The 144,179-nt window shown below is 39.2% G+C and overlaps 2 protein-coding genes across 16 annotated transcripts in view; both read right to left on the bottom strand.

Annotated features, from left to right (window-relative positions):
* The window catches only part of LOC138416282 (apolipoprotein R-like), a 17,166-nt gene extending 11,805 nt beyond the window's left edge, over positions 1-5,361 (bottom strand). The window contains 1 exon segment of the mRNA XM_069545102.1: positions 5,001-5,361. Within this exon segment, the coding sequence (XP_069401203.1) occupies positions 5,001-5,361 (361 nt within the window).
* Positions 5,362-78,685: 73,324 nt separating this feature from the next.
* C4BPA (complement component 4 binding protein alpha) lies at positions 78,686-142,596 on the bottom strand. 15 transcript variants are annotated; one of them, XR_011247641.1, is made up of 13 exons: positions 135,382-135,517; positions 133,178-133,279; positions 131,304-131,458; positions 130,008-130,190; positions 129,234-129,333; positions 107,243-107,328; positions 106,874-107,068; positions 106,449-106,631; positions 104,564-104,764; positions 101,122-101,313; positions 81,058-81,231; positions 79,618-80,436; positions 78,686-79,085 (listed from the first exon to the last, which is right to left on the bottom strand). XR_011247641.1 is itself a non-coding variant. In XM_069545335.1 (13 exons), exons 3-13 carry the CDS (start codon positions 131,443-131,445, stop codon positions 78,918-78,920), a joined length of 1,800 nt encoding a protein of 599 aa, XP_069401436.1. In that variant the 5' UTR covers positions 131,446-131,467; positions 133,178-133,279; positions 141,227-141,420; the 3' UTR covers positions 78,686-78,917. The 15 variants fall into 15 exon arrangements, 11 of the variants coding, with proteins under 11 accessions (XP_069401436.1, XP_069401438.1, XP_069401433.1 ...); XM_069545335.1 differs by lacking the exon at positions 135,382-135,517 and adding an exon at positions 141,227-141,420 and having other exon boundaries at positions 79,618-79,793; positions 131,304-131,467; XM_069545337.1 differs by lacking the exon at positions 135,382-135,517 and adding an exon at positions 141,227-141,411 and having other exon boundaries at positions 79,618-79,793.
* Between the last annotated feature and the right edge of the window lie 1,583 nt (positions 142,597-144,179).

Here is a 144,179-nt window from a genome sequence, read left to right as displayed (position 1 = left end):
GTCTCTTCTGTGTCTGATTTCCTCCCTGACACAAGGGGGGGCGGTGGTGGACACTTTTATTTTTTTAGGCTCACTTGTTCAGTCGCACTGTGGGAAGGGAGGGATGCTGCAAACAAATAACACTGGCATGTGCTCGCAGTGTCTCAGCCCCACTGGGCCTGCCCCTGCTCACGGCACACACTGCTCAGGCTCTACGTTGCTCTGCCGGGAACCGTCTGAGGCCGGCCCTAGGCTGCACGCACCTCCCTGGTCTAAGCCACTCAGGCTCGGCACTCAGGTAGCCCTCAAAGGCGCAGATTCAGTTGGGCCTGCGTTTTGTGCCCTTCCCAGGTCCAAGTAGCTCGGGTGTTTGGCAAGCGCAGTCACTGCAATTTATCACCTTTCCCATCCCCACTGCTCAGTTTTCTGGGTGTACCGTTGGTGTCCCTTCTCAGGCAGATGATGACTGTCCAGAACCCCAAGAAGTCTTAGTTAGCAAAGAAGCCTGCTTGCAGTTTGGTAGGTAATGTCTCTCTTGGGCTGCAATTGCCCCCTTCCAGCCCTTACGGCTCTAGCTGCCTGTCACTGGAGGGGGATGGTCTGCAGCCAGCTATTTCTGCTCTGTCCTTTGTTCTGTGTGCGGTCCAGGCGGTGTTTTATGTTAGAGCTTTTCACGTGGTAGCTATCCCACAGTCTGGTATGCTAGCCCAAGTTAGTTCGCTCTGGTTACACTCGGAGTGTTCTGGCCTAATTCTTAAAAAGCACTGCAGCCCGTGCCTCCCTGCCCAGTCCCCACTTGCTAGTGGCGGATGCAGGCATCTGTGCTGCTTCTCCGCTGGGGGAGTTACCGTTGGGCTCATAATCTGTGGGGTTTAATTATTTATTTATTTTTCTTCCCTGTTATGTTGCCCTCTGTGCTTCCAAGGCTCGCCACAGACTCAGCAGCAAGAGTGTTTCCTGGTGTTTGGAAACTTCTCTCTTCTTAAGACTCCCTTCCCGGGATGGGACTCCCTTCCTGTGATGGAGCTCCCTCCCTAACTCCTTTGTCTCTTTTTCGTCTTTTATATTTTCTCCTACCTGTTTTTGAAGACAATGGGCTGCTTTTCTGGGTGCCTGATATCCTCTGCCAGCATTCAGAAGTTGTTTTGTGGAATTTACTCAGCGTTGAAATGTTCTTTTGATGAATTTGTGAGGGAGAAAGTGGTCTCCCCGTCCTATTCTTCCGCCATCTTAGGACCACCCCCTCCATTATCTTTGAAAGTGTAAGCTGGATAGACAAAATTGATCATTGGCACAATCCCATATGGGTCCTTGGCCTATGGGCTAGACCATTCTATCCAAGAAGACAAGTAGAAGTCATTGATATGACCTAAACCCTCCCCTTGGAGGCAAAGAAGATAAGTTCTTTTAAATATCATGTACTAATAGTTGGGGGAAAGGGGAAATATGAGCCTCTCTTAAAGAATTAAAGATGCAATAGTGGTCATCATATCCCCATGTACTTCATAAGTCTGTTTACTATGAAAAATTATGATTCTGGAGAATTACAGTAGACTTCTAAAAACACAACAGCATTGCAGCCACACGTGGTATCTTTGCTGGAGCAGATTAACATGTTTTTTGATAAGTGAGGCCACTGATTCAGCACAGGCCTTCTTTTCCATCCCTGTCAGAAAAGAGCATCACAAGCAGTTTGCATACATATGGAAAGGTCAAGATCATCCATCTGCATTTTTAGTCCTTGGCTGTGATAACACTTCTGTCCCTGTCATAACAGACTCTGAAAATATCATGGCCATGCAGGCACTCAAAGAACAGCACTTTGATAGAGAACATCAATGGCATCGTGCTAATTCTACTGAATAAGCAAGACTAGATGGCATGGTGATGTTCCAGAGCAAGGAAGGTGGAGAAGGAAGGAAAGATGTAAACTCTGAAAGGCAGGTTCAAATAGATTTCAGCAAGTTTGAAATGTAGTGAAGTTGCTCAGTCGTGTCCGACTCTTTGCCACCCCATAGACTGCAGCCTGCCAGATTCCTCTATCCTTGGGATTTTCCAGGCAGGAATACTGGAGTGGGTTGGCATTTCCTTCTCCAGGGGATCTTCCTGACCCAGGGATTAAGCCCAGGCCTCCCGCACTGCAGGCAGACACTTTACCATCTGAGCCACCAGTAGGTGAAACCAGAAAGAAAGGAAGGGAAAAGAATAAATATCAAGAAACAAAAGGTAATAATTGAAATGTCTAGCTTATCTATTAGATGTGGCCTATTTTCATTGATTCAGAAAAGGAAAGGAAACCAGCAAGGTCAAAAGAATGGGAACAAACAATGGGGGGAAAAGAGAAAATTAGACTAAAAGGAGCAGTATTTTTTAACAAACCAATTCACTTAAAAAGCATTCAGTAAATACAACCTTTTAATCTAGCGTGTTTTTTGTTTTGTTTTGTTTTGTTTCCTTTTTCCAACTGAATGATGCTGTAGTAAAGGATTTTCACTGCAAGTTCATTTGCTGTGTTCAAATGATACAAACAATTTAGGGGTAAAGAGTAGAACACAGTAAACTTACATTCTAAACTTACATTTTAAAATCAAATTATGAAAAAAGCGTGGAAGGGAATGAAGAACGACACATTGTCTTTTTCTTGATGGAAAATATGTTAATAGTATGTATCCCCTGTGAAGTTCATTGTTCTAATTTCCATTATCCAAGGAGAAATTCTGTCCTTGAGGATATTCAAACCCCTATTATGCTATGGTATTAGCAGTATCCTTGACACTGGGACAAAAGCCAAGCTTTTTCTGTGTTCAGGTCATTGATCCATAAACACACAATAATAGGGTCATTACATTATTACCAGGTGTCCTGGGAGGGTGCCCACATGTTTCAACCAGTGGGTCCTAAGATCAATATACTCACAACTGAGCAGGGTATGGGAACTTCTAGGTAAAAAGGTACCAAAATATAAGAAAAATTTCTAGTATTGGACCTTTCTGCAGTCCACACACACTTTAGATGAATTAAGAGTAGATTTCTAAGAGACATTTTGGACTTCCCTGGTGGCTCAGATGGTAAAGCGTCTGTCTACAATGTGAGAGACCTGGGTTCAATCCCTGGGTTGGGAAGATTCCCTGGAGAAGGAAATGCAACCCACTCCCGTACTTCTTGCCTTGAAAACCCCATGGACAGAGGAGCTTGGTGCAGGCTACTATCCATGGGATTGCAAACAGTCGGGCACGACTGAGTGACTTCACTTTCTTTCTTTCTAAGAGAAGAAATCAAATCTAAATTTGATAATTTCATCTGCTTCTAGATTGCTCTTCTTTCCTACTGCTCCAACAATTAAACTGCGAAAACGTGAGGAGAGGAAGAATGACACTTATCTCAAGATCTGATTTTCTATCCTTTCATTCATTTAGCAGATAGAGACTGAAAGCTACTGGGTGCTGGGCTGTGCACCTCTCCCTGTCTTTAATAAGTCAGCAGTTCACTTTAGTAAGAGTAAGACAGAAGTTACAGAATTTGTGCCAGCTTTATTTAACATTTTCTTTTTTTGAACTGTGGATTCAGATCTGACCATACAATTGCACAGTTATAAGCATTTTTTCTTCTACATGAAATTGATCAGGATCTTGTGGGGCTTCTGGGCAAGGAAGCCCTTTTGTCCCTGGTTTCTTATAAGGAACACACCTCCAACCACCAAGACCTTCCCTGAGTTCCAAAGGGCAGATTCAAACAAGTACTAATCTGGGAAATGGCAACCCACCTCAGTATTCTTGCCAGGAGAATCCCATGGACAGAGGAGCCTGGAGGTCTGTAGTCCATGGATACAAAAGAGTCAGACACAACTTAGCAACTGTATCTCTGATCGTGTTCATGACACCAATTGTCTCTCTGTATTTCACTGGGCATTCTGTTTGCTGAACCCAGGGTAGGCAAGGCTCCAGCTAAGAGGCTGGAAGAAGACTGGAGGGGCCAATAGGAACTGCAGATGCATTTATTCTCTCCTGGCAACAGCCATAGCAAAGCCTAACACAACACAACCTCTCTCCTGATGGCACAGCGGCCATAACAGTATTCTCTCCTGGCTGACACAGCAGCCATAGAAGTAGATTCACTATATTCTCTCTTCTGCTGACAGTAACGCTGTCGCTTTCTAGGTGGAGCTCACATACCCCTACAGCACAGAGTAGCTCCTGACCAAGCAAGTACCTCATGATGCTCATGCTCAGTATTGTAAGTGAGGTCAGCTGTTACATAGGTTACATAGTCATTATTTACAAAACAAAGCGTGAGAGAGCCTGACCACTGCCATCTTGGCTAACTTGCTCTCTCCCCATACTCCAACCCTTCAGGGTCTCTCACCTCACATTCTATGTGCAGTCCATCTTCTGTGATAGTCCCTTGACAAGTAACACTGACCCTTGGATTCACATCTTGCAACAGCATTAGCAACAACAATGAACAGTTACATCCCCAGTACACAACAAAGCCCAATCACCTGGAACTCATGCTGCAGTCCTTGCCCTCATGGGGCTAGAGGAGCCACCCACTGCATGTGGAGTGCCTCCGTCTTCCATAGCCAAGTCCAATCCACCATCTCGCCCTGTGAGATTGCATAAAAGCCTCCGCGGGGGCAACTCCATCCCTGTGGGATTTCTCATTAAGGACCTGCAAAACCCCCTACAGGCACCAGGCCCACCCCTTCAAGGAGGGGATTTTTGTGGCATTCACAGCCCACCCACATGATTATACTTTTCTAAATCTGAGGACACAGCGCTTACAGTACACCTCTGCACAAATCCACCCACATGCACAAACACATCACCCAGGTGGGACCACTGCAAGTTCGGGCCCCCTTTGGGGTTTTCACACTTTCAAAATGGTATCTCGCATTCCATCCCTCTACTTCTCTCAGTTAGGACCTGCAAAAACCCCCACAGGTGCTGGTCCCACCCCTGCCTCCCAAAGTCACAAAAGCCGTGCTGCCGAGGGTTCCCTGTGCATTTGCTGAAACCTCTTACCCGAGTTGACCAACTCCTCCTGAGTATATGGTAGATACATGGTGAACTCAGTCGCTTTGGGGGCCCCTTGAGGATGTCCTCCCTGGGCCATAGGCTGCTCACACTTCAATTTCTGCTGTACCACAGCCCTAGCTGCCAAGTGGAGGCCCACAGTGTTATAACGTTCATCATCACCATCACTTACCATCTCGCAGTCAGAGATGCTGGGTTCTTCAAGACCACAGGGTGACACCAATATGCATTGCTCTAGTTCTTCCAAGAGTCTCTGCACTTTGAGCACTGGTGCAGCGTCGCCTATGGCACAATCCATATTCTCCTCCAGGATAGTCAGGAAAATCCACCCCACAGTGCCAGCAGCCATCTGAGACACCTTGTTCAGCAATCAGGAACTCACCGCCTGTAACACCTTTCCAGTGCTGTCTGGGGACCCATTCACTGCTTCCCAGTTTTCCACCGGAGCGGAAGCCTGGAGAATGACCGACACAAAGTACCACGTTCTATATGGCGGCCACTGGCTTCCTCCTTTCAGGGGAACCTCAGGCTCCCCTACCAACTGTGTATCCTGCCAACTCTTCTGAGGAGCATCAGGCTCCTCTATCCGCTGGGTATCCTGCAGATCATGCCAATTGTATTGCTCTTTATCCTGTTCACAGTGCCAGTTATATTGCTCTTCACACTGCCCACACTGTTCGCTGAAACCAGGGTAGGCAAGACTCCAGCTAAGAGGCTGGAAGAAGATTGGGGGAGTTGGCAGGAACTGCAGACAAGTTTATTCCCTACAAGCAACAGCCAAGCATAACCTAACACAACACAACCTCTCTCCTGCTGGCACAGCGGCCGTAACAGTATTCTCTCCCGGCTAATGCAGCAGCCACAGCAGCAGACTCGCTTTATTTGCCCCTCTTGTGGCTGACTCAATGGACACAGCGGTGATGCAGCAGTAATGCTGCCACTCTCTAGGTGGAGCTCACGTATCCTTATAGCACAAAGTAGCTGTAGCAAGTGCCTCCATAGTGGTTATTTACAAAAGGAGGGGCGAGACAGCCTGACCATGCCATCTTGTCTAATTTTCTCTCTCCCCACAGCAACTAAACAACAAACTGCAGGCCTCAGTCTCCACATATGTTTAAAGAAGGATTTGGAAGTAGAATGGGATCTAATATTTTCAGTTCAGAAATTCTAAGTTTATGCAAAAGGATGAAGAAAATACGTGTTTATTTTCTTAAATAAAGGGTAGAAAGGACAGGAATAGGTCTTAAAACAAATTTTAAGCCCAACTCTCCATGAAAAGATCACCTCAACACCTGCTGAATAAACAAACTATATGAATGAATAAGAATTTGCTGTTTGCCTTAGTCTGACAACAAGTAGTTCTTGAGACCAGATTTGAGTGCAAGAAATCTATCTGATAGGTAATTCTGGAAAGCATCATTAAAGGAACAGAGATGTAAAAATGGAAGGGAAGAAAAGGAACACAGCTGGCATTGGTGAGCAGGCAGGTTCTGGCAGGGATTGAAGTAGGGAGTAGGGGGTGTATGGAGGGATGCAATTTGGTATAGCCACTTTGGAAAACTGCTGAACAAATACATACATACCTCTTGCTGCTGCTAAGTCACTTCAGTCATGTCCAACTCTGTGTGACCCCATAAACAGCAGCCCACCAGGCTCCCCCATCCCTGGGATTCTCCAGGTAACAACACTGGAGTGTGTTGCCATCTCCTTCTCCAGTGCATGAAAGTGAAAATGAAAGTGAAGTCGCTCAGTCGTGTCTGACTCTTATTGACCTCATGAACTGCAGCCTACGAGGCTCCTCTGTCCATGGGATTTTCCAGGCAAGTGTACTGAAGTGGGGTGCTATCGCCTTCTCCAACATACATACCTCTTATGATCCAGAAATTCCATCTTTAGGTATTTGTGCAACAAGAATACATATGTTCAGCAAAAGACACATGAAAAAATGTTCATAGCCAAGAAAATTGAAAATAAATGTCCATTAAAAATAGAATATGTAAATTGTGATATAATCATACAATGAAATACTTAATAGAAATGGAAATGAATGAAGCTTAACTATATACAACACAGATGAATCTCACAAATATAATATTTAGTAGGAAAAGTCATGAAAGAAAGAATACACAATGCATTATTCCATTTCTGTAAAGTTAAATAACATAAAACCAATTTGTGCTCTTAAAAGTGAGAATAGTGGAATCCTTTGCAGGAATAGAGTAGTGAGTTAGTAACTAACAAGCGAGCAACAAAGGACTTCTGCACTTTCAGCATTGTTGTTGTTGTTGTTTTATTGCTTTGGTTTCTAGTTGCAGAAATGTTTTACTTTGAGAATCCAAAATGTTTGTGCCCTATTCTGTTGATAAAGAGTAGGTAGCATTTGGATATGTTGAGATGTGGAGTAAAAGCATTCAAGCAAAGGTAACTTATAAATACCTTTTGAATTTCCTGGCTTGCATTCTCTCTGAGGTACCAAAAAAATATGAACTTACTTGCAGACATTTGTGGACTTTTGTACTAGACATGTGTCATATTCTATGTGACATACTAACCAAGATGACTTGTGAACACATGAGTAGTCATTAGTTAAATCCATTTCATCTAGTCAAGGTCATTTTTAAAATTTTATTTATTTTTAATTGAAGGATAATCACAATATTGTGTTGGTTCCTGCCATACATCAACATGAATCAGCCATAGGTATAAAGGAGGTCTTTTTAACTGTTACAACAAAAGACTTGCATGTCCTCCAAGCAGCATGTAGCCAAAACAATCAGATGTTTGCCCATTGTTTTCCAGGGACGTGGAGTCAGTTGCATCTGGTTGGACCTAAGCTGGCTGACACTGGATAGGACCACTGACCCTCCAAGTGGGGATGCACCAGTGTCCACTTGATGACATTTTGAACTTGCAGAGGCCCATAGCTTAGGTATACCTGTGTAAATGACAATTACTATGCCTTTTCCCAATCACCTTTCCCCATATTCCACATGCTCCTTGTGCCTCATACCTCCCAGCTTCTTCATTCTTTATTTCATAAATACCCAAGCCCTGTGCCTTCAGGGAAGTGGATTTGAGATTTGTTCTCCTTGTAAGCTTTGGTTTGCTGTGCATGGGACAACGGACATGGCACAGTAACAACAACAGAGACAATGTGATATTTGAAAAATGCTTATTTAATTAACCAGAGCTTCAAGTCCAGAAGATTAAATATTTGGATCAGAAAAGTCTAAATAATCAAAAATTACACATTTGCAGTAGCAATCATCATAATCCCAGCTCTCCAAGCCAAGACACTTATAACAACGAGTGATGGTGCTTAAGGAACAGCACGTTTCTTGACCAGAGACTCTGTACATTGATCTAAAGGCAAAAATAACCCTTCTTTCCTCTTTTGTTTTGACTTCCCTGATGGCTCAGATGGTAAAGCATCTGCCTACAATGTGGGAGACCTGAGTTCGAACCCTGGTCGGGAAGATCCTCTGGAGAAGGAAATGGCAACCCACTCCAGTACTCTTGCCTGGAAAATCCCATGGATGGAGGAGCCTGGTAAGCTACAGTCTGTGGGGTCGCAAAGAGTCGGACACGACTGAGCAACTTCACTCACTTCCTCTTTTTAAGGAAATGTCTTAGTGCTGTTCTTAAACTTGACTCTCTCCTTCCAATTGTTTAAGAGGAGCTCCTATCAGGCAGCAAGTGCAAATGGGGGCTGATTGTCTCTAGTTTAAAGCTGCCACCTCAGGATGATTTTCAAAAAAGCTTCCCTCCACCCTGAAGGCTTTGCAGGTGACTGGGATAAGCTCTAGCTCCAGGGCCCAGAGGTCTCCCACTGCCAAAGGCCTGCAGAAGAGGGGCACACTGAGCATGGGGGGCCACGCAGCTGAGGATAGCCAAGCACCTAGAGTGCTGCTGCTGTCAAGGAAAGGCCCAGACCAGGAGACAGCTTTTGAAGGTACCAGAGGTTGGGGGGGAAGGGGGTTTAGTCGCTAAATCGTGTCCAACTCTTGTCACCCCATGGACTGTAGCCCGCCAGGCTCCTCTGTCCACGGGATTCTCCAGGCAAGAATACTGGAGTGGGTTGCCATTTCCTTCTCGAGGGGGATCTTCCTGACCCAGGGCTCGAACCCGGGTCTCCTGCACTGCAGGCAGAGTCTTTACCAACTGGGCTACAAGGGAAGTAAAGGTACAGGGCATCTGCCTAATTCCAACCCCTGACCTACACAGATGTACATATTCTACTTAAACAGCTGGAAGAATTGGCAGACTGGCCAGGGTATCCTTCAGTAAAAAAAATCTGGTCCTTAAAGACTCTGGTCTTACAACTCTAGGGTCATTTTCACGTCCTGCAGGCTTGGGAGACACTGCCTGAAGTGTCTGCCTGTGTGCAGTTACTCACAGACTTCCTAAAAGTGATTTAAAGAAAAGAGGAGGCAAAGGAGTCAGGAGGGTTTAAGAGGCATTACTGACAAATGCAAGCTTGTCCAGTGGATGGATAGATGAGTAGAATATCAAGAAAGATTGCATCCTAGCAAAGGTGACCATTCAGGCCAAGCCCAAACCTGTTCTGAGCAGTAGCCAAGCACAGGTGAATCAGAAAAGATGCAGAGATGCAAAGGAGACCTAGAGCACCCCTGAAAGGATAACTGAGGAAAAATTCTAATGACCAATAAGGAATGGAGCAAGCAGCATTTATTATATAAAATGTAGATCTGAGGGTAAGGATACCTGGGACTATGGGAACCCACCTAATCTAGCAGGGAAAGTTGCCTCTGCCGGCTCACCTCAGTGCTTCAAGGTGGAAAGTGGTGGTACTTTTAGTGAGTTGTTTATATACATCTTGACAAAGTCAGATCTCACCTGTGCTGGCTGGGATAAGTGCTTTGGGGGAGGCACAAGTTTTAAGGTTTGAAAGCACAGGAACATACATGGGTGCAATTTACCCAGTGACATGTGGGCACAGTTGGGTGCCAGGTGGTATTCTCTGAGCAAGTGATACTCTGGGGACCGACCAAGCTAAACCCAGAGTTACAATGGACGGTGACACTCTCGGATGCAACATACTTTTCCTTATCCATGAACAGCATTCCATTTTCTACCTCTGGTTTCAAACACGTAAGGGAAACATATTTTTGAGCACACTGTTTCTCAATAAAAGGCAATATAACAGCATTTAACAATCAGAATGACGAGAAAGTCTGTTCATAAGTTATACTCAGGTCTTGCAAGTTGTTCTATATTATCTTTCATTTTCATAATACAATAGTATTATAATAGCAATAATACAAGTTACAGTAGTAATAATTAACATTTGTTGAGCAAGCCCTTTTGTCAGTAATGTGCTAAATCCTTTACATGCCTTATCTCATTTAATTCCCACTACAACTCTGATCCGATACTACAAAGAAACTGTAAAATGATTTCCTCAGTGCCACATCACTTTTAGGCAGCAGAAACTTTGCTCTTAGTTGCTACACTGCCCCCCCACCCCAGCCTTGATCTACATATGGTCTTAGGTATGTACTTTTCATTGTTCAGGCCTCATCATCTTCCTGAGCTAAATGAAATTGTTAGCAAAATGATGTAAATACCATGGACATTGAAGGCAAGCCCATTCTTGACACATCTTGTTACTACAAGTTGACCAACCAGGAGCTTTAGGATGAGAAGGTGTTAAAATCTCTTGCTAGTTCTGGCGAGTGAGATGTTGATCATGGGGAGGAGGAGTATGCATGTGGAGAGGCAGGTATGCATGTGAGAAACTTCTGAGAGGAGACCTCTGTATATTCCTCTCAATTTTTTTGGAACCTTAAACTTCTATAAAATGATAAAGCTTTTAAAAAAAATTTAAAAACTACAGTTACAAAAAAAACCCCTAAATGGAATGCTTACTCTTACAACAAATCAAGAGCATTAGTGGAACAAAATGAAAACTTTGAATAAGATATGTAGTATTATTTCAATATTGATTTCCTTATTTTGATCATCAAATTGCTAGATGTTAATATTCGAGGAATCTGAATGAAGAGCATATGAAAATATTCTGTGCTGGTTTTGCCATTTTTCTAAGTCTGAAATTATCTCAAAATGAAAAAACTGTGAAATGATAAAAGATGTGGGAGATCAGTGAACACTGTACAACTCTCTGAAATTATCTTGAAAATAGAACTGAAAACTGGGTTTTAGAGGATGGATGAGAATTTAAGGGATGGAGAGATTTAACTGGACATAAGAAGACAACTTGAAAAGCAATGCGAAATCTTCAGCTTTTAAGTCTAATAAAAATAAAACATATATATAAAATATCTCCCTTGTAGTGTCCATGGCCACTTCTGGAGGTGAACTGCAAACTGGGATGGTGAGAGAGAGGGAAGAGTGTGAGTTCATAGTTTCAGATTAACAGGACTCTCCTAAATCCAGGTGACTTATAAGAGATTTCAATCTTCCTATTCATATCCTTTTCTCAGGATAACTTGCCACAGCTCAAAAATATCTACTGCTTTTAAGCTGAGAAGCTGGAAGAAAACATGTGTGAATATAAGCAATGTAGGCTGAGGGAATTCTCCCACTTGGCATGAAAGCATAAATTATTCACAGAGAGCCATGTTAAACTAGAATTGTTCTCAATAGACATCAGGGTGAAAAAAGAAAATATTCAACTGTGAAAAATTATACGGACTCTGAATAAATGCAGGATTTCCAAACAAGCCCTAACTTTTTCACAACTGCAATACCACCATAAGAGTGTAATTATTATATTTTACAACTTAGTCACTTACCTGTTGAAACAAGAAAAAGAAATGTTTGGGTAAAAACACTTGAAGGGAATTGTCTGCAGTTTCACAATTTTATATGAAAAATTGCAATAAATTTAGAGGCATGGGCATGCCAGAGGAAGGACTATGTTGAAGTATAATTTCTTCCTAAGGTTAAAACTGAGTGAAAGGGATTTGGGATTGCTCTGTTTTCTAAAAATAAAATAACTAACACATGTAACAACCCATAGACATCAAGAAATCTCATTCTTCAGATATAAAAGTTGGTTATCCCATCTAGCAAGCAACCTAAGCCAACGCAAGTGCTAGCTAAAGGTGAGAAAAGTGTAGCATGGGTGGTAGCAAAGGAAGATGATTTCTATCAACTATAGCCTCAAGATCAGAGGTAACATGCCACTGTCCCTCCCTTAGAAAGATTTTTGAGAGACTGCAGCCAGCCGGTTCTTTAAAGAGTTAGTGATAGAGTACAAGTAAATGGGGGCATAAATGGGTTGGAGTGGCATAAATGCTTATGCACCCATGCGACGTCCTTGGTCCACTTATTATCGTCTCAGCCAGGGTACACAGTTCACACAAGCTTATGTGTATATGGATGGCATTCTACAGAAAGCATTCACAGGAAACCTCAGTTTTCCTGCGTTGGGCCTTCTCTCAAGCTGGAGAGCTATAGTTGGAATTGAAGAGGAAGCAGTTACTGCCCTTAGGGCAACCCTAAACTGATGGGAGACAGAAAGCAGTGGATAAACACCCCAGTCTCCCATCCTTCAGATAGACAATTTTGAAAGGCATTCCTTATACTTAGCGGTCTCAAAGAATTGAGCACCTACTGTTTACAATACTTATCTTTTCCTTTCTTCCCTGTCTCCATGTCATCCTGCACACCTGTTCCCCAAGATCCTAGTTCCCACTTTTGGAGCCGAGCACATCCAAAATGAACCACTGGTACTCCAGTCATTTTGTCAAGCTTAATAATAATAATAATATTTTAAAATAATATTTAATTAATTAATTTAATTAATTATAATTAATATAATGTATAATTAATAATTATAGTTAATTAAATTAATAATTTAATATTAATTTAATAATTAATAATGATTTAATAATAATATTTACTAATAATTATTATTATTGCCCAATAATCTCTATCATATTGGTGTGAAGAATCTTTTTCACAATGATGACATTTTGTTTCTTAACCTGATTAGAGACAGATCTTTATAGCCCTAGGTACTCATTTCTTCTCCTTTTTGACATTTAAACAATCAGATGAATCAGCAAGACTGAGTTAGAGCAAGAAATGTCACTAGACATCAAAAGCTCCCCTTTCTAAGTCAGTTCCTCAACGTGGGAGCTTCCATTGTTACATAAGTTTATAAATGCTTCTTGCCCTCTTGACTTATAAATACAGAGCTTTATACGGTGGTGTCTCTCTTTATTGGAACATAGGCCACAGTGCTTATACACTATGCTGCTGCTAAGTCACTTCAGTCGTGTCCGACTCTGTGTAACCCCATAGACAGCAGCCCACCAGGCTCCCCTGTCCCTGGGATTCTCCAGGCAAGAACACTGGACTGGGTTGCCGTTTCCTTCTCCAAAGCATGAAAGTGAAAAGTGAAAGGGAAGTCGCTCAGTCGTGTCTGACTCTTTGCGACCCCATGGACTGCAGCCTACCAGGCTCCTCTGTCCATGGGATTTTCCAGGCAAGAGTACTGGAGTGGGGTGCCATTGCCTTCTCCGGCTTATACACTATATATGCAGAAAAAACGAGACAATGAGACTTTGAGGGGGATTTTATCAACTCTGCTATTTTCTCTTGCAAGAAAACTTCTCTTTTAAGACTTTTTGTTTGTTTATGTTTTCCAACTGATAAACTTTGTTCTATAGCTTCTTGCATGGCACTGCTGCTGCTGCTAAGTCGCTTCAGTTGTGCCCGACTCTGTGCGACCCCATAGACAGCAGCCCACTAGGCTCCTCTGTCCCTGGGATTCTCCAGACAAGAATACTGGAGTGGCTTGCCATTTCCTTCTCCAATGCATGAAAGTGAAAAGTGAAAGTGAAGTCACTCAGTCGTGTCCGACTCTTAGCGACCCCATGGACTGCAGCCTACCAGGCTCCTCCATCCATGGGATTTTCCAGGCAAGAGTACTGGAGTAGGGTGCCTAGTGATATGTATAGTATCTGCAACCACCTTTGCATAATATTTCTGAAAAGAACAACCCCAAAGTCACCTGGTATTAAGTACTATGATCATTTGCGGAACCAAGTGGGACCATTTGAGAAATCTGTAGAATACTTGTGAGAAGTTCTCTCACTATTCTTAACTTTTTTACATGCTGGCATTTCAGGCTTCCATGTGCCATCTTCTTGGCATACACTTGTTCCATCAGGAGAAACAGGGTAATAGCCTCCATCACATGTATATAAAATATGGTCCTCATTGGTATACTCACTCCTATCAGGAAAACCTCTCTTTTCACTTGTGATTCTAATAGTCTCCATCCCTTGTGTTGAGCAGTATACCTCTGATAAATAAAAAATGATGCTCATGTTTAAGAAAATCATCAGGGAGACATGCAAACCTGCCTCAGGAAATGATAAAGTTGACAAGAACTCAGCATGGAAATGGATGCATATTTGAATAGCACCATTAGCAAATTCAAAACTCAAATTTGCACCCCAAAATTCCAAAATACACTTCTTTTCAAGTACATGCTAAACATTTGCAAAAAATTACTTCATGCTTTGCAATAAAAGAAGTCTCAATAAATTTAAAGGACTGAGATCATATAGACTACTATTTTTAAAACTTTGACTTTATCTATTATTTATGAACATTTGACTTTGCCAACAAAGGTCCGTCTAGTCAAGGCTATGGTTTTTCCAGTAGTCATGTATGGATGTGAGAGTTGGACTGTGAAGAAGGCTGAGTGCTGAAGAATTGATGCTTTTGAACTGCGGTGTTGGAGAAGACTCTTGAGAGTCCCTTGGACTGCAAGGAGATCCAACCAGTCCATTCTGAAAGAGATCAACCCTGGCATTTCTTTGGAAGGAATGATGCTAAAGCTGAAACTCCAGTACTTTGGCCACCTCATGCGAAGTGTTGACTCACTGGAAAAGACTCTGATGCTGGGAGGGATTGGGGGCAGGAGGAGAAGGGGACGACAGAGGATGAGATGGCTGGATGGCATCACCGACTCAATGGACGTGAATCTGAGTGAACTCCGGTAGTTGGTGATGGACAGGGAGGCCTGGTGTGCTGTGATACATGGGGTGGCAAAGAGTCAGACATGACTGAGCGACTGAACTGAACTGAACTGATACTTATTTATGCCATAGCAGTTTTGCTCTTGCATGTTTATCTGGCATACATCTGTGCACCCAAAGACATACAAGAATACTAAAAGCAGCGTTATTCTTAATAACTCTAAACTGAAAACAATCCAAATGCCCATCAAGAAGAGAATGAATAACTCAATTATATACATATGTTACAAGGGAGTAATAAACAGGTATACAAAGAAACATACCAGAGCTTCAATCCAGAATATGAATATCACAAATATAATGTGATCAAAAGAAGCAAAGTACAAACACCAAATCATTCAGTTTATATAAAGCTCTAAAATATAGGTTGTAAGTCAGCCGAACATTTACCTTTGGATAGGAAAGTGACTGACAACTGGCTGATGCCATGAGGATACCTCTCAGTGGTTACACGGGTGTGTTTGCTGTGCTCTCGTCTGTGTGTTACTCTTCAACAAAAATGTTGAAAACTTAGGTGCTAAAGGAAGCCTGTATAAAATTTTAATTTTCAACATTTTTTCATGAACAATAATAAATTCTTAATTCATCTTTTTGTGATCTTCCTTGGGGTTACCACATCCAGAATGATTGGAACTGACTATTAACATACACCTCTTGGCAAATCTTTACTGACTCATATATACCTTTCTCTCTATTTTCAAGGATGAAGAAATAAATATTTTCAGAGTTTTATATCAGCTTTAGTGGTAATACGCAGGATGAAATTTAGTCATTGCCTGAGGCCAGGGTTTTTTCTTCTTTTGCTGTAAAATTGAAGAGAAAGAATACTTTATTTGGATGTCTGCTTCTGGTCAAGATTGAATAACAAGGATAGGATTCACTCTCAGCCTGGAACAATTTAAAAAGGGCAAAGGGGGAAAAGACAAACTAAGTGAAATCATGTTTTTTGACATTAAGTATCAAGCAGTAACAAGACATTAGTCCCCAGTAGTGAGAAAGCAAATGAGAAAAGCTCTTTGATGGCCACAGTCTGAGGGTTTTCAGGCTTCAGCACAGAGAGGGGAGAACCAAGGCAGAAACTCTGCCTCTCCCTGAAGGTTGTTAAGGAGTTAAGGAGACAGAGATGGGAGTCCAGAGAAGTCAGTGTTCACAGGGCAGAGTGACAAAGAGAAAAGGTCTGGTCAGAAACAAAGCATTTCAGATCTTCAGAGGATCCCCTCCAAGTTTTCAGCTACATGTTAAATTTCAGCTGCATGTAAGCAAATAACCAACAAAGAATCCCAAACAGCAGGGAGAATAATATCTATATTCACTCAGGCCTGAACATAGCTCATTTCACCACCAGATAGACTGGAAAGCCTCATATTTTGTGGGAAATTGATAAAATAATCAGAATAATATTGTCTCTGCAGGGGGCTTCTCTGATCCCTCTAGACAAAGCTAAAAAGCAAGACTGAAGATAATCAGCTTCCAAATAGGTTAACTGCATCCCAGACTAAACTCAAAGATATTTTCAAAACATGCAAAAATATCCAGCACCAAAACATCACATTCAAAATGTCTAGCATTCAACTTTAAAACTACTACAAATACAAAGAGGCAAAGTGTTGGTTACTATGAGTGAAATGACACAGAACATACAAGACACACAACAGACAGACAGGACACCACTCTGGCCAGAGGAACAGAACTGGGCAAACTAATTGCCGTTTATTATTATAAAGCCCTCTTAGGCAGAATTCCAGACTGTAAGAATAAGCCTTTTCAGTACAGTGCAGGTGCATACATGTTATCGTACAGCAAAGGGGAGTGAAATCTCTGTCTACTGCAGAGTCTGCACAAAGCCCTCATCTCCCTCTTATCTCAAGAAGGGAATGCCCCCTCGTTTGCAAGGGACCATTAAACTCAAGGCTGTATCCAGACTCTTTGGCAGAACGCCTCGTATGCAAGGACGCTCAGCCTGAGCAGAGAGACCCGTTTGCAGGCACATCTCTGCTACCCTATTAACCCTTCACAAAGAATCTATAACACAAAATGAAGAGACAACTCAATCAATAGAAACAAACCCTAAAGTGACACGTAATGTAATTAGAAAAGAAAGACACTAAAATGGTTATTATAACTATATTTCATATATTTAAGTATATAAATGAGAGATTGAGCATGATAAGTGGAGACATTAAAAGTATTTTAAAAGCCCCAACTTAAACTTTTAGAAATAAAAACTTGTAGTTGAGAGGTCTCACTTAACAGATGAGTATTTAAAAGTAAAAAAAGAAAAAGTTTAGTCAGATTTACATTATATTAGACACTCCAAAGGAAAATATTAAGAAATTTGAACACATAGCAATTATAAAAGATGAAATACTAAAAGTTAAAAGACTGGGAAAAAAAGAATCAGAGCCACAATCAATTGTAAAGCAATTTCAGGTGGTTTCATATATGCATAAGCAGAGATCCTGAAAGAAAGAAGGGAATAGAGGTGGAAAATATTTGAGTAAATAATGGTTATAACTTATCAAGTTTTGTGAAAATTATTAACCATAGATTAAATAAACTCAACAAACCCCAGTGACAATAAACAAAAAGAACACTGAATGAAGATACAACATATCATAATCAAATTTCCTAAAATCAAAGATTAAAACATTTTTTAAAAATCTTTCTAATTCCAGTGGTCATGTATGGATGTGAGAGTTGGACTGTAAAGAAAGCTGAAGAATTGATTCTTTTGAACTGTGGTGTTGGAGGAGACTCTTGAGAGTCCCTTGGACTGCAAGGAGGTCAAACCAGTCCATTCTAAAGGAGACCAGTCCTGGGTGTTCATTGGGAGAACTGATGCTGAGCCTGAAACTCCAGGACTTTGGCCACCTCATGCGAAGAGTTGACTCATTGGAAAAGACTCGGATGCTGGGAGGGATTGGGGGCAGGAGGAGAAGGGGATGACAGGATGAGATGTCTGGATGGCATCACTGACTCGATGGACATGAGTCTGGGTGGACTCTGGGAATTGGTGATGGACAGGGAGGCCTGGCGTGCTGCAATTCATGGGGGTCGCAAAGAGTCAGACATGACTGAGCAACTGAACTGAACTGAACTGAACTGAAAGAAAAAAGTCACCCTAAATACAGAGGAGCAAAGAACAAGGCTGACAACAAACATCTTGTTGGAAAAAAGTATCGTATGGTTTCACTTACATGTGAAATATAAAAACCAATCAAAACTATATGAACAAAACAAACATGTGGATGCAAGGAACAGAATAGTGGCTACCAGAGGAAAAGAGGTTGGGGGAGGGCAAAACTGGGAAAGAAATTAACTGTATGGTGATGAATGTAAACTCGAATTCTGGTGGTGAGCATGCTGTAGTATATGTCAAGTTTGAAATATACTATTGAATACATCAAACATAGACTGCTATAAACCAATGATACTTCAACAAAAGTTTAAAAAAAATAAAATTTTTTTTTAAATTTTAAAATCTTTAATTCTTACATGCGTTCCCATACATGACCCCCATTGGGGCTGGTGCATGGGGATGACCCAGAGAGTTGTTGTGGGGAGGGAGGTGGGGGGGGGGGTCATGTTTGGGAACGCATGTAAGAATTAAAGATTTTAAAATTAAAAAAATAATAAATAAATAAAATAAAATAAAATAAAAGGCAATAGGGACTTCCCCAAGATCCAGTGGTTAAGAATCTGCCTTTCAATGCAGAGGACTCAGGTTCAATCCCTGTTTGGGGAAATAATATCCCACGTGCAATGGGGCAAGTAAGCTCCCCACACACACCCCACAACTACTGAGCCTGCACACTTGGGAGCCCACATACAATATCAAGAGAGAAACCTGACCATCACAACAAAAAGATCCCACATGCCAAAGCAAAGGTCCCACTTGCTGCAACTAAGACCCAATACAGCAAAATAAATAAGTATTTTTTAAAAAGCAGATGGCTTCACAGCTGAATTTTACCAAAAATTTCGAGAAAAGCTAACACCTATCCTCCTCAAACTCTTCCAGAAAATTGCAGAGGAAGGTAAACTTCCAAACTCATTCTATGAGGCCACCATCACCCTAATACCAAAACCTGACAAAGATGTCACAAAAAAAGAAAACTACAGGCCAATATCACTGATGAACATAGATGCAAAAATCCTCAACAAAATTCTAGCAATCAGAATCCAACAACACATTAAAAAGATCATACACCATGACCAAGTGGGCTTTATCCCAGGGATGCAAGGATTCTTCAATATCCACAAATCAATCAATGTAATTCACCACATTAACAAATTGAAAAATAAAAACCATATGATTATCTCAATAGATGCAGAGAAGGCCTTTGACAAAATTCAACATCCATTTATGATAAAAACTCTCCAGAAAGCAGGAATAGAAGGAACATACCTCAACATAATAAAAGCTATCTATGACAAACCCACAGCAAACATTATCCTCAATGGTGAAAAATTGAAAGCATTTCCCCTAAAGTCAGGAACAAGACAAGGGTGTCCACTTTCACCGCTACTATTCAACATAGTTCTGGAAGTTTTGGCCACAGCAATCAGAGCAGAAAAAGAAATAAAAGGAATCCAAATTGGAAAAGAAGAAGTAAAACTCTCACTGTTTGCAGATGACATGATCCTCTACATGGAAAACCCTAAAGACTCCACCAGAAAATTACTAGAGCTAATCAATGAATATAGTAAAGTTTCAGGATATAAAATCAACACACAGAAATCCCTTGCATTCCTATACACGAATAATGAGAAAGTAGAAAAAAAAATGAAGGAAACAATTCCATACACCATTGCAACGAAAAGAATAAAATACTTAGGAATATATCTACCTAAAGAAACTAAAGACCTATATATAGAAAACTATAAAACACTGATGAAAGAAATCAAAGAGGACACTAATAGATGGAGAAATATACCATGTTCATGGATCAGAAGAATCAACATAGTGAAAATGAGTATACTACCCAAAGCAATTTACAAATTCAATGCAATCCCTATCAAGCTACCAGCCACATTTTTCACAGAACTAGAACAAATAATTTCAAGATTTGTATGGAAATACAAAAAACCTCTAATAGCCAAAGCAATCTTGAGAAAGAAGAATGGAACTGGAGGAATCAACTTGCCTGACTTCAGGCTCTACTACAAAGCCACAGTCATCAAGACAGTATGGTACTGGCACAAAGACAGACATATAGATCAATGGAACAAAATAGAAAGCCCAGAGATAAATCCACACACCTATGGACACCTTATCTTTGACAAAGGAGGCAAGAATATACAATGGAGTAAAGACAATCTCTTTAACAAGTGGTGCTGGGAAAACTGGTCAACCACTTGTAAAAGAATGAAGCTAGATCACTTTCTAACACTGCACACAAAAATAAACTCAAAATGGATTAAAGATCTAAATGTAAGACCAGAAACTATAAAACTCCTAGAGGAGAACATAGGCAAAACACTCTCAGACATAAATCACAGCAGGATCCTCTATGATCCACCTCCCAGAATTCTGGAAATAAAAGCAAAAATAAACAAATGGGATCTAATTAAAATTAAAAGCTTCTGCACAACAAAGGAAAATATAAGCAAGGTGAAAAGACAGCCTTCTGAATGGGAGAAAATAATAGCAAATGAAGCAACTGACAAACAACTAATCTCAAAAATATACTAGCAACTTATGCAGCTCAATTCCAGAAAAATAAACGACCCAATCAAAAAATGGGCCAAAGAACTAAATAGACATTTCTCCAAAGAAGACATACGGATGACTAACAAACACATGAAAAGATGCTCAACATCACTCATTATTAGAGAAATGCAAATCAAAACCACAATGAGGTACCACTTCACACCAGTCAGAATGGCTGCGATCCAAAAATCGGCAAGCAATAAATGCTGGAGAGGGTGTGGAGAAAAGGGAACCCTCCTACACTGTTGGTGGGAATGCAAACTAGTACAGCCACTGTGGAGAACAGTGTGGAGATTCCTTAAAAAATTGCAAATAGAACTACCTTATGACCCAGCAATCCCACTGCTGGGCATACACACCGAGGAAACCAGAATTGAAAGAGACACATGTACCCCAATGTTCATCGCAGCACTGTTTATAATAGCCAGGACATGGAAACAACCTAGATGTCCATCAGCAGATGAATGGATAAGAAAGCTGTGGTACATATACACAATGGAGTATTACTCAGCCATTAAAAAGAATTCATTTGAATCAGTTCTGATGAGATGGATGAAACTGGAGCAGAGTATACAGAGTGAAGTAAGCCAGAAAGAAAAGCACCAATACAGTATACTAACACATATATATGGAATTTAGGAAGATGGCAATGACGACCCTGTATGCAAGACAGGAAAAAAGACACAGATGTGTATAACGGACTTTTGGACTCAGAGGGAGAGGGAGAGGGTGGGATGATTTGGGAGAATGGGAATTCTAACATGTATACTATCATGTAAGAATTGAATCGCCAGTCTATGTCTGACGCAGGGTGCAGCATGCTTGGGGCTGGTGCATGGGGATGACCCAGAGAGATGTTGTGGGGAGGGAGGTGGGAGGGGGGTTCATGTTTGGGAACGCATGTAAGAATTAAAGATTTTAAAATTTAAAAAATAAAAAACTAAAAAAAAAAAGAAGAAGACAATAGAAGCAATATTTTTAAAGTACCAAAAGAAAAAAGCAGTCAATCTAGAATATTCAGAAAAAAATATCTTTCAAACACAAAGAAAACTAAATTTTTTTCAAATGTTTAAACCTAAAACAATTCATTACCAGCATGTCTAAATTATAGGAAATATTGGTGGACATAATTCAAGCAAGAGGAAGATGATACCAGATAGAAATCTGTGTCTACACAAAGGATGAAGAGCATCAGAAATGGTAAATATGTAAATAAGTGGAAAGTTTTCCCCTTAACGTGTCCTTCAGTCAGGAAATAGCTGAACATCTATGGGATACTTATACCATGGAATACTATTCAGCAATAAAAGGGAATAAATTATTGATGTACATAATCACATCTATCAATTTGAAAATAATTGTGGCGAATGAAAAAAGCCTTATAAAAAAGCATATTATTTCATCTGTATAAAATTCTAGAAAATGTGAGCCAATCTATGAGCCAATATGAGCCAATTTGAGCAGAGCAGTGATTTTCTGGGGAAAGTGAGGGAAGGGCTTGAGGAAGAAGCATGAGAAAACTTTTCAGACAGATTGATATATTCATTATCTTGATTGTACTGATAATTTCAAAAGTGCACACATATGTCAAATTGATAGACTTACATACTCTATATGTATGTATTTTGTTGCATGTCAATAAAAAAATAAAGCTGTAAAAAAATACCTAATTTGAAATGTTCTAAAAAGCTGACATAAGGGAAATGCAATAAATATATATTTATTTTCTTTTACTTTAATTGAAATGTATTTGACTTACAATGTTATATTAGTTTCAGGTATACAATATAGTCATTTAGTTATACAAATACACACAGACACAAATGTACATATATTAATATGCATCAAATAAATATACTTTTTAAAGCTGTAGTAATTTTCTCTCAGATAACACTTTTTCACACTAGATTTCTTTTTAAATAATTTAGAATAAAATACGCTAGCTCTCTAATTGCAAATAAATCTAGAATTATCTCTGTATCTGTCAAACTTCTTAATTTTTCAAAATAAGCCTTAAAATGTCATAGTAATACTTGACATTTATATCAGGTTATAATTTACCCATAAATATCATCAATTACAAATATATGGATATAGCACATTTGTGACAACTTGGATATACAACTTCTCATTTTATTATTTATAGAAGGTAGAAAGTTTTTGTTTTTTTTAATATAAATTTATTTATTTTAATTGGAGGTTAATTACTTTATAATATAACATAGCAGTCAATGAAACTTTAAACCTAACTTAGAAAACAGGTAGATTTTTAAGCATCTGTAAGCATCTATTTATATATGAGAAACTAATATATTAGCTGTTTTTTCTATTCATTAGGGTAGATTCCTCCAAAGATGCTTTTTACTCACCCTCCTATTCTTCTTTAAATATGCTTTTAATTCTGTCTTTTTATTAATAAAATAAGCCCTATTTTCCCAATAGAATCATAGTCATGTTATGAATATCATTCTTTTCAAACATATTTAGTTAATTCCTGATTTTGAATATTGATTTCTCAATAGGTTGATCTAAACCACGACTGCTCATTATTTGTCTCCACATAATATATTAAAATCTAACTGTATGGAATCAATGTAGTCTGGGCCTCCATGATGTCACTTACAAAATAACAGAATTCTTGTAGTCTGAATGGAGTAATTTTCCTCATTTCCCAGCATTCCTATCTAAGGCCAGAAGAGCATCCACCAATCCCTCACCTCCTTGCTCGCTTTTCCCAAAGGAAAAGGAGGTGGAGGAAGGGACAGCGGGAGTGTCTCACCTATGAAAAAGTCTCTACATTTCTGGTCAAGGCTTTCTTCCTTCTATGGCAGGACCTAGCTCCTGAGACTATGTTCCCTAGACCAGAGAACGAGGCCCAGATCTTGCCTAGAGGGGAATTACAATAGAAGTGGTAGTGTCCCCCAGATACTATAACACTGTCACCAGGAACTTCATGATTTGAGCTTGAACTTTGCCTCCACTTAGCTCTTGGATTTTGCTTTTCTCCCCTACTGAATATGAAGCCAAAGATACACATGGATGAAGAGAGGATGCATGTCTGTCACATAGCCCCTTCACAGAACACAGCCTTGTTCTCCTGGTGAAAAGATTTGCCTTACTCAATGAAATGATAAGCCATGCCATGCAGGGCCACCCAAAATGGGCATCTAGTGAAGAGTTATGACAAAAGTGGACTACTGGAGAAGGAAGTGACAATCCACTCCAGTATTCTTGCCATGAGAACTCCAGGAACAGTATGAAAAAGCAAAAAGATATGACACCTGAAGATGAGCCCTCTAGGGTGAACGCTTTTCAGTACATTACTAGGGAGGAGTGAAGGGCAGTTACTAACAGCTCTAGAAAGAATGAAGTAGCTGGGCCAAGGCAGAAATGACACTCCACTGTGGATGTGTCTGGTGATGAAAGTAACATCCAATGCCATAAAGGACCTATTGCATAGGAACCTGGAATGTTAGGTCCATGAATCAAGATAAATTGGACATGGTCAAACAGGAGATGGAAGAGTGAACATTGATATCTGAGGAATCAGTGAACTAAAATGGACTGCAATGGGCAAATTTAATTCAGAAAGTGAAAGTCACTCAGTTGTGTCCTACTCTTCACGACCCCATAGACTATACAGTCCATTCAATTCTCCAGGCCAAAATACTGGTGTGGATAGCCTTTCCCTTCTCCAGGGGATCTTCCAAACCCAGGGACAGGACCCAGGTCTCCCACATTGCAGGCAGATTCCTTACCAGCTGATCCTCAAAGGAAGACTTTAATTCAGATGACTATTGTATCTGCTACTGTGGGCAAGAATCTTTTAGAAGAAATGGAGTAGCCCTCATAGCCAAACAAAAGAGTATGAAATGCAGGACGTGGGTGCAATCTCAAAAGCAACAGAATGATCTCAGTTTGTTTCCAAGGCAATCCATTCAGTTTCACAGTAATCCAAATCTATGCCCCAACTACTAATGCTGAAGAAGCTGAAGCTGACAGGTTCTATGAAGACCTACAACACTTTCTAGAACTAACATCAAAAAATGATGTTCTTTTCTTCATAGAATGCAAAAGGAGGAAGTCCAGAGATACCTGGAATAACAGGTGAGTTTGGCCTTAGAGTACAGAATGAAGCAGGGGAAAAGCTAACAAGTTTTGTCAAGAGAACACACTGGTCATAGCAAATAGCTTTTCCAACAACCCAAAAGATGACTCTGCACATGGGCATCACCTGATGGTCAATACCAAAATCAGGTTGATTATATTCTTTGCAGCTAAAGATGGAGAATCTCTATACAGACAGTAAAAAAAAAAAAAAAGACCTGGAGCTGACTGTGGTTCAGAGCATGAATTCCTTGTTGTAAAATTCAGGCTTAAATTGAAGAAAGTAGGAGAAACCACTAAGTCATTCAGGTACAACCTAAATCAAACCCCTTATGATTACACAGTAGAGGTGATGAATAGATCCAAGGGGTTAGCTCTGGTAGAAAGAATGCCTGAAGAACTACACACAGAAGTTCATAACATTGCACAGGAGGCAGTGACCAAAACCATCCCAAAGAAAAATACATGCAAAAAAGCAAAGTGGTTGTCTGAGGAGGCCTTACAAACAGCTGAGGAAAGAAGTGAAGTAAAACGCAAAGGAGAAAGTGAAAGACATACCCAACTGAATGCAGAGTTCCAGAGAAGAGCAAGGAGAGATAAGGAAGCCTTCTGAAATGAAAAATGCAAAGAAATCAAGGAAAGCAATAGAATGGGAAAGATGAGAGATCTTGTCAAGAAAATTGGAGATACCAAGGGAATATATGCAAGGATAGGTGTAATAAAGGACAAGAATGGTAAGGACCTAACAAAAGCAGAAGAGATTAAGAAGAGATGGCAAAAATACACAGAAGAACTATACGAAAATGGTCTTAACAACCCTGATAACCATGATGGCATGGTCACTCATCTAGAGTCAGATATACTGGAGTGTGAAGTCAAGTGGGCCTTAGGACTTAAGAAGCATTACTATGAACAAGGCTAGGTGCATGTGATGGAATCCCAACTGAGCTATTTCACATCCTAAAAGATGATGCTGTTAAAGTGCTGCACTCAATATGCCAGCAAATTTGAAAACTTCAGCAGTGGCTATAGGACTGGAAAAGCTCAGTTCTCATTCTAATCCCAAAGAAGGGCAGTGCCAAAGAATGTTCAAACTACCAAACAACTGTGCTCATTTCACATGCTAGCAAGGTTATGCTCAAAATCCTTCAAGCTAGGCTTCAGAAGTATGTGAACTGAGAACCTCCAGATTTGCTGGCTGGGTTTTGAAAGGGCAAGAGGAACCAGAGATCAAATTGACAGAATTCAGTACATCATAGAGAAAACAAGGGAGTTCCAGAAAAACATCTGCTTCATAGTCTATGTGAAAGCCTTTGAGTGTGTGGGTCACAACAAACTGCGGAAAACTCTTAAAAAGATGGGAACATCAAACCACCTCACCTGTCTCCTGAGAATCCTGTATGTGGGTCAAGATGCAACAGTTACAACCAGACAAGGAACAATGGAATGGTTAAAAATTGGGAAAGGAGAATGACAAGGCTGTATATTGTCACCCTGCTTATTTAACTTATATGCAGAGTACATAATACAAAATGTCAGGCTGAATGAATCACAAGCTGGAATCAAAACAACCTCAGATATGCAGATGATACCACTCTAATGGCAAAAGTGAAGAGGAACTAAAGAGCCTCTTGATGACGCTGAAAGAAGAGTGTGAACAAGCTGACTTTAAACTCAACATTCAAATAACTAAGATCACAGCATCTGGTCCCATCACTTCATGGGCAAATAGATGGAGAAACAATGGAAACAGTGACAGACTTTATTTTCTTGGGCTCCAAAATCACTGTGGTCAGGGACTGCAGCCGTCAAATTAAAAGATGCTTGCTGCTTGGAAGAAAAGCTATCATAAACGTAGACAGCATGTTAAAAACCAGAGACATTGCTTTGCCAACAAAGGTCCACATAGTCAAAGCTATGGTTTTTCCAGTAGTCATATATGGATGTGAGAATTGGTCCATAGAGAAGGCTGTTTGCTCCTTCTATTCAAAATTTGATGCTTTCGAATTGTGGTGCTAGAGAAGACTCGAGAGGATATTCATTGGCAGGGCTGTGGCTGAAGCTGAAGCTCCAATACTTTGGCCACCTATGTTAAGAGCTGGTTCATTAGAAAAGACCATGACACTGGGAAAGATTGAAGGCAAAAGGAGAATTGGCTGGCAGAGGATGAGATGGTTAGATAACATCACTGACTGAATTTGAGCAAATTCCCAGAGATAGTAGAGGACAGAAGACCCTGGCATGCTGCAGTCTATGGGGTTGCAAAGAGTCAGACATGACTTGGCAATGAAACAGCAACACATCTGTCAATTTGCATACTTATCAAACTTTTTCACTACATATGTAAAATGTAACCTAATTCCTTGTGATGGCAGAAGGGATTGAATAAACCACAATGTAGCAGTGGCTTCCACCCCTAACTAACTCAGCTTATGCTGGTTACTTATTCATTTCTTTTCCCATCATTAAAACGGAATGTTAAAATTTTTAAAAGAGGTAGTAACTACCTCTTAGGATCATGTGTGTGTGTCTAGTCAATCAGTTGTGTCCAACTCTGCAATCCTTTGGACTCTACCCACCAGGCTTCCCTGTCCTTGGGATTTTTCAAGCAAGAATACTGAAGTCAGTTGCCATTTCCTCCTCCAACGATCTTCCTAACCTGAGACTGAATATGCAGTAAATATTAAGTAACTGAATTAATTGAAAGTTATATATTTAGAGCAGTTCTTGATATACAGAAAGTATTTTATGAATGTTAACAATAAGTATCATTATATATGATGACCTATCTGTATGTATTTATAGCTTCAAGGTATCAAGGCCAACATCAGCCCATAGAGCATCTATGTGCAAATTTTAAAAAGAAAAATATTGAAGCAATTTTACCTTCATCTTTTAAAAACTTTCCAGGATATGTTTATTTCATGAGGATGAGACACCTGACTAATGTCTACTGAAATATTTTTGTTAGGAATTAATAAAACTGCAATATCTATGATGCCATTTGTCAAAATCATGTTATATGTACACAAAATCCTCAGACAGATAACATGAAGAAATAACCAGCAGAAAAAAATAATAAACCTTTCTCCTGACATGAGAAAATTAGAAAAAATTACTAATTTAATGTAAAATGACTCGAGATTAAAGTGGGCTTGTGCCTGTGAGCATGTTACATCCATATTCCTGGATAACTTTAGATGCCAATTATGAAAATCCTTTTGGTGCATACTCACTGAGTTCACAAGTGGGAGGAGAAGGATGCCACTCGTCATCAGCACCGCAATGGATTAAATTGCTGCCATTGAGGATATAGCCTTTCTTGCAACTGAACAGAACAGAGTCGTTGTAATTATACACAGGTCCAAATCCAGAGAGAATGTTTCCATTTGGAACTTGAGGTGGATGACAGATAATATCTAAAGAAGCATAAAAAGAACATCTGAGTTATAAAAGAGAAATGGTGATAATGATGTGACTACTATTGATATATGGGTCTCAGGGAGACCTGATACAAGCCTACATCAAGAACACACAAAGAAAATTTTTTAAAGTCGTATGTATATCCTTTTAGTGGGCTTCCCAAGAGGCTCAGTGGTAAAGAAACCACCTGCCAGTGAAGGAGACAGGGATTCAACCCCAGGGTCTGGAAGATCCCCTGGAGAAGGAAATTACAACCCACGCCAAGATTCTTGTTTGGGAAATCCCATGGACAGAGGAGTCTGGCAGGCTATGGACCAAGGGGTTGCAAAGGGTCAGAAACAACTTAGCAACTAAGAATGGATGATATCTTTCTGGTTCCTAGTTCCTCAGTGAAATGAGGTCCCATCATGTTATTCAATGTGGAAAAAAAATGAAAAAACAATTTCTTAGTTCCAGATAATAGATTGGTGGTTGCCAGAGGTGGGGATGCAGAGTGGACAAAAGGAATGAAGTGGGTCAAAAGGTACAAACTTCCAGTTATAAATAAATCATGGAGATGTAGTGTACAGCATGGTGCCTGAAGTTAATAACTCTGTAATATATGTTTGAAAGTTGTTTGGAGAATGAACTTAAAATGTTTCATCATAAGAAAAATTATTTTGTAACTTTGTATGGTGATAGATGTTCACCAAAGTTATTATGATCATTTCACTGTATTTACATAAATAGCAAATCACTGGTGTACACCTGAAATTAGTATTATAAGTCAATTATATCTTAAAAAAAAAAAAAACCCTTAGCAAAATCTAAAGCCTGAAATCTAAATTCCAAAGACCCCAAATCTTCCTCTTCTAATGGCCTACGCTCCTGGATGATTGTGGTGGCGGGTCAGTGGCAGATAGTACTGATGTGATGGTTGTGATGCAGAGGCAGTCAGGGCATCCCAGATCACAAGCACAGAAGGAACCCCCCCTCCCCCGTCACCCCACAGCCGTCAGTCATCGAGTCCTGTCAGTCCTGCCACTTTTAATTCCTTCAGGATCTCTCAACTTCTCTTCAGGCCAACTGCCATTGCCTCAGCTGAAACCAGCCTCACTGCTTGGCTGGATAGCTGCAGCAGGTGTCTATGGGTTAAGTTCTGTCCCACTTCAAACTGTTGCTCACTCCACAGCCAGACTTCTCTTTCTAAAATGCAGCACATTTACTCCTCTGGTTAAAGCCTTTCAATGTCTGACCTTCACATACATTCTTAACTCCTGAAGACACACGAGGTCCTTCATAACCTAGTCCTGCTAACTTTCCAGCCTCAGGTCCAGTCAATTCCAGCTTTTGCAGGCTAGAAGAAGACACATGAGAGTCCCTTGGACTGCAAGGAGAGCAATCCTGAAAGAAATCAACCCTGAATATTCATTGGAAGGACTGATGCTGAAGCTGAAGCTCCAATATTTTGGCCACCTGATGGGAAAAGCCAACTCATTGGAAAAGACTCTGGTGCAGAGAAAGATTGAGGTCAAGAGAAGGGGATGACAAAGGATGAGATGGTTGGTGGCATCACTGACTCAATGGACATGAGTCTGAGTGGACTCAGGGACATAGTGAAGAACAGGGAAGCCCAACAAGCTATACTCTATGGGGTCCCAAAGAGTCACACCTGACTTAGTGACTTAATAGCAAAAATGCTCGTTTGCCTCAGCATTGTACTGAATAAAAACAGTAAATGACACTGCATTTTTAACTGCTGTGAAAGATATGAATTAGACCAGGAAGCCGAGTCATTACTGATACTGATATAACATCCCTTTTGGCTTTTCCAGAGAAGGTGAACATGATATCTCTGCTTGCCTTTTACTATTAACCTACAAATGTTGGTATGATTTTATTTTCATCCTGTAGGCCTGCTGACATCACTAGTGTGGAGTCCACTGATATTTTCAGTTGCTTCAGAAGAAGCAGAATACTATATTTTTTATTTCTTTTTCACTAGGCAGCAACAAGGTATTCTTTCTGTGTGTGTGTGTGTGTGTGTGTGTGTGTGTGTGTGCATGCTGAGTGGTTTCAGTTTGTGCCTTTGTGATCCTATAGACACACCCCATGAAGTCCACAAGGCTTCTCTGTCCATGGGATTCTCCAGACAAGAACACTGAAGTGAGTTGTCATGCCCTCCTCCACCCTGTGATTGAACCCACATCTCTTATATCTCCTGCATTGGCAGATGGATTCTTTACCACTAGCACCATCTGGGAAGCCCTAACAAGGGACCAGACTAGCCAAAAGGCTTTAATGAAAAGTAAGATATATCATTTCCAGTTCAAAGATTTTAGATTCCTTGTTCATTTTGCCTGCAAAACTGACCACTGAGGTTTTATATGGAGTTGTTACAGATCTAAACAATCTGGATTACCATATAAATGGCAGCTGCCCTAGAGGGTTACCAATGATAAAGGTGATACCCATCTTTGATACGCAAGTTGATTTTTCATTTGATGCTGAATTTGAAGGGACAGAGTGTGAAGGACATGATTTTTCAGCTCTCCCAGTCTTCAGGATGACCTTTAAAATAGCTCCTCTACTAATTTGCGAAGATCCAATAAATTAACTCTAGAAATATTTCAAAGCATACATTTTAAGAAATCAGTTGTAACCAGTAAAGTACAAAATTCAAGCACATGCTCAACATTTTCAATGGAAAAGAATACACACACATAAGAGTACAGAAAACAAAGTTTACTTACATTCACACCCTTTAGATGCTGCCCACGTGATATTTTCCTAACAAGTCAAAGTCAGAGGTTCATCTGGAATAGGTCTGTAGCCAAACTTGCATTGATATTTCAACTCAGTCCCAACTTCAAATACTTCTTGATTGCTTAGCTTGTTGTCTCTTCTATCCCAGACAGCATGAGGAAAGTCTGGTAACCCAATTCAACTATCTGATCATAAAAAAAGTGCAAGGATGAAAGAAAGCTGTTTGGGGGGTTGGCAGACTGACCCAATAAGCCTGGCACACACCAGCCCCTGTTCCCAGAAAAGGTAGCTCATATTAACTGAGGGAGAAAGAGATGGCAAATGTTAAATGGGAATTCCAGGAAGAGACTTGGCAGCATCAACATCTGATAGACTATTGCCAAGCACTCAAAGCACACAGCAACCCAGAGGATGTTATTGAGGTGACACACCATGGTGCAGAAAGGGGCAATATCTAGATTACTGGGTCAACTTCCAGCAGCTTAGTTCTGCTTCCATGTCAAAGCACTTCAGCATAGGAGCATCAGAGATCACTGAGGATACACAGCACACGTTTGCTGCTAAATAAATGAAATGTTCGCCTGATTCTCCTTGCCTAAAGGGAATTAGAATAAGAGTTGTTGTGTTCCCCAGATACTATAACACTGTCACCAGGAACTTCTTATTTGAGCTTAAACCTTGTTTCACATAATATTGGATTCTGCTTTTACTCCCTAATGGGTATGATGCCAAAGGTATATACGGATTGAAGAAGGGGTGCAGATCTGTCAAATCACATATTTATCAAATTTCGTCACTATATGTGTAAATCATCACCTATTTCTCCTAATGGCAGAAGGAAATGAATATATCACAATGTAGCAGTGGCTTCCATTGCCAAATAACTATGTAAGCCTATGCTAGTTACTTAATCATTCTGTTCTGTCATCATTAAAATGTGATTTTTAAAAAAGTAATATCCACCACTTAGGATCATGGTAAATACTAAAGGAATTAATTGTTGTCATGTACTTAAAGCAATGCTTGATATAAAGTGCTTAATAATTCTTAGCAATAAGTATCATTAACCTTATGACTGATCTGTATGTATTTACAACTTCAAGGTATCAAGGCCATCATTAGCCCATAGAGCATCTCTGTGCAAATTTTAAAATGGAATATCTTGAATGAATTTTACCTCCATCTTTCAAAAAATTCTCAGAATATGTTTATTTTGTTAGGATGTCTAGTGTCTACTGAAATATTTTTGTAAGGAATAAATAAATCTGCTATGTCTGTGATGTCACTGGGATCAAAACTGTATGATATATATGTATAGAAAATCCTCAGATAACACAAAGAGATTACTAGCAGGAAAAGGAAAAACAAAAAACAAAATTAAAGAAAAACTTCCTCCCGACATGAGAAAACTAGAGAAAAGTACTAATTTAATGTAAAATGACTCTTGGGATTTAAGTGGGTTTGTGCCTGTGAGCATGCTACACCCATATTCCTGCATAATTTTAGATGCCAATTATGAAAATCCCTTTGGTGCATACTCACTGAGTTCACAAGTGGGAAGAGAAGGATGCCACTCATTATTAGCATCACAATGGATTAAATTGTTTCCACTGAGGATATAACCTTTCTTGCAGCTGAACAGAATAGAGTCTTCGTAGTGCTAGATGGGTCCAAATCCAGACAGAATGATTCCATTTCGAACTCGCAGTCCGTGACAGACTATATCTAAAGAAGCATAAAAAGGACATCTGAGTTATAAAAGAGAAATGGCAATAATGATGTGATTACTATTGATATATGGGTCTCAGGGAGACCTGATACAAGCCTACATCACGTACATACAAAGAAAATATTTCAAAGTTTTATGTATGTGCTTTTAATTCCTAGGAATCTCAGCAAAATGAGGTCCTGTCATATTAGTCAATGTGGATAAGGTCCTAATATTTCTCATCAAAGAAAAAAGTATTTGAAAACCCCATTTCATCATTACAAAGAATAGATTGGTGGTTGCCAGAGGTGAGAATGTGCAATTGGAAAAATGAGTGATGTGGGTTAAAACTTCCAGATATAAATGAGTCATGGGAATGTGATGTACAGCCTGGTGTCTATAGTTAATAACACTGCAATATATATTTGAGAATTGCCAAGAGAGTAGAGTCTTAACAGTATCATCACCAGAGAAATTATTTTGTAACTATGTATGGTGCAAGATGTCAACTAGACTTACTATGATCAATGCCACTGTATACACACAAATATCTTATCACTATGATGTACATCTGAAATTAATATTATCTGTCAGTTATATCTCAAAAACCCCTAATCAATATCTAAAACCCAAAGTCCAAATTCTAAAGACCCCAAAATCTTCCTCTTCTAACGGTTTAGGCTCCTGGATGATTTTGGTGGTGGGTCAGTGGCCAATTGGGAAAGGCTACCCGCTCCAGTATTCTGGATGGAGAATTCCATGGACTATACAGTTACTGCAAAGAGTCAGACACGACTGAGTAGCTTTCACTTTCATGTTCAGTGGCCAATAGTACTGATGTGATGGTTGTGATGCAGAGGCAGCCAGGGCATCCCAGATCACAAGCACAGAAGGAACCCCCCCTCCCCCGTCACCCCACAGCCGTCAGTCATCGAGTCCTGTCAGTCCTGCCACTTTTAATTCCTTCAGGATCTCTCAACTTCTCTTCAGGCCAACTGCCATTGCCTCAGCTGAAACCAGCCTCACTGCTTGGCTGGATAGCTGCAGCAGGTGTCTATGGGTTAAGTTCTGTCCCACTTCAAACTGTTGCTCACTCCACAGCCAGACTTCTCTTTCTAAAATGCAGCACATTTACTCCCCTGGTTAAAGCCTTTCGATGTCTGCCCTTCACATTTGTTCTGAACTCCTGAAGACACAAAAGGTCCTTCATAACCTAGCCCTGCAACCTTTCCAGCCTCAGGTCCTGCCAGTTTCAGCTCTTGCAGCGAGACTCTAGGCATTTTGAACTCTTCACAATTATCTCTCTAGCCCCAGCGTTGTACTAAATCAAAACGGTAAATGACACTGTGTTGTTAAAGTCCGTTAATTGCCACAATTAGAGGTGTTTTATACCAGTAAGATAAGTCATTCCTGATCCTGGCATGGCTTTTAGAAATGAAAAGCAAAATATCTTCTATGCTTATCTTTTACTTTTGATCTGCTAATGTTGGTATGACTTTGTGTGCCCTGTATACATATGTGGTTAACATTACAAGTGTGGTGTCTACCCATATTTCTAGTTGTTCCAGGGAAACAGAAGACTACATTTCCTATTTCAATTATACTAGGCAGAAACAAGGGACTAGTTTGGCCAAAATTTTTAATGAAAAGCAAGTTATATCACTTCCAAGTCAAAGAACATATGAGCCCAGGACTGTCTACTTGTTCACGTCCCCGGATGAACTGATTGTGGAAGTTTTGTGGTTTTTCTTACCTTATTTGTTGGTGTATAGTTGCTTTACAATGTTGTGCTATTTTCTGTTGTGCCAAAAAAAAAAAAAAAGAGGAAGAAAATTGGGTCATTTGTAGTGCTGTGGATGAACCTAAAGTCTGTCATACAGAGTGAAAAAGTTAGAAAGAGAAAAACAAATGTTGTATATTAATGCATATGTATAGAATCAAGAAAGATGGTACAGGTGAGCCTGTTTGCAGAACAGGAATAGAGATGCAGATGTACAGAACAGACGTGATTTTGGATGTTTTGTGAGGGAGTTGTCAGAAGATATAAACAATCTGGATTACCATGTAAATGACTGCCCCCTAGAGGATTTCCCAGGTGAGCTGTGCACTAACAAGGAGCCTAAAAAAAATAAAAATGTATATATATGTATGCATTTACGTTGGAGAAGGAAATAGCAATCCACTCAGTACTCTTGCCTGGAAAATCCCATGGATGGCGGAGCCTAGTAGGCTACAGTCCATGGGGCCGCAAAGAGTTGAACACGACTGAGCGACTTCACTTTCACTTTCATACATTTACGTGTTGGTGATGGACAGGGGGGCCTGGCGTGCTGCACTCCATGGGATTGCAAAGAGTCAGACACGACTGAGTGATTGAACTGACTGACTGATATATGTATGTATATATATAGACACACAACAAACAAAAATCAAACAAAGAACAAAGTTTTTACTGTTAAAAAATCTGGGGATTTTATAGCCTATGCTTTCTGACTAATAATAGCATATGCAAATTCTAATGGAGTGTACAATAAGCAACAAAGAGGCACAGGTGTTTTATTACCTAACATAGTTTAGGTTTATAGTCAAGTCATAAGAAGTCTTTACTTACTTATACACTGAGGGAGAGGATCATTCCAGTCAACTCCTTTATCTTGGATCTCACAATGACTAGTAGCTGAGCCAACTAAGATATACCTGAATAAGACAGGCCAGAGATTTTCATGGAACTTGTCTTACTCTAAATGTAAATTTCCAATTAATAAGATCTGGATGAAAAGAAATTTTATTCAACATTTAAAAATGAAAAAATAATGATTTCTTGATTACTAATTACCATTTAGGCCAATGTGGAGTTATATTTCATCATATCAAGGAGAAAGCCTTATTTTTCCATTTTTCTTTTATTTACTCATTTTTTAAACCATATTATTTTTATTTTTCTACAGGGCATATATTCATCGCTAATAAAAAAAAATAAATGTCAAGTTTTGCATTCAGAATCTTAGAACTCCACTTAAACTCATTATCTAACTAGCTACAAATAAAACAGTGCAAAAGAATAAAACTATACTTGAGTTTCCTATATAGTTTCATTTGAATGGAAGATCCAAATAAATTGCTGATTAACAAAACAATTTTGACCTCTAATTTGAATCATTTTCTGGCACTAGAGTTTGGCTTACTTTCATAAACCACTAACTTCCTGATTATCATCTTGTTATTCTTGCCCTTAAAACAAGTCTCAGTAATTCTTCTAGAGCTTGTTACTTAAAAAAAAAAAATTATATATCGATATATCCTGAATATCAATAAAAAGTTCCTGAATAAAATAAACAAAATTTAAAAACACTTCAAAAGAGAAACATACCATAAACAAGTAGGTTTATACAAAAAATAAAAGGAATCTTCAAAATTAGGAAACATATCAATATACAATATATTGTTATGAACTGAATATATGTGTCCTCCCAAAATTCATATGACACTCTTATCCCCAGTATGGCTGTATCTGGAGTAAGGAAGTAATTAAGGCTAAATTAAGTGATAAGGGTGGGGACCTGATTCACTAGGATTAGAGTTCTTATAAGAAGAGGCATCACAGAGCTCACAGAGCTCTCTCTTTTTCAACCTCTCTCTCTCAACCTCTTTCTCTTTCCACGTGCAGGTGCAGAGGGAAGGCCATGTGACTGAATGCTGTCAGACCTAAATCTAGGACTTCCAGGCGTTAGAACTGTCAAAATAAATTTCTGTTGCTGTGACAGCCTGATCAGATTAATATATATATGATGTAATAAATCTAAGAAGAAAATGACATTTGAAAAAAATCAAACATTCTTAGCAAAAGTGTCCAATATAATGGGAAACAGTGGAGACAGAGCCCTACCAAACTTAGGGGGGAAATACTAGAGTTGTTTCTGCTAAAGTCAAGAAGAAGAAATCAAAGGTCAGTATTAGTATTTTATTTGAGATAAAATTGCTAGCATAATTATGAGAAAAAGGATGCTGAGTCTAACAGCAAACTGTAGTAGCTAACCCTGATCAACTGACTGCCAACTTCTGTGTTCAGCTCCAGTCTAACCATAAGAAAAACATAAGACTAATTCCAACAGAGAGGCATCCTCAAAGTACCAGTAGTCCTGAAAACTGACAAGGTCACCCAAAACAACGAAACGCTCGGAACTTGTCACAGCCAAGAGTCTAAGGGAATGTGACAACTAAAAGTAACATGTTTTCCTGGATAGAATCCTGGAACTGAAAAGGGGTACTAATAGGTAAAAACTAAAGAAATCTGAATAAAGGCCAGACTTCAGCTAATGATTATGTCTCAATACTGCTTCAAGAGTTATAACAAGGGTGTTATAACAAGGGAGTTATAACATATTAACTCATGTTAAATGTTAACACTAGAGGAAACTTGGTATAAGGCATATGGGAGGTAGCTGCACTATCCTCATAAGTTTTCTGTAAATCTAAAACAGCTCAAAAGAATATATATATGCTTTAAAAATGGTAAAAAAAAATTAGAAAGGAAAAATAATAGTATCATTATTTTCAGATGACATAATTTCTTGCCAGGAAATTCCAAGAGAATACAATTGAAATGCTATTAAAAGTAAGGAGTGAATTCAGTATATTAGATGAGATACAAAATTAATATATAGAAATCCATAGTTTCCATATATAGAGATAAAAGATCTTTGAAGGTATAATGGAATAAAACAAACCATTCCAAATGTCAAAAATAAAACATGAAATCAAAGAATAAACATAATAAAATCTAAATGGAGGAAATCTTTAAAACAATCCTGAAACACACACACACACACACACACACACACACACAAGACTAGGACAAATGGAAAGACACAACAAATTCTGGGCTAGGAAGGCCCAACATCATATAATGTCTGTGCACCTAAAGTTAGTTTAAAAAATCAATGTAATTTATTAGAAATTTAAAATCAACTAATTTTAAAGTTCATACAGAAATACAAATAAGCAAGCATAGTCCGAAAAACCCTGGAAAAGCATAGGAGTAAGGGAGATACTTCAAAGCAATGTTACACAATATGAAAACTCAGTAATTAAAACACAGAGGAACTGGTTGTATGAATATATAGATAAACTAAAAGCATTCAATTTAAGTCCAAAAATGGACTATATTCATATGGAAATTAAATATAGTTTTTTAAAGTGTTATCACAAATTACCGAATTAATCATGGACTTTAGTAAATGGTGGCAAGACAATATAAAATCCATCTAGGGAAAGATAAAATTGGCTACTACCTCTGAACTCTCTGAATTAAATAACATTAAACCATAAACGTAGTTGAATACTTGTGGGTAATTACAATCTTCAAACAAGGAAGGCCTTTTGACTATAACTCAAATCCAAAAGCCTTTAAAAAAAAAAAAAGATTGATAAGTTCAACATATATGGCACATACATTTTGCTTGGCAAGAAAGAAATACTATAAGCCAAGTCAAAGGAAAGATGACACAGTGAGAAAAAATACTGTAATTCATTGACGTTTAAAAAGAAAAAATATATATATATCTTTTTGTTGTTGTTCAGTAGCCAAGTTGTGTCTAACTCTTCACAACTCTGTGGACTGTAGCACACCAGGTTTCCCTGCCCCTCCCCATCTCCCAGAGTTTGCCCAAGTTCATATCCATTGAATCAGTGATACCATCCAACCATCTCATCCTCTGTCACCCTCTTTTCCTTCTGCTCTCAACCTTTCCCAGTATCAGGGTCTTTTCCAATGTGTCATTTGTTCTCATCACATGGGTAAAGTACTGGAGCTTCAGCTTCAGCATCAGCTGAACATCTTTTAGATATATGAAATATGCTCAACATCACTTGTAAATAGAAAAATGCACATTAAGACTACAGGTAAGCCATTCAACAGCAGCAGAATACACATTTTTCCCAAGCACCCAGAGAAATTCACCAGGAAAAATAATATCCTGGACCATGAAATAAATCTCAGCACACATATAGAAATTTAAATCATGCAATGTATATTTTCTGACTGTAATGAAATTAAACTAGAGACAAATAACAGAAAGACAAGAGAAAAATCTCAAAACAGTTGAAAATTAAATAGCACAGTTCTAAATAATCCATGGTCAAAGGGAATTCTCAAAGGAAATTAAATACACAGAATAAAAATGAAACTATGACATAAGAGAATGTGTAGAACACAGATAAATCAGTGCTGAAATGGAAATTCATAGCAATAAATGCTTACATAGGAAAATAGAAAAGTTCTCAAATCAGGAATCGAAATTCCTACTTCAAGAAACATGAAAAAAGAAGCCATAAATCCAAAGCAAGGAGGAAAACGGAAACAAAAGGAGAAATCAGTAAATTTAAAACAGGAAAACAATAAGAAAATAATTAAACAAAAAGCTGGCTCTAAAAGAAAAATGATAAAATTGGTAAATCTCTTGTAAGATTGATGAAGGTAGAAGACAGAAGTCAGCAATATCATGAATATCGTGAAATGAAACAGAGAATTTCACTACAGATCCTGCAGCCACTGAAGGAAGAATAAAGGAATGAACAATTTTATTCTCATAAATTCAAGATCTTGAAAGAAAAAGAATAATTCTTTGAAAAGTACAAAATGCAACAAAGTCAAAGTAAACAATTTGAGTAATCCTAGAACTATTAAAGAAATTGACTTCATAATTAAGAGTACAGAAAAAGAAATGTCTAGGCCCAGATGGTTTTATAGGAGAATTCTATCAGATATTTTTAAAAAATTATTTTCCACAATCTCTTCTGGAAAACTAAGGAGAAAGGAACACTTTTTAACTCACTTTATAATGCTTATCATTACTCATATATCAAATTCAGACACAGTACAAAAAAAGAAAAATATAGACCAATTTATTTCTCTGAAAAGTATCCACAAAAATCCTCAGCAAAAATATTAGAAAATCAACCCAAGAATTTGTAAAAAAACAATGATACATCATGTCCAGATGAAACTTATTTGAGGTAAACAGTTTTAAAACTTGAAAACTAGTCAATGTAGTCCATCATATCAGCAGGATTTAAAAAAAGAAGAAAGAAAATTATGTGATTATATGCACAGTGATGAATAAAAAACATTTTTAAAACTCCAGAGCCTTTCATGATAAAATCTCTCAGTAAACTAAGAATAGAGGAGCACTTCTCAATAAAGAGCTACTATTTAAAAAAAAAAAAGCCTGTACTAACATACTTACTGGTGGAAGAAGGAAGCGTTTCTCCAAGATTGGGAGTAAGGCAAGGGTGTCCACAGTCACCATGGTTGTTCAACATAGAATTAGAAGTTCTAGCTAGCACAATAAGGAAAGAAAAAGAAATAAAAGACATACACATTGTGAATGCAGGGGGAAAAAAACTGTTTCTATTTGTAGATGACATTAATGTTTAAGTAGAAAATCACAAGCAACCTATAAAAACAAAACAAAAATCTTTCAGAACTAGTTTAGTGGGTTCAGTAAGATAGCAGGACAAAAATCAACACATAGGATCAATCATATTACTATACACCAAGAACAGAGATGAGAAAATCAAACTTTAAGAAACAATTCCATTTACCATTGCTCCAAAGAAAATGATACAAATATAGATATAATAAAATGTGAATATAAAACATGCACTAAAAGTTACAAAATTTTGAAAAAAATTTTAAAAGACTTAAGTAAATGGAAAAGAGTATTGTATTCATGAATTGGGAGACCAGACATTTTAAAGATGTCAAATTCTATACAGAATGCAAATCTTATCAAAATTCTAGCAAAGTTTGTTGTGTACATAGAGCAGTTTATTCTAAAAGCTATGTGGAAATACACAGAACCTAGAATACCTAAAACAATTTTGGAAAACCTAAAGGGGGTGAAAGGATTTCTCTACCCAAAGCTGACTTCCTATGTAGCTATAGTAATTAAGACAGTGTGGTGTTGGCAGAAAAATAGACCCAGTGGAAGAAATTGAAAACCCAGAAATAGACCCACAGAAGCACACAGTATCAAAGACTAAGTGATAAATTCTTAGACTTAACACCAATAAAATGATGCCTAAAAGAAAATTGAAAAGTTGCGCCTCACCAAAATTAAAAACCTTAACTCTGTGAAAGATCTGTGAAAAGGATGAAAAATCAAGCTACAAACTAGAGGAAAACATTCAGTTCAATTCAGTTTCAGTTCAGTCGCTCAGTCATGTCCAACTCGTTGCGACCCATGAATTGCAGCACACCAGGCCTCCCTGTCCATCACCATCTCCCGGAGTTCACTCAGACTCACGTCCATCGAGTCCATGATGCCATCCAGCCATCTCATCCTCTGTCGTCCCCTTCTCCTCCTGCCCCCAATCCCTCCCAGCATCACAGTCTTTTCCAATGAGTCAACTCTTCGCATGAGGTGGCCAAAGTACTGGAGTTTCAGCTTTAGCATCATTCCTTCCAAAGAAATCCCAGGGCTGATCTCCTTCAGAATGGACTGGTTGGATCTCCTTGCAGTCCAAGGGACTCTCAAGAGTCTTCTCCAACACCGCAGTTCAAAAGCATCAATTCTTCAGCGCTCAGCCTTCTTCAAGTCCAACTCTCACATCCACACATGACCACAGGAAAAACCATAGCCTTGACTAGACGGACCTTAGTCGGCAAAGTAATGTCTCTGCTTTTGAATATACTATCTAGGTTGGTCATAACTTTTCTTCCAGGGGTAAGCGTCTTTTAATTTCATGGCTGCAGTCACCATCTGCAGTGATTTTGGAGCCCCTAAAAATAAAGTCTGACACTGTTTCCACTGTTTCCCCATCGATTTCCCATGAAGTGATAGGACCAGATGCCATGATCTTCGTTTTCTGAATGTTAAGCTTTAAGCCAACTTTTTCACTCTCCTCTTTCACTTTCATCAACAGGCTTTTTAGCTCCTCTTCACTTTCTGCCATAAGGGTGGTGTCATTTGCATATCTGAGGTGATTGATATTTCTCCCGGCAATCTTGATTCCAGCTTGTGTTTCTTCCAGTCCAGCATTTCTCATGATGTACTCTGCATAGAAGTTAAATAAGCAGGGTGACAATATACAGCCTTGACGTACTCATTTTCCTATTTGGAACCAGTCTGTTGTTCCATGTCCAGTTCTAACTGTTGCTTCCTGACCTGCATACAGATTTCTCAAGAGGCAGGTCAGGTGGTCTGGTATTCCCATCTCTCTCAGAATTTTCCACAGTTTATTGTGATCCACACAGTCAAAGGCTTTGGCATAGTCAATAAAGCAGAAATAGATGTTCTTCTGGAACTCTCTTGCTTTTTCCATGATCCAGTGGATGTTGGCAATTTGATCTCTGGTTCCTCTGCCTTTTCTAAAACCAGCTTGGACATCAGGGAGTTCACGGTTCACGTATTGCTGGTCTGGCTTGGAGAATTTTGAGCATTACTTTACTAGCCATGTGAGATGAGTGCAATTGTGTGGTAGTTTGAGCATTATTTTGCATTGCCTTTCTTTGGGATTGGAATGAAAACTGACCTTTTCCAGTCCTGTGGCCACTGCTGAGTTTTCCAAACTTGCTGGCATATTGAGTGCAGCACTTTCACAGCATCATCTTTCAGGATTTGAAACAGCTCAACTGGAATTCCATCATCTCCACTAGCTTTGTTCATAGTGATGCTTTCTAAGGCCCACTTGACTTCACATTCCAGGATGTCTGGCTCTAGATTAGTGATCACATCATCATGATTATCTGGGTCATGAAGATCTTTTTTGTACAGTTCTTCCATGTATTCTTGACATCTCTTCTTAATATCTTCTGCTTCTGTCAGGTCCAGACCATTTCTGTCCTTTATCGAGCCCATCTTTGCATGAAATGTTCCCTTGGTATCTCTAATTTTCTTGAAGAAGGAATGACAGGGCGGGTCATGGTGGAGAGGCCTGACAGAATGTGGTCCACTGGAGAAGGGAATGGCAAGCCACTTCAGTAGTCTTGCCTTGAGAACCCCATGAACAGTAGGAAAAGGCAAAATGATAGGATACCAAAAGAGGAACTCCCCAGGTCAGTAGGTGCCCAATATGCTACTGGAGATCAGTGGAGAAATAACTCCAGAAAGAATGAAGGGATGGAGCCAAAGCAAAAACAATACCCAGTTGTGGATGTGACTGGTGATAGAAGCAAGATCTGACGCTGTAAAGAGTAATATTGCATAGGAACCTGGAATGTCAGGTCCATGAATCAAGGCAAATTGGAAGTGGTCAAACAAGAGATGGCAAGGGTGAACGTCGACATTCTAGGAATCAGCAAACTAAAATGGACTGGAATGGGTGAATTTAACTCAGATGACCATTACATCTACTACTGCAGGCAGGAATCTCTCGGAAGAAATGGGGTAGCCATCATGGTCAACAAAAGAGTCTGAAATGCAGTACTTGGATGCAATCTCAAAAACGACAGAATGATCTCTCTTCATCTCCAAGGCAAACCATTCAATATCACAGTTATCCAAGTCTATGCCCCAATGAGTAATGCTGAAGAAACTGAAGTTGAACGGTTTTGTGAAGACCTACAAGACCTTTTAGAACTAACACCCAAAGAAGATGTCCTTTTCATTATAGGGGAGTGGAATGCAAAAGTAGGAAGTGGAGAAACACCTGGAGTAACAGGCAAATTTGGCCTTGGAATGCGGAATGAAGCAGGGCAAAGACTAATAGAGTTTTGCCAAGAAAATGCACTGGTCATAGCAAACACCCTCTTCCAACAACACAAGAGAAGACTCTACACATGGACATCACCAGATGGTCAACACTGAAATCAGATTTATCATATTCTATGCAAGCAAAGATTGAGAAGTTCTATACAGTCAACAAAAACAAGACCAGGAGCTGACTGTGGCTCAGATCATGAACTCATTATTGCCAAATTCAGACTTAAATTGAAGAAAGTAGGGAAAACCGCTAGACCATTTAGGTATGGCCTAAATCAAATCCCTAATGATTATACAGTGGAAGTGAGAAATAGATTTAAGGGCCTAGATCTGATAGATAGAGTGCCTGATGAACTATGGAATACGGTTTGTGACATTGTACAGGAGACAGGGATCAAGACCATCCGCACGGAAAAGAAATGCAAAAAAGCAAAATGGCTCTCTGGGGAGGCCTTACAAATAGCTGTGAACAGAAGAGAGGCGAAAAGCAAAGGAGAAAAGGAAAACTATAAGCATCTGAATGCAGAGTTCCAAAGAATAGCAAGAAGAGATAAGAAAGCCTTCTTCAGCAATCAATGCAAAGAAATAGAGGAAAAGAACAGAATGGGAAAGACTAGAGATCTCTTCAAGAGGAAAATATTAGCAAATCATATATCCAATAAAGAACTAGTATACAGACTATATTTTTTAAAAAATCTCAGAACTCAATGATAAAAAGCTAAATAATCCAGTTAGAAAATGGGCAAAAGATATGAACAGAGATAGAAAGGGACAACAGAGAATCAGATGGTTGGATGGCATCACCGACTCAATGGACATAAGTTTAAGCAAACTCCCACAGATGGTGAAGGACAGGGAGGCCTTGTGTGCTGCAGTCCATGGGGTCTCAAAGAGTCAGACACAACTGAATGACTGAACAACAATCACGGAGGAAGATACAAATGGCAAATAAGCACATAAAAAGAAGTTCAGCATCAATGTCTATTACAGAAATACAAATTAAAACCACAGTGAGATATCACCACATCTATCAAAGTGGCTAAAATATTTGGCAACATCAAATGCTGATGCGGATGGTACAGATTAGTCTGACATTGCTGATGGGAACATAAAATGGTTTGACCTCTCTGGAAAACAGACAATTTCCTTTAAAAATTAAATGTGTGACTATTATATGACCCACCTACATATCTATCCCAGAAAAAAATGAAGACTTAAGTTCACATATACACACACACAAAACCTATATGCAAATGTTTTCAACAAGTGAATGGCTAAACAAATTTCGTATCATGGAATATGGTCTCAGCAATAAAGTCTCACACAGAGAGAGAGAGAAATGAAATCTGAGTAATGTTAATGAATTATATCAGTGTCAATTTCTTGATTGTGATACTGTACTACAGTCATGGAAGACAGTACCACTGGGACAAACTGGAACAATAATATATAGAATCTCTCTTTGCTGTTTCTTATGACTGCATATCAACCTACACATCTCAAATTAATAAGTTTTTAAAAACTACAAGGAAGTTTTATTTTCTCATCTAAATGGGCAATCCTCAATTGAAGAGATGGTGGGAAAATAGATGTTTGTTTGCATTACAAAATTGTACAAAGTCTGTGAAGAGAAATTTAGCAATATTTATCAATATTTTAAAGTATTGTCTCTGTGATCCAGTAATCTTACTTCTGGGCATTTTTCCTACAGACATAACCGCATGCATGCAAAATATCATGTACAGAAAATTATGCATCAGGGCATTGTAAGTAATAACACAAGAATGGAAACTCACAAATTCTATCAAGAAGAACCATTAAACAAACTATGATAAGCTATGATTCATCCACTGAAAAACTCTACAGCTGTAAACATATAGGCGCAGAATGAGGAAACAGCACATGAATATCAAAGATCTCCAGTACATATGTATCTTAGTCCAAGGTGCTATAATGAAATACCATAGATTAATGGTTTAAACAACAGAAATTTATTTCTCACCGTTCTGGAAGTTGGAGATCAGGACACCAGCATGACCATGTTCCAGCAAGAACCCTCCTCCTGGATTGTAAGTGGTAGTCATTTTGCTGTGTCCTCACATGGTGCAGACAGACAGAAAGGAAACTAGCTCTGTGTTTCATCTTATATTGGCCCTAATCCCATCATGTGGGCTCCACTCTTATGACTTAATTAACTTCCAAAGGCCTTATCTCCAAATACTATCACACTGAAAATCAGGGTTCAACATACAAATTTGGGAAGAATACAAACGTTCAACCCATGGCAATATTGTTAAGTGAACAAAATAAAAGCAAGGTTCAAACTGACATGGGTAGTCATCTGTCTTCTGTGTGATAAAGTACTCATCTGTATTTACATACGTAAAAACTAAGAAGATAAATCAGAAACTATAGTTACTGCTTGTCAGAGGGCAGAGAGGAATGAGATGGACAGGAAGTAAGAATTCTGGATGATACCTTTTTATATCATTTTATTTTTGAAATATGTGAATGCATTATCTACATATAAAAAATTAGCAAGGAAAAGTATTGCTTCTGGATTACCTTATACTTACCCCTCTGAGCAGCTGAATTCTACAGTTGAACCAAAAAGAAAATCTGTCTTAACTTCCACTTTCCCATTGGGTAAGTCTCCTAGGTTTCTGCATTGCTTCTCTAGGAAGAAAATGAAATTAATGACTGATTACAATTACTGAACGGCAGTAATTGGGGGGGAAAGTCTGATTGATCAGCTTTAACTGCTACTTCCACAGAAACACAGAAAATTTTTTCAAAACTTCTTAATAATTTTTTAAATATAAATTTATTTATTTTAATTGGAGGCTAATTACTTTACAATATTGTGGGTTTTGCCATACATCACCCTGACTTACTGAACTTTATATTTTGAGGAAAAATAAAAGTAAACATTTATCCCATTTTTTGAATATTTTAAAAATTTTAAAAAGAAGAAAAAATATGCTTATATTTGGTGCCTCAGTTAGATCATTGTGATAATAAAGGATGGACAAGTTATGTAAAGTATGTTCTAAAAATATCTGTCCTTGGTCACAGGGAAACAAAAGAAGGGAAAAGATTCTTTATTTTTACTGTTAGCAAAATATCTGTGTATATTCCCAACTGACTGGCTCCAAATACTGGCTTCAGTAACTATAGGTGATGTTAATTTTGAAGACTACTTTCATCAAAGTAGTTTTTGAATTAAAGAATTTATCAAGTTCCTAAGAGAACTTCCCCCTCTAAAAAAACACAAAAGTACAGTGGATATACAGCTTGGACTATAAAGAAAGCTGAGAGCCAAAGAATTGATGCTTTTGAACTGTGGTGTTGGAGAAGACTCTTGAGAGTCTGGTGGACTGCAAGGAGATCCAACCAGTTAATCCTAAAGGAAATCAGTCCTGAATATTCATTGGAAAGACTGATACTAAAGCTGAAAATCCAATACTTTGGCCACTTGTTGGAGGAACTGACTCATTAGAAAAGACCTGATGCTGGGAAAGGTTGAAGGCAGGAGGAAAAGGGGATGACGGAGAACTAGATGATTGGATGGCATCACTGACTGGATGGACATGAGCTTGAGCAAGCTCCGAGCACTGGTGATGGACAGGGAAGCCTGGGGTTCTGCAGTCCATGGGGTAGCAAAGAGTCAGACATGATTGAGCGACTGAACTGACAGGTGAGAAAAATATACTTTGATACCTACTAGCACAAAAAAACATGATAGTCCCATGAGCCTCTATCATTACAAGTAACTGAACTTGAACTGATTCTGCTATAACCTGGAAGGCAGATGTACTTCAGCGTAGTTCCAGTTTTAAAGTCTTTGTTATTCAACTTGTTTGGAGAAGCAAACTGTAAATTAGGTGGAGGACCACAGTCTCCTGGATACCAAAATGACAAGGAGAATCAAGTTATAGATTAGGACACAGCACCTCAATCATTCAGTAATAGGACTTTTAGAGCAGAGATCATGCTCCTCTTTATCATGACTCCTGCTACTCTGCTGTTCAGTGAAAACATAGTAAACAATCTATAATGCATGTTTGTTGTTTGATAACAATGAAAATAATAATGGAAAAAGGTAGAAAAATTCATCCTTCCTCTCCCATATATGTGATAATCTGTCAGAAAATGGATGAACAGACATGAATTTCATCATTCTATTAGATTCCCCAATCTACATATTCAGAACACTGGCATTTATACCTTGCCATGTAATCCTATCTTCTTGCCTGAGAAATAATACATATTTTAGCAATAATAGCAATATATAAGATTAGTTGGCTCAGGAGTCAAAAATGAGGAGACATTTCCTTATGTCCTTTTGGACCTTTGGGATTTGGGGTTTTTTTTTTCTTTTTTTCCCTCTACTAGTTCTTTTTTAAACTTGTTTTTTAATTGGAGGAAAATTGTCCATGATGTTGTGTTGGTTTCTGCCATACAACAATGCGATCAGCCACAGTTATATATGTGTCCCTTCCCCCCATCCCACCCTTCCAAGTCATCACAGAATGCCAGGCTTGGCTCCCTGCGTTATGTAGCAACTTCTCACCAGCTATCTATTTTACACATGATTTTAAATAGACTATGTATCTGAAAATAAAATGTTTTTTAAAAAGCATCACAAGGTAGAGATTCATTAAATCCTTAAAAAGTAAAGCCTTAATTCTACCTCCCTTGGAATAATTAAATAAAGGGATGGGAGCCCCAGCATAATTACACCCAATTCACTACTTTCTAAAGAACCACACAGGCAATGAAAACTCTTCATAGTCAGGTGGCAGGTAATATGTGTTTATTCCAAATCATGATTTGCTTTGTGGTTAGATCTTTTGAAAGGTCCCTGGAGAGAAAGCTCTAAAAAGGAGTATTAAAAGTGACCATAATAAACCTTTAGTGCTGGGGGAAGGCAGTGGGCTATAATAAATTTCCCTAAATTTCAAGTGGTCAAATACACTCCACAATGTTAAGGATGGTTATCTTTTAGACAACTCTTACAACAGGATGTGCTGATGAACTCAGTTGTATGGTGACAATCTGACCTCATTTTCCCATTACTCACCAAATACAGAAGCCAACAGACCAGCAACCAAGGTCATTTGTCACAGAGTTGGATCAGAGACTTTCCACAGCCCAGAGAAGGGCCTGGCTGCCATTTTCCTTTTTGTGTCAAGGACCCCATGTGGAACTCTTAGAGGATGCATGATCTGATGTTTCCTCAATATCTCTCTGTTGGAAGAACTCATCTTAATAAATAGTTATTGAATTTCTCCTTGTAAAGGGCTACAAAAAATCTCATGGGAACCATCCCTTCAAGGAGATTACAACTGAGTGCAGAAGATAAAACATTAAGCACAAATATTTGCAATAAAAGATAGCATATATCTGTTTCAGGAGCATCCTCAGGAGGATAGCTAATTCCGGGTAAAGAAATGGGAGTGGGCTTTATGGACATGGCTGCATCTGAGGTGGCAGACACTGCTATGAAATTGGAGCATTGGATGCAAGACATTTTATGTCAAAAATGAAGATACAGAAAAACATAACAGTGAGGTATATAAGATAAAGATTATTCCTGGGCAATATTAATTAGTGCTTCCATTTTTTTGGCAGGTAAGGAATGTGTGGTAGAGACAAAATGGTGAAAGATAGGACTGATTAGAACTGGGATTTTTTGAGTTTTCAGTGCCAAGGTTAGGAGTTTGGATAGGTAATGGACAGCCATTGATTTTTTTAAGTGACGTGATTACTGTGCTTTGGGGATCACTATGACAGCTGTGAACAAGATAGATTGAAAGGGGCAGAGAGAGGAGACAGGGAGATTAAGAAAATTATTGCAGTTGGCCAGATAAACCAATGGAGATGCTCTGAACAAGGAAATGGCACAGGAATCAGGGAAGTGGAAGCAAATGAAAGAAAAGTGAGAAATGATGAGACAGAGGAAAGGAGTTACACCTACTGATCTATCTATTATTTGCCAACTTATATATCTATCTATAGCGATGTACATTTCTTATGGCAGCTATCAACAAGAACAGTAATCCTTCGGGTCAATTCAAACTTTTCAAAGCATCAGTTTTGCCATCAAAAAGAAAGGAAAGAAAGAGAGAGGGAAAGAGAAGAGAGGGGGAGAAAGGAAGGAAGGAGGAAAGGGGGGAGGCATTCCTAGTGTTTTTCTTGGTTCTGGTCATTCATTAATCAGAGACCTCTTTAATGGCTGGCCCTATTGGGCCATTTTTACCCCTTAATTGGGGAATAAAACCTCACATACCTTAGTTTACTTAAGAAATAGTCTTTATATCTAAAGTGATATATAAAATTGTAGTTGTTTAATCACTAAGTCACGTCCAACTCTTTGCAATCACACGGACTGTAGCCTGCCAGGCTCCTCTGTCAGTGGCATTTCCCAGGCAAGAATACTGGAGTGGGTTACCATTTCCTTCTCTAGAGGATCGTCCCAACCCAGGGACTGAACCTGCATCTCCTGCTTGTTTATCACTCTTTACCACTGAGTTACCTGAGAAGCCTGATATATGAAATTAACTTTTAGTAAAATACAAAATTTCACTTTTTACTCTAAAAACTGACATAGATTGAGATGGTTTCATATTACCATTAACCCTTAATTATACTAATTGTCAGCAGATGCCCACTTAAGTCAAAGCAGTTTTCTATTTTTCCCAAAGCTGTCACTGTGCTCCTTGCTAGGCGGGGAAGCTTATGGTACCTCTCACATTGTACGCAGCAGCTTAACTCTCTTTTTTTCCAAATGTATACACAGTTCGTTATGTGATAAAGGTAGCATTTCAAGTAAGAGTAGAAAGATGAATTTTTACACTGAATAGTGTTGACCTAATTGGGGGAAATAGCTGGATTTCTACCTCACAGTATTTCAAACAAATTCCAAATGGAGTTATATGCACATGAAAAATGAAACTATCTGAGATGTTGTTCATAAGAAATCTTTGCCCAGTCTTTCAAAAATATACTAGGAGAAAAATGTCATGAGATCCTGAATCCATAAAAGAAAAGATTGCTGCTACATGATTTCCTCCCTCCTTTGAATATTTTGTTTAGGTATATTTTGTATGCAATAAACCTATGTTCAAATGCGCGATCTGGTGGTTTAATCCTTGCGGCACCTGTGAAGCCACTGCTCCAGTGAAGACAGTTCCCCTTCATCAACCACAGTCTTCCCCTCGTCATCCAGCCCTCCAGCCTCTTCCAGTTCCCTCCACACCCTTCCCCAGCAACCTCTGGCCTGCTGTCTGTCACTGAAGGATAGTTTGCATTTTCTAGAAAGCTGTGTGACCAGAAAACATACAGGTATACTCTTATTTGTCTGGTTTCTCGCTCTCATAGAATTATTATGAGATATATCCACATTGTTGTGTGTATTCGTGCTATATTGGTGCTTCTTTTGTATTCCTGAATGATACTCTACAACTGCATCAGTATGTGCTTATCCATGCATCCATAAATAGGCATTTGGGTATTTTTCTATGTGGGGTTGAAGCTAGAGCTACTGTGCGCATGGTGTGCAAGTCATTGTGAGGACAGGTGTTTGCAGTTCTTCTAGAGGATGCCTAGGAATGGAACGGCTAGGTCATGTGGTAAGTTGTTTGACTGCTGAAGGGAACTGCCCACGTGTTCTCCATGATGGCTGCACCATGTCACATTCCCACCAGCAGCTTGAGGGATTCCAATTTCTCTGCATCCTCACCAAGACCTGTCACTGTTGGTCTATCTGATGGTAGTCATCCTCACGGATGTGCAGTGGGATCTCACTGTGGTTTTGATTTGTGTCCCCCTGTGATGAATTATGCTGTACAACTTTTCATGTGCTCATTGGCCATCTGTATCTCTTCCTTGGTGAAATATCTATTCACATGCTTTGCTCATTTTTTAAATTTTTAATTGGAGGATAATTGCTTTACAATGTTGTGTTGGTTTCTGCCATACAACAACATGAATCAGCCATAAGTATACATATGCCCCCACCCTCTTGAACACCTCATCCCATTCATCTAGGTTGTCACAGAGCACCAGGTTGAGCCGCCGGTGATATAGAGTAACTTTCCACTAGCTATCTATTTTAGCAGTGGCTTAGCTCTTTGATTGAGTGAAGACTCAAGTCACACTAACTTTCTAAATCTTGCAATCACACCACTCCTCCCCACTTATCTCCTGCATGTTCACCCAATCCCCCTGCCTCATTCCACATGCTCTATTCATGACTTCAATTCTGCCAAAAATTCAGTCAACACAATAGCAAATTTGTCTATAACAAGTAATGTTGAGTATATATGGAATGAGTCAGCCTGTTCTACAAGCATGCAGAAATAGAAATCTAAATCTCTGAGGCATTCACATCACTCCACTTCTGCAGCACAGGGTCACCATCTGTTTGCTTGAGACTGAGGGGGTCTTCTAGGATGTGAGGCTTTCAGTACTAAAACTGGGACAGCCCCAGGAGAGGCGGGACCACTGACCGCCTTTGTCTAGTCCCCATCTGGGCTGTCTCCTTACCACCTTCCTCTAAGGCAGAGGGAGCTGTCACAAGACAATTTGTACATGATGAAAACCAAACTCCAAGCTCACAGAAGTATTCAAAAGTATTAAAATCTTCCCAAGGAAAAAGAAAAAACTGTAGTTTGTCAGTAAGCCAGCAATTTGCTAGCTATAGTAAACTGGTCATTTAATGAAAGGAATAAAAAGTCTTAAAATACTAAAATGTTGGCAAAAAGAGTAAATGGCTTTAAATTTTTGTAATGACACTTTAAAGTGAAAATGCCTTCTAAATAACTCCATATTTGTACTTAAATTTATAAGAAAAATGTATGCATTGAATGCACATTATAAATAATAGCTCTGCCATGTGATCAGTGCATTGGACAGTCTCAAAATGATGTTAAAAAGTATATTCTCATGACTATCTTCAATTGAAAAATATTTGTATTCTTCAATATATTCTGAAATTTTCAAACACTTTTCCACTGTCTTACTAGTTCACATCTTAGCTGTCTACATCATCAACTCTTTCACCCTTTCCTCCATTAAATCCCACTCATTTTCCAGACACATCTCAAACATTGGTCCTATCCGAAATTTCAGCTTCCATTTTCCAGTTACAATTTAGTGCTCATAATTCTAATTGCGACTTGGATTACAGCTAACGTCAAAAGTCTGTCTTTCAGCTAAACCAAAAACTCCTTGAAGTGAGAGGGTGAAAACCCTCTCATTTATCACCGCCTTGCGCAGAAAAGGTGCTGAACAAATATTTTCTAAATTTAATTTCAAAAGTATACAGTGACAAAATATGCTTTAAAGAGGAAAAAGGAAAAAATGCTTCATGTCCATTTCTATCCGTGTGTGTGTGTGTGTGTGTGTGTGTGGTCAGATTGTATTTATCTTAAAGATATTGTTTAGTCACTAAGCTGTGTTCGACTCTTTTGCAACCTCATGGACAGATGGGATTTCCCAGTCAAGAATGGGTTGCCATTTCCTTCTCCAGGAGCTCTTCCTGACCAATGGATTGAACCAGCATCTCTTTATTTTAATAAGATACTACCAGGTGATTTTATTGTAGGTTCCAAGGTTCCCCTTTCCCATCTTTAACCTGAGTCAATGTCATCAACCAGTTAATGGAAAGCAATGACATAAGACCAGTAAAAAGAGAATGAGAGAGAGGAATAAAAAATGTTTCTTCTTTCTCTGCAGCTCACTGCCAAGTTAGGCAATGATAGTGAATGGAAAGTGATGGGAAATTATTTCACTCATTTTATCTCAACCTATCTAGGCCACAGCCAAAGTGCTATCTACAGAGGAGGACAGTGTGTGGCCAGTAGCCACACGTGAGCTCTGAAATCAGGCCCAGGCCATGTGGGTTTTACTCCTGGTTCTACCACATGGGAAATGTATTCCCACGGCAAGATACTCAGCTCTCTAAGCCCAAATTTCCTCTATAAAAAACTACACAATTCTCTCAAAATTGTTGAGAAAATTAAATAAGAATATTTTCTGTAAAGGGCTTGGCATAGTCACTGAAACTGCCGTGGTGCTGGCAGCTGTTAAACCTAGGGAAGAAAGGAACAGAACTGGAATTAGCGTGTGACTTTGCTAGAAGGTGAACTCCTAAAAGACAAAACATCATCACAATAATGATCTAAACTTATAACGACCAGTGGCTGCAATTCCAGGAGTCTTTAACTCAGCCCTGGTGCAGAGGAAGGCACGCTGGACTTCAGCCAGAAGCCTTGGTCTGGCCTTCACTATGGCTCGTGGTAATAGAGAAACCCAGCCGCATACCCAGAGCATGGGGCACCCATGGAACTCTATCCTGGGCTGCTTCTTCCCTCACTTTAACTGTCTTCCTGGGAGGAACTCACCAGCTCCCTGACTCTGACCATCATCCATGAATCATTCACAGATCTCTGGGCCCAGCTATCTCTGGTTTTTATGGAGCATGTATGTTAATAAAAATCTTAGAAAATAAAAGCCTTATTCTACCCTCTTTCATCCCACATGTAATCATTTTATAAAAAGCTTTACTGAGAAATAATTCACAAACCACAAATTTCACCTACTTCAAGCATAAAATCTGTGGCTCTTAGTACATTCAGAGAGTTGTATAACCATTACCACCATCTGATTTTTGAATATTTTTATCACTCCCAAAGAAATGCTATACCCATTAGCAGTCACTCCCCACATCTATCTCCTTCCCAGGCCCTGGCAACCACTAACTTACTTTCCATCTCTGTGGATCTGTGTATTCCAGACTTTTCATATAAACAGAATCATATAGTATGTGGGTTTTTGTGACTGGTTCCTTCACTTAGTATAATGTTTTAGGGTTCATTGATATCATAACTTTAGTACTTCATTCCTTGTTATGATTGAATAGTATTCTTCTCTATGACTATTCCACCTCTTGTCTATCCATCCTTTAGCTAATGGACATTTGAGTTGTTTCCACTTTTGAGCTATTAGGAATAATTCTGCTGTGAACATTCATGTACATTTTTGTGCATAGACACTTGTTTTCATTTTTCCTTGGGTGTATTTCCTTTTTTCTAGGACTAGAATTGCTGGATCATACAGTGACTCTAGGTTTAATATACTGATGAACTGCCAAATAATTTTCCAAAGTGACTGCATCATTTTACATTCCCAGCAGCAGTGAACGAGGGCTTCAGCTTTTCTGCATTATCCCTCAACACTTGCAATTGGTTGTCTTTTTTAATTTAGCCACCTTAGTATGTATGAAGTGGTACCTCATTGTGGGTTTGATTTACATTTCTCTAATGTCTAATGATGTTGAATATTTTTATGTGCTTATTATTATATGGATACCTTCTTTATAAGAAATCTCTGTTAAAAATCATTTGCTCGTTTCTGATTGGGTTAATTGTCTTTTTGTTTCTAAGTTATATGAGGTCTTTATATATTCCAGATACAAGTCACTTGTCATCCTGTGGGATTTCTATTTATTCTTTTTTTTTTTTTTTTTTTTTACAGAGCCTTGAAAAGATCTTTATTTTTTTTTTTCTTCAAATACAATTTTATTTTTTTTTAATTTTTAGTTTTTTATTTTTTAAATTTTAAAATCTTTAATTCTTACATGCATTCCCAAACATGAACCCCCCTCCCACCTCCCTCCCCAGAACATCTCTCTTGGTCATCCCCATGCACCAGCCCCAAGCATGCTGCATCCTGCGTCAGACATAGACTGGCGATTCAATTCACATGATAGTATACATGTTAGAATGTCATTCTCCCAAATCATCCCACCCTCTCCCTCTCCCTCTGAGTCCAAAAGTCCGTTATACACATCTGTGTCTCTTTCCCTGTCTTGCATACAGGGTCGTCATTGCCATCTTCCTAAATTCCATATATATGTGTTAGTATACTGTATTGGTGTTTTTCTTTCTGGCTTACTTCACTCTGTATAATCGGCTCCAGTTTCATCCATCTCATCAGAACTGATTCAAATGAATTCTTTTTAACGGCTGAGTAATACTCCATTGTGTATATGTACCACAGCTTTCTTATCCATTCATCTGCTGATGGACATCTAGGTTGTTTCCATGTCCTGGCTATTATAAACAGTGCTGCAATGAACATTGGATAGTGTCTTTTGAAGCACAAGTGTTTTTAATTTAGATGAATTTGTAATTTATTTTTTAATTTTGTTGCTTATGTATCAAAGAAACCATTGCCTAACTCAACATGAAGATTTTATTCCTATGTGTTTAGGAATAAAAGTGTTAAACACTTCTAAGTGTTTCACCGTTCTAGTTCTTCTGCTTGTCTGAGATCCATTCTGAGTTTGGGTGGTTTTGTGTTTTTTGGTTTTTTTTTAATGCTTCTGCCTACTCTAGCTACTTTACTTTCACTCTCCTTTTACTACCAGTTTAAGTCAGAACAGATGCAGCCAAGGAAAGGAGTGGGTGAAATGAATGAATTCACAACCAAAATGCAAGTATGCCGTGCTCAACCAAGGTAGAAGAGAATTTCAAGGCAGAAGAGAACAATGCCAATTACAGAAAGTGAGGGAGAGAAAAGAGGAAGTGAGGAAGACTATGATTTCATGCTTAAAAGACTGAATAGAGGGTTACCAGTATCCACTTATTATCTACAAATCTTTGCTTTCAAAGACTGGTGACAGGTGGATGAAATCTCCAAAGAGAAACCTAACACATTTGCTGAATGTAGGCTCTGAAAACCAGACCTTCTATGCCCTACTTCCTCACTGAACCACCCTTGTCTTTCCAGCAAATTTGAGTTACTTCCAGCTTCTTCTCCCAGACGTGAGACATAGGCAGAAAACCAACAAACACACATATTTTAGAATCAGTAAAAATAGCATCTTACACTCCTGATTTACTTTCCAATTTATTTCATTGGTAGGCATTATTTTCTCCCCATCTATAAGCAAATAATCAAGTCTTCAAAAATTTTTAAATATTTTTCAAGTCCCACAAACCATTTTCTTTCTACCACAAAACACAGGAATCCTGAAAAGATTTCTGATGAACAAACACTTGATTATTTCTCTCTGCCTTATCCTTTGAAGCCTTCACTCCTCAGACAAAAACATTGGTCTCTCCCTTAAGGTAATCTGAGTGCTTAGTAAATTACTTACCTGTAGGTTTCTGAACGAGAAACAGACTCCGCAGTGTTGCCTTGATTTCTTTCTCTCAGCATGAGTTACCTTTGATCTCAGATATTCTTAGCCCTCTCTATAACAGAATTTATCACAGCATCCTTGCCTTTCAAGCAAGTGCTCAGCTGAAAATCCTCTGAGTTCCAGCAATGTGATTGGTGGCTGGCTGGTCAGGTAAAAATGAGCGGTTGGTGTAGATAAGAAGTAACCGTTAATTGTCCTTGCAAATAATTAACTGCAGAGAAAAGTGGCAGTGGATACTTAATTTCCTCCTTCCCCTTAACAAGTCTTCAAATTGATAGCATGTCATAATAGTTCATTGTTCCCTTTGCTTACCTTACCCATGAGGGATAATTAGAAGGATGATTCCCATGACCTAACCAAAAAAACAACAGTGTTCACTGGGAAAGAAAATGTAGAACTGGAGGCTAGGAAAGCTGGATCTATGATATCTTCCTGTCCTGGGGACTGGATTTTATTTGCTGAAAAATGAAAGCATTAAAACCTGCTCTTCCTAACTCAGAGTGTTAGATGAAGAACTAGCTCCTATAATTAAGTTTAAACAATGCATAAATAAAATCCACCTTAAAGCTCATCTCACCAGCAGCAATTGAGACAATGCATGAATGTGTGTGCTAAGTCGCTTCAGTTTTGTCGACTCTTTGCGACCCCATGGACTGTAGCCCGCCAGGCTCCTCTGTCTATGTGTTTCTCCAGGCAAGAATACTGGAGTGGGTTGCCATGCCTTTCTCTAGGGGACCTTCTTGACCCAAGAGTCCAACCTGTGTCTCTTGTGTCTCCTGCATTGGCAGGCGAATTCTTTTCCCACTGAGCCACCTGGGAAGCCCATAATACATATTACATGATCCCAATTATAAAAAGAAATAAGTCAACCCCAAGCTTGTAATTGGACTTCCTGGGTGACTCAGTGGTTCAAGGTCCACTTGCCAATGTAGGAGATGAAGATTCGAACCCTGGGTTGGCAAGATCCCCTGGAGAAGGAAATGGCAACACACTCCAGTATTTTTGCCTGGAAAAGTCCATGGACAAAGGAACGTGGTGGGCTACAGTCTGTGGGGTTGCAAATAGTCGGACATGACTCAAGTGACTGAGCATGCAAGCTAGTAATTAAGGATGCACACTTATTTCATAAAATTATAAATAACATAAAGGAAGTGACCACTACACATCAAGAAGGATAATGATGGAGGCATGACGAAATCATGTAAGACAAAGTTGTGGCAGACAGAATTGGAGCCTTTCTGAAGTAAATTGCAGATATGTTTCAGAGGTGGATAGAAACTGAATAGATAAGAAATACTATGATATTGAACCAGAGTCTCCCACATGCTGAGTAGGAGCATCTATACTGTCTTAGTTTCCAAACACTCTTGAAAGATTTGGATTCAAAAGTGAGGACTTGATTAAAACCATCACATAGGTACATCGATGGTCAGACCTTAAAGTGTGATACAAATGTCATCATTAAACATATTACCCATGGCAAAGGTGTTCTGACTATATGTGCCCTCTTGCTGGAGCCAGATCCTCTCAGGGCTTTGTAATTTCAGTGTGAGGGCATTTATGCATTTGCTGATGAGATCTTTAATATTTTCTTCTTTATAGTAAAACTTCAGAAGTAACGGTTAGAATCCCCAGTCTGTTCCTTCTGATTCTCACTCTATCCCTTTGTCACTTTGTTCACTATTTACTTTTCTGACATGTCCTCTTCTTATGGATCTAATTGTAGGCAATCCTTGAAGACTGTTTTTAATCCATGATTTTTTTGTTTTTTCTTTTATCTATGTATTTTTTGTCTTTGGAGAGCATTCTCAATGTCCATGTAGAACCACATATTTTGGGGGTATAAAGTTTTAAACACAATATCAAAGGTGAAAACAAAGGGGAAAATGCTTAACTCAAGTATAATTTTTACACCACTTACACCTTAAACAGTAGAAAAGATAATAAAATAATTAAAACATATATAACAAATTAAGACAATGCTATAAAGAGAAAAGACTTTTTTACAAATCATTCCAAAAATAGAACTAGGACATAAAAATGTGGACAAAGAACAAGTAAATCAAAAAAAGGAGCTATTTCATAGGTTGGGTTAACTGATAAATAGTTCATACTTTCCCTTTCCTGAGAAATAGATTCAAAGGTGGAGGCTGCACACAGATGGGTCATTCAGGAGTCCTTTCAGGAACAATGCCTTAAAGGCATGACGGGGCCAGGATTGGGTGGAGGGACAAGCTGACCTGGGACGCAGTGGCATCAGAAGTTACAGCAGATCCCCCAGGCATGCAAAAGAGGGAAGATCAAGGTCAAGGGAGGTGAGCCTTTGAAACACTGTATCAACTTGTGAATAATTATCAGATGCCCTCAAGGAGAGACTGCAAATTTAGGTGAGGTAGTTCCCCCAAAATGCCTTATGGTGGTTAAAAATCCAGATTCTCAGGCTCTGTCCCCTAAAGAAATACACCTGGTAAGGCTTTGAGGATCTGAAATATTCCTGAAATGGCCCTAGTGATTCTCATATGCAACAAATTGGAGAACCACAAATCTAACGGAGATGCTATTTATTCATTTCTCTATGTATTCCATGGTCTATCTTTGTTTCAAAATAGAGCTTTAGTAGCTATTTATCTGAATATCAGTAGCTTCAGTTCAGTCGCTCAGTCGTGTCCTACTCTTTGCGACCCCATGAATCGCAGCACGCCAGGCCTCCCTGTCATCACCATCTCCCAGAGTTCACTTAGACTCACGTCCATCGAGTCCTTGATGCCATCCAGCCATCTCATCCTCGGTCGGCCCCTTCTCCTCCTGCCCCCAATCCCTCCCAGCATCAGAGTCTTTTCCAATGAGTCAACTCTTCCCATGAGGTGGCCAAAGTACTGGAGTTTCAGCTTCAGCATCATTCCCTCCAAAGAACATCCAGGGTTGATCTCCTTCAGAATGGACTGACTGGAGCTCCTTGCAGTCCAAGGGACTCTCGAGAGTCTTCTCCAACACCACAGTTCCAAAGCATCAATTCTGTGGTGCTCAGCCTTCTTCACAGTCCAACTCTCACATCCATACATGACCACAGGAAAAACCATAACCTTGACTAGACGGACCTTAGTCGGCAAAGTAATGTCTCTGCTTTTGAATATGCTACCTAGGTTGGTCATAACTTTTCTTCCAAGGAGTAAGCGTCTTTTAATTTCATGGCTGCAGTCACCATCTGCAGTGATTTTGAAGCCCCCCCAAAAATAAAGTCTGACACTGTTTCCACTGTTTCCCCATCTATTTCCCATGAAGTGATGGAGCTTACCTCCTTTCAAATGCATCAATCTCAACTTATGCTTTAATAGATCAACCAACTCACTTCTTATAAAACGCTATACCTTTGGCTATTGAAAGAAGAGCTTTGCAGTTGGTGATGGTGTTGTCCATGATGTTATTCATTTCTTATAAAGTAACCTGAGATCAATTATAATTTTCTATTTAATATTACCTGTTTTAGTAAGAGCAAATATGGCCCTCTGTCAGAAATATGTTTAGTTTTATCAACCAACAGGAAATATATAACCATTTCTCATTTTTTCCTTGATGGAATGTTTAGATTATGAATCTAAGTTTTGGGACTTCCCTGGCAGTCCAGCGGTTCAGACGCCTCACTTCCACTGCTGGGGGCATGGGTTCAGTCCCTGGTTGGGGAACTACAATCCCACCTGCCATGTGGTGCAGCCAAAAATTAAAGTAAGTAAATAAACCTAAGTTTAATGAATTTTCTGCTTCTCTTCCAGCATTTCCTTCTTTATAGATTTAATTCTGAAGCAATCATGGAGTGTCTTGACTTCACATTTCTGTTTTAGCAACTTTAAGGTATAAATTCTCTGCCCATTATCACTATATTGCCCTTTGGCTCCAATTACAGACAACTGTGATAATGAACATTTCCCCTTTGCAGTGAACATGATGCTAAGCTTTCTCAGCAGAGGGTGCTAAGGGAACATTGTAGGAAGAAGGTATCTCCTGCTGTTTCCTGCTGCTTCACAGTAGGTTAGCATTGTGAGTGTGAGGTTATCTAGCAGCAGTCAGCCCCAAGTCCTTGCCCAGAATGCAGAATTTCATGGTAATTTTGCAGCCGTGAACTGGCCTGGCCACCAGCTTCCTATAGGTCCTCCTGTCAGGGATGCTATGCCAGCCCTTCTGCCATACCAGCACTGTCTGCATGTCTGCACACCTGGCTGCCGGTTGCCATGTGCCTACACCCATAGGCTCGCAACTGGGTTCCCTGTCACTCTGCACACCTATGCTCCTGGCTACCACGGGCAGCCACTGCACACACAAAGAATGCTCTAGTGCCCCAGGCCAGCTGCAGGCCCACAAGCAGTCACCAGCTGCAGCTCAGTTACTCTGCCTGCACGCCCAAGGGCTGGTTTCTATAGACCAGCTCCGGTTCAGGCAACTTACTGAACTTCTCTGGCATCTAATAGGTTACAATTATGCCTTTTCCAACAAGATCTAAACCCAAACATCAGAAAAGGACCCCCTTTGAAGTTTGTCCTGCTTGAGTACCTTCCTGCTGCCCTAGTGAAACATATAGAGTTTGCTTAAAGCCTAAAGTTTCTCTTGTATCAAAATTTCACCATTCCTTATATTAAACTTTCCCCATTTAAATCACTGTGTCGTTTCTTTCTTTCCAGATCAAACCCAGATGGATACATGTACATTTTGGTACACATTAAAAATGGATATAATTTAAAACTTATAATACCCAAGCTCCTGTCAGGTGAGCTAGATGACATCTAATGGTTTTAAGAAAAACAAATATTTTCGGAAATAAAAATTTTAACTTACGTAAACTCATGTAGACTATTTCAATATACTTTGAACATAGGAAGGAGGACTCATCAAATTTTTAAATATGCAAATAGACTCATTATCATACCAGAAAATTTATTATTTGCCTAAAATTGGTGAAAGAACTAGGAAGAATAATTCCTGAATTCAGATGAATTTTAGAAAATAACATGCCCTTTTTTTGGTTCCCATAAATACAAAATGGCAGTACAATCAATATACTCTCCCTTTAGCTAAAATTTTTCTTGACAGAACCTATTATTTACCAATTTACTTCTCCCCAAGGTTATTAAATCTAAAATAGAAATAATTCACTTTGTTGTAATTCATTTTCTTGTGGTCAGAAAATATTTGGCAGCAGAGGCTTTGTAATTGACTTCTCTTAGGCCAAACTAAACTTTAGCACCAAATTAACATTTCACATAACTGTATACACTTTTACTCACAATATGATTATTCAGCACCACTATGAGCAAACCTCTGAGTGAAATACAAAGATGAACTAATCATAGTGGAAGGGAAAATGCTGTTAAAACAAAGAAATGCAAATCCTCTGCATTCTAAGAAAGGGAGCAACTATCTCAGGAAAGACTGAAAGTTCTCTCAGAGTTGATAGTGCAAAAGTAATGTGATAGAAATAGACCAGGAGGTCGAGGGAGAAAACAGAATTCAAAGAGAATATAGAAGCAGTAACCTTTTCATCTTGCATGATAGAAGTTCAAGTAAACAAGCAGGCAGAAGACCAGAAACCGTTTCTCTGGAGACCTGGGACAGCAACAGAGAAAACACTAATAACCACTGAGATCTGGGGAGTCCCTACCCTGTACTTGGGCTTCCCTTGTGGCTCAGGTGGAAAAGAATCTGCCCGCAATGCGGGAGACCTGGGTTCGATCCCTGGGTTGGAAAGATCCCTTGGAGAAGGGAAAGACTACCCACTCCAGTATTCTGGCCTGGAGAATTCTACGGACATTACCGTCCATGGGGTCGCAAAGAGCCGGACACGACGGAGCAACTTCCACTTTCACTTTCACCTTCACCGTCTACTTGTCAGGAAATAGGCCATCCGAAAGCTCAGTGGCTCAAAGTAGACAGAAATTTATTTGTCTTTCACGAAAGAGGAGTCATTAAAGGCATTTAGGATGGTCAGCTGTTCTGACCACATGATCAACAGTGGGGAAATTAGCCAAGATGGCGTGTTCAGGCTCTCTCGCCCCAAGTTTTGTAAATAATGGCTATGTAACAGGTGAGATCATTTGTAGCCCTGCACACGACTGCCTTGTGCTGCGCAGATATATGAGCTCCACCAATACAGTGGCAGGAATTACTGCTGCGTCATGGCTGTGTCCGTTAGGTCAGCCACAAGCGGAGAGAATATAATGTGAATACTTCCAGGGCTGCTGCACCAGCCAGGAGAGAATACTGTGTTATGGCTGTTGTGTCAGCCAGGAGAGGGCTGTGTTATATTATGTCTGCTGCTACAGCTGCCGTGCCAGCCAAAAGAGAATAAACACCTCTGCAGTCCCTGCGGTCCTCGCATCTTCTTTTATCCTCCCAGCTCGCACCTTGCCCACCCTGGGTTCAGCAAACAGTGCAGACGTGTGAGCAGCAAGACATCTGGCACTTTGAACAGGATGAAGAGCAGGACTTCAACCAAAGACCAGATTCCTTCTCCCTTGTTGCTTCAGCATCCCACAGGATGCTATCCTCCTAGTTCAGTTCAGTTCAGTCGCTCATTCGTGTCCGACTCTTTGCGACCCCATGAATCGCAGCACGCCAGGCCTCCCTGTCCATAACCAACTCCCGGAGTTCACTCAGACTCGCGTCCATCGAGTCAGTGATGCCATCCAGCCATCTCAACCTCGGTGGTCCCCTTCTTCTCCTGCCCCCAATCCCTCCCAGCATCAGAGTCTTTTCCAATGAGTCAATTCTTCACATGAGGTGGCCAAAGTACTGGAGTTTCAGCTTTAGCATCATTCCTTCCAAAGAAATCCCAGGGCTGATCTCCTTCAGAATGGACTGCTTGGATCTCCTTGCAGTGCAAGGGACTCTCAAGAGTCTTCTCCAACATCACAGTTCAAAAGCATCAATTCTTCGGTGCTCAGCTTTCTTCACAGTCCAACTCTCACATCCATACATGACCACAGGACAAACCATAGCCTTTACTAGACGGACCTTAGTCGGCAAAGCAATGTCTCTGCTTTTGAATATACTATCTAGGTTGGTCATAACTTTCCTTCCAAGGAGTAACCGTCTTTTAATTTCATGGCTGCAATTAAGCACGCTGGAAATTGGCTCACCAGCACTATGGCTGCATTTCAGCCCTGACTCTGGGGATAAAGGAAGCAAAGAGCAAGCAGCTTCTCACTCCCAACCCCTTCCCACGTTTCATTTTAGTTCAGTTCATTTCAGTCGCTCAGTCGTGTCCAACTCTTTGTGACCCCATAAATCACAGCACGCCAGGCCTCCCTGTCCATCATCAGCTCCCGGAGTTCACTCAAACTCATGTCCATCAAGTCGGTGATGCCATCCAGCCATCTCATCCTCGGTCGTCCCCTTCTCCTCCTGCCCCCAATCCCTCCCAGCATCAGGGTTTTTTCCAATGAGTCAACTCTTCACCTGGGGTGCCCAAAGTATTGGCGTTTCAGCTTCAGCATCAGTCCTTCCAAAGAACACCCAGGACTGATCTCCTTTAGGATGGACTGGTTGGATCTCCTTGCAGTCCAAGTGGACTCTCAAGAATCTTCTCCAACACCACATCAGTTCTTCAGCGCTCAGCTTTCTTCACAATCCAACTCTCACATCATTTACAGAGATATAATTAACACATACTACTGTGTAGGTTTAAAGTGTACAGCATAATGATTTGATTTATATGCATCACCAAATGACTATCACAGTAAGTTTAATGAACATCCATCATCTCATATAGATACAAAATTAAAGTAATAGAAAAAATTTTTTCTTGTGATAAAACCCTTAAGATTTACTCTCTTAACACTCTCATATATAACATACAGCATATGTGATAGCATATAACATTTTCAATGTAACAAATGTTTCATATATAACATACATTATATTTATTATGTAGTACATTACATCCCTGTGTGTGAATGCGTTGAGTCGTGTCCGACTCCTTGTGACCCCATGGACTGTAGCCTGCCAGGCTCCTCTGTTCACGGAATTTTCCAGGCAAGAATACTGGTGCAGGTTGCCATTTCCTCCTCCTGACCCAGTGATTGAACCTGTGGCTCTTGAGTCTTCTGCAGATTCTTTACCACTGATCCAACTGGCAAGCCCACATCACATCCCTAGTACAGATTTATCTTTTTACTAGAAGTGTGTACCTCTTGACTGCTTTCATCCAATCATCTCAATCTGATCTCTTTTTCTTTGTTAGTTTGTTTCTGAAGTATATTGATTTACAACAACACTATGGTACACATGTACCATAGTGTTCCTGTTACACAACATGATAATTTGTATTTCTAAGCATTTCAAAATGATCACCATGATAAGCATAGTTAGAAAATGTCATTATACAAAAATATAGCATAGTTACTGTATTCCCCACACTATACATTTCATACAGATGGCTAATTTATTCTACAACTGGAAGTTTGTACCTTTTAAAAGTGAAAGTGAAAGTCACTCAGCTGTGTCCAACTCTTTGCGACACTCTGGACTATACTGTCCATGGAATTTTCCAGGCCAGAAAACTGGAGTGGGTAGCCGTTCCCATCTCCAGGGGATCGTCCCACCACAGGGATCGATCCCAGGTCTCCCACACTGCAGCAGTATTCTTTACCAACTGAGCCACTGGGGAAACCCTTGTACCTTTTAATCCCGCCCCCCATCTGTTTATTTCCTTCCCCTACCCCTCTCCCCTCTGGTAACCACCTATTTATTTTCTGTATCTATGACTTTGTCAAGCAGTTTCTTTTCTAAGTAACTGATCAGGAAGTTGCATTCATTAGAAAGCTGCATTCATTAGAAAGCTGCTCCAAGATAGGTAGGCTCTAGTGAAAAGTGATGTATCCAGCTGATATTTAGAATGATGAACCAGAAGTGGTTCTGTTTCTTAAAATCAAAGGGGGGGTGGTTAAAATATAGAAAAAATTTAGTAATCTCTGTTATGACAACAATTTAATTGTAAATACCTCATCTGTACCATCAGACTGCAAGCAAGATTACAGTCAGCAAAACTTGTTCATATACACAGAACTTTAAATGAGATTATTCAAGCATCAGTCTTCATAGACCATGTTCATTAATAAAAGTTTGCAGGGGGAAAAATAACACTTCTCTATTACAAATAGCTGCATGAAGACAGAATTAATCTAGGTAGGAAAAAACAGGCAGTACTTTTTTTTTTTAAGAGAATAGAAATCTTTTGAAAAATGTTATTATATGTCCTTAAAAGAAACTGAAAATCAACAAAAGGTTTGGAATATAAAGCCAAGGAAATCTCCTAAGAAGTGTGTAAAGGGTTGGGTGTAAGAATGAAGACAGAAAATATAGCAAATCAACCAATCAACAAAGAAATCCAATTATCAGACAAAATGGACTTCAATAAGAGATAAGAGTGAAGAAATATTATAGAAGAAATCATATAAGAAAATTTCTCAGACCAGAAGGACATGAGTTTATAGACTGAAAAGATTAGTCAAATCCTAGAAAAATGAATAAAGAGACAAAATATAGCAAAGTGCAGCAACAGGATATTTTAGAACATCATGGGTGACAAGAGAGTATCCTAAAAAAGTCCAGAGGAGAGAAAATCAGATCAGAAGTCAGGAGGTTCTCTGACTCTCAATAGCTACAATCTACAATGCAAGTATTAGAAGAAATTCATTTAAAATGAGAGAAAAATTCCGTTAAAATGCGAGCAAAAATTATTTTTAGGCCAGCCTTCTACACACAATCAAACTAAATCACATGTGACAGTGAAGACAGTTTCAAACATGCAAAGATCCAAAGTTTTACTTTCTATGCATCATTTCTCACGCAGTTTCCAAAGGATGGGCTTTTGTAAAATGAAAATTCAAGAGAGAGGAAAACATGGATCCAAGAACCAGAGAAAGTAACAAAAGCAGGTGTGAGAGCACCCACCATGTGCTGAAGTGTGTAGCAGACCATTAAGTATGCTGTCCCATCACTAGGGCCTTACCACTTTAGTTCAGCCTGGACAACTTCCACCTGTCAGTCTGCTTCCTTAGCCCAGTCTTTTCCAGGACTGTTTAAAGCCACTCTGATTTTCAGGAAAAATGGAGGTAAGTAACACCTCCCAGAATCTCCCGAAATCAAGACTGCCGGGAGAAATATCAATAACCTCAGATATGCAGATGACACCACCCTTATAGCAGAAAGTGAAGAAGAACTAAAGAGCTTCTTGATGAAAGTGAAAGAGGAGAGTGAAAAAGTTGGCTTAAAGCTCAACATTCGGAAAATGAAGATCATGGCATCTGGTCCCATCACTTCATGGGAAATAGATGGGGAAACGGTGGCGGGTTTTATTTTGGGGGGCTCCAAAATCACTGCAGATGGTGACTGCAGCCATGAAATTAAAAGACGCTTACTCCTCAGAAGGAAAGTTATGACCAACCTAGATAGCATATTCAAAAGCAGAGACATTACTTTGACGACTAAGGTCCGTTTGGTCAGGGCTATGGTTTTTCCTGTGGTCATGCATGGATGTGAGAGTTGGACTGTGAAGAGGGCTGAGCACCAAAGAATTGATGGTTTTGAACTGTAGTGTTGGAGAAGACTCTTGAGAGTCCCTTGGACTGCAAGGAGATCCAACCAGTCCATTCTGAAGGAGATCAGCCCTGGGATTTCTTTGGAAGGAATGATGCTAAAGCTGAAACTCCAGTCCTTTGGCCACCTCATGCGAAGAATTGACTCATTGGAAAAGACTCTGATGCTGGGAGGGATTGGGGGCAAGAGGAGAGGGGACGACAGAGGATGAGATGGCTGGATGGCATCACTGACTCGATGGACATGAGTCTGAGTGAACTCTGGGTGTTGGTGATGGACAGGGAGGCCTGGCGTGCTGCGATTCACAGGGTTGCAAAGAGTTGGACACGACTGAGCTACTGAACTGAACTGAACTGAACTGAACTGAACTGAACTGAACTGATACATATGTCACCTCCCTCTTGAAACTCCCTTCCACCTCCCACCCTTTCCTACCCATCCAGGTTATTACAGAGCCCCAGTCTGAGCTCCCTGAGTCATACAGAAAGTTTCCACTGGCTACCTATTTTACGTATGTAAGTGTATATGCGTTCATGCTACCACCTCCATACATCTCACCCTCTCCTTCCTCTCCCCAACCCTGGTCCATGAGTCTGTTTTCTAATGTCTGTGCCTCCATTGCTGCCCTGAAAATAGGCTCATCAGTACCACCTTTCTCGATTCCATATATATGCATTAATATATATGGAGCTTCCCAGGTGGCTCAGCTGGTGAAGACTGTCTGCAGTGTGGAAGACCTGGGTTTGATCCCTGGGTTGGGAAGATCCTTTGGAGAATGGAAAGGCTACCCACTCCAGTATTCTGGCCTGAGAATTCCATGCACTGTACAGTCCATGGGGTTGCAAAGAGTCAGATATAACTGAGTGACTGTCACTTCTGACTTACTTCACTCTGTGTAATAGGGTCTAGGTTCATCCACTTCATTAGAACTGACTCAAATGTGTTCCTTTTATGGCTGAGTAGTATTCCATTGTATATATGTACCACAGTTTCTTTATCCATTCATTTGTTGATGGGCATCTAGGTTACTTCGTGTCCTAGCCCTTATAAATAGTACTGCAATGAACAATGGGATAAATGTGTCTTTTTCAGTTTTGGTTTCCTATGCCTAGAAGTGGTATTGCTAGATTGTATGGTGGTTTTATTCCCAGTTTTTAAAGGAATCTCCACACTGTCTTCCATAGTGGCTATACCAATTTACATTCCCACCAGCTTTGCAAGATTGTTCCCTTTGTTCCACAGCTTTCCAGCACTTACTGTTAGTGGATTTTTTGATGATGGCCATTCTGATCACTGTGAGGTGATATATCATTGTAGTTTTGATTTGCATTTCTCTAATAATGAGCGATGTTGAGCTTCTCTTCATGTGGTTATTAGCCATCCATATGTCTTCTTTGGAAGAAGGTCTGTTTAGGTCTTTTGCCCACTGCTTGATTGAATTGTTTGTTTTTCTGGTATTGAGTTGTATGAGCTGCTTGTATATTTTAGAGATCAATCCTTTGTCAGTTGTTTCATTTACTACTATTTTGTCCCATTCTGATGGTTGCCTTTTCACCTTGTTTATAGTTTCCTTTGCTGTGCAAAAATTCTTTAATTAAGGTCCCACTTGTTTATTTTTGGTTTTATTTCCATTATAGAAAGAGGACCTTGCTATGATTTTTGTCATACAGTGTTGTGTCTATATATTCTTCTAAGACTTTTATGGTTTCTGGTCTTACATTTAGATCTTTAATGCATTTCAAAGTCATCTTGATGTATGGTGTTAAAAGGGCTTCCCTGGTGGTTCAGACAGTAAAGAATCCACCTGCAATGTGGGTCACCTGGGTTTGATCCCTGGGTTGGGAAGATCCAGGGCCTGGCAACCCACTCCAGTATTTTTGCCTGGAAAATCCCCATGGACAGAGGAGCCTGGCAGGTTACAGTCCATGGGGTCACAAAGAGTCAGGCATGACTGAGCGACTAAGCACAGCACAGTACAGCATAGTATGGTGTTAGAAAGTGTTCTAATTTCATTCTTTTACATGTAGTTGTCCAATTCTCCCAGCACCACCTATAGTTAAAGACTACCTTTATCCCATTGTATATTCTTAACTCCTTCATCAAAGATAAGGTGCCCATAGGTGTGTGGGTTTATCTCTGGGCTTATAAATCCCAGGGTTTATCTCTGGGCTTTCTATTTTATTCCATTGGTCTATACTTCTCTTTTTGTGCTAATACCGTACTGTCTTGACTGTAGCTTTGTAGTACAGTCTGAAATTAGGTAAGTTGATTCCTCTAGCTCCATTCTTCTTTTTCAAGATTGCTTTGAATATTTGGGGTCCTTTGTGTTTCCATATAAATTGTGAAATTTTTCTTCTAATTCTGTGATAACTGCCATGGGTAATGATAGGGATTGCGTTGACTCTGTAGATTGCACTTGGTTGCTGCTGCTAAGTCACTTCAGTCGTGCCCGACTCTGTGAGACCCCATAGACAGCAGCCCACCAGGCTCCCCTGTCCCTGGGATTCTCCAGGCAAGAACACTGGACTGGGTTGCCATTTCCTTCTCCAATGCATGAAAGTGAAAAGTGAAAGTGAAGTCGCTCAGTCATGTCCAACCCTCAGTGATCCTGTGGACTGCAGCCTTCCAGGCTCCTCCATCCATGGGATTTTCCAGGCAAGAGTACTGGAGTGAGTTGCCATTGCCTTCTCCGAATTGCATTTGGTAGTATAGTCATTTTTACAATATTGATTCTTCCATCCCAGTAACATGGAATATCCCTCCATCTGTTTATGTCCTCTTTGACTTCTTTCATCAGTGTCTTATAGTTTTCTGCATACAGTTCTTTTGTCTTCCTAGTTAGGTTTATTCCTAGGTATTTAGTGGTTTTTTGGTTTTTTTTTTTTTTTTTTTGGAATGGTAAATAGGATTGATTGCTTAATTTCTCTTTCTAATTTATTTCTTAGTATATAGAAATGCAAGAGATTTCTACATATTGATTTTGTGTCCTGCGACTTTACTAAATTCACTGACTAGCTCTAGTGATTTTCTGATAGTCTCTTTAGGTACATGATAGTACATGATACTATGTACAGTATCATGTCATCTGCAAATAGTGAGAATTTTACTTCTTCCTTTCAAATCTAGATTCCTGTTATTCCTTTTTCTTCTCTGATTGCCATAACTAGGGTTTCCAAAATTTGTGGAATAATAGTAGCAAGAGTGGGCACCTTGTCTTGTTACTGACCTTAGAGAGGATGCTCTCAGTTTCTCAGCATTGAGAATATTTGCTGTGGGTTTGTTGTATATGGCCTTTATTATGTTAGGGTACGTTTCTTCTCGGCCAATTTTTGAAGAGTTTTTATCATATATGGGTGCTGAATTTTGTCAAGAGCTTTTTATGCATCTATTGAGATTATTATATGGTTTTTATCTTTCAACTTGCTAATACGGTGTATCACATTGATTGCTTTGTGTATATTGAACAATCCTTGTGTCACTGGCATAAAATCGATCATGGTGTATGATCTTTTTAATGTGTTGTTGAATTCTGTTTGCTAGAATTTTGTTGAGGATTTTTGAATCTATGTTTGTCAGTGATACTGGCCTGTAATTGTCTTTTTTGTGATGTCTTTGTCTGGCTCTGGTATCAGGATGATTGTGGTCTCATAGAATGAGCTTGGAAGTGTTCTTTCCTCTGCACTTTTTTGGTAGAGTTTCAGGATATGCATTAGCTCTTCTCTAAATGTTTGATAGAATTTACCTGTGAAGCCATCTTACACTGGACTTTTGTTTGGGGGGAGATTTTTGTTTACCACAGTTTTGATTTCGGAGTTGGCAGTTGGCTTGTTCATAATTTCTATTTCTTCCTTGCTCAGTCTTAGAAGGTTAAACTTTTTAAGAATCTGTCCATTTCCTCTATGTTGTTTATTTCCTTTATGTTGTCCATTTCCTCTATGTTGTCTATTTTGTTGTTTGTTTTATTAGCATTTAGTTGCTTTTAACAGTTTCTCAAGATCCTTTGTATTTTTACATTGTCTGTTGCAGCCTCTCTTTTCTCATTCTTGATTTTTTTGATTTGATTTTTTTCCCCTTTTTCTTTGGATGACTCTGGCTAATGGTCTGTCAATTTTGCTTATCTTTTCAAAGAACCAGCTTTTAGTTTTATTAATCTTTACTATTGCTTCCTTTGTTTCTTTTCCAGTTATTTCTGCTCTGACCTTTATGATTTCTTTCCTTCCACTAACTTTGAGGTTTATTCTGTTCTTCTTTTTCCAGCTGTTTTAGATGTAGAGTTAGGTTGTCTATTCAATGTTTTTCTTGTTTCCTGAGGTAGGATTGTATTGCTACAAACTTCCTTCTTAGAATTGCTTTTGCTGCATCCCATAGGCTTTGGGTCATTGTGTTTTCATTGTCATTTGTTTCTAGGAATCTTTATTTTTGTTTCCCTTCTTAATCTCCATGTAATTGTGGTTGTTTTTACAATATTATTTTCCTATAACTGATATCTAGTCTCATAGTGTTGTAGTCAGAAAAGATGCTTTATACAATTTTAAATCTTAAATTTACTGAGGTTTGATTTGTGACCCAAGATGTGGTCTCTCCTGGAGAATGTTCCATGTGCACTTGAGGAGAAAGTGTATTCTCCTGCATTTGATGGAAAGTACTAATGGTCTAATATTTCATTTAATGTTTGTGTTTCTTTATCGATTTTCTGTTTTGATGTTCTGTCCATTGCTGTGAGTGGAGTGTTTAAATCCCCTACTATTATTGTGTTACTGTCAATTTCCTCCTTTATGTCTGTTAATGTTTGCTTATGTACTGAGATGCTCCTGTGTTGGGTGTTTAAATATTTACAAGGGTTATGTCTTCTTCTTGAACTGATCCCTTGATCATTGTGTAGTGTCCTTCTTCACATCTTACGATCTTTATTTTTAGTGTATTTTGTCTGAAATGAGAGTGGCCACTCCAGCTTTCTTTTGATTTCCATTTGAACACAATATCATTTTCCATCCTTTTACTTTCTTTCTGTTTATGTCTCTAGATCTGAAGTAGGTCTCTTGTAGACAGCATATATATGGGTCTTTTGGAGTGTGTGTATCAATTCAGCCAGTCTGTGTCTTTTGGTTGGAGCATTTAATCCACTTACATTAAAAATAATTGTTGCTATATATGTTTCTATTGGCATTTTCTTAATTGTTTGGGGTTCGTTTTTGTAGGTCTTTCCTTTCTCTTGTGTTTACTGCCTATATAAGTCCTTTAATATTTGTTGTAAAGCTGGTTTGGTGGTGCTAAATTCCCTTAACTTTTGCTTGTCTGTAAAGCTTTTGATTTCTCCATCAATTTTGAATGTGATCCTTGCTGGGTAGAGTAAGCATGGTTGTAGATTTTCTACTTCAGTACTTTAAATATATCCTGCCAGTCCCTTTTGGCCTGCAGAGTTTCTGCCAAAAGATTAGCTGTTAATCCTATGGGTTTTTCCTTGTATGTTACTTGTTGCTTTTCCTTTGCTGCTTTTTTTTTAAATTGGAAGGTAATCATTTTACAATATTGTGATGATTTCCACCATGCATCGACATGAATCAGCCATGGGTGCACATGTTTCCCCCCATCCCAACCCCCACTCCCACCTTCCTCCCAACCCCATCCCTCCGTGTTGTTGCAGAACACTGGTTTTGAGTGACCTGCTTCATGCATTGAATTTGCACTGGTGATCTCTTTTACATATGGTAACATATGTGTTGCAATGCTATTTTCTCAAATCATCCCACCCTCATCTTCTCCCACATAGTTCAAAAGTCTGTCCTTTATATCTGTGCTGCTTTTGCTGCCTTATATATAGGATCATCATTACCATCTTTCTAAATTCCATATATATGCGTCAATATACTGTATCACTGTTTCCCTTGCTGCTCTCTTTCTTTGTGTTTAATCTCTGTTAGCTTGATTAGTATGTGTTTCAACGAGTTTATCCTTGGGTTTATCCTGTGTGGGACTGCACTTCTTGGACTTGATTGACTATTTCCTTTCCCGTGTTGGGGAAGTTTTCGACTATAATCTCTTCAAAAATTTTCTCAGGGCCTTTCTTTTTCTCTTTTCCCTCTAGGACTCCTATAACTCTAATGTTGGTGCATTTAATATTGTCCCAGAAGTCTCTGAGGCTGTCCTCAATACTTTTCATTCTTTTCCCTTTACTCTGCTCTTTAGCAGAATTCACCATTCTATCTTCAGCTCACCTATCTGTTCTCCTGCCTCAGTTATTCTACTCTTGGTTCGTTCTAGAGTATTTTTAATTTCAGTAATTGTGTTATTCATCTCTGTTTATTCTTTACTTCTCTTATGTCATTATTAATTGTGTTGATTGCTTCTTATATTTACTCCATTCTATTTTAGAGGCTTTGGAACATCTTCACTATCATTATTATGAATTCTTTTTCAGGTAGTTTTCCTATTTCCTCTTTGTTTATTTGATCTTCTGTGTTGCTACTTTATTTATTCCTTTGTGCTATATTTCTGTCTTTTCATTTTCTCTCCCCAACTGATTCCATTTGAGATCTCCTTTTCCCAGGCTTTAGGGTCATATTCCTTCTTCCTTTTAATTTTTGCCCTCAGTGGTTAAGGTTAGTTCAGTTGTCTGTGTTGACTTCTTGTTAGGGGTGACTTGTGCCTGCATTCTAGTGGGAGGAGGTGAGTTGGGGTTTTTTTGCTGTTGGTTTTTTGTGGGTTTTTTTTTTTTTTCCTTCTGATAGGCAGGACAGTGTCATGAGACATTTTGGAGTGTCTGTGGGAATCTTGTCAGCGATGATTGTTTTTGTGTTTTTGTCTTGCTTGTTGTTTGGGTGAGATGTCCTGCACTGGGTGCCTTGGCAACTGGGTATGATACCAGGCTTTGTGTACAGGTGTAGGCCTTCATGGAAGTTCTCAATAATTAATATCCCCTGGGGTTAGAAATTCTCTGGCAGTCTGCATTCCTGGGCTGAGGGCTCCCACTTCAATGGTTTAGGCCAATTCCCTGGATGGGAGACTCCATAAGTCATTTTTTTAATGAGATTAAAGGGTATTAAAGCAAACATATCAATACAAAAGCAAAACATAACAAGAGATAAAAGATGAACCTACATAAATGGTAAATACAAGGTCAGGCAGATAATTACAAAAACAATGGGACATATACACACCCTTGCTGCTGCTGCTGTCGCTTTAGTCGTGTCCGACTCTGTACGACCCCATAGATGGCAGCCCACCAGGCTCCCCCGTCCCTGGGATTCTCCAGGCAAGAGTACTGGAGTGGGGTGCCATTGCCTTCTCCAATACACACCCTTACACACACACAAATATAACCAAAGTATTCCAAAGAAAAGAAAGTACAAGAGATTGACTTGATGAGCAAAAGAAACCAAAAATGATATTGAAAATTAAAAACAGGGTTAACTAAAACTCAGACTGGAAAACTGAGTCAGAGCAGTGTCAACTGGGGAATATAGCAAAGAAAACGTAAATTAACATACCTGGTGAAAAAAAAGAAAGAGTGAAGGAAGAAAAAAGAGAAGAAGGGAAATAAAAGAGAAAAGGAGGGGGCAGAAGGAAACATAAAAGAAAAATAGAAAAGCCAAGATAAAAAGATGTATGTGAAAAAGATTTGTATTCACTAAGGAATGGCTACAGCCGGAAAAACACTAAGAAAAACAGTAAAACAGAACAACAACAAAAAATCCCAAAAGAGGAAGAAACAGTCTTTTAAAAGATCTTAAAAAGGAAAAATCCACAGCACTGCAAAAGGTCAATGTAGAAGTAGAAGTGTATAGGAAGAATAAAAATTGTGATTTAAAAGAAGAAACTGAAAAAAGTTCTCAAGGTCACAGTTCTTCCTAGTTGTGGACTCTGCTCCCTGTGGGTGTAGTTAGACGAGTGTCCTGTGATGGCTTCCTGGCTGAGGGGACTTGTGCCTGTGTTCTGGTCTGGAGTTATATCTTATCTCTATGAAGGTAGCACCATGTCCAGTAGTAGGTTTTGACATGTCTATGGGTTCAGTATGGTTTTGGGCAGCCTGTCTGCTAATGTGTAGCATTGTGTTCCTGTCTCATTAAATAATTGGTGTGGGGTATCTGGGTACTGGTGCTTGCTGGCTTTTGGGTGGGCTTGGTTTTGGTGTTGAGATGGAGGCCTTTGGGAAGAGTCTCATCTATTAATGTTCCCTGGTGTCAGGAGTTCTCCGGTGGTTCAAAGTCCTGGGCTTGAGTCTCTCACCTCAGGGATTCAGGCTCGATGCCTATTGAAGTTCCAAGACCTCACAAGCCACACAGCACAAAAGACAAATTACCAATACTCTTGGTGAAGGCAACACTCAGCAGCCCAGAACATCCAGTGAGGCTTACACCAAAGACCTCTAATATTTCTAGAAAGGTCTCTGGATCTGTTGTGGGGAGCATAGGGTGACTTCAGTGTCAAATCTGGCCTTATTACAGCTTTTAGTTGCTCCCAATGTTTAGACTTGCCACTTGGGTCCACTGTCTGTTCCTACCCTGGACATGAGGGGGCAAAGGCCAAGTCTCATTGGGGTTCACTTGCTCTCTTAGGCTGGGGAAAGGGGAGGATATGCCCACCATTTATGGGTTGTACCAGGGAGTGCCTATGGCAGTAGTGACCTATTGGAGTTGATACAATCTGAGGTAGGTCGTAAATTCTTCCAGTGGAAAAGGTTTCCTAGAAAGAGCTAAGCTGTTTAAGTTCCCAGCAAGGTGCAAGCAGTAACCTGTGCCTGCTCACTGCCTCATGGTAGCTGCAACCTATGGGATCAGGACCAGATAGGTGGTGTTTTGTCCACTGTCTCTGGCACCCCTCCTGGTTTTGGCAGTAATAGACAAGTCTATTTCCACTGCCGCATTAAATTATCTCAGCGAATTCTCACTGCCACCAGACCACTACCTCTCCCTGGGATCTTTGCCAGAGCTTCCGATCCAGGTCCTACACTTTGTTGCAGGTGGAGCTTGCTAGGGGGAGGCTCATGCGGTGCTTTTCTCGGCTTCTTGCCCCCTCCTTCTGGGCAGAGCTGGGGCTTGTTAGCTACTTCTCTTGGCTCCCTACCTCCACCCTCTGGTCAGGGCTAAGACTTGTGAGCTGCTTATGGGCTAAGAAGTGCAACTTTCTCTGTATTTTGCCTTCTGGGCTCCCACTTTTGCATGGCTCTCTGAGGTTCCACAGCTCCCTCTTGGTCCCACCTGTGAGGGAGTTTCCCAGTGCATGGAAACTTTTCCTCCTTCAGGACTCCCTCCCTCCCTTGGGGCACAGGCTCCTGTCCTAAAGTTCTCTCTCTCTCTCTCCCCCCCTCTCTCTCTTTCTCTCTCTCTCTCTCTTTTAATGTCTTTATCTTTTGTCCTACCTGATTCCAGGGAGCTTAGCTTGCCCCTTTGGAGATCTTGGGTCTTCAGCTGTCATTTAGAGTTTTCTTTGTAGTTGTTTCATATCTTGATGAGTTTTTGATGTTTCTGGGAAGGCAGGTGATCTCCCCATCTTACTTCTCCATGATCTTCTTCTGCTCTAAACTTTACATTTTTGAGATAAAATATCCAAGTCCCTTTTCTCCCTCTCACTCAAACCTTCAGGAAGCACCAAGCTGAACAAATTAATCTCTTGCAAATTCTTCTAATAAAGCTTTCCTAAGCTTTCTCAGCTCATGTACATACTTAACAGGATATTCTACTTTCTTGGATTATATTTTTGATTATGAATGTGAAGATAGTTATAATACACTATAAATTTGGACAGTTATAGAAGATGATGGTGAAATCCTTTTCACAGAGTGTCTAAAGGACCACTGAGGCTCATGCTTCATCCTCATATCCCAAACCAAAGAGGAGGAATCAATATCTGTTATAGCAAATGTATGAATTGTAACTGTTTTGTACACAGTGTATGTGGGGCTCCCCAGGTGGCCCAGTGGTAAAAGGATTCACCAGCCAATGCAGGAGACACAAGAGACACAGGTTGGATCCCTGGGTCAGGAAGATCACCAGGAGAAGGAAATGGCGACCCACTCCAATACTCTTACCTGGGGAATCCCATGGACAGAGGAGCCTAGCAGGCTACAGTCCATAGGACCATAGAATTGGACACAACTGAAATGGCTGAGCATAAGCACAAGAGATTTGATTAGGGGAAAAATGGATAGACTGGAACAGCACTTCAACAGAGAAAAAGCAACTAGAGAAGACGTGACTTGTGCTCTGCCCACATACCTGCTCTGGAGATTACCACGAGCAGCCCCCACGGAACCATCGGCTACACATGTCTCTCTGCCTTGATGTCTCATTGCTGCCCCCACTGGCCCACAGTGCAGGTCAGATGTGACTGAGTGTCAGTCCTACCAGAGCAAGTCTTTACCAATGAAAGGAGAGAAGTGGCGATAAATACCCTGGGTCCTCCTCCTTGGAAAGACAACTTAGTTTTGTGTTCCACATGCTCCCAGAAAGCCATCAGTGTGACTGAGCCTCTGCTTACAATAGCAATGGCCTCTTGAGGCAATCCTACCTTTCCCACTTCTTCCACTCAATCACAGCACTTTCTGGGGCACCTCCCAAGGAAAGTAGTTCCTCACTTGTCTCAGGAGAAACCAAAACAATACAACCAAAAGAAATTCTGAGTAAAAGGATCAGATAAATGGCTTTTAAGACCATGAATAGATACCTTCTGTGTTAAGTAGGTAACTATAGCGAATTCAAACTTATTGAAGGCTTAGTGAAAGCCTGTTATATAACATTGTCTCATTGGAGTATGTTGAGAGGAGTTAAAGAAGCCCCTGTTCCCACATAGAGTTCCATGTACAAAACAGATGGAATAACCAAAAAAACCAAGGTATGAGTAAGAGAGAGATTTCAGAGGATGCAAGAGTTGGAGGAAGTGGTTAGTGCAAAGGATAAAAGTCTCCAAACACCCTAAAAGTGAGACATAAAAGTGATTGATATGAGGTTTCTCTTCAGATAGGAAACAATTGCTCAAGTCATTTTTCTTTCTATTGAGGAAAATATCAAGGATTAAACCAGATCAAGGACTTAGGAGCACAAAGGTGGCTGCCGGGTTGGCTTCCACTCGTCAAACTTTCAGAGCTTGTTGCTCAGGATGGAATCAGGAGACCGACACAGACAAGAATCCCCTTCTCGTAAGGCAATGCTCGTGCATTAATGGGGCAGGGGCCAAGTGCATGGCACTTAGAAAAGGGCATGACTGCTAAAAATGGGCAACAGTGAACAAGGCGTTGGGGGTGTGTTGATGTTTAATCTAAATACTGAGCTCCTGAGTGACCTATATGCAGAACTGTTGAGTAAAGGCAATGCAGAAAAATGTATTGGTGTAAACCCAAGTCCCTATGTCCAGGGTCTCTACAAATGTATCAACTTTATGCATGGGTTTATTCTCAGAGCTCATTTCACAGAGACCTGATGACCATGAAGACAAAATATTGTTGGATATGTTAATTTTTAATGGGAAAAAAATATGTACAATGTAGACAGAAAAGCAAAAACAATGAGTCAGAAAATGATCAACAATTCTACAATCTCAAATAACTAAATGTTAACAAATTATTCTTTCTAGATAACTATTACCACAGTCAATGGCATAAAGAGATGGTAAAGGTGATTAACTGATCTATTTTGGATTAAAGGCACAGGTACATTTTTCTCCCTCTCTCTTTAAAGAAATTCTTCCTCAGAGGATTTCTTTAGTTTTTCTGTATGAAGGAGTTCAATCTCCAGGGACAGCTTGTACACTTCCAGGGCCAATTTCACCTCCTCTGGCCGTGGGAGGCACTGCAAGAGTTTCCTGCCTGTGACTACTTGCTCACAGCCTTCAGGATACTCCTAAAAAAGAAACACATGATGAGTATGCTTGAAAGACTTCTCTCCTGATTGTTAGGGGGCACAGTTCATGTAGAAACAGGCAGGGTTACAGATTCAGGACCAAGACACACCCCAGGACTCCTGGGGGAGCAGGAAAACCAGAAACACCTTGTTTCCCACCATCATCTTCCTGAGAGGAATACAACTCTGCTCTGAGGCAGCCTCCCAGAAAGCTTCTGTGGGAACAGACACTACTTCTGACCATCCAGAAATGGGACAAGAGTATATCAAATCCTCTAGAAAAGTTGCCAGTCAGTAGCACCAGGTCTGCCAGTACTACCAGGTCTGAGACCCTCCACTTCAAAGGGGCTCAGTTTTCCCTGATCACAAGTGAGAGCACAAAAACTTTGCATCTCCTATCTGACCAGAAGGCTCCAAAGCAAAGATGAGGGTTCCTTTGAATGAATGAATCGACAAGTCAGGTATCACCTTTGCTGGCAGGACAGTGCTTTGGGGTTTAATAAAAAAAATTACCTCAAATTGTGTGACTTACCCACTCACACTTGGGTGCCTCCGGGTACCAGGTTCTGTCCTCTGAGCAAGTGATATTTTCGGAACCAACCAAACTATAGCCAGACTCGCACTGGATAGTAATTCTTTCAGGTTCAACATATCTAACCTTCTCCACAGATAACCTTCCATATTCTATCTCTGGTTTCACACACCATGCTGCAATGGAAACATAATTTGAAGCAATCCACAGATCTGAGAAGAAACATGCCAGCCTAGGGTACTAAGAATGAACTGTATTTAAGTGTTGCTAATTGTTTTACCTTTTTTTTAATCTTGAGAAGAAAAATAATATTCATTAGCATATTTATTGAGCATTGGAATAGCACTTTATCAGACTTTGGGGTAGATCTTTATGTGAACATCTTATTTAAGTCTCACTGTTTTATCTAAGAGAACGTGAGATACAGAGAGGTTAAGTGACTGGCTTAAGGATATATAACAATTTCAAATAGCCTGACAGAATATAAAAAGGGCTGCTACTGCTAAGTCGCTTCAGTCATGTCCGACTCTGTGCGACCCCATAGATGGCAGCCCACCAGGCTCCCCCGCCCCTGGGATTCTCCAGGCAAGAACACTGGAGTGGGTTGCCATTTCCTTCTCCAATGCAGGAAAGTGAAAGTGAAGTCGTTCAGTTGTGCCCGACTCTTAGAGACCCCATGGACTGCAGCCTACCAGGCTCCTCCGTCCATGGGATTTTCCAGGCAAGAGTACTGGAGTGGGTTGCCATTGCCTTCTCCGATAAAAAGGGCATGTGACCGCAAATCAACTATCAGATCAGCTGTCTCTTGTATCTTGACTCCTGTAAGACAATAGTTGAAAATTTTTCCCTCTTGCTTATTATCCTCCTGTGAGCAAAGGAAACGATGGTGGCAAATCATCCCTGAAGCTGTTGATGGTGAAATGACAGTAAACCTGTGTGCGTGCAATAGTCAGACCTCATTTTGACCTCTTGTCCCCATAACAGCTGGAAAATTAGGAGTCCCTCACCACACAGCTACATGGTGAGCAGCTGGTGCCCTGCACTGGCGCTGATGGATATACTTGTGATTTCACAATGCTTGGCATTAGCCCACTAGGGCTTACATTCTAGACCAACTTTTCATGAAAGTTTTGCTGCAGGCCACAGCTACACTCAGATAGAATGTACCATCTGTAGACTATTTCCGGAATTATATAAGAAACTGGGAAATGGAGATGCCTCACAAACTGAATTTTGTACCTGGGAGAAAGAAGGGGAGACTAATGTTCTGTGTGCCTTCTGTGCTTTTTTGCTTTGGATACCATCAGACCATAGTAATTGTTTTCAATAAATCAAATCAAATGTTTTTTTGCTGCCTCTCACAGGGAAGAAGCTGTGCTCTCAATCCTTTGATGATAGCCCTACCCCTGCCACCTAAAATGAAGAGGGAGCCAGAGTTACCTTTACACTGAGGGACTGCAGGTGACCAGCCTGAAGAAGTGCAGGAGAGTCTTTTTGCTCCATCCAGGATGTACCCTTCATCGCATTCATATTCAACTTCCTCATGTTGATACCACGAGCCTTTAGAGACTATTTTATGTCGTCCATGTGCAATGACAGGAGGGGATTCACAATCTTGAGGTGAGACATAAAAGTGAAAGAAGGTCAGCATGTAGAATGCATATAATAACACTTCCTAGAATCTGTCTGGTTCAAAGGAGGCTTCCGTCTGTCCTTCTGTCTTCTCTACCCATTCAGTCACTTAGCCAAACACAGAACTCGAGCTGCCTTCATAAAGGCCTGAGGCTGGGGAACCATAGAAAGGTTACAATGGACTGACAAGCACTTAGGATTTGCTTCATTTTTTTGAAAATTCACTAAACTCGACACTATTTAGGAGCTATTTTGGCAGGAAGACGGAATTCAGTCAAAGTCACACTGTACTGGTGTCACACTCCACTGCTTTTGTGCTAAATGCAGAGATGTATATCTGGGAGAAACTAACGATGCAAGATAAATCTGCAAGCTCTGACTCATTTCTCCCAACAAGACCAGTCCATCTATCCTCCCAAGAGTATACTCACTGTCCTCTAAAACAGGTCAGAAAGAGCTTATAGAAAGAATAAAAACGATGGCTTGCATGCTGGAACAAGAGACGTGACACGGTGCTGAGCACCTGTGTGAAAGGGAACACTGTCAGGACCCAGAAACACTGCATGAGAAGTTTAAATAAAACAGGTCATTGGAAATGCCTTCCCCGGTGGTTCAGACCGTAAAGAATCTGCCTGCAGTGAGGGAGACCTGGGTTTGATCCCTGGGTTGGGAAAATCCCCTGGGGAAGGGAATGGCAACCCACCCCAGTATTCTTGCGGATAAAGAAGCCTGGTGGGCTTCCTGGTGGGGTCTCAGAGAGTCAGTCACGACTGAGCAACTAATACCTGACACTTTTGGAAATGTCAGTAAAGTATTAAACTGATGGACGATAGTATCTACAGTACTAGCCTAAGATGCCTCCTTGAGGCATGGAAAATGTGATGCCAACAATGAGGTTCAAATGCTGGAGCTGCTGTGGCAAGTGGTAGAGAGAGTGATTAAGTGATTCAGAAGAGTGAGTAAGCTGGAGGAGATGTGCCACACACATGCAGGAAACTCCACCGAGTGACTGTGTTGTCTGGGAAGACCTGGAGGATACATTTACCAAGGACAGAAGGAATATCATGAGAGGAGCACTGTATCAGAGACCAGAGCTGATGATGGGAAGACTGTTAAAGACCAAGTTTCACTCTTAGCAGTCACAGTCTGAGAGGTGCTCATAGGCTTTAGAAGCTAAATAAATGCAATCATCATAAGGAGTGGCAAGTTGGAGATAGAACCAGACTGAGATTAGGAAGATGGTTAATAGAACATGACATTCCTAAGGGTGAAAACAGATGAGCAGCCAACTAGATACTACTCAGTCTGTACCATGGAAAGAAATAAAGGATGGATGATCAGGAGGCTGATGGCCTTTGGTCCATTAAAAAGTTATAATATGTTGCTTAGTTTCTGGGCCTCTGCTATTAATAATCTCAGGTCTGGAGATCACTAACTGAAGAAAAATGTTTCCAAGACTAAGGAGACTACAACAACTTGAGACATATGCACAGTAATGAGTTTCCCAGTCTTCCAAGAGGACCTGTGTCCATTTACATAAGCAACTACACACAGATGAGAAGTGCACAATAATCCAAGTATTATTGGGCATAGAGTTTGAGTTGACATAGATACCTGGAACCATCAAGGTTCCCTTATTAACCACTTGGTGGGCATTTCCATTATTTTTGAAAGTGTGGGCCAGATAGACAAAATTGGTCATTGGCATAATCCTCATATTGGTCCTTGGCCTATGGGGTAACACTGTCCTATCCAAGAAAACCAAGTAGGAGTCATTGATATGACCTATACCCTCCCCTTAGAGACAAAGAAGATAAGTTCTTTTAAATATAATTTACCAATGTGTAGAGGAAATGGAGAAATATGTGACACTCTTAAAGAATTAAAGATGCAAAAGTGGTCATCATATCCCCCTGTACTTCATAAGTCTGCCTACTACAAAAAATTAGGATTCTGGAGAATTACAGTAGACTACTAACAACACAACAACATTGCAGCCGCTGTACCACATGTGGTATCTTTGCTAGAGCAGATTAACCTGTCTTCTGGTAGGTGAGGCCACTGATTCAGCACAGGCCTTCTTTTCCATCCCTGTCAAAAAAGAGCATCACAAGCAGTTTGCATACATATGGAAAGGTCAAGAACATCCATCTGCATTTTTAGTCCTTGGCTGTGATAACACTTCCGTCCCTGTCATAATAGAGTCTGAAGATATTATGACCGTGCAGACATCCATAGAACAGCACTTTGATAGAGAACATCAAGGGCATCATGTTAATTCTACTGAATAAGCAAGACTAGATGGCATGGTGATGTTCCAGAGTAAGGAAGGTAGGGAAGGAAGGAAAGATGTAAACTCTGAAAGGCAGGTTCAAACAGATTTGAGCAGGTTTTATAATATAGTAGGTGAAGGCACATGGACCAGAAAGAAAGGAAGAAAAAAGAATAAATACCAAGAAACAAAAGGTAATAATTGAAATGTCTAGCTTATCTATTTGGATAAGGCAATGGCACCCCACTCCAGTACTCTTGCCTGGAAAATCCCATGGACAGAGGACCCTGGTAGGCTGCAGTCCATGGGGTCGCTACTAGTAGGACACAACTGAGCGACTTCACTTTCACTTTTCACTTTGATGCATTGGAGAAGGAAATGACAACCCACTCCAGTGTTCTTGCCTGGAGAATCCCAGGGACAGGGGAGCCTGGTGGGCTACCATCTATGGGGTCGCACAGAGTCGGACACGACTGAAGCGACTTAGCAGCTAGCAGCAGCAGCTTATCTATTAGATGTGGCCCTTTTTCATTGATTCAGAAAAAGGAGGGAAACCAGCAAAGTCAAAGAATGGGAACAAATAATGGGGAATAAAGAGAAAGTTGGACTAACGAGCAGTATTTTTTAACAAACTTATCCACTTAAAAAACATTCAGTATATACAAGCGTTTAACCTAATGTGTTTTTTGTTGGTGTGTGTGTGTTTTGTTTCATTTTTCCAACTGAATGATGCTGCAGGAAACGATTTTCACTGCAAGTTCATTTCCTGTGTTCAAATTGTACAAACGAAGCTAGGTAAAAAAATGCAACACATAAAAACATCAGATCAGACAAATCACTACCGTTACACATTTCTTAAATTCTAAACTTACACTGTAAAAGCAAATTATGAAAAAGGAATGCATGGTAGGGAATGAACAATGGTATAGTTCCTCTTTCTTGATGGAAGTCACAACAGTTACTAATATTGATCCCTTTGTGAAGTTCATTGTTCTAATTTCCATTATCCAAGGAGGAAATCTGTTCTTGAGGATATCCAAAACCCTATTATGCTATGATATTAGAAGCACCCTTGATATTGGGACAAAAGCCAAGCTTGTTCTCTGATCAAATGATTGATCCATAAGCAGCACAATAATAGGGTCATTCCACTAGTACCAGGCGCCCTGGGAGGGTGCCCAAATGTTTCAACCAGGGGCTCCTGAGATCAGCATACTCACAACTGAGCAGTGTATGGGAACTTCTAGGTTAAAAAGTGCCAAAGTATGAGAGAAATTTCTAGTACTGGAAACTTTTCTCAGTTCACACACACTTCAGAACTAAGTAGATTTCCAAGAGGAGAAATCAAAATTAAATTTAATAACTTCATCTGCCTCTAGATCGTTCTCCTTTAGTAATGTTCCAACACTTAAACTGAAAAAAATGTAAGGAGGGGAAGAATGACACTCATCTCAAGATCTGATTTTTTATCCTTTCATTCATTTAGCAGATAGAGACTGAAAGCTACTGGGTGCTGAGCTTTGCACCCCTCCCTGTCTTTAAGAAGTCAGCAGTTGGCTTTAGTGAGAATAAGTCAGGAGCTATAGAATTTGTGCCAGCTTTATTCAACATTTTCTTTTTTAAAGTGTGGATTCAGATATGACCATAAGAATGCACAGTTATAAGCATTTTTTTCTTCTGCATGAAATTGATCAGGATCCTGTGGGACTACTGGGCACAGAAGCCCTTCTGTCCCTGCTTTCTTATAAGGAACACACCTCCAACCTCCATGACATTCCCCAAATTCCAAAGGGCAGATTCTAACAAGTATTAATTTGGCAAAGTAAGGGATGAAAAGACAAGGGAGGGGCAGCCAAGAAACAATAGAGCCTTGAGGCAGTCTTGGTCTGCCTCAAGGATACATAACAATGTCTTTAAACTATTTAAGATGTCAGCTTCCCACTGACATCTAATAGAAGCAGAAGATATTAAGAAGAGGTGGCAAGAATGCACAGAACTGTACAAAACAGATCTTCAAGACCCAGATAATCAAAATAGTGTGATCACTCACCTAGAACCAGATACCCTGGAATGTGAAGTCTAGTGGGTCTTAGGAAGCATTGCTGCCAATAAAGCTAGCAGAGGTGATGGAATTCTAGCAGATATTTAAAATCCTAAAAGATGATGTTATTAAAGTGCTGTACTCAATATGTCAGCAAATTTGGAAAACCTAGCAGTGGCCACAGGACTAGAAAAGGTCAATATCTTCCCACTTCCTAAGAAGGGCAGTACTAAAGAATGTTCAAATCATCAGACAGTTGCATTCATCTCCCATGCTAGTAAGGTTTTGCTCAAAATCCTCCAAGCTAGGCTTCAGCATTTGTAAACTGAGAACTTCTAGATTTCAAGTTGGGTTTAGAAAGGCAGAGGAACCAGAGATCAAATTGCCCTCATTTGCTGGATCATAAAGAAGGCATGGGAAATTCCAGAAAACATCTACCTCTATTTCACTGACTGCATTAAACCCTTGACCGTGTGTATCATAAAAATCTGTAGAAAACTCTTAAAGAGATGGGATACCAGACCATGTTATCTGTCTCCTGAGAAACCTGTATGCGGGTCAAGAGGCAACAGTTAGAACCCCATATGGAACAACTGACTGGTTCAGAATTGAGAAAGGAGTATGATGAGGCTGTAAATTGTCTCCGTGTTTATTAACTTATACACAGAACACATCAGGTGAAATGCTAGACTGGATGAGTTACAAGCTGGAATCAAGATTACCAGGAAAAATATCAACAACCTCAAATATGGGCATGAACCACCCTAAAGGAAAAAAGAGAAGAGGAACTAAAGAACCTCCCGATAAGGGTGAAGGAGGAGAGTGAAAAAGTCAGCTTAAAACTCAGTATTGAAAAACTAAGATCATGATACCTGGTCCCATCACCTCATGGCAAATAGAAGGGGAAAATATGGAAGCAGTGACAGATTTCCCTTCTCAGGCCCTAAAATCACTGTGGATGGGGACTGCAGCCATGACATCAGAAGATGATTGCTTCTTGGCAGGAAATCTATGACAAACCCAGACAGTGTGTTAAAAAGCAAAGATATACACAATGGAGTATTACTCAGCCATTAAAAAGAATACATTTGAATCTGTTCTAATGAGGTGGATGAAACTGGAGCCGATTATACAGAGTGAAGTAAGCCAGAAAGAAAAACACCAATATAGTATACTAACACATATATATGGAATTTAGAAAGATGGTAATGATAACCCTGTATGCGAGACCGCAAAAGAGGCACAGATGTATAGAACAGTCTTTTGGACTCCGTGGGAGAGGGAGAGGGTGGGATGATTTGGGAGAATGGCATTGAAACATGTATAATATCATATAAGAAATGAATCGCCAGTCTAGGTTCGATGCAGGATACAGGATGCTTAGGGCTGGTACACTGGGATAACCCAGAGGGATGGTATGGGGAAGGGGAGGGAGGGGGATTCAGGATTGGGAACACATGTACACTTGTGGCAGATTCGTGTTGATGTGTGGCAAAACCAATACAATATTGTAAAGTAATTAGCCTCCAATTAAAATAAATAAATTTAAATTTTTAAAAAAGCAAAGATATCACTTTGCCAACAAAGGCCCATATAGTCAAGGCTATGGTCTTTACAGTAGTCATGTATGGATGTGAGAGCTGGACAATAAAGAAGGCAGAGCACTGAAGAATTTATGCTTTTGCACTGTGGTCCTGGAGAAGACTCTAGAGAGTCCTTTGGACAGCAAGGAGATCAAATCAGTCAATCTTAAATGAAATCAACCCTGAATACTCTGTAAAGACTGAAGCTGAAACTCCAACACTCTGGACATTTGATGCACAGAGCTGCCCCATTGGAAAAGAAGACTAAAGGCAGAAGGAGAAGAGGGCAACAGATGATTCAATGGCATCACCGATTCAACAGATACAAACTTGGCCAAACTCCAGGAGATGCCAAAGGACAGGGAAGAAGTCTGGCATGCTGTAGTCCATGGGGTCGGGAAGAATTGGACATGACTTGATTACTGAACAACAAGGACAAGATGATAGCATTCCTCTTACCAGAGAAAGACCACCAGGCGCTACATTAAAGGAACCAGAGAAGTTCATCAAGCTAGGTGTGGGAGGATAGTTAGGAGGTTTGGGATGGACATGTATACGCTGCTATACTCAAATGGATAACCTATAAGGACTGACTTTATAGCACATGGAAATCTGCTCAATATTATATGGCAGCCTGGATGGGAATGGAGTTTGGGGGAGAATGCAAACATGTATATGTATGGCTGAGTTCCTTTGCTTTTCATCTGAAATTATCACAACGTTGTTAATTGGCCAAACCCACAAATAAAATAAAAAGTTAGTAAAAAAGATCACCTGAGATCAGATGAGGGAGTACAGGCCCTGAATTCACCATAATCTTATCAGCAAGCACAACCTTGAACCATTGCTATAAAACCCCTCCTCAAATCCTTTCAGGTTGGGAGACACAATTTTGAGAGGCATGAACCTGCTGTGTCCCCCTTTACCTGGCAAAGCAATGAATTTCCTTCTTTTTTACTTCACCCAACACTCTGTCTCCAAGATCCAATTTGGCAACAGCTCACAGAGCCTGAGCTTTTGGCATCATTCAGAGTTTTGAATCCTTTATCTGGAGTGGTGGAGATATGAAATACAAATAGCAAAAAAAAGGAAAACTGTCCTATTTTTACCACATAATGGTTTCATGAAGCCTAAAAGTGGTCTATAGAAAGCCACTTCTAGTCTTTTTGCATTACCAATTAATAAAACTTCCACAAAAATGTAATCAATAACAAACCATATAATAACTTGTGTTTTTAACATGAAACTATGACTTTATTATTTGAGAATTCTATTTTGTGAAAGTCTGTACAGAATAACAAAATGGGGAAAAGTATAAGAAAACAGACAATTTTTCTGCTTGAATTCACAAATGGCTGATGCACAGTGGGTTGAAATAGAAACAGCAAAGTTTTACAGAAACTAAAGAGAGTTAGATTGAAATCACAGAGTTCTTCCACAATCCATTCATCAGTGTTCAAACCTCTGAGCTGAATAAACTGCTGGGCTAACTGGGTATGGCATTTTTATTGATTATTAAGCTATCAGTAAAAGCTAATAGCACTCATACTTCTTAAAATTCTTAAATGAGATCTTTCATTCTCTACGGTTCTCTCTGCTCTAGGTATCATGATGTCATCTCTGAGGTTGTGTCTGAAGATAAAAAGATGACAAATGGTCACAGATAGAACACAAGCCACAGTGGAATTCTAAAAAGATGTATATTATACAAAGTAAGGCAGAGGCTCTCTGCCTCTTGCAGGCATCAGAAATATCTCTGCACCTTTCTAAGCATTCACAGGCTTGCGCTCCTCTCCCTACTTCTAAAGGTAATGCTCCAGTGTGCCTCCTGTGTGTCTAGCCAAAGCTTAATTGGTCTTGAGGTAAACTCCAATACCTCCCTTGTTTTTACAAAGGAAACTATAAATCTGAAGTTTGGTTTTTTGTTTTTTTTTTTTTTTTTTGGCAACATAAGCTATTGGAACCATTCCAACTTGTGTGTCAACAATCTTCTCAAAGTTGAACTAGAACAGTTGCTTCACACCCAAATTGTCATTCTGTTCCCAAGGCTAGAGGCAAATTTACTGAGGATTTTTATTTATTTTTTCCATTCCATAGAGAGGTTCAAAGAATGAAAGCTCTTTGCTCTACCTTGAATATGACCTTAGCTCAAGATAGCTATATTTGACCCTCACAACTCCACCATCTCAAAATCCCCATTGCTTGACAAAAGAAAGGATCCTGGGCTGATTTCCCCAGCCACCAGTTTCTCCAGGACTCCAGGTGAGGGCTTACCATGTCCACAAGGCCAACCAGCCCAAGGCTTTTTACCTAATTTGAAACCTTCCCTTAATAATCTCCATCATTTGGATGTTCATGGAAGTCTTATTTACAATAGCCAAGATAGAAGCAAGCAGTCAATAAACAGATGAATGGAAAAAGAAGATAGGAAGATAGATACATATATACAATATCACTATATTACAATATCACTATGATATTAATATTTATACATATATATATATTATTCAGGCATAAAAAATTGTTTTGCCATTTGAAACAACCTGGATGAACCTGGAGAGTAGTAAGCTGACTCAAATAAGGCAAACAGAGACAGACAAATACTCTGTTTTCACTATACATTAACAACAAAAGAACAGAAAGAGAAATTCAAATAACAATTCATTACCATTGCATCAAAAAGGATAAAATATATAGGAATAAACCTACCTAAGAAGACGTCCTGGAGTGTAAAGTCAAGTGGGCTTAGGAAGCATTTCTATAAACAAAGCTAGTGGAGGTGATGGAATCCCAGCAGAGCTATTTCAAATCCTAAAAGATGATGCGGTGACAGTGCTGCACTCAGTATGTCAGCAAATTTGAAAAATTCAACACTGGCCACAGGACTGGAAAAGGTCAGTTTTCATTTCAGTCCCAAAGAGGGACAATGCTAAAGAATGTTCAAGCTACCACACAATTGCACTCATCTCACACAGCAGCAAAGTAATGCTCAAAATCCTTCAAGCTAGGATTCAACAGTACATGAACTGAGAACTTCCAGATGTTCAAGCTGGATTTAGAAAAGGCAGAGGAACCAGAGATCAAATTGCCAACATCCACTGGATCATAGAAAAAGAAGGGAATTCCAAAAAAACATATACTTCTGCTTCACTCACTACACTAAAGCTTTTGACTCTGTGGATCACAAAAAAAACTGTGGAAAATTCCTAAACAGATGGGAATACCAGACCACCTTACCTGTCTCCTGAGAAACCTGTATGCAGGTCAAGAAGCAACAGCTAGAACTGGACATGGAACAACAGACTGGTTCCAAATTGGGAAAGGAGTATGTCAAGGCTCTATACTGTCACCGTGATTATTTAATTTTTATGCAGAGTGCATCATGTGAAATGCTGATCTGGATGACTCACAAGCTATAAACAAGATTGTGGGGAGATATATCAATAACCTCAGATGTACAGATGACACCACCATAATGGCAGAAAGTGAAGAGGATCTAAAGAACCTCTTGAAATTTAAAGAAGAGAGTGAAAAAGATGGCTTAAAATTCTGCATTCAAAAAATGAATATCATCGCATCTGGTCCCCTCCCTTCATGGCAAATAGATGGAGAAACAATGGAAACAGAGATTTTATTGGGGGGGGGGGGCACTCCAAAATCACTGCAGATGGTAATTGCAGCAATGAAATTAAAAGATGCTTCTTCCTTGGAAGGAAAGCTATGACCAACCTAGATAGCATATTAAAAAGCAGAAAACAGAGGACAGTACTAAGATGGTGGAGGAATAGGATGGGGAGACCACTTTCTTCCCCATAAATTCATCAAAAGAACATTTAAATGCTGAGTAAATTCCACAAAACAACTTCTGAATGCTGGCAGAGGACATCAGGCACCCAGAAAAGCAGCCCATTGTCTTCGAAAGGAGGTAGGAAAAATATAAAAGACAAAAGAGAGACAAAAAAGGTAGGGACGGAGCTCTGTCCCAGGAAGGGAGTCTTAGAAAGAGAGAAGTTTCTAAACACCACGAAACACTCTCACTGCCAAGTCTGTGGCTAGACTTGGAACCACAGAGGGCAACATAACTGGGAGGAAAAATAAATAAATAATTAAACCCCACAGATTATGTGCCCAACGGTACCTCCCCCAGAGGAGAAGCAGCACAGACACCTGAATCCAACACTAGCAAGTGGGTGCTGGGCAGGGAGGCATGGGCTGCATTTCTTAGAGTAAGGACTGGGCCGGAATGCCCTGAGGACAGTCTGAGGGAACTAACTTGGGCTACCAAACCAGACTGTGGGATAGTTACCACGTGAAAAGCCCTAACCTAAGACACAGCCAGGCCTGCTTTCAGAATGAAGGACTGAACAGAACTAGCTGGCAGTAGACCATCCCACTCCGGTGACAGGCAGCCAGAGCTGGAAGGGGGTAATTGCAGCCCCAGAGAGGCATTATCTACCAAACTGCAAGCAGGCTTCATTGATAACCAAGGCTTCTTGGGATTCTGAACAGTCAACATCTGCCTGAGAAGGTGCGCTGGTTGTACACCCAGAAAACCAAGCAGCAGGGACAGGGGAGGCGATAAGTTACAGCAACCGCGCTCACCAAACACCTCATCACCTGAGCTGCTTGGACCTGGAAAGTGCACAAAACACAGGCCCAAATGAGTCTGCGCCTCTGAGGACTACCCGAGTGCCTGAACCTGAGCAGCTTAGACCTGGGAGGTGCATGGAGCCCAGGGCCAGCCTCAGACGGTTCCCAGCAGAGCAACCTAGAGCCTGAGCAGTGTGGGCAGGGAGGGCACACGTGCCGTGAGCAGGGGCAGGCCCAGTTTGGCTGAGACACTGCAAACACATGCCAGTGTTATTTGTTTGCAGCGTCCCTCCCTCCCCACAGCGCAAATGAACAAGTGAGCCTAAAGAAGTGTCCACCACTGCCCCCTTGTGTCAGGGCGGACATCAGACACTGAAGAGACCAGCAAACAGAAGCTAAAACAGAGGGACCCGCCTTGGAAGTGACAGGTGCAATAGATTAAAACCCTGTAGTTAGTACCAACTACATAGGTAGGGGCCTAGAGATCTTGAGAAATATAAGCCAGACCAAGGAACTATCCAAAAATGAACTGACCCCACACTGCCCACAACAACACCAGAGAAAGTCCTAGATATATTTTTGCTATTTTACCATCATTCTTTTTTTTTTAATTTTTAACTCCTCTATTATTCCTTTAATTTTCATTTTTATAACCTACTATTACTTTGCAAAAAAAAAAAAGACTCTATTTTTTAAAGCAAACGTCATATATATATATTTTTATAATTTTTGTGCCTTCTTTTTGCCTTTATTTTCTTTAATATTGTATTTTTGAAAATCCAACCTCTACTCTAGATTTTTAATCTTTGATTTTTCGTATTTGTTATCAATTTTGTACCTTTAAGAACCCAATCTTCAGTACCCATTTTTACTTGGGAGTGAGATTACTGGCTTGACTGCTCTCTCCCTCTTTGGATTCTCTTTTTTCTCCACCAGGTGGCCTCTGTCTCTTCCCTCCCCTTTCTCTTCTCTGCCCAATTCTGTGAAGCTCTTTGTGTGTTCCAGACGGTGGAGAACACTTAGGGAACTGATTACTGGCTGGATCTGTCTCTCTCCTTTTGATTCCCCCCTTTATCCTCCTGGCCACCTCTGTCTCCTTCCTCCCTCTTCTCTTCTCTGTATAACTCTGTGAACATCTCTGAGCAGTCCAGATTGTGGAGCTCACATAAGGAAATGATTACTGGCTAGCTTTCTCTCTCCTCTTTTGATTCCACCTCATCTCATTTGGGTCACCTCTAACTCCCTCCTCACTCTTCTCTTCTCCATGTATCTCTGTGAACCTCCCTGGGTGTCCCTCACTGTGGAGAAACTTTTCATCTTTAACCTAGATTTTTTACCTATGGTGCTGTATAGATGGAGAAGTCTTGAGGCTACTGCAAAAATAAGATTGAAAACCAGAAACAGGAGGCTTAAGTCCAAGTCCTGAGAACACCAGAGAACTCCTGACTCCAGGGAACATTAATCCACAGGAGCTCATCAAATGCCTCCATACCTACAGTGAAACCAAGCACCACCCAAGGGCCAACAAGTTCCAGAGCAAGACATACCATGCAAATTCTCCAGCAACACAGGAACACAGCCCTGAGCTTCAATATGCAGGCTGCCCAAAGTCACTCCAAACCCACTGACATCTCATAATTCATTATTGGACACTTCACTGAACTCCAGGGAGAAGAAATCCAGCTCCACCCACCAGAACTCCGACACAAACTTCCCTAACCAGGAAACCTGACAAGCCACCCCAACAACTTCACCCACAGTGAGAAAACTCCACAATAGAGCTCCACAAACTGCCAGAATACAGAAAGGCCACCCCAAATGCAGCAATACAAACAAGATGAAGAGACAGAGGAATACCCAGCAGGTAAAGGAACAAGAGAAATGTCCACCAAACCAAACAAAAGAGGAAGAGATAGGGAATTTACCTGAGAAAGAATTCTGAATAATGATAGTGAAAATGATCCAAAATCTTGAAATCAAAATGGAATCACAGATAAACAGCCTGAAGACAAGGATTGAGAAGATGCAAGAAAGGTTTAACAAGGACCTAGAAGAAATTAAAAAGAGTCAATATATAATGAATAATGCAATAAATGAGATCAAAAACACTCTGGAGGCAACAAATAGTAGAATAAGAGGAGGCAGAAGATAGGATTAGTGAAGTAGAAGACAGAATGGTAGAAATAAATGAATCAGAGAGGAAAAAAGAAAAACGAATTAAAAGAAATGAGGACAATCTCAGAGACCTACAGGACAATATGAAACACTCCAACATTCGAATTATAGGAGTCCCAGAAGAAGACAAAAAAAAAAGACCATGAGAAAATACTTGAGATAATAGTTGAAAACTTCCCTAAAATGGGGAAGGAAATAATCACCCAAGTCCAAGAAACCCAGAGAGTCCCAAACAGGATAAACCCAAGGCGAAACACCCCAAGACACATGTTAATCAAATTAACAAAGATCAAACACAAAGAACAAATATTAAAAGCAACAAGGGAAAAACAACAAATAACATACAAGGAGATTCCCATAAGGATAACAGCTAATCTTTCAATAGAAACTCTGCAGGCCAGGAAGGAATGGCAGGACATACTTAAAGTGATGAAAGAAAATAACCTACAGCCCAGATTACTGTACCCAGCAAGGATCTCATTCTTGCTTACAGACAAGCAAAAGCTGAGAGAATTTAGCACCACCAAACCAGCACTCCAACAAATTCTAAAGGATCTTCTCTAGACAGGAAACACAAAAAGGGTGTATAAACTCGAACCCAAAACAATAAAGGAGATGGCAACGGGATCATACTTATCAATAATTACCTTAAATGTAAATGGGTTGAATGCCCCAACCAAAAGACAAAGACTGGCTGAATGGATACAAAAACAAGACCCTTATATATGTTGTCTACAGGAGACCCACCTCAAAACAGGGGACACATACAGACTGAAAGTGAAGGGATGGAAAAAGATATTTCACACAAATAGAGACCAAAAGAAAGCAGGAGTAGCAATACTCATATCCGATAAAATAGACTTTAAAACAAAGGCTGTGAAAAGAGACAAAGAAGGACACTACATAAGGATCAAAGGATCAATTCAAGAAGATATAACAATTATAAATATATATGCACCCAACATAAGAGCACTACAATATGTAAGACAAATGCTAACAAGTATGAAAGGGGAAATTAACAATAACACAATAATAGTGGGAGAGTTTAATACCTCACTCACACCTACGGATAGATCAACTAAACAGAAAATTAACAAGGAAACACAAACCTGAAATGATACAATAAACCAGTTAAACCTAATTGATATCTATAGGACATTTCACCCAAAAACAATGAATTTCACCTTTTTCTCAAGAGCACATGGAACCTTCTCCAGGATAGATCACATCCTGGGCCATAAATCTAGCTTTGGTAAATTCAAAAAATTGAAATCATTCCAAGCATCTTTTCTGACCACAATGCAGTAAGATTACATCTCAATTACAGGAGAAAAACTATTACAAATTCCAATATATGGAGGCTGAACAACACGCTGCTAAATAACCAACAAATCACAGAAGAAATCAAAAAAGAAATCAAAATATGCATAGAAATGAAAGAAAATGAAAACACAACAACCCAAAACCTATGGGACACTGTAAAAGCAGTGCTAAGGGGAAGGTTCATAGCAATACAGGCATACCTCAAGAAACAAGAAAAAAAGTCAAATAAATAACCTAACTCTACACCTCAAGCAACTAGAAAAGGAAGAAATGAAGAACCCCCGGGCTAGTAGAAGGAAAGAAATCTTAAAAATTAGGGCAGAAATAAATGCAAAAGAAGCAAAAGAGGCCATAGTAAAAATCAAAAAGCCAAACGCTGGTTCTTGAAAGGATAAATAAAATTGACAAACCATTAGCCAGACTCATCAAGAAACAAAGGGAGAAAAATCAAATCAATAAAATTAGAAATGAAATTGGAGAGATCACAACGGACAACACAGAAATACAAAGGATCATAAGAGACTACTATCAGCAATTATATGCCAATAAAGTGGACAACGTGGAAGAAATGGACAAATTCTTAGAAAAGTACAACTTTCCAAAACTGAACCAAGAAGAAATAGAAAACCTTAACAGACCCATCACAAGCACGGAAATTGAAACTGTAATCAGAAATCTTCCAGCAAACAAAAGTCCAGGTCCAGATGGCTTCACAGCTGAATTCTACCAAAAATTTAAAGAAGAGCTAACATCTATCCTACTCAAACTCTTCCAGAAAATTACAGAGGAAGGTAAACTTCCAAACTCATTCTATGAGGCCACCATCACCCTAATACCAAAACCCGACAAAGATGCCACAAAAAAAGAAAACTACAGGCCAATCTCACTGATGAACATAGACGCAAAAATCCTTAACAAAATTCTAGCAATCAGAATCCAACAACACATTAAAAAAATCATACACCATGACCAAGTGGGCTTTAGCCCAGTGATGCAAGGATTCTTCAATATCCACAAATCAATCAATGTAATACACCACATTAACAAACTGGAAAATAAAAGCCATATGATCATCTCAACAGATACAGAGAAAGCCTTTGACAAAATCCAACATCCATTTATGATAAAAACTCTCCAGAAAGCAGGAATAGAGGGAACATAATCAAAATAATAAAAGCTATATATGGCAAACCCACAGCAAACATTATCCTCAATGGTGAAAAATTGAAAGCATTTCCCCTAAAGTCAGGAACAAGACAAGGGCGCCCACTTTCACCACTACTATTCAACATAGTTGTGGAAGTTTTGGCCACAGCAATCAGAGCAGAAAAAGAAATAAAAGGAATCCAAATTGGAAAAGAAGAAGTAAAACTCTCACTGTTTGCAGATGACATGATCCTCTACATAGAAAACCCTAAAGACTCCGCCAGAAAATTACTAGAGCTAATCAATGAATACAGTAAAGTTGCAGGATATAAAATCAACACAATGCAATCCTTTGCATTCCTATACACTAATAATGAGAAAGTAGAAAAAGAAATTAAGGAAACAATTCCATTCACCATTGCAACGAAAAGAATAAAATACTTAGGAATATATCTACCTAAAGAAACTAAAGACCTATATATAGAAAACTATAAAACACTGATGAAAGAAATCAAAGAGGACACTAATAGATGGCAAAACATGCCATGTTCGTGGATCGGAAGAATCAATATAGTGAAAATGAGTATACTGCCCAAAGCAATCTATAGATTTAATGCAATCCCTGTCAAGCAACAAACGGTATTTTTCACAGAACTAGAACAAATAATTTCACAATTTGTATGCAAATACAGAAAACCTCGAATAGCCAAAGCAATCTTGAGAAAAAAGAATGAAACTGGAGGAATCAACCTGCCTGACTTCAGGCTCTGCTACAAAGCCACAGTCATCAAGACAGTATGGTATTGGCACAAAGACAGAAATATAGATCAATGGAACAAAATAGAAAGCCCAGAGATAAATCCACACACCTATGGACACCTTATCTTTGACAAAGGAGACAAGAATATACAATGGAGAAAAGATAATCTCTTTAACAAGTGGTGCTGGGAAATCTGGCCAACCACTTGTAAAAGAATGAAACTAGATCACTTTCTAACACCGCACACAAAAATAAACTCAAAATGGATTAAAGATCTAAACATAAGACCAGAAACTATAAAACTCCTAGAGGAGAACATAGGCAAAACACTCTCCGACATAAATCACAGCAGGATCCTCTGTGACCCACCTCCCAGAATATTGGAAATAAAAGCAAAAATAAACAAATGGGACCTAATTAATATTAAAAGCTTCTGCGCAAGAAAGGAAACTATCATCAAGGTGAAAAGACAGCCTTCAGAATGGGAGAAAATAATAGCAAATAAGCAACTGACAAACAACTAATCTCAAAAATATACAAGCAACTCCTGCAGCTCAATTCCAGAAAAATAAACAACCCAATCACAAAATGGGCCAAAGAACTAAACAGACATTTTTCCAAAGAAGACATACAGATGGCTAACAAACACATGAAAAGATGCTCAACAGCACTCATTATCAGAGAAATGCAAATCAAAACCACAATGAAGTACCATTTCACGCCAATCAGAATGGCTGTGATCCAAAAGTCTACATGCAATAAATGCTGGAGAGGGTGTGGAGAAAAGGGAACCCTCTTGCACTGTTGGTGGAAATGCAAACTAGTACAGCCACTATGGAGAACAGTGTGGAGATTCCTTTAAAAACTGGAAATAGAACTGCCTTATGACCCAGTAATCCCACTGCCGGGCATACACCCTGAGGAAACCAGAATTGAAAGAGACACGTGTACCCCAGTGTTCATTGCAGCACTGTTTATAATAGCCAGGACATGGAAGCAACCTAGATGTCCATCAGAAGAAGAATGGATAAGAAAGCTGTGGTACATATACACAATGGAGCATTGCTCAGCCATTAAAAAGAATACATTTGAACCAGTTCTAATGAGGTGGATGAAACTGGAGTCGATTATACAGAGTGAAGTAAGCCAGAAAGGAAAATACCAATACAGTATACTAATGCATATATATGGAATTTAGAAAGATGGTAACGATAACCCTGTATGCGAGACAGCAAAAGAGACACAGATGTATAGAACAGTGTTTTGGACTCTATGGGAGAGGGAGAGGGTGGGATGATTTGGGAGAATGGCATTGAAACATGTATAATATCATATATGAACCAAATCGCCAGCCCAGATTCGATGCAGGATATAGGATGCTAGGGGCTGGTGCACTGGGATGACCCAGAGGGATGGTACGGGGAGGGAGATGGGAGGGGGGTTCAGGATAGGGAACATGCGTACACCCATGGTAGATTCATGCTGATATATGGCAAAACCAATACAATATTGTAAAGTAATTAGCCTCCAATTAAAATAAATAAATTTATATTTAAAAATAAACAAATAAATAATTCAGAATAGGAAAAAAATAAAAAGCAGAGACATTACTTTGCCAACAAAGGTCTATCTAGTCAAAGCTATGGTTTTTCTAGTAGTCATGTACAGATGTGAGATTTGGACCATGAAGAAGGCTGATTTCTGAAGAACTGATGCTTTCAAATGTGGTGCTAGAGAAGACTTTTGAGAGCCATTTGGACAGCAAGGAGATCATTCCTAAAAGAAATCAACCCTGAATATTCATTGGAAGGACTGATGCTGAAGGTGAAACTCCAATACTCTGGACACCTGATTCAGAGAGCTCACTCAGTGGAAAAGACCCTGATGCTGGGAAAGATTGAGGTCAGGGGGAGAAGGGGGAAACAGAAGATGAGATGGTTGGATGGCATCACTGACATGAGTTTGATCAAACTCTGAGAGATAGTGAAGGATGGGGAAATCTTGCATGCTGCAGTCCCTGGGGTCGCAAAGAGCCAGACATGACTGAGCAACTAAGCAACAATGAGACAAAAGACCTTCACCCCCAAAACCATGCGATTCTGATGACAGAAATCAAAGAAGACACAAACAGATGAAAAAATACCATGTTTGTATATTAAAAGAATCAATATGGCTAAAATGACTATACTACCCGAGGCAGATTCAATGCAATCCCTATCAAACTACCAATGGAATTTTTCACAGAACTTGAGCAAAAAGTCTTAAAATTTGTAATGGAGACACAACGATCCTGATTAGCCAAAGCAATCTTAAGAAAAAAACAAAGCTGGAGGAATTAGCCTCCCTGACTATACTGCAAAGCTACAGTCATCAAGAAAGTATTATATTCATACAAAAGTAGAAATATAGATCAATGGAACAGGATTTAAAAAAAAAACAGATAAAACACATGCACAAAGGAGGCAAGACTACACAATGTTGGAAAGATAGTCTCTTCAAATGATGCAGGGAAAATCATATACAGCTACATAGTAAAAAAATAAAATTAGATCATTCTTTAACACCATAGACAAAAAATAAGCTCAAAATGGATTAAAAACCTAGATGTGAGACCAGACTCTATAAAGCTCCTAGAGGAAAACATAGGCAGAACACTCTCTGACATAAATTCCACCAATATCTTTTTCAATTCATCTCCCAGAATAATGGAAATAAAAACAAAAATAAACAAATGATATCTACTTAAACTCAAAACGTTTTGCACAGCAAAAGAAACAGTAAACAAATAAAAGACAACAACGATGAAAGACAACCCATAGCTTGGGATATTTGTTAATGATGTAACTGAAAAGGGATTAGTCTCCAAAATTCATGAAAAGCCCATGATGTTTAGCAGTATCAAAACATACAGCCTAACCAAAAATGGGCAGAAATCCTAAATATTGACATTTCTCCAAAGAAGACATACAGATGGACAAGAGGCACATGAAAAGATGCTCAGAATCACTAATTATTAAAGAAATGCACATCAAAACTACAATAAGATATCACCTTACAGCAATCACAGTGGCCATTATCAAAAACTCCACAAACAGTGAATGCTGTAGAGGATGTGGAGAGAAGGGAACCTTCCCACACTGTCGTGAGAATGTAAATTAGTACAGCCACTATGAAGAACAGTATAGAGTTTCCCTAAAAAACTAAGAATAGAACTACTATATAACCCTGCTATCCCATTCCTGTGCATATATCTGGAGAACAACATGAACTGAAAGGATGCATGCACCTCAATGTTCATTGCAGCACTGTTTACAATAGCCAAGAAATGAAAGCAACCTAAATGCCTATTGACATATGAATGGATAAAGAAGATGTGATACATAAATACAATGAAATAATACTCAGCCATTACAAAGAATGAAATAATGTCATTTGCAGCAACATGGATGGACCTAGAGATTGTCATGCTGAGTGAAGTAAGTCACACAGAGAAAGAGAAATATCACATAATATCACCTACATGTGAAATCTAAAAGGAAATGATACAAATGAACTTACAAAACAGAAACAGACCAACAGACTTAGAGAATGATCTTGTGGTTGCCAGGGGGAATCATGGGAGAAGAGATAGTTAAGTACTTTGGGATGGACACATACACACTACTATATTCATAATGGATAACCAACAAGGACCTACTGTATAGCACATGGAACTCTGCTTAATGTTATGTGGCAGCCTGGATGGGAAGTGTGTTTGGGGAGAATGGATGAGTTCCTTTGCTGTTCACCTGAAACTATCACCACATTGTTAATTGGTTACACAATTAACAAAATAAAAGTTTCCCCAAAAATTGATTTTAATATAGATAGAAAAACAAATATATTCACTAAAAAGTTGGTAAATAAAATGCAAAAATTATAATCTCCATCAATTTGACATGAAAAACTTCTTTTAAAAAAATGTGTTTCCATAAGGTCTTACCTGGGCTGCATTCTGGTGTTCTAGGATTCCAGGTGCCATATTTTGTGCATGTAGCATCAAGCCTATATTTATTATGACATTCATATGAAATCTCATCTCCACTGAAATAGATACAGTGAGTACTATTGCTAAGTCTTCTCCGTAGAGTGATGCTTCCATCATTATTCAGGTTTGGTACTGGGCAACATACCTCTAAAAAATATAAAAGAAGGCTAATAGTAAAATCACTATGAGGAGGCTCCAATGGCTAAATCCCATTTCTGCCTTTAGAAGATCTCATCACTGAAGAGAGATTGGGATAACAGGGACACCAAGTTTGATCTCCCAGTCCCTGATTTGCTAAAGCACTCCAGCTCATTTGTTTCCAATACCTTACTTAAGTGGTGGTAAAAGATTTTATGGTGGCTCAGACAGTAAAGCGTCTGCCCACAATGCAGGAGACCTGGGTTTGATCCCTGGGTTGGGAAGATCCTCTGGAGAAGGAAATGGCAACCCACTCCAGTACTCTTGCCTAGAAAATTCCAAGGACGGAGGAGCCTGGTGGGCTAAAGTTCATGGGGTCGCAAAGAGTTGGACACAACTAAGCGACTTCACTCACTTAAAGGATTTTATTAATGATATTTTAATTTAGTGATATTAAAGTCTTTCTATTTCCACAAAATGAGTTTGAATGACTGCAATTAAACTTTAACTCCTAATGTGAAACAAATAATCTTTCAATAAGTGAACTACCATTTTTCATTATTTGTGAAAGTGAAAGTCACATAGTCATGTCCAACTCTTTGTGATCCCATGGACTATATAGTCCATGGAATTCTCTAAGCCAGAATACTGAAGTGGGTAAACTTTCCTTTCTCCAGGGAATCACTCCCAACCCAGGGATCAAATCCAGGTGTCCTGCATTGCAGGCGGATTCTTTACCAGCTGAGCCACAAGGGAAGCCCAAGAATATTGGAGTGGGTAGTCCATCCCTTCTCCAGCGAATCTTCCCAGATCAGGAATTGAACTGGGGTTTCCTGAATTGCAGGTGTATTCTTTACCAACTGAGCTATCATTATTTGTGCATTTCACATATTTTTTCAATTCCAGTATACAGAATAAAGTTCCCTGTATTCTGTGCCTCATTGTCTTCACCTCTACAATGGCAAGACTCTCATCAGTTCAGTTCAGTTCAGTTCAGTAACTCAGTCGAGTCCAATTCTTTGCGACCCCATGAATCGTAGCACGCCAGGCCTCCCTGTCCATCACCAACTCCCGGAGTTCACTCAGGCGCACGTCCATTGAGTCAGTGATGCCATCCAGCCATCTCATCCTCTGTCTGCCCCTTCTCCTCCTGCCCCCAATCCCTCCCAGCATCAGAGTCTTTTCCAATGAGTCAACTCTTCGCATCAGGTGGCCAAAGTACTGGAGCTTCAGCTTTAGCATCATTCCTTCCAAAGAAATCCCAGGGCTGATCTCCTTCAGAGTGGACTGATTGGATCTCCTTGCAGTCCAAGGGACTCTCAAGAGTCTTCTCCAACACCACAGTTCAAAAGCATCAATTCTTTGTTGCTCAACCTTCTTCACAGTCCAACTCTCATATCCATACATGACCACAGGAAAAACCACAGCTTTGACTAGACGGACCTTACTTAGTCGGCAAAGTAATGTCTCTGCTTTTGAATATGCTATCTAGGTTGGTCATAACTTTTCTTCCAAGGAGTAAGCATCTTTTAATTTCATGGCTGCGATCACTATCTGCAGTGATTTTGGAGCCCCCAAAAATAAAGTCTGACACTGTTTCCACTGTTTGCCCATCTATTTCCATGAAGTGATGGGACCAGATGCCATGATCTTAGTTTTCTGAATGTGGAGCTTTAAGCCAACTTTTTCACTCTCCCCTTTCACTTTCATCAAGAGGCTTTTTAGTTCCTCTTCATTTTCTGCCATAAGAGTGGTGTCATCTGCATATCTGAGGTGATTGATATTTCTCCCGGCAATCTTGATTCCAGCCTGTGTTTCTTCCAGTCCAGCATTTCTCATGATGTACTCTGCATAGAAGTTAAATAAGCAGGGTGACAATATACAGCCTTGATGGACTCCTTTTCCTATTTGGAACCAGTCTGTTGTTCCATGTCCAGTTCTAACTGTTGCTTCCTGACCTGCATACAGATTTCTCAAGAGGCAGGTCAGGTGGTCTGGTATTCTCATCTCTTTCAGAATTTTCCACAGTTTATTGTGATCCACACAGTCTAAGGCTTTGGCATAGTCAATAAAGCAGAAATAGATGTTTTTCTGGAACTCTCCTGCTTTTTCCATGATCCAGTGGATGTTGGCAATTTGATCTCTGGTTCCTCTGCCTTTTCTAAAACCAGCTTGAACATCAGGAAGTTCATGGTACACGTATTGCTGAAGCCTGGCTTGGAGAATTTTGAGCATTACTTTACTAGTGTGTGAGATGAGTGCAATTGTGCGGTAGTTTGAGCATTCTTTGGCATTGCCTTTCTTTGGGATTGGAATGAAAACTGACCTATTCCAGTCCTGTGGCCACTGCGGAGTTTTTGCTGGCATTTTGTGTGCAGCACTTTCACAACATCATCTTTCAGGATTTGAAATGGCTCAACTGGAATTCCATCACCTCCAGTAGCTTTGTTCGTAGTGATGCTTTCTAAGGCCCACTTGACTTTACATTCCAGGATGTCTGGCTCTAGATGAGTGATCACATCATTGCGATTATCTGGGTCATGAAGATCTTTTTTGTACAGTTCTTCTGTGTATTCTTGCCACCTCTTCTTAATATCTTCTGCTTCTGTTAGGTCCATACCATTTCTGTCCTTTATCTCATAGATAGGTATAAAAATGTATATTGTCAATTGCAGAATCCCATAAAATTTCATCCATATGTCTCTCAGTCCCTCACTTACTCTCAAGTGAGACTAGAGACAGTCTCCTTCCTGTTCTATTGGGGGAAAAACACTGAGCCAGGGATCAGAGTCTGTCTTTTAGAGGCAGGTCATTCAGCCCACAGTCCCATCATTCAAGAGACGTGAAACACAAGTCACGCTGCAGTTGGTTGAGTTCATGACTGCTTCACAGACTTTCCTCTGCAAAGCACCTCAGAGTCTACACTGGGGAGGAAAGGGCTGTGATGGAGGTCTGACTCAAGCAATGGTTGAGTTGTATTCTACATTCTACCTTTACCAATATTGGAGCTAATACTTAATCTGTATAGTATTTGACTTCTGTGCTTATATCTCGTTTGATTCTGAATCAGGATAAGATTATAATGTCTCAGCTCAAACTCCAAGAAATTTATGGTCCCTCTGGCAACAATAGTTCATATACAGTTCAATTAATATGTTTAAATTTATCTTGAGGAAAAAATTATATCCATTTAAGATGAAAAATCAAGCTCATACTGAATATTTAACATACAAAAACATTTACAAAAAAAGAAACTCACCCTTACATTCTATGTATGGGCTCCACTTCAAATTGCTCTGACAAGTCACAGTTCTAGGTCCATCTGCCTCTGGCTTATAGCCAAAATGGCAGTTGTAGCTCAATACAGTCCCAATATCATACACTTCATGTTTTGTTTGTGTCTGGTAGCCATATCTTCCCCACGAGGCATGAGGGATGTGTGGTAAGCCAACACAGCCATCTGCTCATAAAGAAACAAAAAGGGAAAAGTACACTCTCAATAGGGATGCAACAGTGATCAATGAGCCTGTCATGTAAAAGGGTGACAAGTCTTCATTCAGCCAGGAGTCAGCTTACCATGGCTGATGAATCAGCCATACCAGAAACACACAAGGACAGGCATCCAAATGTGCAAGGCATCAGAGAAGTTCTTACTAGGGGCACTGACAAGTGATTCCTGTGTGTTGTGTCAACTTTTTAAAATGTGAATTCTTTTTCATCTTCACTTTATATCACAAACTTTAGTCTCTGAATTGAAGCATTGGGCTTGCTAGGTAGGTATGGCTGGAGAAATGTTCCAGGCAATCACATTGAACTTTCTTGTTTCCTGACTGATTGAAGAAAATAAACAAGAGCCATTCCTCTTATTCAGATGACATCAGGAGCTTTATCATTGAAGGGTTTGTCAAGAACAGATCAAATACCAAGTGACTTGTGAGCTTAAATCTGTGTCTTGTCATCTTTACTCTTTCCTGATAATACAGGTTCACAATATGGAAATATAATACAAACACATCGATTTGGACATTTATTATATTTTCATCTTCAAGGGTAAATGTCTTTTTAAATGGTTTTATTGAGAGACAAGTCACATAACATAAAATTCATCCATTTAAAGTATGAAATCCAGTGGTTTTCAGTATATTCACAGTTTTCCAGCCATCACCACTATCCAATTTTTGGATATTTTTACCAACCCCAAAATAAACTCAGTACTTATTAGCAGTTACCCCCTTGTCTTGTCTTCTCCCAGGTCCTAGAGACTGCTAAAAGACTTTCTCTGTCTATGGATTTGCCTAACCTGGACATTTCAAATAATGGGTATCTGATTCTTAAAATAAGGATAATACTAGTGCCCACAATTCTGGACAGAATCCATTGAATTAACTCTTGCTATAAACCTATACTAGCATCGTTATTATTATTACTATTTAGATAATTTTCAGGGATCCACATGAGTTTATAATTTCAGGGTATGAGGATTACATTGATAAGTTAATCCATATAAAATTTTGTGTAAGTTAGAAAAAGATATTTTTCCCTCAGGACTCTTTACTGTTTATCTTTAAAACAATTATCATACGATCTCTGTTAGAACAAAGCAATTTTCTATCAGTGCAAGAAAATTGTTGAAATAAACATACTATATGTTGAAATAAACATACAATAAACAGTTTATTGTAGAGCAACCTCTACAATGCTAACCTCTATCTTTAGGGGTGGAGTATGCACAACCTTTACAACTGTGTGTGACAGCTTTTTGTGATGTTATATGATCTTCCACAGTATACTGTAATCCTTTTTTTCAACAAGAAAAAAAAGAGGGATTGATCTAAATTTAAACTTCTCAGTTCAGTTCAGTTCACTTCAGTCGCTCAGTCGTGTCCGACTCTTTGCAACCCCATAAATCGCAGCACGCCAGGCCTCCCTGTCCATCACCAACTCCCGGAGTTCACTCAGACTCATGCCCATCGAGTCAGTGATACCATCCAGCCATCTCCTCGTCCCCTTCTCCTCCTGCCCCTAGTCCCTCCCAGCATCAGAGTGTGATTCAAATGTGCTTAGGCATGTAAGTGTGCTCCCAATAATATTTCTGGATATCTTTAGATGCCAAACATTGAAACTCTTTCATGGTCCATACTTACTGAGTTCACAAGTGGGAGGAGGAGGACTCCAGCTATTATCAGCTTCACAACGGATTACATTACTGCCTTCAAGCCGAAAACCTTTATTACAGGCATATACAATAGACTGTTGATAAGTATAGATGGGTCCAAACCCAGAGGTTATTTTTCCATCTTTAACTACTGGTTGAACACAAATGACTTCTAAAAATCCACAAGAAAAGACAAATTTCAACTTTTAAAAGCTTCAGTAAAGTGAGATTCCATCAAATCAGTGCTATTTGTTACCACATACTGGTACAGCATAAGTATCAGTTTACCAAATTAATGACTACATCATTAAAATAATTAGTTTTTCTTTGAATAATTTCACCACCCCCAATACCTTTACCTTCCTTTTTCTTTTAAACTAAGAATTCAAACCAAAATTCATCATTATGACTTACTTTTACAAGAAGGAGGACTTGGACTCCAGACACCTATTGTCTTATTTTGCACTCTGCAAGAAATGGAGGCTTTGCCTAACATTGAGAAGTCAGGGTCACAGCTGTAGGTGACAGAAGAGCCAAATGTGTAGAAGTCTTCATCTCCACCATTGTGTCTCCCATTACTAATGGTTGGAGGAGGTTTACACTTGGCAACTGAGATGAGTGAAGAGGAAGAAAATGAGGGAAGTCATCCTTAAAATCTAATATTCATGATGCAAATTCTAATGAAGTGTATAAGAAGCAACAATGAGGGACATGAGTTTTATTATTACCTAACATGTAATAAAGTTTAAGTTCATAGTCAAGTCAAAAAGAGTCTTTGCTTACTTAAACATTGTGGGAGAGGATCACTCCAGCCAACTCCTTTATCTTGTATCTCACAATAACTGTTGGCTGAGCCAATTAAGATATACCTGAATAAGACAGGATTAAAGATTTTAATGAAATTATTCCTAATGTAAATTAAGTTGAATAAAGAAGTCTGAACAAATAGACATTATTCTATATTAAAAATGAAGAAATAATATTTTATCAGATAATATTTTCCATTAGGAATGCCATTCTATAAAATTTTATCACTGCAATCAGATGTATATCTGTTCATTTTTTCTTTTATTCTATTATTTATTACTGTCCTGGAAAATTAAACTTGAAACTTGATCTCATCAAATCTGGGTACTCAAGTAAACGAATAAACAGACAAAGAAGCATGTTACTTTCCTAAGTGAAATGATTAATCCTGATTAGCCATGGGAAATTGGATTGCTTAAAAGCAACAGTGGTGATGGTGTTTATATCTTAAAAGTAGGGAGATTTCCTGGGCACCACCTTGTACTACTTCCATGCCCTCTAATTAAAGTCAGTGAAAACTATAACAACCCAATACATGCAGGACTGCCAATTGTCCTTAAAGAATAAAGGTTCACATATCCTGAGTCAGAAATCAAGTCTCAGTAAATTTAAGAAAATTGAAATCATATCAAGCATCTTTTCCAGCCACAATACTATGAGACTAGATATCGATTATGGGGGAAAAAAAACTATAAAATAAATAAATAAATAAACAAACAGAGATTAAATAATACATTCTAAGTAATGAACAGGCTACTGAAGAAATAAAAAGGGAAATGAAAAAAATCTTTAGAAACAAATGACAATGAAAACACAACAACCCAAAACCTATGGGATGCATCAAAAGCAGTTCTAAAAGGGAAGTTTATAGCAATACAATCCTACCACAGGAAACAAGAAAAAATCGAATAGAAAACCTATGTTAGGTAGTTAGAAGAGAAAACAGGAGTCCAAAATGGTAGTGGCTAAAAGACAAGGAAGGGGAAAGCCTGCGAAAATAGAACAAAGGAAGGCCAAAGGAAGGTCCAAGGACAGGAGTGAAGACCTCATGAAAAACGAACAGCACTCCTCAGTTCAGTTCAGTCTCTCAGTCGTGTCCGACTCTTTGCGACCCCATGAATCGCAGCATGCCAGGCCTCCCTGTCCATCACCAACTCCTGGAGTTCACTCAGACTCACATCCATTGAGTCCGTGATACCATCCAGCCATCTCATCCTCTGTCGTCCCCTTCTCCTCCTGCCCCCAATCTCTCCCAGCATCAGAGTCTTTTCCAATGAATCAACTCTTCACATGAGGTAGCCAAAGTACTGGAGTTTCAGCTTTAGCATCAGTCCTTCCAAAGAAATCCCAGGGCTGATCTCCTTCAGAATGGACTGGTTGGATCTCCTTGCAGTCCAAGGGACTCTCAAGAGTCTTCTCCAACACTACAGTTCAAAACCATCGATTCTTCAGCGCTCAGCCTTCTTCACAGTCCAACTCTCACGTCCATACATGACAACTGGAAAAACCATAGCCTTGACTAAACGGACCTTAGTTGGCAAAGTAATGTCTCTGCTTTTCAATATGTTATCTAGGTTGGTCATAACTTTTCTTCCAAGGAGTAAGCATCTTTTAATTTCATGGCAGCACTCCTAGCTAAGCCCAATTTGCATAGGGCAGGCCCAGGGGGAGGAAAAAACATATAAAAGGAGGAGCTAAAGCACTTTCTCTCTCTCTCTGTCTCTTCTCCGCACACTGGGGTGCTCCTGCACTCTCTTCTCTTCGCGTCTTTGGGTTGGCATGCCTTCACGCTTCAAGGATGGACTCTCCTGTTATCTTCTAAATAAAATAGAACTATAACACTGATTGTCTAAGAGCTATAACACGGTTTGTCCAAGACCCAAGAGCTGTGAAGCACCGAGGGCTTTAATATCCGTCACTCCAAATCTTTGTTGTGATGAGACAGAACCAAGGAGCATACACTCACCTGACACCTAACTTTACAACTGAAATGACTGGAAAGAACGAAAAGATCCCAAAGTCACTAAAAGGAAAGATATCATGAAGATGGGAGCAGAAATAAATGAAAAAGAAATAAATTGAACGATAATAAAGATTAATACAACTAAAAGATGGTTCTTTGAGAAGATAAACAAAATTAACAAAACATTAGTCAGACTCATCAAGAAAAAAAGGAAAAGAACAAAATCAACAAAATTAGGAATGAAAAAGGATAAGTTACAAAAGATAATGCAAAAATACAAAGGATTATAAGAGACTATTATGAGCAACTATGTGTAAATAAAACGGACAACCTAGAAGAAATGGACAGATTTTTAGAAAAGTTCAAACTTCCAAGACTGAACCAGGAAGCAATAGAATATATGAACAAACCAATTACAAGCACTGAAATTAAAAATGTGATTTAAAAAAAAAAAAAAAAAACCTCCCAAAAAACAGAAACCCAGGGCCAGATGGCTTCACAGCTGAATTCTATCAAACATTAGAAAGATTAATGCCAACACTCCTAAAACTCTTTTAAAACATTGCAGTGGAAGGAACACTCCCAAACTCATGCTACAAGGGCACAATCACCCCGATACCAAAACCAGACAAAGACAAAACACAAAAAGGAAAATTGCAGGCTAATATCATTGGTGAATATAGATGTAAAAATCCTCAAGAAAATTCTAGTAAACAATTCAACAACACATTAAGATTATTCACCATGAACAAGTCATGTTTATTTCAAGGATGCAAAGATTCTTCAATATACACAACTCAATCAATGTGGTACACCATATTAATAAATTGAAAGATAAAAACGATATGATAATCTCAATAGATGCAGGAAAAGACTTGACAAAATTCAGCACCCATTTATGATAAAGACTCTTCAAAAAATGGACATAGAAGGAATCTACCTCAACATAATAAAGGGCATATATGATAAACCCACCACAAACATTATTCTCAATGGTGAAAAACTGAAAGCATTCCCTCTAAGATCAAGAACAAGGGTACCCATTGACACCACTGTTATTCAACATAGTTTTGTAAGTCCTAGATATGGCAGAGAATAAAAAGAAATAAAAGGACTACAGACTAGCAAAGAAGAAATAAAACTCTCACTGTCTGCAGACAACATGATACTATATATAGAAAACCCTAAGGATACTATTACAAAGTTACTAGAGCTAATTAGTTGAATTTAGTAAAGTTACAGGATGCAAAATCAATACACATAAATCACTTATATTCCTATACACTAAAGCAAAGAAAAATCAGAAAGAGAAATTAAGGAATAAATTTCACTTACCATCGCAACACAAAGAATAAAATACCTTGAAATAAACCTACCTAAGGACTGAAGAAGTGCATACAGAAAACTATAAAACAATGATGAAAGAAATCAAAGATGACATAATCAGATGGAGAGATTTTTCATGTTCTTAGATTGGAAGAATCAATATTGTGAAAATGACTATACTACCAAATGCAATCTACAGATTCAATGTGATCCCTATCAAATGAACAATGTCATTTTTCGCAGAACTAGAACAAAAAACCTCACAATTCATAAGAAAACACAAAAGGCCAAGAAGTGGCAAAGCAATCTTGAGAAAGAAGAAAGCTGGAGGAATCAACCACCCTGACTTCAGACTACACTACAAAATTACAGTCATCACAACAGTATGGTATTGGCACAAAAATAGAAATACAGACCAATGGAACAAGATAGAAAGCCAGAGATAAACCCACCCACCTATGGGCAACTTATATTTGACAAAGGAGGCAAGATTATACAGTAGGGCAAAGATAGTCTCTTCAATAAGTTGTGCTGGGAAAACTGGACAAAGAATGAAATTAGAACACATCCTAACACCATACACAAAGATAAACTCAAAATGGATTAAAGATTTAAATTTAAGGCCAGAAACTATAAAACTCATAGAGGAAACATAGGCAGAATACTGTATGACATAAATCATAGCAAGATCCTCTATGACCCACCTCCTAGAGTAATGAAAAGGAAAATACACAAGTGGGACCTAATAAACTTAAGAACTTTTGCATAGCAAAGGAAACTATAAACATAGTGAAAAGACAACCCTCAGAATGGGAGAAAATAATAGTAAATGAAACAACTGACAAAGGATTAATCTCCAAAATATACTAGCAACTCATACACTCAATACCAGAAAAGGAAACAACCCAATCAAAAAAATGGGCAAAAGATCTAAACAGACATTCTTCCAAAGAAGACATACAAATGAATAATAAACACGTGAAGAGTTGTGGTACATATACATGATGGACTATGACTCAGCTATAAAAAAGAACACATCTGAGTCAGTCCTAATGAGGTAGATGAAACTGAAGCCTATTATACAGAGTGAAGTCAGAAAGAGAAACACCGATACAGTGTATTATTACATATATATGGAATTTTAAAAGATAGTAGTGGCAATCCTATATGCAAGGCAGCATAAGAGACACAGATGTAAAGAACAGACTTTTGGAAGATGTGAGAGAAGGCAAGATGGAATGATACGAAATAATAGCATTGAAGCCTGTATATTACCGTATATAAAACAGATGACCAGTGAAAGTTTGATGCATGAAGCAGGGCACTCAAAGCCAGTGCTCTGGGACAACCCAGAGGGATGGGGTTGGGAAGAAACTGGGAGGAGGGGGTCAGTATGCAAGGGACACGTGTGCACCCATGGCTGATTCATGCCAATGTATGGCAAAAACCACCATGATATTGTAAAGTAATTATGCTCCAATTAAAATAAATTAACTAATACAAAAAGAAACTAGGAATAAAACCACCATATAACCCAGCGATCCCACTCCTAGGCATATACCTTGAGGAAACCAAAATTGAAATAGTTACATGTACCCCAATGTTCATTGCAACACAATTTACAATAGCTACGACATGGAAACAACCTAAATGTCCATTGACAGATGAATGGATAAAGAAGCTATGTTATGTATATACAATGGAATATTGCTCAGTCACAAAAAAAGGAATGTGTTTGAGTCAAGTTCTAATGAAGTGAATGAATGTAGAGCCTATTAAACAGAGCGAAGTAAATCAGAAAGAGAAAAACAAATATCATATATTAATGCATGTATGTATGGAATACAGAAAGACAGTATTGATGAACCTGTTTGCAGGGCAGCATGGGAGATGCAGACATAGAGAACAGACTTATAACATGGTGGGGGGAGGAAGGAGAGGATGGGATATATGGAGAGAGTAACATGGAAACATATACACTATCATATGTAAAATATATGGCCAATAGGAATTTGCTGTATGACTCAGGAACTCAAACTGGGGCTCTGTTAACAATCTAGAGGGGTGGGATGGGGAGGGAGGTGAGAGGGAGTTTCAAGAGGGAAGGGATATAGTATACCTATGACTGATTCATGTTGATGTTTGGCAGAAAACAACACAACATTGTAAAGCAATTATCCTTCAAATAAAAATAAATAAATTTAATTTTAAAATACAAGGATAAATGTTCAGGTGATCCCCTAGGCAAGGATTCAGGATCAGATGAAGTGTTTTCTGAGGACGAAGAGGATATGGAAAGGATAATAGAAGCAAGTAGTTACAAGCACCAACTACAATCACATGATTGTTGTAGAAATAAGAACCATAGTAGTTATAAATATTTCTTTCTTCTTTACATGTGAATAAATTTGGTCTAAATTAAATTTTTCTCTTTTCTCTTTTCATTCCTCTACCATCTAAACAAGATATATTAATAGTAGTTTATCTTATATAGCTCAGTATTTAAATTACAGGATATCGGAGAGGTAGAGAAAGATGGCGGAGGAATAGGATGGGAAGATCACGTTCTCCCTCACAAATTCCTCAAAAGAACATTTCAACGCCGAGCAAACTCCACAAAACAACTTCTGTAGGCTGGCAGAGGACATCAGGCAACCAGAAAAGCAGACCATTGTCTTCAAAAACAGGTCACTCCACTGCACTCCAGAGAGAAGAAACCCAGCTCCACCCACCAAAACTCCAACACAAGCCTCCCTAACCAGGAAACCTTGACAAGCCACTGATAGAACCCCACCCAAAGTGAGGAAGCTCCATAATAAAGAGAACTCCACAAATTATCAGAATATAAAAAGGCCACCCCAAACGCAGCAATATAACCAAGATGAAGAGACAGAGGAATACTCAGCAGGTAAAGGAACAGGAGAGTTGCCCACCAAACCAAACAAAAGAGGAAGAAGTAGGGAATCTACCGGAGAAGGAACTCCGAATATTGATAGTGAAAATGATCCAAAATCTTGAAATCAAAATGGAAACACAGATAAATAGCCTGGAGACAAGGATTGAGAAGATGCAAGAAAGGTTTAACAAGGACCTAGAAGAAATAAAAAAGAGTCAAAATATAATGAATAACACAATAAATGAGATCAGAAACTCTCTGGAGGCAACAAATAGTAGAATAACGGAGGCAGAAGATAGGATTAGTGAAATAGAAGATAGAATGGTAGAAATAAATGAATCAGAGAGGAAACAAGAAAAACGAATTAAAAGAAACGAGGACAATCTCAGAGACCTCCAGGACAATATGAAACGCTCCAACATTCGAATTATAGGAGTCCCAGAAGAAGAAGACAGAAAGAAAGATCATGAGAAAATCCTTGAGGAGATAATAGTTGAAAACTTCCCTAAAATGGGGAAGGAAATAATCACCCAAGTCCAAGAAACACAGAGAGTCCCAAATAGGATAAACCCAAGGCGAAACACCCCAAGACACATATTAATCAAATTAACAAAGATCAAACACAAAGAACAAATATTAAAAGCAGCAAGGGAAAAACAACAAATAACACACAAGGGGATTCCCATAAGGATAACAGCTGATCTGTCAATAGAAACTCTTCAGGCCAGGAGGGAATGGCAAGACATACTTAAAGTGATGAAAGACAATAACCTACAGCCCAGATTACTGTACCCAGCAAGGATCTCATTCAAATATGAAGGAGAAATCAAAAGCTTTACAGACAAGCAAAAGCTGAGAGAATTCAGCACCACCAAACCAGCTCTCCAACAAATTCTAAAGGATATCCTCTAGACAGGAAACACGAAAAGGGTGTATAAACCCGAACCCAAAACAATAAAGTAAATGGCAACGGGATCATACTTATCAATAATTACCTTAAACGTAAATGGGTTGAACGCCCCAACCAAAAGACAAAGACTGGCCGAATGGATACAAAAACAAGACCCCTCTATATGCTGCTTACAAGAGACCCACCTCAAAACAAGGGACACATACAGACTGAAAGTGAAGGGCTGGAAAAAGATATACCACGCGAATAGAGGACCAAAAGAAAGCAGGAGTGGCAATACTCATATCTGATAAAATAGACTTTAAAACAAAGGCTGTGAAAAGAGACAAAGAAGGCCACTACATAATGATCAAAGGAACAATCCAAGAAGAAGATATAACAATTATAAATATATATGCACCCAATATAGGAGCACCACAATATGTAAGACAAATGCTAACAAGTATGAAAGGGGAAATCAACAATAACACAATAATAGTGGGAGACTTTAATACCCCACTCACACCTATGGACAGATCAACTAAACAGAAAATTAACAAAGAAACGCAAACTTTAAATGATACATTAGATCAGTTAGACCTAATTGATATCTATAGGACATTTCACCCCAAAACAACCAATTTCACCTTTTTTTCAAGTGCCCATGGAACCTTCTCCAGGATAGATCACATCCTGGGCCATAAATCTAAACTTGATAAATTCAAGAAAATCGAAATCATTCCAAGCATCTTTTCTGACCATAATGCATTAAGATTAGATCTCAATTACAGGAGAAAAACTATTAAAAATTCCAACATATGGAGGTTGAACAACACACTTCTGAATAACCAACAAATCACAGAAGAAATCAAAAAAGAAATCAAAATATGCATAGAAACTAATGAAAATGAAAACACAACAACCCAAAACCTGTGGGACACTATAAAAGCAGTGCTAAGAGGAAAGTTCATAGCAATACAGGCATACCTCAAGAAGCAAGAAAAAAGTCAAATAAACAACCTAACTCTACAACTAAAGCAACTAGAAAAGGAAGAGTTGGAGAACCCCAGAGTTAGTAGAAGGAAAGAAATCTTAAAAATTAGGGCAGAAATAAATGCAAAAGAAACAAAAGAGACCATAGCAAAAATCAACAAAGCCAAAAGCTGGTTCTTTGAAAGGATAAATAAAATTGACAAACCATTAGCCAGACTCATCAACAAACAAAGAGAGAAAAATCAAATCAATAAAATTAGAAATGAAAATGGAGAGATCACAACAGACAACACAGAAATACAAAGGATCATAAGAGACTACTATCAGCAGTTGTATGCCAATAAAATGGACAACGTGGAAGAAATGGACAAATTCTTAGAAAAGTACAATTTTCCAAAACTGAACCAGGAAGAAATAGAATATCTTAACAGACCCATCACAAGCACGGAAATGGATACTGTAATCAGAAATCTTCCAGCAAACAAAAGCCCAGGTCCAGACGGCTTCACAGCTGAATTCTACCAAAAATTTCGAGAAGAGCTAACACCTATCCTACTCAAACTCTTCCAGAAAATTGCAGAGGAAGGTAAACTTCCAAACTCATTCTATGAGGCCACCATCACCCTAATACCAAAACCTGACAAAGATGTCACAAAAAAAGAAAACTACAGGCCAATATCTCTGATGAACATAGATGCAAAAATCCTCAACAAAATTCTAGCAATCAGAATCCAACAACACATTAAAAAGATCATACACCATGACCAAGTGGGCTTTATCCCAGGGATGCAAGGATTCTTCAATATCCGCAAATCAATCAATGTAATTCACCACATTAACAAATTGAAAAATAAAAACCATATGATTATCTCAATAGATGCAGAGAAGGCCTTTGACAAAATTCAACATCCATTTATGATAAAAACTCTCCAGAAAGCAGGAATAGAAGGAACATACCTCAACATCATAAAAGCTATCTATGACAAACCCACAGCAAACATTATCCTCAATGGTGAAAAATTGAAAGCATTTCCCCTAAAGTCAGGAACAAGACAAGGGTGTCCACTTTCACCGCTACTATTCAACATAGTTGTGGAAGTTTTGGCCACAGCAATCAGAGCAGAAAAAGAAATAAAAGGAATCCAAATTGGAAAAGAAGAAGTAAAACTCTCACTGTTTGCAGATGACATGATCCTCTACATGGAAAACCCTAAAGACTCCACCAGAAAATTACTAGAGCTCATCAATGAATATAGTAAAGTTGCAGGATATAAAATCAACACACAGAAATCCCTTGCATTCCTATACACGAATAATGAGAAAGTAGAAAAAGAAATTAAGGAAACAATTCCATTCACCATTGCAACAAAAAGAATAAAATACTTAGGAATATATCTACCTAAAGAAACTAAAGACCTATATATAGAAAACTATAAAACACTGATGAAAGAAATCAAAGAGGACACTAATAGATGGAGAAATATACCATGTTCATGGATTGGAAGAATCAATATAGTGAAAATGAGTATCCTACCCAAAGCAATTTACAAATTCAATGCAATCCCTATCAAGCTACCAGCCATATTTTTCACAGAACTAGAACAAATAATTTCAAGATTTGTATGGAAATACAAAAAACCTCGAATAGCCAAAGCAATCTTGAGAAAGAAGAATGGAACTGGAGGAATCAACTTGCCTGACTTCAGGCTCTACTACAAAGCCACAGTCATCAAGACAGTATGGTACTGGCACAAAGACAGACATATAGATCAATGGAACAAAATAGAAAGCCCAGAGATAAATCCACACACATATGGACACCTTATCTTTGACAAAGGAGGCAAGAATATACAATGGAGTAAAGACAACCTCTTTAACAAGTGGTGCTGGGAAAACTGGTCAACCACTTGTAAAAGAATGAAACTAGATCACTTTCTAACACCGTACACAAAAATAAACTCAAAATGGATTAAAGATCTAAATGTAAGATCAGAAACTATAAAACTCCTAGAGGAGAACATAGGCAAAACACTCTCAGACATAAATCACAGCAGGATCCTCTATAGTCCACCTCCCAGAATTCTGGAAATAAAAGCAAAAATAAACAAATGGGATCTAATTAAAATTAAAAGCTTCTGCACAACAAAGGAAAATATAAGCAAGGTGAAAAGACAGCCTTCTGAATGGGAGAAAATAATAGCAAATGAAGCAACTGACAAACAACTAATCTCAAAAATATACAAGCAACTTATGCAGCTCAATTCCAGAAAAATAAACGACCCAATCAAAAAATGGGCCAAAGAACTAAATAGACATTTCTCCAAAGAAGACATACGGATGGCTAACAAACACATGAAAAGATGCTCAACATCACTCATTATTAGAGAAATGCAAATCAAAACCACAATGAGGTACCACTTCACACCAGTCAGAATGGCTGCGATCCAAAAATCTGCAAGCAATAAATGCTGGAGAGGGTGTGGAGAAAAGGGAACCCTCCTACACTGTTGGTGGGAATGCAAACTAGTACAGCCACTATGGAGAACAGTGTGGAGATTCCTTAAAAAATTGCAAATAGAACTACCTTATGACCCAGCAATCCCACTGCTGGGCATACACACCGAGGAAACCAGAATTGAAAGAAACACATGTACCCCAATGTTCATCGCAGCACTGTTTATAATAGCCAGGACATGGAAACAACCTAGATGTCCATCAGCAGATGAATGGATAAGAAAGCTGTGGTACATATACACAATGGAGTATTACTCAGCCGTTAAAAAGAATTCATTTGAATCAGTTCTGATGAGATGGATGAAACTGGAGCCGATTATACAGAGTGAAGTAAGCCAGAAAGAAAAACACCAATACAGTATACTAACACATATATATGGAATTTAGGAAGATGGCAATGACGACCCTGTATGCAAGACAGGGAAAGAGACACAGATGTGTATAACGGACTTTTGGACTCAGAGGGAGAGGGAGAGGGTGGGATGATTTGGGAGAATGACATTCTAACATGTATACTATCATGTGAATTGAATCGCCAGTCTATGTCTGACGCAGGATACAGCATGCTTGGGGCTGGTGCATGGGGATGACCCAGAAAGATGTTATGGGGAGGGTGGTGGGAGGGGGGTTCATGTTTGGGAATGCATGTAAGAATTAAAGATTTTAAAATTTAAAAAATAAAAAACTAAAATTAAAAAAAATAAAATAAAAGAATACATCTTTTTAGAAAAAAAATAAATAAAAAAAAATAAATTACAGGATATCAAAGAAGTATGATTTTGCTTAAAGAGGATGGTCTTTGGGAGAGGAAGTTAGCATGTTTTCAGTTGTATAAGAGATAGTTGCATTATGTAAGTTGGAAGCATAATTTTGCTATTGCCTTGATCTGGAAGTTAAACTAAATATGGTTAAAACAAGTGCATATAAATGCCAATTTTGACAAGGGGTGGACCCTGATAGATTTGAACTGCATCAACTTAACCTAAGGAGAAATTTGTCCAGGATTTTCATTCATGCATAATGCCAAGTTATTGTGCTCTGTGAGTGAATTAATAGCCAAGTTCTGTATATGCTTAAAAGATCAAATCACAGCATAAGATGTGCCTACAGTTAACACATATTTTTGCTTCTTTGCTCCATCACCTGGGTGCCATAACACACAGCCAGAATTACAGCAAATCCAGCTCCTGGAGGATGTCCTCCTTCACATAGTCCAACTTCTGATCCAAGTACATTAGCACTGTAGAGAAGGGCAACCACTTCTATAAGACATTCTCATCTTTGAAGTCAAAGGCTAAGAGGTAATGAAAGAACAATATGAATCCCAGTCTATACTCATGGGTATACTCTAGTACATACTATGACTTCCACTCTATACTCCACTCAGCCATGTGGAGTATACTCCATTCCTCTTTTGGTTTTGCATCTCCCACTTCAAATCCACATTCCTTTTTTGACTGCTTTCCCTGCTGACCTCAGGTCACAATAACAAACATAGAAGAAACAGCCTCCTGTACATTTTCGCCAGCTGTCAGACTGTTATCAAGACAGATTCCTATATCAAATCCATATATATATATATATATATATATATATATATATATATATACTTGAGTTAGTTCTAACTAATATAACTGATATAGACCAAAAAAAGTACAATTAAAAAAAGTATGAAAATGGAAATAATCATTCTTTGCAGAGGATATATGATTGCAAACTGGGTAATCCCAAGAGAATTAAACTGAAAAACTAATATAAATAATAAAATAATTTAGAAAGTTAGTTTAGGTATCAAGTTTACATGCAGAAATCAAGCATATTTATATATAAATACACATATAATGTTACAGTATTTAATGGAAGAAATGATCCATTTAAAGTAGCAAAAATAGGGGCTTCTTTGGTGGCTCAGTGGTAAAGAATCCACCTGCTAATGCAGGAGATATGAGTTTGATCCCTGGTCCAGGAAGATTCCACATACTGCAGAGCAACTAAGCCTGTACACCACAATTGAGCCTGTACTCTAGAGCCCAGGGGCCACAATTACTGAGCCCATGCATCACAAATACCAAAGCCCACACACCCTGTGCTCTGAAACAAGAGAAGCCACCACAATGAGAAGCCAGAGCACCACAATTAGAGAGTAGCACCACTTGCCACTAGACTAAAGCCCTTGCAGTAACAAAGATCCACCACAGCCAAAAATTAAACAAAATGAGTAAAAAATTAAAAATAAATAAATAAAATAGCAAAACTAAAATACCTAGGTTTAATCACTTCAAGAAATGCAGAAAGAAAATATTGAAACACTTTTAAAGAAACAAGAGAAAAACACTAAAATGAATAGGGTATAGCACCCCAAAACAGACCATTTTGGCATCAGTATTATTTTCAGCTAAAGTTACCCCAAAATTAGCAGATGCAAGAAACTTCTGACCTCCCCTTTTCTTCAAGAAAGCAGACCAAATTCCCATGTGAAAGATGACTTTTCTATACCAGGAGGAAAGAACATTTTTATCACCTGAAATAAGAGTATTGAGGCCAAGAGAAATCTGTACTAAAAGATCATGTTAAAAATAACGCTTATACCATATATATTTTCATTGCTGTCATTGCTATTTAGTCACTAAGTTGTGTCCAACTCTTTGTGACCCCATGGACAGTAGCCCACCAGGCTCCTCTGTCCATGGGATTTTCCAGGCAGGAATACTGGATTGGGTTACCATTTCCTTCTCCAGGTGATCCACAAATATTCTTTGCTCAATCTAATATATAAAGGGTGGGGTAAATGTGGCAGTGTAGGAGGACATGGAGTTCACATCTCCTCACAGCTAGGGCATCTACCAGGCACCGGTGGTGGACCTCAGACACGTAAGGATGGGAGGAACTCCTGTGTTACCAGGTAGGATGTGGGGGAAGGGAAGGGGGAGGAGAAGTGGAAGCGGGAGGAACTGGCACCCCTGAGGCACAGCTGGGGGGAGAAAAGGGATTCCCAAGCTGGGAGAGGGCCACCCACAGTGGGGATGTGGAGAGACCTTGGGGGAATCACAGGATCAAAAGTCAACACAGCCATCATTTCCCCTACCCACTCAAACCCTAGGAAGCCTACTGGGATCTCAGACCTGAACCTTCACCCTCTGAGGCCCCCTCTAGCTGCAGGGTTCCTGTGGGCAAGAGAGAGAGAGAGGGAAGAAGGGAGGAAAAGTAGGCGCCAGCAGACCCAGTGCTCCTGAGATGCATCTGGGGGAGATGGGTTCCCACACTCAGCTGAGGACCATCCAGTGAGGGGCTCAGCAGAGATGAGGAGAAACATTCCAAGGATTGGATTGGAAGGGAATGGAACCATTGTTTCCCCCTCCAACTTGGACCCTGGAGAGCCTGTTGGGGTCCTGTTGCCTGACCTTGGACCATTGAGGTACCTTCCAGCTCTGCTGAGCCCTAAGTCCTGCCTCCATCACCTCCCAGAACTGGTCCTGAGCCTATGCCCCACACCTGCCTAAGCCCCACTCTCTCCTAAGACCTGCCCCCCTACAGTCAAGGCCTTTTTCCACACCCTTTTTCTTCTCTTTTCATTTTTGCTGTTTTGTTTCTGCTTTCCTATGTTTTTGTTTCATTTATGTTTTTATTTTCTCTAATATATTTTTAATTTTCTAATTTTACCTTTTGTTCTTTGTTATTGTTATATTTTTTTTTTCTTTTTCTTTCTTTTTGCCCTGGAGGTCAGGAGTCAGCTCCTGTAGTGAGAGAGTTGCATCCAAACTACTGGACTAACAGAGAACCTCAGACCAAAGGGAATATTAATAAGAGTGAGTTATCCTGGAGGGCCTCATCTCAGCACCAAAACCTGGCTCTGCCCAACTGCCAGCAACTCCAGCGCTGGAAACCTCAGGCTAAACAAGTAAGACAGGGACACAGCCTCACCTATCAGAAAAAAAAAAAAGAGACCACAAAAACATATATTACAAGGTTGAAAACCTACAAGACCAAATAAATGAAGAGGAAATAGGCAACATATCTGAAAAGGAGTTCAAAGTAATGACAGTAGAAATGACCCAAAATCTTGGGAAAAGAATGGAGGCATAGATCCAGAAAATACAACAAATATTTAACGAGGACCTAGAAGAACTAAATGACTGAACAAACAGTGGTGAACAATACAATAAATGAAATGAAAAACACATTAGAAGGAATAATAGCAATAACAGAACCAGAAAAATCAATTTGTGAGCTGGAAAATAGAAGAGTGAAAATAACTGCCATGGAACAGAATGAAGAAAAAAGAATGAAAGGAATTGAGGGCAGTTTCAGAGACTTCTGGGACACTAAATGCACCAACAATTCAAATTGTAGGAGTCCAGAAGAAGAGAAAGAGAAAGGGTTTGAGAAAATATTTTAAGAGATTATAGTTGAAAACTTTCCCCATGGGAAAGTAAATATCCACTGATGTCCATGAAGCACAGAGAGTCTCATATAAGATAAACCCAAGAAAAAACACATATCAGTCAAATGAACAAAAAGTAAATTCAAAGAAAAGATGTTAAAAGCAGGAAGGGAAAAGTAAGAAATAACATACAAGGGAATCCCCATAAAGTTGTCAGCTGATTTTTCAGCAGAAACTCTTCAAGCCAGAAGGGAATGGCAGGATATAAAGTGATGAAAGGGAAAAACCTACAACCAAGATTACCCAGCAAGGATCTCATTCAGATTTGGTGGAGAAAAGCAAAACTAAAAGAATTCAGCATCACCAAACTAGCTTTACAACAAATTCTCTAGGTATGAAACCCAAGAGAAAAGGAAGAACAACAAAAACAAGCAAAAACAATTAAGAAAATGGTAATAGGAACATACATGTCAATAATTACCTTGAAAGTAAATGGATTAAGTGCTCCAATCAAAAGGCACAGACTGGCTGAATGAATGCAAAAATAAGACCCATATATATGCTGCCTACAAGAAACCCAAGGGCTTCCCTGGTGGCTCAGAGGTTAAAGCGTCTGCCTGCAATGTGAGAGACTGGGTTTGATCCCTGGGTCAGGAAGATCCCCTGGAGAAGGAAATTGCAACCCACTCCAGTGTTCTTGCCTGGAGAATTCCACGGATGGGGGAGCCTGGTGGGCTACAGTCCACGGGGTCGCAAAGAGTTGGACACTACTGAGCGACTTCACTTTACTTCTTCTCTTCACAAGAAACCCACTTCAGACTTAGGGACATATACAGACATAAAGTGAGAGGATGGAAAAAGATATTCCATGCAAATGGAAATGAAAAGAAAGTGGGAGTAGCAATTCTCATATCAGACAAAATAGACTTTAAAATAAATAGAGTTACAAGAGATAAGGGAGGACACTACATATTGATCATGGGATCAATCCAAGAAGAAAATGTAACAATTATAAGTATTTATGCACCCAGCATAGGAGCCCCTCAATATATAAGGCAAATGCTAACTGCCATAAAAGGGAAAATTGATAGTAGCACAATAGTAGTGGGGGACATTAACACCCCACTTACACCAACAGGCATATCATCCAGACAGAAAATAAATAAAGAAATACAGCTTTAAATGACATCATAGACTAGATAGATTTGATGGATATTGATAGGACATTCACTTGAAAGTTGCAAAACACAATTTCTTCTCATGTGCACATGGAATATTCTCCAGGATAGATCACATCTTTGGTCACAAACCAAGCCTTGAAACATTTAAGAAAATTGAAATTGTATCAAGCATCTTTTCTGACCACAACAGATCGAGATTAGAAATTAATTACAAGGAAAAAAACTAAAATGTAAACACATGGAAACTAAACAGTGCCCTGCTTAATAACCAAGAGATCACTGAAGAAATCAAAGGGGAAAAAAAAAATTTATACGCAGAAACAAATGACAACAAAAACAGGACAATTCAAAACCTATGGAGTACAGCAAAAGTAATTCTAAAAGGAAAGTTATAGCGATTCAACCTCAACTGAAGAAACAAGAATAGTCTCAAATAAGCAATCTAACCTTACATCTAAAGAAACTAAAGAAAGAACAACAACAACAAAAACCCCAAAGTTAGTAAAAGGAAAGAAGAGGTCAGAGAAGAAATAAATGAAATAGAAATGAATAAAACAGTAACAAAAATCAATATAACTAAAAGTTGGTTCTTGGAGAAGATAAATAAAATATATAAACCTTTATCCAGAATCATCAAGAAAAAAAGAGAGAGGACTCAAATCAATAACATTAGAAATTAAAAAGGAGAAATTATAATTGATACCATAGAAATACAAAGGACTATAAGAGACTGCTAGAAGCAATTATATGCCAACAAAATAGACAACCTGGAAGAAAAGGACAATTTTCCAAGACTGAACCAGGAGGAATTCGAAAATATAAACAGACCAATCACAAGTAACCAGATAGAAACTGTAATTAAAAATCTTCTAAGACCAGATGGCTTCACAGGCAAATTTTATCAAATATTTAGAAAGCATCTAATGCCTATCCTCAAACCTCCCCAAAAAAATGCAGAAGGAGGAACACTCCCAAACTCGTTATATGAGGCTACCATCACCCTGATATCAAAATCAGACAAAGATATCACAAAAAAGATTGTGCACCAATATCACTGATAAAAATAGACTCAAAAATCTTCAACAAAATATTAGCAAATAGAATCCAATAATATGCAAAAAGGCTCATAAACGATGGTCAAGTGAGATTTATCCCAAGGATACAAAGATTCTTCTATACATACAAATCAACTTATGTGATACACTACATTAACAAAATGAAGAATGTAAACAGTATGATCATCTCAGTAGATGCAGAAAAAGTTTTTGACAAAATTCAACACCCATTTGTTGGGGGGGGGGGGGGGAAACTCTCCAGAAAGTGAACATAGAGGGAATCTACCTCAACATAATAAAGGCTATATATGACAAACCCATGGCAAACATCATTCTCAGTGGCAAAAAACTGGAAACACTCTCACCACTATTGTTCAACATAGTTTGGAAGTCCTAGTCATGGCAATCAGAGAAGAAAAAGAAAAAAAAAAAAAAGTGGAGTCCAGGTTAGAAAAAGAACCCAGAGAAGAAAAACGAGAAAAAAAAAAAAAAAAGGAACCCAGGTTATCATTGTTTGCAGATGACACGATACTATACATAGAAAATCCTAAAGATGCCACCAGAAAAACACTAAAGTTAACCAATGAACTTGATAAAGCTTCAGGATACAATATTAATGCAAAGAACTCTCTTGCATTCCTATACACTAACAGCAAAAGATTAGAAAGAGAAATTAAGGAAACAATCCCATTTACAACAAAAAGAATAAAATACCTAGGAATAAACCTACCTAAGGAGACAAAAGGGGTGTACTCCGAAAATTATAAAACACTGATGAAAAGAGTCAAAGATAACACAAACAGTTGGAGAGATAGACCATATTCTTGATTGAGAAGAATCAATATCATGAAAATGAATATGCTACCCAAAGCAATCTACAGATTCAGTGCAATCCCTATCAAATTAACAATGGTATTTCTCACACAATTAGAACAAAAAAAAATTTATAATTTGTATGGAAATACAAAATATCCTGAATAGTCAAAGCAATCTTGAAAAAGAAAGAGAGCTGGAAGATTCAGGCTCCCTGACTATATTACAAAGTTACAGTAATCTAGATAGTATACTATTGTCACAAAAACAGAAATATAGATCAACAGAACAGGATAGAAAGCCCAGAAATAAACCCATATAGTCACCAAATCTATGGTAAAGGAGGTAAGAACATACACAGGAGAAAAGATAGTAACTTCAATAAGTGGTACTGGGAGAACTGGACAGCTATTGATATGTGCTAAATAATGAAATTAGAACACTACCTAATTCCATACACAAAAATAAACTCAAAATGGATTAAAGACCTACTGCAAGACTGAACACTTATTCTTAGAGGAAAACACAGGAAAAACACTTTTTTCCAACAGAAATCACAGCAAGATCTTTTTGGACACACCTCTTAAAGTAATGAAAATAAAAATAAAAATAAACAAATGGAATTTAATTAAACTTAGAAAACTTTTTCATAGCAAAGGAAACCATAAACAAGACAAAAAGACAACCCTTAGAATGAGAAAAATATTTTCAAACAAAGCAACAGACAAAAGATTAATCTTCAAGTTATATAAATAGCCCACAGAGCTCAATATCAAAGAAAAAACCCAAGAGAAAATGGGCAGAAGACCTAAATAAACATTTCTTCAAGGAAGACATACAGATGGTCAAAAGGCACACAAAAATATACTCAACATCACTAATTATTAGAGAAATGTTAATCAAAATTACAATGAGGTATCACCTCACTCTGATGATAGTGGACATCATCAAAAATCTACAAGCAATAAATGCTGGAGAGGGTGTGGGGAAATGGGAACCCTCTTGCACTGTTGTTGGGAATGTAAATTGATACAGCCACTATGGCGAACTGTGTGGAGGTTCCTTGAAAAAGTAAACATAGAACTACCTTATGACCCAGCAATCCCACTGCCGGGCATATATCCTGAGAAAACCATAATTCAAAAAGACACAGGTACCCCAGTGTTCACTGTAGCACTGTTTACAATAGCCAGGACATGGAAACAACCTAGTATCCATTAACAGATGAATAGATAAAGATGTAGTACATACATACAATGGAATATTATTCACCATATAAGGGAACAAAATTGGCCCATGTGGATGGACCTATAATCTGTCATACAGAGTGAAGTAAGTCAGAAAGAAAAAAATGAATATGGTATATTAATGCATGTATGTGGAATCTAGAAAAAAGTTACAGATGAACCTAGTTTCCGGGCAGGAACAGAGACACAGACATAGAGAATGGGCATATAACACAGCAGGAAAAGGAGAGTGGAATGATCAGGAGACTAGGTCTGACATATACACACTACCATGTGTAAAATAGATAGCTGGTGGGAACCTATAGTAAAGCACAGGGGACTCAGCTCAGTGCTCTGGGATAACCTAGATGGATGGGATGGTAGGGAGAGATCTAGAAAGGAGGCGATAGATGTATACATATAACTGATTCCCTTTTTGTAGAGCAGAAACTAACACGTGCATTAGTTGCTCAGTCATGTCCAACTCTTTGCAACCCCATGGATATTAGCCTGCCAGGCTCCTTTATCCATGGAATTCTCCAGGCAAGAACACTGGAGTGTGTTGTCATTTCCTTCTCCAGGGGATCTTCCCGACCCAAGGATCAAACCTGGGTCTCCCGCATTGCATTGCAAGTAGATTCTTTACCATCTAAGCCACCAGGGAAGCCATAGGAAAGCAATTATATTCCAGCAAAAAAAAAAAAAAATTAACATATAGCACATAGGCCTAATCATTTTGAAGGTCTTCACTTTCCTGTGAAGGCTCCCATGTACATGCAAAAATAAGATTGGTATAGTTTTCTCCTATTAATCTGTGTTATGTCAACTTAATTCTCAGGCCCAGTCAGAGATCCTAAGAGGGTAGAAGTAAAGTTTTGTCTTCCCTACAATAACATATTCATGTCTAGAGAGACTCAGCATTAAAAAAAAAAAAAAATCCATTCTCCTAAAATAAAGTTAAAAGCTAATCAACATGATATTAAAATATGCCTAACTTTAAAGTTCATGTAGAAAGGTAAACAAGTATTATTAGGAAAATCCTAAAAAAGAAAAGTAATTAGATAGGACTACCCATACTACTATTAAAACATATTATAAAACATCAATAAGTAGAAGACTGTGCAATGTGTATATAAATATATAGACAAAACAATAATTGAATAGAAAGTCTACAAATAGACCCAGATATATATGAGAATTCCATATAGTATCCAAAAACAATCTCAAATCAGTAAGTTGAAGATGGACTTTTTAATAAATGGTGTTGAGATAACAGGAAAGTCATATGGAAAAATATAGACTGGGATATGTACCTCATACTGTATAGTATATATTGACTCCAAATGGATCAAAGCTTTTAACATTAAAAAATATGAAAACATAAAAGTATAGAAGAAAGCTAGGCAAATAGTTCAAAACCTTGTATTTGGGAAGGCCTTTTAAATTAAGACAAATTCAGACGCCATTTTAAAAGGAGGACTGATAAATTTGACAACATATACCAAAGCCAGGGGCTTCCCAGGTGGCTCAGTGGGTAAAGAATTTGCCTGCAGTGCACGAGATACAAAAGACGTGGGTTCATTCCCTGGGTCAGGAAGATCCCCTGGAAGAGGAGATCCACTCAGTATTCTTGCCTGGAGAATCCCATGGACAGAAGAACCTGGTGGGCTACAGTTCATAGGGTCAAAAAGAGTCAAACATGACTGAAGCAACTTAGCATACATGCGTTCATGCACCAAAGCCAAGTCAAAAGAAAAACTTTGAAGGCAAAGTTGTAGCTCACATCAGAAACAAGGTGTGAACCCTAACAGACACAAATCCATGTGAATATGTATATCCATATACCTTAAAAATTAAGAATAAAATGCCCAACTAGTTAATAGTAAAAATAGGCAAAGGATATGCCAAGTAATTCACAAATATTGAATAAATACAAACATCTCTTATTAAAACATGCTGAATTTTACTCAGAATAAGAGAAATATACATTTAAACTATAGTAAGATTTCATTTTTACCTCTTAAATTGGAAATTTTTCAACATTTTTACAAGCATTGAAGCTTTGACAGCAAACTTAGTTGGAAAATTTATGGTGAGAGACATTTGTATACTCTGCAAAACCATGTAACTCCTACAGACAGCAATTTGGAAATAGTTTTCAAATTTTCAAATCATGTACTCTTTGACCCAGGATTCCTACCATGGAAATTTACCCTACAGATATAATTTATATATACAAGGTAATGCATTAGTGCATAGTTCAGAACAGAAAAAGATTGGAAAATTCATGGATTCATCAAAGAGATTATCAGCCCACACTACATCACACAATAAAATCCTGTGCAGGCATAAAAGGGAATTAATGAGAAATCTCTCTATGCACAAACACAGAGACATCTTCAGTTTATATTGATAAATAAAATATAAAGCAAGATTTAAGAGATTTAAGACTAATTTTCCTATTGGAAAGTTGTCAAATAAGAATACATACTAATTTCTTAACTTGTATTTGTAAAAGTAAACACTAGAAAAATACATGAGATGCAAATATAAGTTTATCCCTGTTTAAAGATGGAAAGGAGTATGGTGATGGCAATAGAATGAAAGTGAAAATTCTCAGTGGATACCTTTTATATCATGTTTGGTTTTGAAATATATATTATATTATACATTAGCTATTTTAAATTTTCAATTTAAAAGAAAAGTATCTCTAGATTGCCTCACACTCACCCTTCTGAACAGCTGAATTCTATTTCTGATCCAAAAGAGTAATCTGTCTTAACTATCACTTGCCCATTAAGTAATTCTCCTGGGTTTCCACATCGTTTTTCTGTGAGAAAAATTAGAATGATGATTAGTGATTCCATGTACTCAAGGATATGGCATTAGAAAAGAGAGCTGATGGATCATTGTGGTAATGAAGTCTATGGTCCAGAATTTAACATACTGACCAGGGAACTAAGCTCTATTCTACATCTCCAGTGTGTACTTAGAACTTAAGCCACTCAAAATACATGTCCTTGGTCACAAAAGGTATCAAAAAAGTATAGATTGCATGTGTATATCCATACTACTAGAAAAACATCACAGAATTTATTCTCAGTTAAGAGTGAATAACAGCATCTTCTTCCAAACACAGGATTTGGGATGAGTTTTCTTTTGTATTGTCATTTTCTAGACACATAATTTTCATAAATGAATCTAGTTTTCAGTGTATTAAAATGAATTTGCAGTTCACTTCTGAAAAAAGTATTTAATGAATAGATTGTAAATGATAGATTTATTTTTCACTGCAACTAGGTGGCTCCTAATTTGTTTGCTTTATTCATTTGTTTGTTTTATTCCAAAAGTGGCACACATGGGTACATTGAAATCAGTAACTGACCAACTGGATTGTTCCTTAGTGATCAGAGATACTCATTTGCATTTATAAAGCTTAGTTCCTGAGGCAACTTTGCTAAGAAGGACAAAGCACAAATAAGAGAAATGAATGTTCATACTTACTGACACAAAACTCTCTGTAATTCCAATTGCCTGTTGCCTTGCAGATAAGAAAGTAACTTTTTGAACTCATCGTATAGCCAGGACGACATTTGTATCTCAGAGTAGTTCCAGTTTCAAACGTTGTCTCATTCAACTCATTTATTGGATAAGCAAAGTCTAAATAGGGTGGAATACCACAACTTCCTGAATACCAAAATGACAAAACACTCAAGTTAGAGCTTGAGACACAGCATCCTAAAGTTTCAGTAGCATTACTTTAGGGCAGGAACCATTCTTTTCTCCTCTAACCAAGAAAAATGATAACTCCTATTATCCCCACTGTTCAATGAATCCAGAGAGTAATTAGTAATACATGTTTGTTGATTAACGACAATGATAAAGATAAAAGGCATAAATTTTTCATTTCTTTTCTCCTATAAATGATTTATCTTAAAAGGATGGCAGACAAGATTTCATCAGCCTATCAGATTGCCCATATCTGCTGACTCATATGCATCCATGCAAATCCAGAAATCCAACAGTTTTCTTCAACAGAAGTATATCATTTCATTAATAATAACAGAAACATCATTTAATTAATAGTAACATTACATGAGTTTGGGTGAACTCCGGGAGTTGGTGATGGACAGGGAGGCCTGGCATGCTGCAATTCATGGGGTCACAAAGAGTCAGACATGACTGAGCGACTGAACTGAACTGAACTGAACATTGCATAACATTGGTCGTTTCAGAGAACAGAAACTCGGTGGCTAGGAGAAGGATGACTATAACATTTCTAATTTGTCCTTTTTGTATTCTTTGGATTTTGTGTGGTCTGAAGGAAGAAACATGGAGCCCTTGAAGCATAACAATCTTAATCCTGCTTTACTTGCAAGAACAAAATGTAGGGCTGATTTATCTTTTAGGAGCCACACTAGAAGTTTACACTTTTCCTGTCCATTCTGGATAAACCTACAGGCAGTGAAGATTGTTTAGTCAGGCTAATAGATAATACAGATTTGTTTCAAGTCATGGTTGGGACAAATTGTTTTGGAAATCCCTGAAGAAGAAATTCTAGGAGGAAATGTCTATAAAATTGACTATGTGTAAAGCAAATGACCCCTACATTCCAAATTATTCCAAATCCCCTTAAGTTCCAAATTTCACATAAATTCCAAACCTCACCAAATAAACCCTTTGTTGCTAAAGCTGAATTTCTGCTAAAAGCTTAATCAGCCCTTTGTTAGTCTTGAAAGTGAAGGAGCAAATGATCGGGAAACTTTGCTGACAATTTGAACTTCTCTCCCTATTACTCACCAAGAACAGTAGCCAACAGAGTAGCAACCAAGGTTACTTGGAACAGAATTGGATCAGAGATACTCCACAGCCTAGAGAAGGGCCAGGATGCCATTGTCCCCTTGCTATGAAGGATCATAACTGGAACTCTCTGATGCTTCATTGACACTTTTCTGCTGAAAGAACTCAATTTAAAAAACAATCATTGGATTCCTACTTGTCATAAAGCACTAGGATCATGCTATGGGATCCATGTCTTGAAGAAATTACAGCCTAGAGTTGGAAGAAAAGACAGGTGCACCAATATTGCAACACAAAACAGTAGGTGTTAGCCTCTGAAGAAGCACTCTGCTCATGAAAGAGATTCATTCCAAATGGAGAGATGGGAGGTAGCTTAATCTAAGTTAGGTATTCTGCAAAAGTCAGAAAATGTAGGCAGGGCATATTGGGGAACAGTACATAGCACTACAGTTTGGCTGGAAAGTAAGGTGTTGCAGATGGTTGTTAACCAGGAGGCAGCTCACAGGTGTGTCTGAATGGGACATAAGAGCCAAGGTTAGGAATTTATGGAAGCTACTCTTTAGAGAGTAAAGAGCCATAGTTTCTCAGTTTTGTTTTGATTTGGTTTTGTTTTAGGTGTGTTTGTTTTTAATATGTCCTTAGAGTGATACATCATTGTACCTTAATATCACTAGAGTGGATGTATTAACTATACATGATAGATTGAAGTGAACAGAGGAGAAACAAGGAGATTGATTAAGAAGACTATTGTAGTTGGCCCGGTGAGCCACAGAGATGATCAGACCAAGGAAATGGCAAAGGAGTTAGAGAAAATGAAATAAACTTAAAACAAAAAGCAGGAAGATTATAAGATGAGAAAAAAGAGTTGGATCATCATGTATAATATTGGCAGTTCCTCATGACAACTATCAACTGAAACAATAAACCAAGCAATTTGCAGTTTTAGGGGGAAAAGATAGTTTTATTTATAGATATATGTAGGGGCTTTCCAGGTGGCTCAGCAGTAAAGAATCCACATGACAAGCAGGAGACGCAGGTTCCATCTCTGGGTCAGGAAGATCCCCTGGAGAAGGAAATGGTAACCCACTCCAGTATTCTTGCCTGGAAAATCCCATGGGTAGAGAAGCCTGGCAGGCTACAGTCCATGATGTCGCAAAGAACTGGACATGACTTAGCAACTAAACAATAACAATATAGATATGTGTAAATATATATATATTTATATTTATGTATATAGATATATTAGTGGTTCAGATGGTAAAGTGTCTACAACGCAGGAGACCTGGGTTCGATCCCTGGGTTGGGAAGATTCTCTGGAGAAGGAAATGGCAACCCACTCCAGTACTCTTGCCTAGAAAATCCCGTGGATGGAGGAGCCTGGTGCAAGCTACTGTCCATGGGGTCGCAAAGAGTCAGACACGGCTGAGCGAAATCACTATCACTTACATACAGGTATATAAATAAAAATATATGTGACAAATGTACTTTCATTATTTAATTAGACTAAAGACTTATTTAAAGCTAAATCGTGAAGAACATTTTCTCTTCACACTCCTGTTCCCATTGGGAAAAAAAAAACAGTGTATCTTAAATTTACATTAGAATTAGTCTTTGTCTTCAAAGGAACACATGAAGTTAAGCCCCAATGAAATACTGAGTTTCATCTTTTATTCTGACACTTGTTAGATCCATAGGATTCTACTCTCCCCATAATTCATATTAATTGCATATCCATTTAGATAAAAGAGGTCCCCTCAATATTTGCCTCAAAGATGTTTCTGTCCCACATTTAGGGGAAAAAAGTTCATAGTGGCCCTTCACACGACACGGAGGGCTCCAACTTCTTCACTGAGCAAAGACTTGTCTAATCTTACCTTTGCAAAACTCAGTTCTGACACTCAGGCCTCCCACCTGCTATCAGCTGTGGGTAACTCCACCCCTACCCCATGAGTCTGGACTTGGCCACTAGGAAAATTCTGCAAAAAAAAAACACCTGTTGAAGAATTTATCAAATATCTTTAGTTATTTAAAATGTGTTTGCAGAATTTGTACTGTAAAAGTTGAAAAGAGTCAGGACCAGAATTCTGAGCCCCTGTTTTTCTTGTTTTCCCTTCCCTGTTTTCTTAATACCTCCCTTCTGATCTCTAGTCTCTACTCCTAGCAATCTGATGAGACTGGAGACAGTTGGGGGTACCGCAGGCTCCACACTGAAATGTTGTTGAATGACAACCCCCAGAGGAGAAGAATTCAATCCGGGGCCAGAGGTGAGGCTTGATCGCTCAGAGCTTTTGTGTAATAAAGTTTTATTAAAGTATAAAGGAGATAGAGAAAGCTTCTGACATAGGCATCACAAGCCTGCAGAAAGAGTACCCCCCTGCTAGTCTTCAGCTGGATGTTATATAGTCACTAGCAGTCTGTTAATGAAAGAAAGGAATGTCTTAAAACTCAGAATGGCACCAGGCCCCTCACCCGTAAGATGCATTTTGTGATAATCTTGGTACCAAATGGTTCATTTTGGGCCGTGAAATGATTAACTTGAATCTTGAAGAAGGGCAGATCACCATACAAATAGTTTCATTTACATAAATTAGAGAAACAATATCTGAGTACAACATACTGGTTTGTCAAATAGGTTCTGAGCCAAAAGGCGGAACCGACTTGAAGACAGAGTTTGTGTAAATATATAGCATATTAGCATAGCTTAAGAGAAACATTTCCATAAGAAAAAGGCATTGGTAAACTTCGGGAGAAACCAGGTGTCACTATGGCAACACAGAATTTTAAGAGAAACCTCCTTTTAAATTTGTATAGAGAAGGAAAAAATATTGCTAGTTTGTTTCCTCCTGCCACTTAAGAGAGATAAAAATGTCTGACACTTGCAGGCTATTTCCTCCGTTTGGAGAACCCTGGCCTTCCTGCCTGTTATCCTCTCATTCCCCCCTTTTCTCTTAGGAGAATTATGTCGCCTAGGAGAAAGGGGCATCATTTTCGTTCCATAACTGCTTCCGAGCTGAGAAGGGGCGTTGTCCCTAAATTGGCGAGGCAACATATTCTCGTAATCGTCACATTGAGGATATCTGATCTAGGGGCCCCAAATAGTAGTTGGAGGAAGTTGCAGCAGTAGCAGGAGTTTGAGCAACCATTTGTAACTTAAAAGCTTTCATGCGGCTAGAAACAAATCCAGTTATGCAATTACAGATGCAGGGAGCAAACAGTAAAAACAAAACAATAAGAATTATTGTAATTAAGATAGTTGTCCACCATGGGGAATGAGTTAACGTCTCTCAAGTGAGGCAATTGAGGCTTCAGGAGTATCCATGGCCCCAATCACACAAAAGCTCTGAGCGATCAAGCCTCAACTCTGGCCCCGGATTAATTTCTTTGCCTCTGGGGGCCAGGAATCCCAACGGCATGATTCAACAACAACCTTCCAACATGATGAAAAACAGTCCCCTAAATCATCTGCAAATTTTACAAAATATCACAAATTTCTCCCACCCAATTAAAGCTGTTATAAACTGTAAAAACCATAAGAATCAGTTTCTTTCATTTTTGGTGTCAGTAAATGTGTCATGTTTATTGAATTTCAGTGAAATTAAAGAGATTTAAGAATATCAATGTGTTGGCAAAATAGAATTTGACTGTAATTAAGAGGATAACAGTATAGAGTAAAATTTTTCCCACATGAATTGCTGTAGTTGTTACAATATTCACAAGAAAAATGTACACACAGAACATAATCCGAAAAATATTTGTGAGTATATTTAGAAAGATACAGCCATAGATTGAATCCTTAGTTTCAGGAAATTGAACAATACTTAAAATATTATTTCAAAGATAATATTCATTCGTTGTGCTCAAAAAAAATATTTATAACCATTGAATACATTCAAAATGAATACTTCTTAGAATGATATTAACTAAACTGATAATGTGATAAGTTCAGCAAATTGATTTCAGTGAACTGATCCTTCAGGAATGGGCATTCATCAAACTGGTTTCTGATGACTAACTTTTTAGTCATAAACCAGCTGATCTGGACAACCCAGATCCCTGACATTTCTAAACATGTTCTTACCTTCTACGCCTGCCCATGTCATCTTCCCTCTCGTCATTTCCTCTTTAGTTCCTACTCATTCCAGCGGTCCCTTCTCCAGGGTCCCCTCCTGTGCTCCAGACCAGTCTCCAGCTTCCAGTTACAACTGAGTGTTTATAATTCTGATTCTGACTCAGCTTAACTGACAGCTGAGGTCTGTCTTCCCCATTGGACCACAAGTTCCTTGAAGTCAGAAGGTGGGCTGTTAGTCATCTTTTTCCTCCAAGATACCTAGCCCTGTACCTCACTCAAAGTGCTCAAAAAATGTCTGTTGAATTTACTTTCAAAAGTACCTAGTGCTAAAAGTATGTTTTCAAGAAAAATAATACCATTCCATGTCTACTGTTACACTGCTTGCTTTGTCAAGGTCAGATTTTAGCTGATTTTAAAACAAGGCACATCTGCTATCTTAATGAGAACAGATCCTAGTGATTTTACTCTAGGCTGTTCCCCATCCTTAACCCAAAGTTACCATAACATCAACTATAAAACATAGGATATTAGTGAAGGAAAGAATAAACAAACACCACAGTCTATGACAGAGCTAAAAGGCAGCCACACACACGTACAGACTCATCACGTACTGTGATGAGATTAATGGCATGGCCACAGACACAGGGCTGGGGACTGTGACACAGCAGGACAGCATGTGGCCATACCCTGGGATATGAATGCTGGAGTCAGACCTAGGCCATGTGGATTCAGTCCTGGTTCCCCCACACAGAAACTGTGTGCCCACGGGCAAGACAGTCAGCTCTCTAAGCTCTCAATTTCCATATTTATAAACTGAAAATAACTATACATGTCTCCCAAAATTGCTGAGAGGGTTTGGTTTGGTGCATGGACAGCACATAGTAAATATCCATGAGAAATGTTAAGGAAGAGAATAACAGCATTTGTGTTGGAATGTGATTCTAACAGAACCAGAACTCCTAGAGTCAAAACATTGTCATGAAAATGGCATAAAATCATAATGGCTACAATTCCAGGAGACTTTAGCTAAGCCCTGATAAAGAGGAAAACACTCTGGACTTGGGTCAGAAGTCTTAGTCACGTTTCCACTGTGGCCAATGGTAATAGTGAGGCCCAGTGCATGCTGCATGCTAAGTCGCTTCAGTCCTGCCCGACTCTGCAACACTGTGGACCATAGCCCACCAGGCCTCTGTGTCCATGGAATTCTCCAGCCAAGAATACTGGAGTGTGTTGGCATTTCCTTCTCCAGGGGATCTTCCCCACCCAGGGATCGAACTTTTGTCTCTTATATTTCCTGCATTGGCTGGTGGTTTCTTTACCACTAGAGTCACCTGGGAAGTGAGACTCAGGACCATACCCATAGCAATAACAATGGCACCCCCAGGGGTCCCTCCTAGACTTCTGCTTCCCTCGTCTTAACTCTCTTCTTGGAAGGAACTCATTCACTCTATGACCATCACCTATGAATCACTCACAGACCTCTAGGCCCAACTGTCTCCTACGGGTACAAAAACTTATATGTGCCATAAACTCAATTATTAATAAAAAAAATCTTACTCTGTACTGTTACTTACCACATGTCAATTTTGAGCCTTTCAGGCCTGCCTCCTTTACTCTTGTTGCTAACTAGAAAATTCCTGTGCTGAGCCTTATGACTGGAGTTTTACAAAAGACTGTGAAAAAAATCTCTGCAAAATAAGGAGGAATTATTTTCTCTTCCCTTGAAATTACAGAATAGCAGATATCTACATCATAAATTGACCTGCAAATGTTATATCTAACAAAGGGATGGTTTCCAACACTTGACCATAACTTGTAAACTTTGAAAGTCTAAAATTCCAACTGGTTATCTTAGAAAATTACTTTTCGTCTTAGATAATATTTGTGAGGTGAGGTGAAGTCGCTCAGTCGTGTCCGACTCTTTGTGACCCTGCGGACTGTAACCTACTAGGCTTCTCTGTCCATGGGATTCTCCAGGCAAGAATACTGGAGCGGATTGCCATTTCCTTCTCCAGGGGATCTTCCCGACCCAGGGATCGAACCTGGCTCTCCCGCATTGGAGGCAGAAGCTTTAACCTCTGAGCCCCAGGGAAGCCTTGTGAACTTCTTAGCAAGTCCAAAAATAAATTGTTACACTTTCTTCACTTGAAGTCCTGAACATAAATTAACACGTTTGACTGTTGGATTTCTTTTCTTTAAATTTCAGCTTTATTGAGGCATAGGTGACTAAATTGCGAGATACTTAAAGTGTACATCGTGATGATTTGACAAAGGTATACGTTATGAAAGTATTTCTCCCTGCTCCCCTTCTAATTAATTAACACATCCATTATATCACATATTTGACTTTTCCCCACAGTGTAATTAAAAAATAAGTGACATACATCGTTGCATAAGTTTAAGGTATATAGCATGATGATTTGATTTATACAAATTGTGAAATAATTGCCATAATAGGTCCAGCTAACATTCATCTTCTCATATAGATACAATAAATAGAAAACAAAGAAAAAAGACAAAATTTTTCCTAATGGTGAGAACTCATGATGAATCTTCAACAACTTTCCAGTATATCATGAAGCAGTAAATCATGGTCGTCGTGCTGTATATTACATGCCTAGCACTTATTTATCTCATAAATAGAAGTTCGCACCTTTTAATCACATTCTTCCAACTCCTCCCCCCAACCCAACTCATGCCCTCCACCTCTGGTAACCACAAGTCTAATCTCTTTTTCTATAAATTTGTTTTGGATGGTTTTGGTTTTTTGTTTTGTTTTAGATTCCACAAAGAAGTATACCTTTTCTTTCTAGGAATGACATTTAAGTTCTATTGTCTTGGCAAATTTCAATTGTACATTACAGTATTACCACTATGTTTTACATTAAATCCTTAAACCTTCATCTTATAGCTGAAAATTTATACCCTTTTACCAACCTCTCCTTGTTTTTCCCATCCCCCAGCCCCTGGCAACCACTTCTTAGATTTCTTACTTAAGAAAAAAAATGTTTTTAAAATTTGTTGTAATAAATCTCAAGGTTCAGCTCAGTATTTCCAACTGCTTTATTTGTATCTCCCAGATATCTTGAATCTAACATATCCAAAACTAAACATACCATCTTCTTTCTAACACTGCTTGACCTTTGCTTTCTGTCTCAACTAAGATAATAATCACCACTCGGTTTTCCAGACTAGAAACCTACGAAACCTAGCTTCCTCTCTTTTGTCACCTTTCCATATGCAAAGTCACCAAGTCTTGTCACATTGGCTGCAGAAACACTAAGAATCTGTCATTCTCTCTTCTACCTACTACCGTGGTGGTCAGGGTTTACGTTCTCAGAGTTTCCTTCACTCCACCCTGTGTGATTGTTAAGTTGCCTCAGTCGTGTCTGACTCTTTGTGATGCTATGGACTGTAGCCCTCCACGCTCCTCTGTCCATGGGATTCTCCAGGCAAGAATACTGGAGTGGGTTGCCAGGCCATCCTCCAGGGGATCTTCCTGACCCAGGGATCAAACCCAAGTCTCTTAGGTCTCCTGCATTGGCAGGCGGATTCTTTACCACTAGCGCCACCTGGGAAGCCCTACACCACCCACCCTACACCACAGCAAAAGCCTCCAAACAACTGCAAGCCAGCTTTCACATTGATGCTGTTATATTCCTAAGAAGCAATTTATAAATTGCTAAACTGTTAGCAATTTAAAAACACCCACGGTCCCCAGTTCTCTAGGTTCCCATAAGTCTCACTACTCTCCCTCTACTTCTGCTCACTTAAAACACTGTGCTTCAACCACACACACGTGCTTATCTTTCCCAAAATGTATCCTAGAACTTTCTAAACACCTGCAAGCACTTTCATATGATGTCTCTTAGTGTATGAACGTTCTTAACTCCCAGCCTCTCCATGATGCACTTATCCAGATCGAATGCCACCTCATTGGTGAAGAATTACCCAACCCCTACACCCAAGAAATATCAGTCTTTGCTATGCTTCCCTGATTACCTTGCTGACATCTCAATTGTAACACCACATTGTATTGTAACTATCTATTCACTTTTGCGCCTTGACTGTAGGACCCTTGAAGGCAAAAAAGGTGTTTATCCAACCTTCCAGTTTCTAACCTAATATTAACTGGCATAATAATAGTTATCTAATAAATGTGAAACAAATGAAATGCAAATTAGTTTCATCCTCAGAGTGAGAATGACTAAACACCTACTGAGGACCAAATGAAATAATCTGTGGGAAGTGCTTGGTAAATTTTGAAGAGATGATTCAGTGATTCATCTCCCCTTGCTGGTTCCCAGGGTGTGTGGTGGCTCATTGGGCCCGTGGAGCATTTCCAGTTCATCACCATGACTCATTGTGGTCCCTCAGCAGAGCCTGCACAGGACTCAGCAAACCAGAGTATGGAGATGGAGGCTCCGACTTACAAGCTGAGGAGACCTGATTTGAGTCCCAGCAATGCCAGTCAATTTCTGTGATCTTGAAGAAGCTATATCAGCTCCCCAGCATCAGTTTCTCATCCTTAAAATGATGACATTAAACTTAGATTATCCTTCTATTCCCTACAAACCCTAGAATTATGGAATTACCCACTGAAAAGCTAAGACTTTCTTAGCAAATGCCCTGATATTTCACTATCACCTCTTAAATTCCTATAGAAATGAAACCAACTCAAGAACTATAGTCACCATGGAGGATCTCTTGTGAAAATACCATTGGCATTTGCAAAGCAAGTACAATTTGAGAGGCTCTGGGAAAATCCTCAGCCTCCAAATTTCCCCTCTCATTAGAGATTACTTTTTAAAGTTAACTAATTTATTTATTAATTATAATTTATTTAATTATTAAATATTAAAATTTATTTCTTTAAAGTTCCCTTTTTAAAAATTCAGATACCTCTGGAAAAAATAACTTTTTTTTCTCCAGTTTCAAGTGAGTGTCTCCTGGCTCACACCTGCACTCTCAATCACATTCCTTGCAGACTCCAGAAAGAACTTGCTTCCACAATTTTCTCTTTCCTAGAATTTCTTTAAATCTCATCAGCTCCTTCTTTCTGAGCCATATTATAATGTATCTCTAAAATTAATATAAACATTCTTTGATGTTTCTTCCCCTTCTGGGCACTCTACTTTGTATTCTCCTTTACTACTACATTTAGGGACAGAACAAGAGTCAACAAACAGAAGGGTGGTTGAAGAATTAAAACTCAAACCAGAGGAGTACTATGTCTTGCCCAGTGAAAAGAGAAGGCAATTTCGAGAAGGAAAGCTAATCAACAACCAGATTCAACAATTGAGGGAGAGAAAAGAAATCGGAACAATTCAGACCTCTAGCTTCAGATACTAACTGGATGCTGACCAATATCCTCCTTCCGAGTAAATCTAAAGGTCTTTGCTGTCAGTGGTGGAGGAGATAAGGGGTTCATGAAATCTTTAAAGGAAATTGCACCAATTTTCAGAATGTAGACTTTGGAAACTGGTCTCCTGTGTCTCTCTTTGGGACATCTGGCTTACCTCCTGTCTCAACTTCCCCATGCGGAGAGATGGAAAAGGATTTATAAACCAACACTCTCAACTTTTAGGTGCAATAATAAGAATAACTTCTTACTTCTTTCTCTCTTCAGTTTATTAGTATGCATTATTATTCCCCCATTTATAATAGAAAATCGAGGCTCAGTAGGGATTACAAGTACTTTTCAAGTCACATTGTCTCCTAATGCAGTATCCCTAAAAAGATTTCTGTTGAAAACACTCCAAGTTTTGTCTCTGTATTATCCTTATAATCATGTTCTCTTTAAAGGGCCAAACAACCAGCCTTTCCCCCAAAGTACCCCAAATAATCCACTGACCTGCAGACAGCCGAGGAAGAAGACTGTATCATTGTTCCTTGGGTAGTTTCTTAAGGAGGAAGACTGCTTTGATCTGAAATAGCTTTAGTTCCTCCCCAGATAAGAGTTTAAAAGAATACCCTGAAGTTGACCCCACCAAAAGTCCCTCACTTCCAGTCATGTGGTTGGCTGTTCAGGGACAGCCAGATAGAAATGGATGGGCAGACATTCTCTATACCCAGTGAATCATTACCCAGTGAATGATTAACAGCATAAATAAAGCAGTACTGTTTATCTAATCTCCTTCTTCTTCACTAGCCCTTTCTTGATAATATGTTGCAATTGTTTTTTTTCTTCTCTGCCAACCATTTCCCCTAAGTAGACGGGTAATATAAATTTGATGCCAGAATTCTTTTTTATTTTCCCCATAAACAAAAGAGGGTTATACAACATGCAAACCAGCTATCCTGGAAACTTTGGATAGTGCAGGGTTCAAACTAGGTCCACAAAAGTGATACACTTTCCAAGATTCTAGGTCCAACAGGCTTTCCTGGGGCTCATGGGATGGCTGACCTTCCCCTGTACTGGTCTCCAACCCACTCCAAAAAAGTACAGAAGGTGAGGAGCTTAACACACTTACTGAGTTCCTGGCAATGTGCAGAGTTGCTTGGAACATAATTAGTACTTTAAAATTGCATGACCTCCAGAAGTTGGTCTACCATTGAGCACTGCTCAGAAGGATGCAATGAAGGGTCAGCCATGTTTGTTATCAAATGTGGTCCTAAGAATGCCCTCCAACCTTATCCAGTTAAGCTCTTAATCCTCAGGATTAAGGTTTTGTGCTCAGGGGACTGCTACTAAAGAGAAATTTCTCGTGACCATTTCACTTTTTCTGTGCATGTGTGCATGCTAAGTCACTTCAGTCATGTCTGACTCTTTGCAACCCTATGGACTATAGCCCCCATGCTTTTCTGTCAGTGGGATTCACCAGGCAACAACACTGGAGTGAGATGCCATTTTCTCCTCCAGGGGAGCTTCCAGACACAGGGATCTGAACGTGCGTCTCTTAGGCCTCCTGCATTGGCAGGCAGGTTCTTTACCACTAGTGCCCAAAATCTCATAAAATTTTCAGAAAAAGAGTTGAACCACAGAAGAGGTTTTGACAAAATATAGGAAATCTGAGCATGGCATTGAATGAAAAAGTGGAAATTATTAGATGAAAATAAGAAAGATACTAGAAGTAAAACGAGCATAAATGAGGAATTACCTGGTGGTCCAGGGCTTAGGAGCAGTAGCAGCAGGACTGGAAAAGGTCAATCCTCATCCCAATTCCCAAGAAGGGAAGTACTAAAGAGTGTGCTAGCCATTGGACAGTTGCTCTCATCTCCCATGCTAGTAAGGTCATGCTTAAAATCTTGCATGCTAAGCTTCAGCATTATGTGAATCAAGACCTTCCAGATGTCCAAGCTGGGTTTAGAAAAGGAAGAGGAACCAGAGACCAAATTGCCAACATTTGTTGGATTATAGAGAAAGCAAGGGACTTTCAGAAGAACATCTATCTCTGTTTCATCAACTATGTCAAATCCTTTGACTGTGTGGATCATGACAAACTGCAGAAAGCTCTTAGAGAGGTGGGAATACCAGACCATCTTACCTGTCTCCTGAGAAACCTGTTTATGGGTCAAGAAGCAACAGATAGAACACTGTGTGGAACAACTGATTGATTCAAGATCAAGAAAGGAGTAGGACAGGGCTCTGTGCTATCACTCTGTTTGTTTAATCTATACACTGAGCACATCAGGAGAAATGCACACTGGGTGAGTTACAAGCCAGAATTAAGATAGGTGGGAGAATCATAAACAACCTCAGATATGTGGATGTTATCATTGTAATGGCAGAAAGCAAAGAGGAACTAAAGAACCTCCTGATGAGGGTGAAGGAGAGTGAAAGGGCCGACTTAAGACTAAATATTAAAAAAAAAAAAACCTAAGATCATAGCATTCAGCCCCATTACTGCATGGCAAATAGAAGGGGAAAGTTGGAAGTAGTGACAGATTTCCTCTTCCTTGTCTCCAAAATCACTGTGGATGGTGACTGGCAGCCATGAAATCAGAAGACAATTGCTTCTTGGCAGGAAAATGATGATAAACCTAGACAGTGTGTTGAAAAGCAGAGACATTGCTGACAAAGGTCCATATAGTCAAGGCTATGGTCTTTCCAGTGGTCATGTATGGTTGTGAGAGTTGGACCATAAAGAAGGCAGAGCACCAAAGAATTGATGCCTTTGAACTATGGTGCTGGAGAAGATTTCTGAAAGTCTCCTGGACAGCAAGGAGATTGAAACAGTCAATCTGATGGAAGATCAACCCTGAATATTCACTGGAAAGACTAATGTTGAAGCTGAAGCTGAAGCTCCAGTATTTTGGTCATTGGATGTGAATAGATGATTCATTGGAAAAGTCCCTGATGCTGGGAAAGATTGAGGGCAGAAGGAGAAGAGGGCATCAGAGGATGAGATAGCTGGGCGGCATCACCGATGCAATGAACATGAACTTGGACAAACTCCCAGAGAGGGACAGGGAAGCCTGAGGGATAGGGAGGTTGCAGTCCATGAGGTTGCAAAGAGTCAGACACAACTGGGTGACTGAATAACAACAACCAGAGGTTAGGACTCAACACTTTCACTGCCAGGGCCCAGGTTCAATCTTTGTTCAGAGAACTAAGATCCTGCAAGCCATGTGGTGGGGCCAAAAAAAGAAAGAGAGAGAACATGGGCCAAGTCACGAAAGTGAAGCTGATTTGGGAATTTAACAAAAATGAACCTGGCCTACTGTAGTCCATGGGATCGCAAAGAGTCGGCCACAACTGAGTGACTGATCTGAACTGAGAATAAAAGAGGATCCAAAATTATGCAGTCTTGACAATGAAGTTAGAGGAAATATAACCTTTAAAGCTGAGTCACCAAATTTCATTT

The sequence above is a fragment of the Ovis canadensis genome, chromosome 12, assembly GCF_042477335.2.
Source record: "Ovis canadensis isolate MfBH-ARS-UI-01 breed Bighorn chromosome 12, ARS-UI_OviCan_v2, whole genome shotgun sequence".
In the NCBI taxonomy this organism is placed as follows: Eukaryota; Metazoa; Chordata; class Mammalia; order Artiodactyla; family Bovidae; genus Ovis; species Ovis canadensis.
Note: the sequence above shows the minus strand (reverse complement) of the source record. Positions and strands in the feature narration are given on the sequence as shown.

Coding starts and splice junctions, on each gene's coding strand:
- C4BPA (XM_069545329.1), bottom strand. CDS start 141,258: ATGATACAGTCTTCTTCCTCGGCTGTCTGCAG. Junction 130,191..131,303: donor TCTGTTGGCTACTGTTCTTG/GTGAGTAATAGG, acceptor TTTGGTATTCAG/GAAGTTGTGGTATTCCACCC. Junction 129,334..130,007: donor TTACAGAGAGTTTTGTGTCA/GTAAGTATGAAC, acceptor TTTTTCTCACAG/AAAAACGATGTGGAAACCCA.